General features: G+C 41.2%; 3 protein-coding genes and 3 long non-coding RNA genes across 10 annotated transcripts; 5 read left to right on the top strand and 1 right to left on the bottom strand.

Annotated features, from left to right (window-relative positions):
* The first annotated feature begins 11,776 nt into the window (after positions 1–11,776).
* GPD1L (glycerol-3-phosphate dehydrogenase 1 like) lies at positions 11,777–39,202 on the top strand. Of its 4 annotated transcripts, XM_030009533.2 has the most exons (9): positions 11,878–11,983; positions 16,875–16,975; positions 17,453–17,630; positions 19,022–19,162; positions 23,068–23,206; positions 24,376–24,488; positions 32,176–32,409; positions 32,843–32,949; positions 36,223–39,202. In XM_030009533.2, exons 2-9 carry the CDS (start codon positions 16,905–16,907, stop codon positions 36,317–36,319), a joined length of 1,080 nt encoding a protein of 359 aa, XP_029865393.1. In that variant the 5' UTR covers positions 11,878–11,983; positions 16,875–16,904; the 3' UTR covers positions 36,320–39,202. The 4 variants fall into 4 exon arrangements, with proteins under 4 accessions (XP_029865396.1, XP_029865394.1, XP_029865393.1 ...); XM_030009536.2 differs by lacking the exons at positions 11,878–11,983; positions 16,875–16,975 and adding an exon at positions 11,777–11,831; XM_030009534.1 differs by lacking the exon at positions 16,875–16,975 and having other exon boundaries at positions 11,843–11,983.
* A 194-nt stretch (positions 39,203–39,396) lies between these two features.
* LOC121233190 lies at positions 39,397–48,884 on the top strand. The gene is made up of 3 exons (XR_005932077.1): positions 39,397–39,477; positions 41,444–41,565; positions 48,446–48,884. It is a non-coding gene; the product is annotated as an uncharacterized LOC121233190 (long non-coding RNA).
* A 935-nt stretch (positions 48,885–49,819) lies between these two features.
* Positions 49,820–51,265, top strand: LOC115339905. The gene is made up of 2 exons (XR_003922859.1): positions 49,820–49,855; positions 51,024–51,265. It is a non-coding gene; the product is annotated as an uncharacterized LOC115339905 (long non-coding RNA).
* A 1,829-nt stretch (positions 51,266–53,094) lies between these two features.
* Positions 53,095–89,849, top strand: CMTM8 (CKLF like MARVEL transmembrane domain containing 8). Of its 2 annotated transcripts, XM_030010506.2 has the most exons (5): positions 53,095–53,270; positions 53,306–53,504; positions 81,844–82,017; positions 86,441–86,557; positions 89,312–89,849. In XM_030010506.2, the coding sequence occupies exons 2-5, from the start codon at positions 53,334–53,336 to the stop codon at positions 89,393–89,395; spliced, it is 546 nt and encodes a 181-aa protein (XP_029866366.1). In that variant the 5' UTR covers positions 53,095–53,270; positions 53,306–53,333; the 3' UTR covers positions 89,396–89,849. The 2 variants fall into 2 exon arrangements, with proteins under 2 accessions (XP_029866366.1, XP_029866365.1); XM_030010505.2 differs by having other exon boundaries at positions 53,096–53,504.
* Positions 89,850–93,867: 4,018 nt separating this feature from the next.
* Positions 93,868–122,422, top strand: CMTM7 (CKLF like MARVEL transmembrane domain containing 7). The gene is made up of 5 exons (XM_030010504.2): positions 93,868–94,116; positions 116,962–117,135; positions 119,986–120,084; positions 121,105–121,186; positions 121,546–122,422. The coding sequence occupies exons 1-5, from the start codon at positions 93,955–93,957 to the stop codon at positions 121,557–121,559; spliced, it is 531 nt and encodes a 176-aa protein (XP_029866364.1). The 5' UTR covers positions 93,868–93,954; the 3' UTR covers positions 121,560–122,422.
* On the bottom strand, positions 110,652–122,551 carry LOC121233195. The gene is made up of 3 exons (XR_005932092.1): positions 122,465–122,551; positions 112,762–112,963; positions 110,652–111,919 (listed from the first exon to the last, which is right to left on the bottom strand). It is a non-coding gene; the product is annotated as an uncharacterized LOC121233195 (long non-coding RNA).
* Between the last annotated feature and the right edge of the window lie 9,342 nt (positions 122,552–131,893).

Here is a 131,893-nt window from a genome sequence, read left to right as displayed (position 1 = left end):
CTAGGTTTGCTTTATTAACAACTCAGAGTTGGGCCACCACCGCAGTGAATGGCAACCCTCCAAAAGTTTTCAAATCTTTTATACCCTTCTGCCACCCATTGTCCCAATCCAAAGTCTCTGTAATTTTCCAGTCAATTCTCTGTTCTTATATTGTTATCATCCATCATCGTATCCCATCCATTCTCCATTCTCATGTCTCAGTTCTTCTGGGATTGGTGGTCACGGGCAGAAAGTCTCTGGTCACCATCATCACTTATCTTCTTACATTTCAAAGGTATCTATGGGTCTCCAAGAAAACTACTCAGGTTATGTTATTAATTTATCTTATTCTAAAGTTAATCACTTACTCTCATGTCTTGGGTCTAAGATGTATGATCCTTTCTCTGTTGATTCAGCTTGACTGGATTCTAAGCCAGCCATGAAGCGAGAGTCTCATAAAACAATTAAACAACTCATAGATATTGTTTTATATGCACCTGCATTCTATTAATCTTCTCTAAACCAATTTCTAATCATTAGTTATATGTCTAATATGAATAGTCTTATGCAATAAAGCAAATAGTCTTAAAACAATGAGGCTTAAGGCCTAGTTCCTTTTACAATAATGATCTGATGTCCAATAATATGTGTTTTTAAACCTTTATAGGATCACTTATTATGACCTACTATCTAGAAAAAGGATGAACACGGGAAACAACCAGCTGCTCTGCTGTTTTAAGTTCAGAAGCTGAGGTACAAGCTGCCCCTCCTGTAGTGTATGTGGTGGCCACTTACAAAGCAGGCAAGCACAGGGCCATATACATGCCCTGTGCAGATCCATAGCAAGCAAGATTTGGCTCTGTATGTTGCAACGTGGCAGAGTTGTGTACAGCGCACAAGCTAAAACAGCACAAAGTCAGCATACAGAGAATTAGGATCTCTACACTGCAGGTAGAAGGGGTGAAGACAGTGGGGCCAAGAAATGACATGTCTATCCCAGTGCAACTACCAAGCACAATTTGGCTTTCTTATTCCTGTAACCTATACTTTTTTTCTTCCTGGGATCACTGACACCCTGTGTCCCACATAGTAGAACTCCTGCAGATTGTATGGCTTTAAACAACTGATAACCCACAACCTGGTCTTCATCAACAACCAGCTTGGCTTGATACTCAGCTCAAAGGCTCGCAAACTTCCTTCCAACTATAAAGAACCACCCATTATGAGAAAGTCACCTGACGTTTAACTAAGTAACCAGCCTGACTGCCCAGGTGGAGCAATGGGATAACACAATTCTCTTAAGTCTCCCAAAAATCTCTTAAGGCAGTGTTTCTGTGTCAATTATGTATTTTGTGGCTAATGAAACATTGGCTGGCATAGCTGCTGGAGTTTTTACAATTTGCATGAAGAGTTAGTAAGCTGCTTTTTACTAAATACCATATTCGTTTTGCTTGGCATGTAGAGTGTATTTTTAAGATATAACATACTATAGATAAAGATTTAGTTTATCCTACCTGATTTATTTTTAATATGATCTCACATAGTAGAGTGATTTGCTCCAATTCTACAACAAGGCAATAAGAAGATGTTTTCACTTCCAGTCTTAACTAGTTTTGTAATCTGGAATAATTTGGCTTTTGTATATACCTTCCTTGTATGAGTGAGTCGTGTATTGATTGTTACTTCTTATGGCCCTAGTCCCCAATCCTGCATAACTTTACTCAAATAAACTGGCTCTGCAGCTGCTCAAATGGGTGAAGTCAGGCAGGAACGCAAGTAAATTGCCTTTCTCTGCAGCTGATCTTTGTCCTGTTGTTAGTCTTTCTCGTACTTTCAGCGATGAAGGATCGATACAGGTACATGCACATACCTAAGAAAACGGTTATGCATCTGCTGTGCTAAAAGTGAATCTTAGATAAGGCTGCGTCGTTATAGCTTTTAAAGCTAGTGTAGAAAAATATTTCTAGGTTTACCTGACAGGAAAGAGCAAGAATGATCTGCTCGGCAAAGGAAGGTGAGCCAAGAGGATAAGCTAGGATGGCAAGCAGAAGGGAGCAATGCCCTTCCTCACAAGGGTGTAGTCCCACACTACCTCCGCAAGAAGAGCAAAGCAGGTCCAGTGACAGTAACCAGGTTCAGCCAAAAGTCCACTGATGGCCAGACAGCTCTGCAGACACCTGGCACGTCCAAGGTCAACCCAGGGAGACAAGTCAGGAAGGCAAGATCAGGGCTGGCAAGGTACAAGGCCAGGCACTGCACCCATGCAACATAGTTCAGGCAGGAACGGACAGCAATGCCTAAGCTGAAATGCAGCTCCTGAGCCAATGGGTGGAGTGTGCATGGATGGAAATGTGCATCCTGGTCCCATCTGAGGCTTCTCACAGCTCTTTCTCATGACCCAGCTGTCCTTAGAGCAGTCTGATCCAACCTTACACAGTTGCGCCACACCATAGTTGCCTGTGAAGAGAGGCAGCCGAAGCCTGGGAGATGGGGAAGGAGTTCCAGGGAGGCTTACAGAAAAAGATGGTTACAGGCTGGTCAAGGCAACTGTAGCCTGTGGGCTCACTGAGAGCCCTGATAGCAGCTTAGTTAAAATGTTTTGTAAAAGCTTTTTAGCTATCCATTTCCATTTAAAAACAGAGTAGCCTTCTCATATTTCTTACTCTCCTTGGTACACCAAATGTTTACAAGCCCATACACACCGAGGCTCTCATTTTGCTTAAAATGAACCAACAGTTAGTTTCTGATTGATTGTTTCACAGTGAATTTATATTGTTTATTGTTTCACAATGTTTACATTATAAAAAACATGTTCCATGGTTCTCAGTTCAGTTTCTCTTGATAGACAAGACAGTTCACTAATTTGTTCCAAAAAAATGACAATGACATATAATCAAATTTGAATGCAACAAAAAAATCAATTATGGAACTGCATACAATTTCACATAGTCTGTGTCAATAAAAGCTATTAAACAGTAACAAACTGACTTTCAAACACAACTATTGAGAGCATCAGCTAAGCATATCATTGATCTAGCAGGAATTGCTGGGCACAATTATTTCTAAAAATCAGTCAATACATTTTTCTACAATAATTTTATCTGAATGTTTTCTTCAGACTGCATAAGACTGAACACTTGATATATGGAGAGGAATGAAGACACATACATATCTAGGCCAACATTCACTATGTTAATGGAACTGCCTTCACTGTCTCAATCCTTATTCTGGAAATCCCAAACTGCACATCTTGTGTTACTAAAAACTTGTTGTGAAAGCACTGGGACTGTCTTTTCAGAAACTTTCAATCATCTGGAAGTGTAGCTGTGTGCTGGTTAAAATTTATTCTAGATGTAGTAAAAGTCACCAGAGCACAGCAGAGAGAGACTATAAGTGATCTATCTTGATTCCAGATCATTGGACAGCGCATCAGATTCCATTATGGATGAGAGAACTGTGTGGTCACTTAGCTTCTCATCATGTGAATTCAACTGACCAGTCAGTCATTTTACATCTTGACCAGCTAGAAATAATTTTCACTTCAAGTCCAGACACTTCTTTACTATCAGATCCTTCTCTACAACGCTGTATTAGTGCCAAGTACCCCTTCAGAGTTGCCCAGTGTCAGCATGATGCTAGCACTCAGCACTGTACCTAACAATCCAAGAAACCAGTAGCAGCAAACAGCAACACTAAGAAAATCCTGACTATTGCTTGTCAAGAGCTTGCAAGACCACTCAAAACTCTCTTACGTTAAAATGTGGAGGCAATGATGCCAATGAATGTGCAGCAGATCTGCAGTCATCTGTGGCATCACAGTCATAAACAAAGAGGCACAAACCATTCCACTCCAGTTAAAGCAGAGTTTTCCTAATTGCAGCATTCCATGGGATAACAGTACATGCAGAGAGAGACCTGGTATTCTTTTTGTTCCTAGCTGAGAACAGTTATGTCACATGGACACTAGCCAGTGCAGTTTATCTAAAGATCCAGATTTTAATTTCATTGCACTTTCCCCCCCCCCCCCCCCAATAATGCCCTTACAGTCAACAGACTGCAGGAAAAAGTTGATACATGATCCAAACCTTTTTTGACTAATAACTTTGCCAAAATTTTACGTAGCATTCCACTGAAATAGGGATAAACAGTAAATAATTTCAATTCACTCTTCCTAAACCTCAATTATACTCTATATGTGCTTGGCAATAGCCCTGTGTAGCTATAGGAACACAGTTCCAGGGATTGGGGCTGCACAGTGGTGGGAGGCTCACGTTAGTGTTTTGTAAGAGATCTGGTCACTGCACTGTCTGGAAGGCAGAGCAACCATGCAAGCAAGAGTTATCCACAGAGCAGAATTCAGTGAGGAGGGCATGACATAGCTGCAATGAGCACCAGAGGGGAGGCACTAGTTAGTGTCTAGCAGCTGTAAGGGTCACATCAGAGATACTGATCTATGCTTTGCAAATTGAACACTTTATCAAAGCTGACTGTTAAACAGCAGGGAACTAAGCCTACATTCTTACACCATCACCATTCTCCTAGCTTCCAAAGACAAAGGTCTTTGTTATTGTTTGCTCTGGGGAGGAAAGGTTAGAAAGAAAGCATTCCCTGCATGCCATCAAAACAGTTCAGTGAGTAAGGTGAGATGAAGACTAGTTCAATTTCAAGAAGATAAGAATGGAAGATAGAAAAGAAAGGAATGATTTGAGGCCATCTGCACTTCAAAAAACCAAAAAAAATTCCACATATGTAGAGCAAAGCTTGCCTTTGTTTTTTCTTTTGTAAGGGATACTGTTTATATATAGGACAGAGCAATGACAAGCAATTCTAAAAATAGTTCTCCACTGCCTAAAGATTTGTCCTGGTTTTGGCTGGGATAGAGTTAATTTTCTTCTTAGTATCTGGTACAGCGTGTTTTGGATTTAGTATGAGAATAATGCTGATAGCACACTGATGTTTTCGGTTGTTGCTAAGTAGCACTTACCTTAAGTCAAGGATTTTTCAGTCTCCCATGGTCTGCCAGCAAGCAGATGCACAAGAAGCTGGGAGGGAGCACAGTCAGGACAGCTGACCTGAACTAGCCAAAGGGATATTCCATACCATAGAACGTCGTGCTCAGTATATAAACGGGGAAGTTGGCCAGGAGGGGCAGATCGCTGCTGAAGCATCTGTCAGTGGATGGTGAGCAACTGCATTGTGCATCACTTGTCTTTTCCTGGTTTGGGGGTTGTTGGGGGGGGGTTGTTATATTCCTTTTCATCATCATCATCATCATCATTATTATTGTTAGTATTATATTTTATTTTACTTTAGTTATTAAGCGTTCTTATCTCAACCCACAAGTTTTACTTTTTTTTCTGATTCTCCTCCCCATCCCACTGGGATGGGGGAAGAGTGAGCGAGCAGCTGCATGGTGCTTAGTTGCTGGCTGGGGTTAAATCATGACAGATTGTAGGCAAGAAACACTTACCTGGCAGACACCTCTATTGCCCAAAATCAGTTTTGTGTATTGCCCTCAGCCCACATAATTCTGTCTCTGTTTTATATTCACACTCTGTATTCCAGAATACAAATCTAATAGCAGTAAATTGCTTAGTCAGACATTTTACTTCATACGCTATAGACTGAGACAGTCATTCAACAAACACTTCAAGATAGAAAAAGCAGATAAACACAGTTAATTCTCCTATTTGATTGTCTGCGTGGACTGCACGTACAACAATTTGTGTGTCAACACCAGGTGGGGGAAGAAAGTGCAGAAAGGGGAATGAGAAACTGGGAGAGGATGGCCTTTTTACTGACCCAAAAGATTTATCATGCTATGACCTTAAATAATAATGATGCAGCACAAAAGCTTAAAGGAATAATTTGTAACAAATTACCATCAGTAATAGGTTAACTGAAAGAAGTGCACCGTGTTGGGCAGGCAGAGGGAAAAACAGTACCAGCAGAATCTGTAAGATACAGAGAAAAAGTCTTTATGAAGTTAAAATGAAACATTTATTTTCCAGATTTCTCCTTATCTATTAAGCTTCATAATTTGTGCTTGACCTAGGTTCCCAGCTAGATTAAAAATGTATTTATCTTGTAAGGCCTGCCAAAATGCAATATGATCTCCAAGAAAAGCTGCAAACATTCTTTCTTCTTTGAGAATAGAGAAGTGATCTGTTTGGAAGACTGACTTATTCTGAAGGAGCCTGTCAACTTTGCGTGAGGTGGGAAGTTCTCTACAAACAAAGTGAGTACATTTGCTTCAATGTAAGAAAAAGTAAAATGGCTTTTAACCCTGTTGTGGTTTAACCTCATCAAGCAACTAAAGCCCCACACAGCCACCTGCTCACTCCCCCGGGGAGAGAAACAAAAGACTAATACAGTAAGGCAAGCAAGCCCCATGGCAAGCACAGAAGCCTGCCCATTAATAGCTAAACAGCAATAACAGCTATAAATTCCATCTAGCACATTCCAATCAAACCTGTGGTTACCTCAAATCCTTCAAGCCCCATGTTAGGCACCAAAAGGGACTGTCATGGTTTAGGCCCAGCCAGCAACTAAGCACCACACAGCTGTTCGCTCACTCACCCCCCGGTTTGGCTGGGGGAGAGAATCAGAAGGGTGAAAGTGAGAAAACTTGTGGGTTGAGGTAAAGACAGTTTAACAGGTAAAGCAAAAGCTGAGTGTGCAAGCAAAGCAGGACAAGGAATCCATTCACTATTGCCCATCAGCAGGCAGGTGTTCAGCCACCTCCAGGAAAGCAGGGCTCCATCACGCCTAACGGTTACTTGGGAAGACAAATGCCATCACTCTGAACATCCCCCCTTCCTTCTTCTTCCCCCCATCTTTTTATTGCTGAGCATGACGTCATATGGTCTGGCATATCCCTGTGGTCAGTTGGGGTCAGCTGTCCCAGCTGTGTCCCCTCCCAACTCCTTGTGCCCCCCCAGCCTCCTCGCTGGTGGGGTGGGGTGAGGAGCAGAAAAGGCCTTGGCTCCCTGTAAGCACTGCTCAGCAGTAATGAAAACATCCCTGTGTTATCAACACTGTTTTCAGCACAAATCCAAAACATAGCCCCATGCTAGCTACTGTGAAGAAAATTAACTCTATCCCAGCCAAAATCAGCACAAACCCTCAAAACACCTTCCATTCCTCATTAATTTTTTATCCTCAAAAATGCAGAATAGTCAGCCAAAGTAGAGCAGGACTGGGAAGTCTGAGGTGAGAATGGGCATAAAAAAGAAACATTTCAATAAAGGTGTGGAGAGCTGACAAAATAAGCACAGATAAGTGGTAGGAAAACAGGTTATGTGAAGAAAGGATGAAGAGGAATAGGGAGTGTAGTTGAAGGGGAGGAAGTCTGAGTGAGAGGGAAGGTGAAATGTTTGTGCCTTTTAGCATTTCCTGGCCTTCATGCGCATTTGGTTTTTGGGGAGTTTAAAGCTACCCAGCAGTCACTGGGAATAAAAAACCAAAAACTAAAAGCCAAACCTAACTCCTTCCCATTCTGTACACCTTCAAAAAAGTCAAAGACTGTGGGACATGAAGAGCCCTTTCTTAATTCTATTATTCAGTTACATCTACATTTGTTTAATTTAGGCAGGACTTCACCTTCATATGTCTTTATGATGCTTTAGAAACTGAGGTGTCTTATGAAACTATTAATTATTATATCTTAGTCTTCCCTTTGACATCATCTACTCAGAGAGGCTGAGCTGTGCTACCTAATCCCTACCCATAGTTAGGCTAAAGAGTTTATTCTACTAAAGAAGTCACACAGTTTTGCCAGCCCCACACTCACACAACAGAATATATGTAAAAGAAATTCTGACAGAATCTGCAGAATTTAGAATGTCTCAAGATGTGTTTCAAGACCTTAATGTGTTCCAGTGCAATAATTACCTAATTATATATAAATCAGATTCCTATCTTTTGTACAGAACACTAAGAATAAAATGAAAGGAAACTGCAATTTAATGCTTTTAAAAGTATCCTAAGAAACTATTTTTTATAATAACCTATTCAATGAGAAAATCAGCATATTAACTGGAAATTTTCCAAGCAGGTAATCAGGACTGTTTTCAGAAATTTGCAATTAAAGCTAAATATTTATACTATTGTAGCTTGCCTGTATTTTCTAGTTGCCAGATGTTTCTGCTTTGTAGAGGACTCTTTGCAGTTGTAGATTAGCACTGACATATCATATTATCTCTGGGTACTGAGTTTTGAAAGGAGCTTGTCAGGTTTTGATAAATGCTTGGATGTCAGACAAATAGAGAACTTCCTAGAAAAAGAGGAACAGGCATCCTAGCAATATCTAGAATAGCTAAAATAGATCAATAGATTAAGCTGTAAGTGCAGTGACTGCATATAAGTAGTCTAGAACATGCAACTAGAGAATCTCAGAGCTTTATACTGCCCTTATATAAGTTGGTTTTGTTCTTCTTAATGGATGCTTAATCCATGCTGTCTTTTTTATCAGCATGTGTAAAGTCAAATGAAGCACTGAAGAAAAATATGGATCTATCTCTACTGACATTGGATCAACAAAGCACTTAACTACAGAGGAAAACTGGAAAACAAGAACAGTGATCTCCTTGTGTATTACTTGCTCCCCCATCCAAATTGTATCTTTATTTTCTTTATCAATCTTCCTCTTTTTTTTTTTTTTTTTCTGTAATGGAACTATAGGTACCAAACTATCTGCTTTCTGACATGCACTAGATAAATTTCATATTGACTTAGTCTTCTGGGGTGTTGGAGATGAAATCTGTCAAATCTTAATGGTGGTTTAATAAACCCAGATGTCTGCTTCACCTGTCAGAGGAGCTCATGCTGCTGCCATAGCAAAGCTGGCATAAGGGAACATGTGCTCCTTCCTCAGCTGCTTCCATACAAACCCCAGAATCTGAAGGACTTAACACCTATAATTCAGGCAAACAGTTGCTTACCTTGATCTATTATGACCCATAGCTGTCTGTCACTTCCCTTTGGCTGTTTGCTGTATAAGGTTTGGGAGAATGGAATATGCACTTGAGTATCTGTGACTTAAATTCATTGGTTATACCTGGACTCTCATGGCTACACCATGAAAATGTGCTCTTTTATGAAAGAGGCTGCTGTTCTGATTTCCCTGAGATTACCTTTCAGATTGCCTTTGCTCTTAACCCGTCTCATTAGCAATTAAAGGTAAGATGCCAGACTCTGAACTCAAGCCACTAACATGCAAAACGTCATTTCTTCTGCCAACCTTGAGAAAAAGATTAAAATCTCCAGCTGAGGTCGGTATAGCCCACTAGGATGGGAGGACAGTATCTTCAATCAGTACAGTTAGATTGCCTGAACACATCTGTCTGAGTCTGCAGACAGGGCATAAAAGAGTGTCTTTGTGTTCTTGCTACCATTAATGATCTGGTAGCACTTGTTTCAACAGTAGAAAGGTTCTTTCTTGCTCTTTCATCTCCATTGTCTGCAATGTTTTTATTTAAAGGATTGGCCACTTCTTACCTCAGATGCAGCTTAAATTAATCAATACTCTATTAATTGTCCTGGCAGCCAAGAGGGCAAACCAAATCCTGGGGTGCATTAAACACAGTATAACCAGCCAGTCAAAAGAGGTGATTATCCCACTGTATTCAGTGTTGGTGTGGCCTCAACTGGAGTACTGTGTGCAGTTCTGGGCCCCACAGTTTAAGAAGGATGTGAAGGTCCTTGAATGCATCCAGAGGAGGGCAACAAAGCTGGTGAAAGGGCTGGAAGGAATGTCCTCTGAGGAGCCACTCAGGACTTTGGGTTTGTCTAGTTTGGAGAGAAGGAGGCTGAGGGGCGACCTCACTGCTCTTGACAGCTTCCTGAGGAGGGGAAGCGGAGAGGGAGGTGCTGATCTCTTCTCCCTGGGATCCAGTGCCAGGATGTGTGGGAATGGCTCAAAGCTGCACCAGGGGAGGTTTAGGCTGGACATTAGGAAGCATTTCCTTAAGAGGTTGGTCAAACAGTGGAACAGGCTTCCTAGAGAGGTGGTTGATGGCCTGCCCATGCTTCTCAGTGTTTAAGAGCATTTGGACAATGCCCTTAGTAACATGCTTTAATTTGATCAGCCCTGAATTGGTCAGGCAGTTGGACTAGATGATCACTGTAGGTTCCTTCCAGCTGAAACAGTCTATTCTATCCTATTCTAATAGGCTAAAGTCTCTATTTGGAATGGTTTGGGTAGGTCTCTGCAACGTACTTCTGCAATGCATCTGAGGATTCTTCAAGATGAATATGTGTTTACACTATATTTTGGCTGTTAACAGAGTTTTCATAAACTTGAACTGTTTAACTAGACTGCAGTTTAGTTCATGGTGAAGATGCATGTTAAAGTTCAGGTTGCAGGCTGCCAGTAAGACAATGACAATTCTGTGTAAAACACAGAAGTACACACAACCTCATATAATGCTGCAGACTGATGGACCATAGCCTTCTAGACTGCTGAATAATTGTCAGCTTTATGAGAAAATCTATAGAAGTTATAATTTGTCTGTATTTTTTATATTTCCCATTTAGCTTAATACTTTCATCTTTTCTGTCCAGATCATCAAAATGATCCTGAAGTGCTTACATTAAGGATGTACTTTTTACATCATTTTTATTCCCCTATTTCATTAAGTATGTAGACTCCAGTCGCTTGTTGTTCAATTTTATAGGACTATCCCTTCCCCAATCCCTCAAAAGCTAGGCTGGATATTATCAACTCTGGTCTCTGGATGCTTAAGGCAAGTGCAAGCAAAACACTCCCTCACAGGACTCAAATAATAATGAGATGAGGGTTTTCTCCACATTAGGAAATGCTGCCAGTGGAAATGAAGATACTAGTGCAAGCAGATTGGATTTAGGCATGTTTGGGGTTTTTTTTCCCCCCTTCTGGTTTAGTTTAATTTGATAGCAAACCAGCATTGAGGTAAATGAAAACACCGCTTTAAACAGAAAGGAGGAAACCAGGTAGCAGTTCACACTGCTTCAGTTCCAATGACCCAAAAGGCAACCAAGCTGGTCCAACTTTTCCTTTCATGTAGCCTCTCATTGAAGGAGCATTTCAGGAACAGCTAACACCATCAGGTCCCTAGCAAGCCACTTGGAAAAGGTACAAGAGAAGAAGTCTGCCACAGCTCCCCGTAATGAAAAGCTCAAAAGGGTATTGTCTTGATACACGGTTTATTCTAATAAAGAGAGGGGGGCACCATCTTTGTGCAGAGACAAGAGCATTGCATTTGAGTGCTTCCAGGTTATTATTAAATACAGCTAAAGGTATCAGTAGAAATACAGCATTGATGAAAAAGTTTATTACAGATGACTTAAAACCATCTTACCAAACCAACAGCTCATCTGCATTTTTTTCCCCCTGGAGAAGCATGGGGGAAGGACAACAACATGATATTGGCTAAAGGCTGAGGGGAAAGGAGTATTTGAAAACACTCATATTTCTCTCGTTAAGATCCCCCCAGGCCTGGCCTGCTTTACTACTTGATACGTTGGTTCCTCCACATCTGGGCGCTTCACAGACTTACTCCGAAGCTATTCAGCGCTGCTCCGACCCTAGAAGAGAGCAAAAGAGTTTTGTTGTGACATATATGACTGAAATGTGTGGTATTAGTCGAGTAGAAAACAGTGACAGTAAGGACATGGCTCAGTGCCAGCAGCACTGCCACTTTTGGTCGAGGGCTCCCGCCATGGAGGGCGAGGCTGACGGCAACGCGCCGTTGCCGTCAGCCTCGCCCTCCATGGCGGGAGCCCTCGACCCCTGCACAGAGCCGGCAAGGGTGAGAGAATGAGCGACGCGGTGCGGAACTACACTTCCCGGCAAGCCGCAGGGGCGGAGGGAGGTGAGAGCGATCCCCTGACGGCAGAGGCGGGGGAGCGTGAGGCTGTCTCCTCCGGGAGCCCGTCGCCGCGGCCATTGGCAGGGCGCGGGTGGCGCTGCCATGGCGCTTTCCGCGGCGCCCCTCAGGGTCTGCATCGTGGGCTCGGGGAACTGGTGAGTGGGGCGGCAGCCCCTGAGAGGGCTGACACCTCAGCGGCGGCCGCGGCCTGACCTTCCCTGAGGCTGTGCCTGCCCGGGCCTTGCTGTCGCTTCCCGCGCAGCGCTGTCCTTCCCCCGGCCCGCAGCCGGAGGGTTTCGCGCCGTGGCCGCGCTCCCCTCGGGGTGGCGGCGGTGGTGAGGGCAGCCGTACTCCGGAGGCGACGGCCCCGGTGCCGGTGGTGAACCACGGTGTCGCCGGCAGCTGCTAGCAGGGCTCGGTCTGTGGGGGACTTTGGAGCGCGCTTGTGCCGTACGGGTGGGCTTCTCCAGCCCTCGGTCTCCCTCGGAGGCAGACGTACTGCCCTGAAGTAAACGGAGGGAGAAGCGGCAGTCGAGCACCCTGTTTTGGCGTGCTTGTAGGCACCCATCTGTTCTGTGAAGAAGTTATTTCGGGATTATTTTTAACCTGGTGTTTGTTGTGTGGTGTGTCCGGTGTCAGGTGGCATAGACGTTAAAGATACTGAACATTCTATCTTTTTTTTCAGCAGGTCATTGCTAACTAAGCGCTGCCTGTAGGGCTTCTGTAACAAGTCCACTTCTCTCCAAAAGTGTTGTTCGGGGTTTCCTGTGTTAGCTGTTTTCCAAGGTAGTTCAAAGAAGAGTTGCAAGATGCTAGGTTATTTGAAATACCTTCTCTTTTTCAAATTGATTATGCTGAGGCATACTGAAGGCTTGAGACAAGGTTTTATTGCTGCATCTATCACTAGCTTATAATTAGACTTAAATAAACTTACTGTTGTGTCCACTGAAAGCAATAGATTTGCTAAAAATTTCTCTAAAAGGAGCATCATGTTAATAATCCTTTGGCTTGCTTGTTCAATTTCTCTGCCATTCCTGATCACTGTTTTTACCCTGGGTCCCTATTTACCATGAATAAGTTTAGTACAATGTGTTATATAAATGTATCTTCACAGTTTGTCAGTTTAATTACTAATGCTAAGCATACATTCTTTCTGATAACATTCTGTTTTTTAAGACTAAATCTAAATTCAGAGGACTTTGGTGTAGAGCGAGGTACCGCAGTTTATTAAACAAAACTTAATAGCCTTTTGTCAAGGTGATCGTATACTTGTTGCTCACACCCTGCCCCCTCTGTGCAATTGGCTTTTGGTGCTGTTTTGCATAGTTAAAAATATCAGCAGCTGCCAAGTTGTGTTTTTCTTTGTGATGGCTTGTTCAGGGAATGCCTGACATTTCAGTGCAGCATCTCTTGCTTTCCTTGCACTAGCTTGTAAGATGAACTGGGAGATTCTGTGCCTTACAATATGTTGGAAATTATGTAGTTAGACATATCAATCTTTTAGGAGTATTGTTGCCATTCTTCCATGCTTGAAATCTAGCAAAAAGTTTTGCAGGAAGTTTGACTGCATTTATACTTGATTCACTGTGAAACACAGTTGCGGAAGCAAAAGGATACGTAGATATTACCTACTAGCAATAACCACATGCATATATATTTTGTTTTCACCTCATTGGATCAGTTTAATAACAAGAAAAGCTCCTGCCTAACAAGCTGGATATTTGGGTGGCAAAATGCCCATATCTGTGATGCTGAGAGAAACAGATAATGCTATTATCGGACATCGGCTTTTTTCTTTCTTTTGGGGATAAATGTATTCAAATAACTGGTAGGTTATTTCATATTTAGTAGCAGTGTGGCAAATTTTTTTGTAGCAGGAAAGCAGAAACCAAAGCAATAAAAAATTTTAAATTGCAAATTATTTGATGTGCAACAGCTCTCCCATCCCCAACCCCACCCCCCGCCGCCCTGAGTGTTTCTGAAAACAATAATTCTTGGAGAGGTAGATGATTTCTTCCTCAGAGTCCAAGGGATGACAGACACCAAATCCTGACCACAAAGAGCACTGTGGTTCTAATACATGCAACCATTGAACTAAATAGGACTTAATTTGAATTGTGTACCTATGTGCATTTAAGTGCCTTTTTGAACTGGGGCCTGTAGTCCTAAAGTGGAAGCATTTAATGCTCAAAAGCAGGTAAATAGAAAGAAATTGAAGCATTTATATACATCTTGTCATTGATATTTTGGGGTTATATATTTTTGAAGCCTGGATTACTGGCGTGTGTGACTGGTGTTGCCTAAATTGTAAGCATGTAAGTAGTTGAACTGAGTGGGGTTTAGCATCTTTAGCAGTTTGGAGACTGTGGGGTTTTGGGGTTCTGTGCAAGGTGATTCTGTCCCACAAGTGCCAGTAACTGTATGGACATCTTTGCCTTCTCACAGCCCTTTCACCTATATCTGGGGTGAAAAAAACACTAAAGGAGCTTGGCACAACAGTGACTGTTTAGAAGGGTTGAGCCAATCACCTTGGATGATAAACTACTTCCAGTCAGACTTGTTTGGTCGGTTTGCTAGGGGGAAGGTCACCTTAACAATGAAGTTGACTTGGCAGTGGTCACTCAACACCTGATGGAAGATCATGGGACAGGACAGATGGCTAGCAAGGCACCGAAGAGCAGGAGCTGTGCTTTTTGCTGGCCTTGCCCATTTAGGGTTGCTCAGCTGCTGGATAAGTGCTTGTATTAGGATCTTTTAAGATAGGGGATAAAATAAGCTTTCTTGAATGTGGAGAGCGTATACCTTGGGAATATGCCTTGGAGCCTCAGGATTCAAGGACTGTGCCCAGATTCAGTGAAAGCACTGCAAATGCTGTCTTGGACATGTACTATAGCCTGGTCTTCTGATAACACTTGCAGGACAGGTGAACAAGGTGTGCATGGCCGGAATTTATCCCTGTCTGTTTTGCTAGAACCAGTTGTTAATTAATCTGATTGCCCAACTTGAACAGAAACTGTAGAATTCAGTAAGAGATGGGAAGTTACCAGAACAGAGGGGTTCATATGGCTATGAACTTGCTGTAGAAAAATGGGAGGTAAAACTTGTGGCTTAACTGAGGTGATTTTACAGGGACAAGTGGTAGAGCTAGAGTTAATGATATTGTTTGCACTTGCATGTTGTGACCTCCACTGATGCTGGTGTCAGGGCAAGTTTAGGAGTTTCTGGGTTTTGTGCTTTACTTTTAAAGTGATGAGGGGAAGGCAGACCAACTGTGATACACTGTGACAGTAAAGGGCAGGAGACAAAGTGGGTGGTCTTGCTCAGTGAGCATCAGATAGTTTTTCAGAGGTGTTAAATAAGTGTATGTGATTGTACTTGGGTGTACCTTTGATATTCCTTGCAAGGAAGAGAACTGCTGTTTAGCGTGCAACTACCTTGTATTACTTGAATAGCATTAACCATCCCTCAGCGCATGTCAGGGTTAAGGTTTATGAGGGGATCTTTCACTATGTTTTTTCTTGTGTAACTGAGCTGCTGCAGGCACCAAGTCTTGCAACCTTCCTCACACTAGAACTGTTATGGCTAGGAATAAATTGGCAAGAATTCCCATTCCTTTGCCTTGTGATGTGTCAGGAGTATACAAGATGAGCCAGACATTCCAGTACATTATTTCAGGGTACACACTGAGGAGTATTAGGGCACAGAAGAGAATATAGGCTTGCTTGTTGGATTAACAGGTGTGGGGAGCTAATATTTCACTTTGCATAGAGCAGTCCTAGACTCGGTGTCAGTTGTTTGACCTTGCTTAATTCAGTCCTGCAACAGTTGTTGCGACATGACCAGAAATGAGGAACCAGAGAAGCCAGTCAGGAGAATCTTCCTAAATTCAGGAACTAAGACTAGGCAAATCTTCACTTCTTTCATACAACATTCAAAGGCTGAGAAAAAGACAGCTAAGGCATTTAAGTGTTAAATAGTAATGGAATTAATGTCTCACTCAAGTAGTACACACTGCCAAACTTTATGCTGGCAAACTGTTTGAAAATCCCAGTCGGACAGTTGCTGAATCAGTTATTTCTGTCTTTATCAACCCTAAGCACACAGAATGTGTAGTGAAGTTCAAAACTGAAGACAGTGATTTGCCAGGATCCAGACTTTGTATATAAATCTGCAGTAGTAAATGTGCTTTTGTTCAAGGAACTCAAAGCACTTTCTGAGGAACACATACCTGTGTTGTGTTGAATGTGATTCATACTGTTTCTATGGATCTGAAATCTGGGGGTTGAGCTGGTGAATTGTCTACCATTGTAGCAGAAAACACTCTGTGTGCATGCAGATCTAGAATATGAACTTTATAAGAGATGCCTGACAACTGTGGCTTCTGTATCACCTCCTGAACCCAGGGGAATTTGTAGTGTGTGAAGTGCTGTTAGAGAAACAAATTCCAGTCTTTTAAGACATACAGTTTTATGGTTTAACTGAAGAAGGTTTACTTAGGATACTATATTTTTTTCTGCTACTACGTAGAAAGTGACCTTAGGCCTGTGATAGCACACATCTTTAATATAGCACAATGAGTTGTGCCATATTAAAAGCTCTTGGAGCAGAATGAATCTACCTGGTTTAGTTGCCAGCTGTGAGTTTATTACAAGCAATGTCCATAATAAATTTAGGGAAGTATGTGAGTATAACTAGATTTGAAAAGTTCAAGTGTTCTTACCTGCTAATAAAGTGTGCAGTTTCCACACATGCACACATGTAAGCCTCGGAGCAGTGACTCTGTGTATTTTTATCACATCATTCTAAATTTCTTTTTTGTCTGTTTTCTAAGTTATCAGTAATTATGAAGCTGCCTTCTTGTCCCAGGAAAGGAAGTTAGGTTAACAGCTTTTATAAAATTGCATCTTTTTCTTCCATATAGCATTCAGGCTAGGAATGGAAGGGAAAGTTACATTTGTTCCTCTTCTTGTATGTAGCTTCAGTAATTCTGATTAATTTCATTGTTGCTTAGAGATTTGAGTAGTAAAATTCATCACCATCCTACAGGTTTCACTGTGTGCTGTTCTTGGGGAGAAAATGAGGCTAAATAATGGAATTGTCTGCCTGCAAATTCAGAGGATGCTGTTGCAACAGTTAAATTCTGTGAGGTTGGCAGCATAACCGTAAAGCAAGATAAACTTACGCAAGATATAAATGCTTCTTGGCTTTAAATGCATATCCGTATTGTACAGCAATTGACGGGTCAGTCATCTTAGCAAAGAAAGCTTCCTGTTTCTTAAAGGTGAAAATGATCCATTTTTTTAAATTGTGTATGTCACTTTTACCACTGCTTTGAAGATATAATCCATTTGATTTGTGGAAATATGGTAACCTAAACTCTCACTGGATAGGTAATAAGCAGTCATGTTTTCAGTAAATGCTTCAGTCCAACCTACTCTAGGTGTATTTGAGAGAAAGCAGCAGGTGTGAATGACTGGTGTCTTTTTCCACTCCTTTTAGTAGATCAAAAATGCTACTTAGTAACTGGTCCAATAACCTGTGAATTACTGTTTATTTTAAAGACAATCTCTTTGTTTTAGAGCAAAATCATAATTTTTTTAGAATATTTGTTTTCTTTCCTGCAGGGGTTCTGCGGTTGCCAAAATAATAGGCAATAATGTAAAAAAATTGCAGAAGTTTGCTTCCACAGTGAAGATGTGGGTCTTCGAGGAGAATGTTAATGGGAGAAAACTGACAGATATCATAAATAATGAACATGAAAATGTAAAATATCTCCCCGGCTACAAGCTGCCAGATAATGTGGTAAGGCTCAGAAGCTAAATTCTAGTTATGGAGCAGAGGGAATATTGCTCATGCTGTGAATGGAGGGTAGAAATTTGTTTTGTTAACACCTTTAGGGTTTATAATATTTCAGACTGCATGCTATTTTACTGATCAGTAAATCAGATCAGATCTGATCAGAGATCAGAGATTTGAACAAGTAAAATTATGCAGTTATGCAGGTAGGTAAATCCAATGCACCGTACCCTTTTTTTTTTCCCCCAGTCTCATTATTGTCTGTATGTTACTTCAGCTTCTGTATAAGGAAGCAAATGTGAAAATGAGGGCTAGATTAACAGCTCTGACCATACCCATTAAAAAAAAAAATTTCGCCTCAACTTTGGAAGGGAGCTGGCTGGTCGGTGAGAATTGAAGGGATTTCAAGTACTCTGAAACTCTTAGAAAGTATTACAGGATGAGAACTAGAGTATTTCTCAAGCAAACTGCAAGCCCTTGGCAGTTTATCTGGTTCTTAGTTGTGTTTCAACTATGTGCAGTCAGATCAGCATATTAGATGTGGCATTGCCAGGGCAAAACACTGGGACTCCACATCTATTCTGTGTTGGTGTAACATGATGGTGGGTGGGCAGGTAGTGACTCTGGCCCCAAAAACGTTATAGGAAGAGGCTGCAGAAGCTGACAGTTCAGTCGAGTTTTTGGCCAGGAAAAACATGAATCGCCATGCATTGCAGTTTTCTCTTTAACAATGACACTGAAATCCCATTTCCCTAGCCTTCAGCAAGTGTGGCGTTTCTGCTGTCCACTACCTGCTCATTCAAGTCAAATGCTTTGTACAAGTCCAGGTAGATGGCGTCTGTTGCTCTTCCTTTATCCACCAATGCTGTAACCCTGTTGTAGGCCACCATATTTGTCAGGCACGATTTGCCCTTAGGGAAGCCATGTTGGCTGTCACCAGTCACCTTGTTATTTTCCATGTGCCTTTGCATAGTCTCCAGGAGGATCCGCTCCTTGATAATATTATTATCATATTACATATTATATATAATAATATTATTAAATTATAATAATTTATAAAAAATGATATTATTTTGTCAAAGAGAAGGCAGCTTCTTATTTTATGTTTTCTTACTCAAAGTACTTGTTTGAATGTTATGGAACATTTTGAATTTTTGTGGCACTAACCATGCTGGTGGCTGTGAAGATGCCCCTTTCAAGACATAAACCAACTTGTTTGAAAGCTTAAATTCTTCTGCCTTTCTGGGAAGTCTGTTACTGCTTATTTTCCATGATGAAGCACAGTAGTCTGTAGCATTCAGTGTAAGACCAAAATGTGCTTTTACTTATCAGATAACATTTGTGTGTAGTGTTAATTTTAAGAAGTTATGTGGCCCTTCTCTCCCATAACTACACAGGTTGCTGTCCCAAACCTTAATGAAGCTGTACAGGATGCAGACTTGCTGGTTTTTGTCATTCCTCATCAGTTCATTCATAAAGTCTGCGATGAAATCACAGGACGAGTACCCAAGAAAGCGCTTGGTATAACTCTCATAAAGGTATAATAAATACTATGCATTAATAATAACCAGGAATGTGTCATGGAATCTTCTAAAACAAGATGGCTTGATATTTGGTATGAAAAGTCTCTTTGCATTATTCACTAGATTGTTCCATTAAACCTTTCTAGATGTAAGACTGGAATTTGTCTTGGTCATTAGTGGATTGTTATGAAGTGTTTTATTTTAGGCTAGGGCTTGCAGGAAGAGAAAAATGAGGCTTTTCATAAGACTTTTAAAAAGAAAGAGGGAGTGAATATGTTTTGCACCACCAAGCTTTCCAATCTTTTATTTGTTGTTTCCAAACACATCATTAGATGAAGAACAGAGCACAAGCATAATGCTTTGATTGTTAACGCACATCCCACACACCGAGTTGATCATTTTAAGAACTGCTGAGAGAATTTCACGTGACTGAGAGGATAGTGCTCGTGTTCATGTCAAGTATTACGTTGCAAGAAGAGAGTCTGTTCAGCACGGCCCAAAAAGACAGTTTGAGCATAGGAAATAGGAGAGGCCAGAGGTGCAGGAAGTGTTTCACTGGTGTGTTTGTAGTTTTGGTGGCAGGAGAATTTTTAAATGTGAATGAGCTTCTTCCCGCCGTCCCCCGCCCCGTGTGTTTAGCTGCAAAGAATAAGCTATTGCCAGAAGGTTTGGAAGATTCTGGTTTGTTGTTGCTTTGTACTTAGTTGAAAGCAGGCCATTTTCTCAGCACACATCCCCTTGTTCACTGTCATTTCTGGAAAATGATACATTTATGGATCTGTGCTCAAAAAGAACAAAAGCCCCCTATCACTACTTACTGCGAGCTTGTCTCTTTAGTTTGGCTAACTAAGCCCATCAAATCTGTATTGTTTTGTCAGTGCTGACCTGATGTATTGCTGAGATGTATGAAAAAGTAATGCTTCCAAGTGTACTTGCTGTATTTTGTAGAAAAACTTTTCATATTGTAGAAGGATAAAATAAGGCAGTGTTAAAAGAGCTGAATGCATAGCATCAAAACCACACAACTATCCTAGATGCCGGTAAGTTTATTGCTTTGAAGTTGTCCATTTATGCTTCTTTCTTCTGTAAGCTCAAGATAAATTTTATTCTCCTTTAATTTGCTAAATGTGATTTATGTTCTCATGTCCTTAGTGATAGGAATAACTCCAGTGAAATCGGTGGAGTAAATGAGGATTTATGTCAGCATATCTGAAGTCAGAGTCTGGGCCTACATTCCTGTGGGATTACTGCTCTGGGTATTGATTACCAGTGCTTTAATGGAGTGTTGATTAATGTCCATGTTTAAAAAAAAAAAGGGGGGGGGGGGGGAATACTTAGCTTTAAAAAAAAAAAATCCAAACCCTGAACAAACAAAAAAAACCCCAAGAAAGCAAAAAGCCCATACTTAGTGTAGTGTAAGTAAAATAGTGACACTTGCCATGAAAAGCAGAGTTGATTACTAGGCAGCTTCCCACTGTCACATTGTGACACTGCTTTCAGTAAGTGGTCTTTCGAAAGAAATAGTGTGAGGCCTCTTAATTTTTTTGCAGGAGAATGCAAAGTGTATGTTAGCTTTTATGAAAAGGTGTAACTGTGCATCATTAAAATTATCATTTAAGAAGAAAGAGCAGAGATTTAACACAACAATGAAACTAAGTAGTAGAGGCAGGAATGCATTCTTTCCTCTACTTCTGCAGCTTCTTTATGCATGCTGTTTTCATCAAAGTCATATTTTTAGTGGTCTCATTATGCTCAACACTAATGCTATTAAAGTGGCTTGTGTTAACTTTGGCAGTTAAAAGTGCAGTTCTGCTCTGCAAAATATCATTAGTGGGACGTCTTGTTTCTGTTCTTTCTAAATTGCTTGGCAAGTTAGCAGTGTGTCATCTTTTAGTCTTTTTTTTTTTCTTTTTTTTGCCAGTCTAATCTTCAAGCAGAGCCTATGTCTGATAATAAAACTGAGTCTTTGGGAAATTAAGACATTTTTCTGCTGATTAATCTGCATTCCCATTGAAACATTTGCAGCTGTGTTGCTTTACCTAAGTTCTGATCACTGGTGTCTATGAAAACCTAACAACTCATTGTGTAGGTGTGGGGGAGGAACTGTATACAACTTACGATGCGGTACAGCAGCAAGCACAGGAAGCAGAGTAGGTGGAGGTCATTCAAAATAGTCTTCAGGCAGCCTCAACATCAATCTCATTTTCATCTACCTATATATGGGCCCCAGGGACCGCTCTGGCAGGCATGTTAGGATGTAAGCAGTAAGACCACCAAATTGGACTTGCATTGCCTGGGGATCATTGGTACCCAGTGGAAATTCCCATATGTTGGAGCCTTGGTTTTGGAGGGAGGGAGATGTGTTTTTTCTCCTGTCATCTATCATTCAGTATTGGATTTAACTCTACAAGAAACAGCTGCAGTTCTCCTTGACTTTGTCAGAAGTTGCATCTGTTTCATAGTGGAGCTGAATTCGGCACCTACACCTCTCTGATCTTTCACTGGGATGAGTAATTGTTGTGTTCACGTTTTTGGAGTTGTTCGCAATCTGTGCATGCTTTTCTGTTTATTAATTGCCTACTTAGGAGGAGGGGTCTTACAGTCATTTTGTGGGGACATTATTAACACTGTGAGGGAAAAATATAACATGTACATGTGTGCTTGCTTTCGGATTCTTTCTGTATGGTTCATTAAAGATGAGAAAGCAGAGCTGTGCATTAAGTGATACAGATTGAAAAAATAATGCAGAAATGCAGCACTAGTTTAATTGGCTGGTTTTATACAGGCATTTCTGCATGTCTCTTGATTGCACCATGTTATTTAAGGAATAGCACCTCTGATGTGTGGAAATGCAAATTACTGCCTGCCTGAAGTGTCACTACTGGCAACGTACAAGTGTGTGTGTGTGTATATGTGTATCTGGAAGTAGTAGAGGATCACACTGCCCTTTTGCCTTTAAGTCATAATTCAAAATTACCAATCCCCGAAAGTACCAAATCCCCAACATTAAAAAATAGTACTGTATAAAAGGTGGTATACTCTGGGAAAGAAAGACCATTTCAGTAGCTTGTCTGCCATGTCCCTGTTCTAAAAACTCAAAAGGAGTCTGCATTTAGCAGGCTAGAAGAAAAAGGTTTTGTGAGAAGAAAGTGCTCTCACTTGGAGTTCTTGGTTCAGGCAATTCCAGGTACCAGACTCTCTTCTCCATTGCAGCATTAATCTCTGGGGTGATCTTTTCTAAAGTCCTATTTCTGCCCCTACTTTCACACTTTGTAAAGAGAGCATTATAAATACAGATTAAAAATATCCTTAGAAGTTAAATTATTCTCAGTTGTTCAGCTTTCTACATATCTGTGAACAGCTGTTCCATTTGTAGCAGTATTCAAAATGATTAAACTGGGTTTCTACTAGTAAACTGTTGTTGTTATTATACACAAGGGGATCTGTCTCTGGTATATCAGTTCAGATACCTCTTCACAAAACAAGTTATTGGGACGCCATTTTGTGAGTTTTGGTGCAATTTCAAATCCAAGTGCAGGCCTGATTCACAACTGATGGATTGGTGATGCTTCACTGGTTTTAGTAAGGATACACTGATAATAAGCAGCTGAGATTCTGAACTAACAAAGATGAATATCCAGCACTTCTTAGAATCAGGTCTTTGAGCATGGAATAAAAACTGTTACCATCACCTAGAGTTTAGTCCTAATTCTTTAGGTGCTACCTTCTATGAAAAGACGAGTGCTTGGAGAGGTCACAACAGCAGCAGAAGTTTCACCAGTAGCAAGTCTGTCATCTCTAGTCTCTATCTGAATAGGCCTTCTTGCACTTCTCACCCGTGAACAAGACTAATTGTGATGTGCTTCTCTACTGTATCTAATGAATGACTTTTTAGTAATTCCATTTAATGTTGGCTGCAGGGAATAGATGAAGGCCCAGAGGGACTCAAACTGATCTCTGACATTATTCGAGAGAAGATGGGAATAGACATCAGTGTGCTGATGGGAGCTAACATTGCCAATGAGGTGGCAGCAGAGAAATTCTGTGAAACCACAATAGGTACTGTTCCAAGTAATAAGAATGTTTAAAACATGCTCCTGTCCTCACAGTTGCATGCCAAATAGCTCAAATTTTATCATTTTTTATCAGAAACTGTTGGGTTCTTTTTCTTCTAATGTTGAATTTCCTAGAACGTTTATACTTCCAAAAGTACTAGGACAATACCAGGAATAGGGGGAGAGGGAGGAGTGGGATTTTACCTAGTCTCACTAGGGTTGTGACCTTAGCAGGTGAAATACTAAGGATGCTTTCTGTCACCCTCCACATAACAAACTGCTTTATTTTATTACTGTGCTTAAGATTTTTCTTGGGTCTGCATGACTTTATATGGATAAATGATTATATATTCTATACTCCAGCTCAGGTGTTATGGTCACAGACAGTACCTTTATGCATGTTTGGGTTGTGGGGTTTTTTAAGGTATCAATATCTTATTTTAATTTCTCAAAATAATTAATTCCCCCAAAAGCCAGACATGGTTTTAGTTCTGTGTTGATGTCTGCACACCTTTGCAGCACAAAAATGTGCCTAGTCTTGGATTTCACAGTGTCTAGATAGGCATGTGTGTGTGTATACACATACAGGTAGTCATACGTAATAGCACAGAGTTCATGTTATTTTTTCAGTGTTAATTTTTACAGTTTTGTGCATTTTTAGCTTTGTAAACTCTCATTAACAGCTTTTGCATTGAACTTATTTTTGAATGGCTGAATTGCCTCTTAGTGCTTAGAAACATCTGTCAGTGGCAGCATGCTCAATTAATAAAACTTCCTTGACATGCATTTATCAGTGGGTATTTTTCTGGAATGCAGGCCTTAAAATAATTGGTAGAATTGCACCTGCTATATTTTTAATTCACCTTTGTTTTATTATTAACTGTTCTTTTTAAAGAGAATAATCAAAAAAAGAGTGTAGAGAATTAATGGAATCGTTATTTAGAATCTGTTGCTGAGCAGACAATGAATTATGAAGAAGTCCAGAGTAACTCAGTGCAGAGCTTTTTAAGTGCAATGAAGACATGTCCGTAGTCACTTAAAACAGGAGTCTGTTTAGGATGAAGATAGAACAACCATATCTCTGCTTTTAAGTATTTTCGCTTGCACAGAAAAGGCTAAATAACACCCAAATAAATTATTAATTTTTTAGCCTTCCTTTCTGTCTCTCAACAGGCAGCAAAATCTTGGAAAATGGCCTTCTTTTCAAAGAACTCCTGCAGACTCCAAACTTCCGAATAACTGTAGTAGACGATGCAGATACGGTTGAGCTTTGTGGTGCTCTGAAGGTAAGATTAACAGGCTGCAGTTGGTACACAGATGGAACAGTGATCCTTGTAGAAGAAAGAGGGTATTTTCATTTAAAGAATTAAGTTTATTGTGCTTTATGTAGTATATAAAACTGCTACATAACATTTCTGGAAGAACCAGATGGGAACTTAGGGAGCAGCATGTTCTGAGAGTTGGCTTTTAGACTCTTGTCTCACCATCTCGCACGTTCTCTTTCTACACCTTTCATGTAGCTTACACACAGTCATGAAACAAGTGCTGATTTCATCTAACTGGTCAGCATATTTCTAAATCCATCTTAGATTCCTTTTTCTTTTTGCAGCAGTGTGTTCACAAAAAGAAAGGGAGAAAGAAGTTGGCATTAATCCTTTGTGTCTGTTGGCAAAAGTATTCCCTTCTTCATTAACTTATACAATGTGAGCATTCTTATGTTTTGTATTTTGTGGACATATGCTGCATAAGGTTCATGTGGATAACCACATACAGAAATGACCTGAATAGGAAAAAAGTTATTTTGGACAGTTACTCCTCTGGAAGTTTTTTTGGTAACAAAATTGATGTTGACAGGAAGCAAAGGCTAGCTTAAACATACTCTTAATGCTATTTTTTTCAGGTTAATTTACAGGCCATTTGTGAAAGGAAGGCATTAGTTGCTTGGCACCCTGGCCAATAGTACTGTAGTTATCTGATGTCTATCATGGAAGATAGGTGATCTGATGGGTGTAGTGGTTTAGTAGGTAATTTGGCTTGCTTTTTTATTTTTTATGTTTTGGATAATTATTTTGTATTGCTTTGTTTTCTCTGTTGAAAATATTTGTAAACTACACCATTCACTTGCAAAGCTACCACACCAATGAATGATGCCTTTAAGCTAAGGAGTTCTGATTCCTGCTCAGCAGGAAGTAGATTGATAGCTATAATAACATAATTTTTGGCACACTGGTTTTCTTGATAATTTTGTCTTGAGAGCTGTCATACTGGAAGTCCTGAGAAGGTGGAGGCCATGGGTCTGTGCATTGGGCTAATGGGATATGCTTTGGTGTAACATGCTTTGGAGTTACTGTATTTATAGCAGTTTCTCAAGATTGTGGAGCTCATAATTTGGCTCCACAGCCATTGCTTTAAAATGCTGTGGTGATGTGGGAGGTTAGCAGGAGAAAAATCCCTGTGTATAGACCCATGAAATTAGTCAAAAAGTTTTACAGATTTATTTTTCTTTGAACTCTGCTCAGCCTGAAGTTTTCTAGCTAGCTTAAATTCTTGCTTGATAGAGGAGTTCTGTCCCAGGTAATTTTTATTCCAGATAAATCTCGTGAAAGGGCGCTAGAGATGAGTGTACCCATCAAACTGAGCAGCTAGTCAGCAGACACTCAAACTCCACTGTAAAGGTCCAAGTCAGGCAAGATACCAGTATCTCTTTGGAAGTGCAGAAGAATTTAAATAAATTGTTGTTCTTGACCTGGAAAGATACTGAGGTGAAACTTCCGTATTTTCTTTGTAGCCCTGTTTTGTTTTTCCCTCCTGCTTCATTATTCATCATATATCCTGCAGACTGAACTCTATAGTTGCATTTCTAAAAAGCTGTATATATTGTGTGCTCTGGTTATTTGGTTTTGATTGCAGTATATTTTGTTAACTGAGTTGAGACTTCCAAAGAAATGCATGCTATGAGCTCTAAACAAAAAGCAAATTAAGGATAGATTAACTTGTTTAAAAATACTATGGATTTCTTGCCTGATTAAAAGGCATGAACTGGTATAAAGTGGCATAGATCAGTCATACTAATATAGATGATTTTTTTAAACATATAACTCTTCCTTAATCTCAATGAAAATTTAATTAAAATCATATTTTTAGAAGTAATTTTTAATTTAAAACTCTTTCTAGTTTAATCCTAAATTTGTACTGACAGCATGTAAATAATTTCCTGAGCTGTTTTTAACTCAAACATTGCAAAGTTTTATTAATGCATTGGGAACATGTATGCCTCTGAAAGAAAATGAAGAAGCTAAAATTAAACAGATGGGTATGTTTTTATTGCCTGTGCAAAGCAAAATGCAAAGCTCAGATGTGAATAGTGAAATGTAAACCTGAGCTTTTTTTCTTAGAAGTTGTACATTCTTATTATTAGGAGAATTGTTTGCTGAGGGTAACAACAAGCACTTTGCTTTTTTATGATTAATCTGATACTCTTTGTAATAAAAATATGAAAAATAAGCATCTTTTCATGTGATTGTTTTTAGGGAAAAATCTGAAGTGTAGCTTCTGTCAGCTGACAGTTACTTTATTGATCTTGGAAAGTTACTTCATGAAAAAATAGTAAAAATTAGCATTATTTAACCTTCTGGAAGGAGGAAATTCCTATTTCAGAAGATGACAGTGTCGTGTTGTGTGGAGAGACAGGTATAAAAAGAGAGGTTCTACTGTCTTTCTATAGCAGTGCCAATTCAAAATGTCAGCAGCGTCACTGCAAAGTATGGCTTAGAGGACAGAAGTAAGCAGGCACACATGCTAGTCCAGACTGTCTTTTTGGATTTGGAAATAGTAAAAGCAACTCCTGTATTGGCATTTAAAGGATGAGAAATAGTACACTATGAGAAGTAGTATATTCTCCCGGTTTCTGCATTTTTCTATAAATACCAGCTTGGGAAAAGGAGACTTTTCTGGTATTTCTGGCATAATAGACTAGATCTTGTTAAAAGTCTGTACTTAACCTTGCACTTTATTTCTGCAAGCCTTTGTAAGGAGGGAGGATTTTCAATGTGGATGCTTGCCTAAAGGTTGGGAAAAAATACAGAAGGGTAACAGAGAGTGCTCTAAGCACAGCTTTCCCTTACAATAATGATAATTTTAGGTTTGAAATCTGTTTTTTGATACATATTTGCATTCAGACTGTAATAATAGGTATTGAAGCTGGGTGATCATGAAAGAACATGTGCTTGATTGCTATTTATGTACATATACATATATATATGCATATATATATTAAATATCCACTTCATTTACTCTATTTATTTTTTGTGACAATGGGTTGATGGAGATGTACTGAAGTATAGAAATCAGCACAGTGAAACTGCAGTCTTGTGTCAGCTTGAAGAGTGGCTGAATAGGCAATGGCAGTCTGTTTACAAAATCTGATGATACTGAGGAAGATCAGCTGTCTACAGTAACTTGTTGGCTGTAGGAGCAAAAAGTGCTTGGCTTGTTCTTCTCAATCAGGATTTTTTTCTTTTGAGGACTGAAGCACATTTCACATTTATTTGTTGACCTTTTCTAAGGATAGAGGTCAGAAATAAACAAACTTCAAATTTAGATAGTTCAGTTTCAAGGTGTCCAGTTGGCTTTACAGGCAGCCTAACCCAAGGCCACCTACAAGTTCCAGCTGCCATTTGCCAGACGATGAAGGGGCCTTCCTAGGAAGCGCTTAAAGGTTATGACACCACGGTCAGAGTAGTACATGCAGCTATGAATACATATGGATGTGCTCCTAGTTGCTGATGGATGTGATACTGCAGAGTAGCACAGACCCAAGGTTATCGCCTCTGAGGTGTCCTTAGAGTCCTTAGTGCCTGTGCCAGTGTGTGGTCTTACAATCAAGCAGCACAGATGTGAGGGAGGGCTGAGCTGGTGTATGAACCTAGCAGCATACTTGAGAGGCAATATAGATAGACATTGGTAGCTGCGTTCTGGCGTGTAAACTGTACTGGAATGACTTACCCAGTGCAGCGGGGGTGGGGGAGGGGGGGTGAGTGTGAGGGAAGGAGAAGTGAGAATCTAATCTCTGGATATGGCAAAATGGCCATGCTCCAGCTGCCTGATGTATATGTTCAGGGATCTGGAGAGTTAAAAACCTTCAAGTGGCAGCAGCCAAGGATCAAGACAGATGTGACAGTTACTGTAGGAAGGAGAAGGAGCAGCAGCTGTGGTTGCCTTTCAGGTTGCTTCAGGCCCATCTCTAAATCTTATGGCTCCAGCTTAGCCTTAAGCAAAGAAGTAAGAAGTATAACGATGATTTATTGTTTACCAGGTTATGTAACCCAGCATTATTACTTACAAAGGTGGTCTTGCAAAGTGTGTTTATGGCAGTCACTGTTGGATAGTCAGTCTAGGTACTGTAGAAGTTGATTGTGGTAATTACTCTTTCCCGAGATTAAGTGGAAATGAAATCCATTATTTACATTCAAGTTTGCCAGGAGCAAGCAAGCAGTTTATGCTTAACCTCTCTGACAGTCCTGCTGATACTGTCTTTGATTTGTTGAGTCTTCATTTGACCTCTCTCAGCCGTGATGTGAAGCAAGGAGCTTCTCCAAGTTCATGTGTAAGCAGGAGGGAAAGCAGGCTGTGCTGAGCTGTGACAGTACCTCAAGGAAGTCTGGACATCCCAGGTGAATTAACATTTCTGCTTAGTTCTCTAATGATCCGTTTAATTATGGAGAGGTAATGGTTGCCTCAGAAATGGCCTCTGAAGCTGTCCTTATGAGCACTCCACAAACTTACTGTAAACAGAGTAGGACTGTAAATTGGATATTTCTGAGCACTGACTGTGTAAGAAAACAATCTGTCAGCAAAGTCTGCAGACTTGTTAGCCTTGGTTTCTTGGTCATCTATTGACCTTGCATTTGTGACCTCTGGCATGTTTGCAGCAGGTCATGTGCAAGTAAAAGACACTTTTTCTCATTTGTTCTGACACATACTGTGAGCACTGCCTGGCATCAAGATTTCTTTTCTGGAAGCATAGTTTCACTATCCCGGTGATAAAATAACTGAATCCAATTGTTTTTCATGTTCTAGAATAACTAGGACTAGGAGTAACGCTAGCTTCTAGATACCAGACCAGCTAAAGACTCACCTGTTAGTGCAAAGTATTTTAGTAGCTTAAAACTGTATGCAATATAAAAACGCCCTGTGCATCTTGCTTACAGGATGTGTGCTTTAATATAAAAAGCTGTTAATGCCAAGATGGGGGAAATGTGTTTGCTCAAGTGTGCAGTGGTTTTGAGAGCTCTGAATCCCTCAGGCCAAGAGGACCATTGTGTTGCAGTCATTTTGGGGTTGTTGTGACAGTATTTTTGAACATTTGGAACAACAGGTTTGTCTGTAGGCTAAAGTTGTTCTTGCTTACTGGGCTTTCAGACCCCCATGTTATGTATGCAAATACAGTCAGTCTTTGAGCTCATGGAAACATGGGCTCTCTCCTGTTGCACAAATGTATGCCCATTGCATTTGCAGGAACTCTTGTAACTTCAGGTGTAGGCTTTGGCAGTGGCAGTGTTCAGGATCAACCATATCAGATACAGAAAGATGGTTTTGCCAGATAGATATGCGATTCTTGCGCCCCAGTCTGCTTCTCGGAGGATCACTATACTGCTAGTGCTGTTAGGCTCTTGTGTGCTAATTCATGTTTTGCTTATGCATCTTCCTGAAACAAAATCAGCTTAGTGCCTGCACCCAGAGATTTCAAGTACAAAGCTGCCTGTTTTGGTCTTGTTTTGGACTGAAAGATGACTCAGTCTCAAGTTTTGTGAGATTTTTTTGTTGTTTTGTTTTAAAAAGGAGTGGCTCATCTTTCAGTAAAGTGTAACTTTCAGTGTGGTATAATTCAGTTCTCTGCAGTGTATTAGACATGAGAGAGTTGTCATAGATTCTTCACGGACTTAAATGAAACCAGATGGTAGACCTTGTAAATTCATAGTTGTGGCCGGAGGGTTATGCAGACCAGGATATAACAGTCTCCTAGGCGTGGCTGTGTGTTCTAGAGCATAATCAGTTGTCTTGTTTCCTCATTATTTGCAAACTATGTGTAGGAACATACAATGGGGACATTGTACAAACAAGGAGCTTACTGTTTCAGAGTTAGACTCACAACTTCCCTTCTTCCCTACCACATTTCCTCAGAAGTAACTAGTCTTGGTATGACTTGCTTAAAACATTATTTCTGTTGCTCTGAAGAGAAACATTGCAAAAGGTAGAAGTAGACAACAGAATACCATAGGCCAAATCATACTGTAAATTATGATCAGGTAAGCTGCTTTGAAGTGCAAAGTCAAAGCACGCAAAGTTGGAGGGAAGGGGAAGCTTTAGTATTGGAGTGTTCAAGAAGTATATGGAAAAAGCCCGGAGGTTGTTAAAAAACGTTTTAGTTTTCAGCTAAGCGCTAAACACTTGCAGACTTCATGTATGTGTAAATTCCATTTAAATGGATTATCCCATCTGAAAACTTCTTAAACACCTGTTTGACTTCCTCTTGTTTTGCCACCAAATGAATAAATATTGGAGGTTGCTCTGGGAGAGGCATCTGATAAAAACATACCTTGACTGAATCACCACAGCCAAGATTTAAGCCAAAGTGATCTAAAGTACCAGCTTTAAAAGTCTGATCATCTTTTGCTGCTTCAGGTCTGATGTTGAGATATCTGTCTGCAATTTTTAAGGTCACCTTTAGACCTCAGCTAGCTGCTCAAAAAGCAATGAGTCATCCTTTGACCTCATTTGATTCAGAGTCATGTAGCCGTGACTGGCCACATAGCACTGGAGCTGCCTGCAGTTTTTGGTTCTTACAGTCCAAAAAGCAAAACAAAACTGGCAGTTAATCAGCTTATTGCTTTCATTAGCAGCTTCTGACTGTTGCTGTTTCTTAACCAACAGTTAAAGTTGGTTTGGTGGTTTGGTTTTTTTTCCCTGCATTGAGTGCTACACTAGGTGCCATAATGTTGGTTCTCCTGTGGTTTCTGTTGCGGTCACTGCTGCTGTTGTTGCATGCAGAAAAGTATTACTATATCTATTGCTTCCTTGTTTGCTTTATCAGTACATCAGAATGCTAACTTTTTTGGAGTGTTTCGGTTTTTGGTAGGGATTGGGGTTTTTTTGGTAGGGGCAAACTAACCATGGCTAGTCGCTGAGTCCCAGGCCAGAAAATTGCTTTTATACTCACATCACTCAAACATCTCTCAACTAATCTCTATGTTTGTAAACCAAAGAAGGGACTGTATGGCTGATTGTTCATGAAGAAACAGCACACTCTTGTAGAAGGCCGTCACCAGGTCTAAGGAAAAAAAAACCCCGCAACATTTTTTGCTTAGGAAAGGTCTTCCTGTGTAATGAACCTTCTGGGAATCCTTGATTAACGATTACTGTTATAGGAACTCTGCATACTTGAAAGGGCTGAATACTACTAGCTTGGCTGAATTTGGTCCCTTAGCATATCAGCATTGAAGTCAATAAATGTTTCTTACATTCAGTATTTAATCATAAAGAAAATAAATGGATAAAGGGGCTGTGGGATGTCAGTCTAACTTTACCCCTATCTCAGGGCAGGAACAGCTCAATCTAGATAAAACCTTGTTTGGGTGTAGTGTAACCTGTTTGTTCTTAAAGATAGTCAATAATAATAGCTCCACAGCCTCTGGGGCAACTTGTTCCAGAGCTTTAACTATGTTTTTATCATTGGAAATACTTAGTAATGTAAGGCTTGTCATCTTTTTTTTTTTTTTTTTTTAAAGGTTATCCCATAGACCTCAAAATCCCAAAACAAAAAAAACCCAAAAAAACCCAAACCAACAACCTAGTCTTACACTAGTAAAGTGTTTGCAGTTCTTAAGGGCATCTGCACTCTGTCTTTTGGTATCTCCTAGGATTCTGTAAGCAATAATTGACTCATTTCCCATTTGTTTTTTCTCTTCTCATTAGAATATAGTAGCAGTAGGAGCTGGGTTCTGTGATGGCCTTTGCTGCGGTGACAATACCAAAGCTGCTGTTATTCGCCTTGGCCTAATGGAGATGATTGCGTTTGCCAGAATTTTTTGCAAAGGACAGGTGTCTACTGCCACTTTCCTGGAAAGCTGTGGAGTTGCTGATCTCATCACAACGTGTTACGGTGGCCGGAATCGACGTGTAGCAGAAGCGTTCGTTAAAACTGGAAAGGTACCTTATTCCCTGCGTGAAATCCATTGTTGCAAGTACTAGCACTCCGGGTTTGTTGGAGTAATAGTACAGTTATCTAAGACATGCTAGCTGTACTGAGTGAGTACCCTTCTCTTTCCTCTCATTTTTGAGAGTGTTACAAGGCTACAATGAGTGTAAAGGTGTTAAGAAGGAAGGCTGATTAAAAAAAACAAACTGGAGAGATAAGATGTTGGGAGATGCAGATTTAAGAAGTAGAATATTTACAAGCAAGAATATAGGAGAATATTATATATGCTCGCTCAAGGTTGCTTTTGAGAAAGGAAAAACCCTCAGTAACATCTTTTTTTTTTTTTTTTTTCCATCCAGATGGTGTTGTCAGGCTTATGAAACCTTTATCATAGCTCTCCTTTTCTTCCCTTTTTTTTTTTTTTTTTTCCCCTCTGTTGTTTAGTCTATTGAAGAATTGGAGCAAGAGATGTTGAATGGCCAGAAACTGCAAGGGCCACAGACTTCTGCAGAAGTGTATCGCATCCTCAAGCAGAAAGGAATGCTGGAAAAGTAAGAACAGATGAAGCACGTTCCGCATACCCCTTTTTTATCTCCATAATTCTTTCTGCATATTTGGTCTTGATATCTTCATGAAGGTAATAGACAAAAAGAAAATCACTGTAATGAGAATAGCTTAATCCCCAGTTAAAATCACAGAGAGAAGTGAATAGAACCTCAAAATGCTATTGCTGTAGATAGAGCTAGTAGTGCGACGTTAAATTTGTGAATGCTCTTCTGTTTGCAGAATATATTATTGCCTTCTGCTATCACAGAAAAGCATGTGAAAAGAATAAAGTATGTGAAAATAGAAGCTGAGCTTCCTATAGAGACTTGTGAAGAGGTTCTACAGCTCATTTCGTGGTAGTAACTTCATTACTTATCTTCAAGGAGAGGAGCTTTGTTATTAAGGATCTGTATAGGTGATCATCTGAATAGAGTCGCTGCTTCTATCCACATGGATTCTAGCTTAGATACTGCAGCTCTGTTTCCTAATGTGAATTCCAGTTTGGTCGAGGATAAAACCTGCCATTTGTTTGTGTCGGTCAGGGGTTTTTTGTGGTATGAAATTAAGCAGGTTGTCCTGGCTTGTTCATTTGTATTCAAGTCAGAACATGTATGACTCCTAAAGCCACACACACAATTGTCTCCTTATGAGATTAAGTATATTGCATCTATCTGTTCCTGTTTGTAGAGGGGGCAAAATCAGAAATAAATGACTGCCAGTCAGAAGACCAAGCATTGTTACTTTTTTTTCCAAAGCAGTTTTAAAAGTCTAGTTTTAATGGATCAGCTGCATGAAATTACTTATTTTTTAACATTATCTTTGGATGTAAGGCACCTAAGTCTATCTCTGCAGCGTGCAGTAATTCAGCTAACTGCAGAAAAAAAATTAATTAAAATGTTGGCTTCAGTCTTTGCTGTTTATGATTCCCTAAATGAGACAGGATGCTGTGTTTGGGGTTTTTGTTGGTTGGTTGCTTGCTTGCTTTTTTCCCTGTTCTATGTTACAACAAACAGAGCATATTATAGAAGACTTGGTTGTGTTTTTAATGAAAAATGTGAAAACAGAGAGTTGCTAATTTGTTTGGTATACCAACATACATGTGTCAGTTCTTCATAAAAAGTCTCATTCAACAAGACTTTTGAAAGCAACTTTCAAAGTGTTTTTCAAAAACTCTCCTGCTACTGCTTTAAAACACAAAACACAGTAAAACAGCCATGGTTTCAAAGTGAAGAGGTAAGACTCTAGTAAGAGTAAAATTTCATACTCTTACCCTACAAAAAGAGTCCCAAGGCTACACAGAAATATGCAAAAGTCAAAGTTCAGTAGAAAAGCCTTGGTGCCAGGGTTGATGCCTATTGATATTTACAGTGCAATTAGTTTTTTCATTTCAACAGTTGTAGAACTAGCCCTATTAATGTGCTCAGACATAAGATGCATTTGGAGTTTGCTGGCCCTGAGCCTGCAGTCAGCTTTGATTCTGCTTTCCCCATGTGAAGCATGGCAGACCTGTGCACAGCAGAGTAATGTTCTCTGTGATAAACAGCGAGACTTATGTATAAAGATGTGGTTGGTAGTAGTGGTACTTCTTCACTGAGAAGTAACTGCCGGTACTGTATCTAAAGCTGTGTGAAACTTGCTTTTGCTTCAGAAGGTTCACATGTTTTGTGGCTGCCTCTGGTAAAATCTCACATAGGCATAACAAATTTTATTTTAGTGCGTACATTTAGATTTTTATGGTAAAAGCAAATTCAGCCCACCCAGCCCAATATATTCTACAAAGTGAGTGATAATTGAGGCTTGTTAATAGATGCAAAAGTCTTTGTGTAAATTTTTTTTCTGCATATTTCCTAGTAAGGAATTTTGCAACCTAAACAGTGTAGCACTGGATTTGAAAGAGCAGCTGTTTTGCTATTACTGCTATTTTTTTCTTGTTGTCCACAGAAATAAATCAAAAGAAATGGACATGCGTTACATAGCAGGACATTAAAATGTTTCAGATGATAAAAATGAAATTCTACATTTTGAATTGAGCACTTCTAATAAAAGCCATAGAAACGATGGTCTGAATTCACAAGCATGTCCGTTCCCCCACTTTTTTTCCCCAGTAACACAATGTATTCCATTCAGCCAGGAGCAAATCCTGTATCTGCCCCTGAGAATGCAGTAGTCACCATGCTGTAATGGTACTCCTGAATGGCTCATGGCTTCTCTTGTGACCTCTGGTTCACTTTGAGGAGTCTAGTTCAGAGCTACGTGGCGACACCAGAATAACTTCAGTATAACGCATTATAGCAGAGTGTATGGGCAAGCACATACAGTGCTTAGTACTGGTTGGGGGTTCTGCTCAATGCTGCATTTGTGCGTTACAGATACAACTTTAGAGTGACTGATGGGACCACTTTCCTGAGCAGAAAGTCCTAGTCCAGATGTATTCTGAATCACTCAGAAATTAACTATTTCACCATCTCCAATGCTCCTTATTTTTTATTTTAGTCAAAATAACGTAGTGTGTTTGGTCAAAATTTATCAATATAAAAGGCCACACTGAAATGGCATATTTATTTTAGTGAACAGACAATTAATCCCTAAAATTCACCAGGCTCTGTATGAAAATGGGACTTGTCTGGCTGTCACTGTCCAGGATGGACAGAAAGCAAATATGAATTTGCATAAAGCGTCTTGGCTGTAACAAGACTGCAGATTATCAGAGAAGCCTGAATAATTTGGGGGTTGTTGGAAACGTGGCCAATTTAAAAAAGAAAAAAAGAAGAGATAGAATTTAGTGTTTCAAAATCCACATTTGATTTTGGTCTCTTATTAAAAACTTGACCTTCAATTTCTTCTTGAGTCTCTTTGTGTCATGTTCTGCAATTGTATTATCAAATTATTGCTCAGAGATAATGTATAACTGATGTGCCAGTCATCCCTTTTAATCATAGATGAGTACTGCTATAAGAATGTCAAGGAAAGATGCAAGTATTTTTAATTTTTTAATTTTTTAGATAACTTAATGGTTGTGCCATACATAATGAATGTTGCAGGCTCCATTATAGCTAGCTAGGCTTCTGAGAGTGACTCATTTTAGAGATGTGTGTAGGTTCTGTATTTATCCAGTGCTTTTCAACCCAGCTTTTGCACTTGACAAATATTAAAAGAAATTGATTTTTCAGTCTCTCTCTTTTCTCTCCCTCTCCTCACCCCACTTTATTTCTTTCATTTAAGAAAATGTTACAGAATAAACTTATGCTGCGTTTGCTTTCCCCATCTTGTTTCCTCAGGTTTCCACTATTCACTGCTGTGTATCAAATCTGCTATGAAGGGAAGCCTGTCAGAGAGATGATATCCTGCCTTCAAAGTCATCCAGAGCACATATAAAATCAATCAGGCCATCGTACTAATCCAGCTTTCTGCCTTTCAAATTTATATCTGAGTTCAAGTGGATGTATCATTAAGCTTCATTCAAAGCTGCTCACTAGGCAACAGTAACAAGATGAATGTCTCTGAATGGGTATTGTTTTTTGTTATACAGCCTAGTTTGACATAGCATGTAGTGTTGGCTTGGTGACTGTTGTTTTACTGGCTAAAATACAGCTGGTTTAAGACACGCAATGCAAAAGTTGTCCTACATATCTAGTGTATATACACAAGTGTACTTTGTGTGTGTTCCTACACCATTAAACACAATGTGTTGTTGTCTCTTATTAAGGCCTAGTCCAAAATCCACCAGACACTGTGGGAAGAATCCCAGTGGTTTTGATGGAGACTGAATCAAGCCTGTAACCTTGAAATATTAGGAGTCTTTCTATTAGAAGTTGGTTTTATTCCGTATACACAATGAAATTTTAACATTTTGCATGCTTAAGATTATATTAATTTAAGCAATATTAATGCAAAACGAGTGGTAGCAGTTATTCAGGGGGCTACAGGGATATTTTAATGAACTCTGGTGAAGAATATTTTGATTTTTGAAAGTCTTTAAAACTGTCAGACTATTTTGAAACCAATTTCTAAGTGAATTTAAAGTTTTTAATTACACTGTTTTAAAGGGAATATGCTAGATGGGGATCATTACATCCCCTTCTGTTTTTTAATCCTTGCATTTTTGTATTTCTCTGTTTCTCCCTTACTGTTCCCAGGTGCTAGGCTCTTCCAAAATCCCATTCCCCAAAACAAGTGGGAGATGTTGACCTGGGGATTCTGAACCCTGGAGCCTAGGGTTCATTTTAGTGTTGTACCTGTTGTCATTCTTCACTGGTATTGTTTGGTGGGTGGGGAAGGATATTCTTGGGTATCCACTGCTCAAAATTGTCATGCTGTGTTTCTAGCTTAACCATCAGCTACAAAGTGTTGCACTCCATGCAAGACTCCAAGGAATGTTTGGGGAATTCCCTGGTAGATCATGCTTGTGTTGTCAAAAGTGTTATGTGCCAGTACACTGACCGCATTCATTTCAGTGCCTGCCAGTGACTGACATGTCAACTGGACTGTAGTCCTGAACCAGCCTCTCCAGAGAAATGATGAATTCTGAAGTTATTCTTTTCACTGGACAAAACTTTAATGGGTGCTGGAGCAAGTCCTTTATGACCAAGCTCCCAGAAAGCTTCTCAAAGGCATCTGTCTCTTATATTCCCCAGGTATCTCAACTTGGTTTTTTCAGGCACCTTTCCTTTATCAGGGAGGTTAATTTTATTTATTATTGGAAAATTTGTGATTTCATGGAGTTTGGGGGTGGGGTTGGCTTGGTTGGGTTCTTTGGGACTTCTTTTAAGAAGGTTGATGCAAGAGAAGATAGATAAATCAAATCTGTCTTGCTTTTCTTTTATAGTAAACTGTAATTTTTTTGGTAAAATATATGCTGGGTACATAAAGAGTGGACTTATTCTTGCAGCTGGGAGACAAGGGTTAGCACTGCGATGTACAGAGCTCAACAAGAATGTCCATCCGCTCTGAATATCCACTCCAAACCTCTGAGCAGTATCAGAACTGTTGTTCACTGTTCTCAGTGATGTTTTTAGACCAGAAATCATGAGCACAAACCCATCCTGAAGATTTAAGTTGTCATTCAAAACTTGCTAAAACAAAGGGGATGCCTGGGAATAATTGTTGTATTTAGTTAAGTGTCCTGGATTACTCTGAAATAGGCGAGCATTGGGCCAGCTTTGTGTAGACAGGAAGACGCTTCAGTTCAGAGGTACCATTTCTTGTGCTCCTATAATGCTTTGTATTAATTTTTGGAAGATCTTGTGAATGTCATCAGATATTCATCGATGAGAAAAGTTATTTTGCCTTATTTCTGATTTAGTGCTAAATATAACAGATGGCTAGAAGTTAAGTAACATCAGGTATTTGTGTCAATTGAGGAAATCACTGGTAGAGCTGACTTGGAGTAAGCACTCTGCTTAGACAAAAGGATGTGTTAAGATTGGAAGCACTGTTACACTAACGCACACGTGGAGCGTACACTCCTCATTACTGCATAACTTTCAGTGTGTCTGCTTATGCTTCGTGTTGTTTTTTTTAATACCAAGCTGATTGGCTTTGCCTTTATATGTGTATATATACATATATATATATAAATAAACTTTTTTTTACATGCAGTATGTAGAACAGTAGCATTTTGTAAGATACATAAAGGGCTATATGAGCTAAATGTGGTAAATTAATATATATTTTAAGATGATTTCTTTATTATTCCAATACTACTTCTACCACTGAAACCCCAAAATCTTAATTGTTCTTGTTTTGTACGGAAGCCTATTCTAAGGCAAATCTAGAAAAAAGGTTTTTATGGAATTCTTTCCTCCAGTCTGTAATGATATTCTTGTTCTTTTCAGACAAAAAGTGAAGTTTCAGTAACTAAAATAAATTATTTAAATTTCTATAGATACTTCACCATGTGTATTTGCTTTTCAGCGCTTGAGAACATTCAGCTTGGCACTAGATATTTTTCCCCCACTAATATTTGCTGCTCATTAAAAGACTGTGATATGATACTGGAACTGAATGATTGGAATCCTGTTCTACAAACACTCTGTTTTGCCTAGTACTGGGATAGTCTTACTGAAAACATTAGCCCCTGTGTAAGGGGTCGTAAATGTGTAACTAGTTCTTGATTTATGAACATTAATTACTAAGGAAGGCATTATCTTCTAATGATACATACTCAACTTGCCCTAGACGTGTACTGATTTTGTTTAAAGATTGTGAATGTATACCCATTTGAAGAGTTAGTACAAATAAACATTTTTGTCTTCGGAATCACTTTGGTTTCTGTTGTCTCATTTTACATGGCTTGTCATTAGTATTTTACCCACTTGATGGAGTGCAGGTTTTTATGGATATCGTATGTAATGATAGCAGATATGAGATTGCCATGCAAGAACTTAAATTTTAAAAAGAGCTATCTGGCATCCAGATGTCAGCGTTTTCATTTCTGTCTGTTAGTGAAACAATTATGGTGTCTGACCTCTGAAAACAGGTTCTCATCTTCAGTTCCTTGAGTTGCTGTGTGAGCCACTGGAGGGCACTGGTGGGTAAGTGACCAATTCCCCCTGGCCGCAGTTACTTTCCTTTCCATTTATTTCTGAATTTCCTTAGGTTCCTGTATGACTGCAGCTGTCTTACACTGTGTTCCTTGTATTTGGAGATGGTTATAGTTCAGCACCAGATGCATGTGTTGTAGATCCACTGGAAGTGAGAGAAGGAGCTTGCTATAAAACACCCAGCACCTTACTACCTCTGCCCAAGGCCATGTCTTGCCTGTCATCTAACACCCTCCCAGTACAGGGCAACAGCCACTACCTCAGCTCTTGGACGATATGGTCTGAGAGATCTTTCAGCACCACTTGGGTTCCTGCAATGTGTGTCCAGCAATGCTCGTTTCTGTTGCATCTTGGAGTTGCAAGAGCCTGGAAAATGATGAGAGCACATTGTGTTCAGTTTTGTCAGTTTTTACATCAGCTAAAGGGGTGGGAGGTGTCACAAGTGTTTAACCAGGGAAAGGAAGGTCTACTATTTAGTTGTGGGGCACCATACTGTAAAAGAAGTATGGGTTTTTTGATGAACAGAATAACGCACTGTCTACCTGAAAGCCTCAAAGCCTTTCACGAAATGAGAGCAATGTCCTAATTTCTCATTTACGGACAGGGATACTGAGACAGGTAAAGGTCATTGCCTAGCCAACCTGTGACTGGGTGCATTTGATTCCTAATTTTAAGCCAGAATTTCAGCCATTAGGACATTTCTTATTGTACTTTTAGCTCAAAATTGTATTTATTTTAAGAGTGCATGAAATCAACTAGTAGAATAAATATGTAGGTATCTAAAACATACCATCCAAAGGGCCTTTAATTCTAGTAAGTCTGAGTCAACAGGGAAGTAAAAAACATCACAAGAGAATTAGGATGGATACATTTCTTTCATATGGGCATTATCTTCTGAAAGGGTGGTTCTTTCTCACTAAATCAGTGCTTACAGGCTGGGTGTCTTTGATAGTCTGACTGTAAATATCACCCAGGCTGGCCCTGAGGTACAGGAAACATGGCAGACAAGAACACACTTTCCAATGGCCTGTGCTGATGCTGCTTCATAATGCTCCTACCTGGGACTTCATTGTAAGGCTGGAGTCGTATGAATGAAGTGCATAGATATCACAGGGGCTGGTTAATGCTGAAATAAAATGTTGTCCCGGAACACGTAGCACTTCGTATTATTAGAAAGTGTAAAACTCTTTCTCTTCTGCCTGCCTCCTGGCTGCACAGAGTTTTCTCCTGTGATTTGCCATGAGCTGATAGAAATCTGAGCACTAAAAGGTAACACTTCTATTTTGAATAATGGATGAGAAGAGCATCTGCCTTCAGTCCCAGCATGTGCAAAGGAGAGGTGTTTGGCATTCAGATTAAATTAAACCTAGTTCTCTTAATCAGTCTGTTCTGACTTGCTTTCTGATTCCTGCCCATATGCTTTGGGTAGGGACTTTCAGATACTCTCAGTCTATCAGCCTAGTCCTGCTGTTATTGAAAGCAATTGCAGAACTGGGTTTTAGGAGGACAGTAGGGTGACGCCCAGCAGAATGGTATTTCTGTCGGAGTTCCCCATGCATAAATTGAATTTACCTATTTGTTATATTTACCCATTACCTACAGTATCTGTTTTAGAGAGATGTTGTGAAGGGTAATTGTAGGGAGCACTGGGAACCATATGTTGATTATTTCAGTAAGTTACTAGAAACAGCATGAATTACTGCTTTTAAATGCATGTCCTTCTTGTAACTCATGCTGAAGAAATTAGTGAGTAATAAATAAAGCACAGCTCTGACCTGTGAGCAGTCTTGATTGTTTAGGTAGGGGTGACTGCCAAAGTCTGGTCAGTATAATCCATATTGCACTCTGTGATGTTAGTGCTGCTTGTTGTCACTACACTGCGCATTTCATTTTCTTACCTGGATGGGAGTCATTTAAGTGTCTTTCACCTTACAGCTTTTCTTCGTATCTATTCCAGCTGCCCTTTCCTCTTTATGGAGCTGCACTTGTATGTGCTATTTTGTAGCGAACCTTAAGAAGCGTTCTTCATATCAAAAGGTGGCTGTGTGTATATGCACATGCATATGCTCATCTATACAGGTAAACCCTTACCTACCTCCTGTTGAACGTTTGTGTGCACAAGTAAGCCTTGTAAGCGGCTGGGAATTTTGCACGGGCTTTTAGCAAGGCTGACAGGAGGACTGATGTTCAGGTGCCTTTGCACCAGCTGTGTCCATCCATTCATTTAAAGCTGTTTTGCTGTGAAGCTAGGGCATAGATCTCTTCCAGACCATCCTACAATCTCTGGGATGGCAGTAAATCAGCTTGGATTAATTGAAAACATTGCTACTATTTTAGGGGAATATTATTGCATCTATGCCACCGGCCATTGAAGCTCTGAAATACCACGTTTGTAAAAAACGGTGTATATTCCATGTTTAGGTGAAAATAATAATGACATTAATTGAACTAGTTTGCCCTTTCTTTCTCCAAATCCAGGTTCATTATAAACCCTATTTTAAAAATTGCAAACTACTGCATCACATTCTTGTCACCGAAACATGCTTCAGCTCTCAGTGTGATAGATTCTTTCTGAATAGTTTCTTTTGAGGACTTAGCGAATATCTTTCAGTTTGATGATTACTGAGCACAGGCATGTGGTGGGCTCAGGAAGTACAGCCTTGGGGATTTTTAGTTTGCTTTTTTGCTTTTTGAAGGCTGGAGAGAACTGGAAAGCAAGCCAAATCTGCTAGCAAGCACTGGCTGGCTTCCTGATCTATGTAAATAGTAACATAGAGATATTTATGAAGCATTAGTTAGTATTTAAAATGCAAACTTCAAACACAAAATACTTGCATCACATCCCAGTTTCTGTAAGCCATTTTTTTAACAGGCTATTAACTGTGCTTCTGACTTTTTAACTGACTTTTTTGTGGTACCTACTCTTTATTGTTGCATCAAGGATGAACCAAGATGTATTGTGATACATGATTTTGAAGGCTCAAAATACTGACTTGAAAGCATTTTAGCAAAGCGAGCTCAAAACAAGCTGCTCTGTATCGTGATAGCTGAGCAGAGACAGCTCAGCTGTGCCTGTGCTTTGGATTAAAGCCCAGTTTTTGTACAAGTGTTTTTAGTGGTGTATTTAAACCCAGTTTGGGGATTTTTCTAATTTTGACTTACTGTGCAGAGTTGCATTTGAATGTGACAGAGATGCTTCATTTGGGGGGGGGGGGGGGTTTGTTTGTTTGTTTTTTTTTTATGTAGCCTTCATCAGCATGATTTTCTCCAAGCTTTGAGTTAGGTCGTAATTGCAGTAGCACTTAGTCATGACAGTCTACCCTTGTCTGTGTTTAGTCTTATCCTCCAGTTTTCTTCATCTGCACTTTTTTTCAGGTCGTAGGCTACTACAGAGAAGGAATACCTTTTGTTATTCCCAGAACTTTAGCCAGCATGGCAAAAAAAGGTCAGCATATTGCCATCTGCGTTTAGCCTTGTCTTATGTTTGTTGCCCATTAGAGAGGTTAAGGGTGGAATAAGGGCTTCCAAACTTTCATACTGTTGGGTTTAATCATTCTGCCACTTATGTCTTTATTCATCTATTCACTGTTTTAAAACAGCAGAAGCTCAAGTGTTTTCTTAGTGGTATTGCCTGGTGCAGTTGCTCAGGCTGCTTTAAGTCTCTAGAATATGTGATCACACCAAAATCTTGGTACCTAGCAATGATCTTCTTCACCCAGCCAGAGTGCTTAAACTTTATATCAAAAGCTGCTTAAGTAGATTCTAATGTATTCCTACTCTAGAGCCATAGTATCCTACACTTAACCTTTAGTGTACCTAGTTACAATACTCATTTAAATAATCTTTTTTTTTTTCCCTCAGAAATTTTGTCTCCAACTTATCCATGACTATACATTATTCACAGATATTTTCTGAAACTTGTAATTTGGCTGCTTATAACCATTTGGCAGAGGAATGTGCAGTTACCCAGTATGACAATTTCTAGGTGTAGCTTTTCTTGCAAAATACAATGTGGTTTTCTTGACAGTGCTGGGCATTCTCAAGCAGCAGAGGTGTTTCCTAGCAGGCACAATTAGCTTTCTGAAAGCAATCAGATTAGAAATGCGAGAAGAGAGTGGAATGGGGTTGGACTGCCTACCCTACAGGTAAATTGTTTTAAGTGTGACTTGTATGTACTATGTGTGGAGAAGAGAGGGAACAGAATTCAAAATATTGCACTTGTTGGAAAATAGGGAGTGAGACCAAGTCAGTTTTAACCAGTGCGAGAGCTGGTAATGCAAGAACGTGCACTAAAATGCAGGAGGAGTGAAGTCAAAGCTGTTGAGGAGTGATTCGAGCCCCTTTTGGCCTGTCATTCTGTACCAGGCACAGCTTCACGGTAACAGCTTACTGCAGCAATGTTCTCTTCAAAACGAAAACCTGGGAAATGTCTCCTCAGAGAACTAAGCAGTTGCTCAAGTGGAAGAGAGATTTCACAAGCACACTTGGTATTATCAAAATGCACTGAGATTTATCAATTGCTGTTGAAGTTCCCCCTCCCTTCCATGTATCACTCTCCAAGCAAGAGATGGAAGACTCTTCAGATGAGAAAAATATGTTGTTCATGCACTCTAGACAGCTTATACAGAGGAAATATGCAGTTTACTCACTTTGCAGTAGGATTATAAGAGTTCAGAAAAATGCACTGATAGTCATGAGAAAGGCTGGCAAGAGAAATAACTGTAACCTCCTTGGGGTAAAGACCCCCATTCTTTCTTGCACATGCTGCATTTAACAAGTGAGGAATAATGAGAAGCGTTGGCTACCTCTTCATGAGTTTGTGATTTTTCTCAGAGCTAAACTAAGCAGGATTAGGTCTGAGTACTCGGAGATAAGCCTTCAAAGCAAAGCTCCTCAAAATGTTCTTCCTGAAATTCTGGGGGAATTTTCTTCCTTCTCTCTTGTGAATGCAGATTCAGAGCTAGAAGTGGGAGCCCTAGTAACAGCAAGGTACCCATAACCCTGGCTATTAAAGTTTTTGTGTGATCTTAACAACCAAATATTATAATGCTACCAGCAGCTGTGGCCTGGTGTTACCAGAGGTTGAAGTTAAATGATAGAAATTGAGCAAGAACACTCCAGGGACACTCCTGACTCCTGGTGCATTTTTATCCGTCTAAAATAGGTCCTGATCCACAAGTGAGCTGGAATTCTTGTTGGTTCCTTCCACCTGAGAACGTGTGTTGTATACAAGCTCTCCCCAGCACAAAGCCAGCATCACTGGTTTTCTCATTGCTACTGTAATCAATTCTAAAGTGAAGAGTAGGGGACTTGGTTACATGATTTGTGAATTATCCCATCTTATGGTGATGGGGGCACAAGAAGCACTTCTGTGAACTGATTGCATTTAGATAGAACCTGTCATGTCAGCATGCGGGCTGAGTCAGGGAAGCATCCAAGGAGTGGTAAGCAGGTAGTGGGAGGTTTGAACGTCTCTGTTCTTCTAATGTTGGGATAGTAATTAGGCCCAGACTGGATGTTAGGAAGCAGAGTGAGTGGAAAGGCTTGGTATGGGAAAATTTGAGAAGCACAGCTCCAGGTACTTTGTTTTAATTACTGATTTGGACTAGACTGATTTAAAACTCATTATGTTACAACGACTGGGAACTCTGCACCATGTAATCAAGCCTCGGATGACTCCCTCTTGAATGCATCACTAGAAATGACAATGTGGTTTATTGTCACGGAAGTTATAGGTTAAATAAGCAGGGAACCTAAACTATTTGAGGCAGCCTGCTTGAGTCAGGATGAAAGCATTTCAGCTGGGCTGTTACAAGCTAGTTTCTGCGATCCCTGACTGTGCTGAACATGTCCTAAGGAATTGGTGACTTCATTCCCTGGGACTGCTTGCTGCCTACCTGCCTCTGTGTGTTAAATTCACGTTTTAAAAAAGGAAATGCATGCACGTGCACAAACAACACTTGAACAGGGAAAATGCTTAATTTCCAAGTCTGCTTTCAGTTGCAAAGTATTAGTGTTAACATACAATTTATCTCTGTTCAATGCAGTTTTTTTGGGCTTACCTAGTCAGAAGTCTTTGTGTAGCTAGATAGAGTTTTGGAAAGATTATTTTGCTTTCAAAAGCATTATCTGGCTTGAGATGATTAGTAAAATATATTGAAATCCAGTAGGCAGATCTCAAGAAACAGCTGAACTTCATATGCATTTTGATACGGATTTGGAGTGTTTGGGGTTGGTGGTGATTTGGGTTGGCAAATTTTTTTATTTTCTGTACTGCCTTTGAGCAAACACAGCTTACTGCATCTGCTTTAGTCCAGTATTGCTGACTGATTATATTGTGTTGGTGGCTTTTTTTGGCACAACTTATGTCAGGGAATTCACTACCACACACACACAGCTTCTCTGGGTAGTGCGAACGGAGAGACTATGCCTCTCTCTGTCCCTCATCTTACAGCTGACGCTTGCTAAAAGTTATTTTTAATCACATTAATGGAATACTGTGAAATAATGGTTTCTTTTTCAAGGCAGGGATACATATAGAGCAAGTATGTGGGGGATGTAGTCCTTCTAGACCTGCCTCTTCTTCACTTCCCCAGATTTGGAGGTGAACTTGAACTGTATCTCTCGCACTCAGATGAGGTAGACTGTGGATCTGCAACTCCTCCATTCCCCTCTCCTAGAGAGGCAGTTGTCATGCATCTTCATGGCTCCCTTTCTGTGCTCTTGTAAGAAGACACGATTGAATACTTGTCTTTGTAGTAGAGATACTTTCACCAGCATCTTTTTTTTTTTCCCTTTTCTGTGTGTGTTTTTTTCTTCTTGCTGGTTGCCTTACACGTGGAAGTACTTTTGCGGGCTGCAGGATGTTACCTATAACTCATCTTCCGGTTAGATAGATACCTTGAAATACCCCTTAAAATATCCGTGTCGTTCATTGCTATTTATTAAGATAATTTATTAAATCCTGCACTTCAGCACTGATGAACTTAAGTAATCCCCTTACTCATATTTCTCTCACTTGTGAATTACACCAAGAAATCTTTCACTAGTGAATTCAGACAGCCCATAAAAGTCAGCTTCTAGCACAAGAGGGACGCTTGTATGCAAGAAATAATCTCAGATTCCATCAAAGTAACACCTGGTTTGAATATATCCTTGCTAACTTTAATGTTTTTCCTTTTACTGCCTGCTTGAACAATGAATCACGAAAATATGACGTCCCTTATTAGTACTTCACTGAAATAGTAATCATAACATCACTTAAAAAGAAAGCACAGCAGTTTGATGCATGACCTTCATTTGCACACACTGATACAGCTTGTTTCCTGATTGAATCCTTGTGAGGAACGCAGGTAAGAAATTATTTGATTGGCATACTTGGAGAACCATACTGCTTTTGTAAGATCATATATTTTATATATTTAGTGACTACTTTTTTTTTTTTTTAATAATTGTCTGGGTCTAGGAGACATTCTTTCAGTTATATAGGTATGTCTCTGTGTGTGTGTGTGTGTGTGTATGTGTATATATATATAAAACCAGTTTTCTGATGTGCTGAGATGAAGGTTAAGCTATTGCACTACCTGTCCTCATCTTCCTTCATAGTCTTTTAAACTATTGGTCAATTCCACCTGAACATGACAGAGTGGAAGAGTACTAAAAGATGTCAAATTCTTGTAAATGCCGAGAAAATGTGCTAACTGGGGATACCCTCTTAGCAGAAAAAAGCTACATGGAATAGATTGATCTTACAAATACCCCCACTGCAGCAAGTACTTCCAATGGAGTCTGAACTTTCTTGAACATTAAGGTGAGCCAACCTCAAATTTCATAGGAAACGCAGCTTTTTAATTGTGGGGCTTATGGGGACATCTGTGTTATAACAAATGTCATGTCAGAATTGTCTCATAGTTAGTATTAAGCTAGACATTCATAAATATATGATGGACTTAATTCACCTCGATATTAGTAATTAGAGCCCCATCAGAGCATCCTCTACTTACTCCAAATCTAATACTGCAAACCACAGGGCTGTGCCAATTCACATAGTTTAAATACCTAGGTAATGAGGATGCCCTCAGTAGAAAGGCTGTATTTTAGCTGCACTATGAGCAGTTAGTAAAATCCTTCTTGATATGTTTTTTCTCATGGTTCAAAGAGCTTAGATAGCCTAACTCCTATCAGCTCTTCTTTAAATCTCCTAAAATCCCTAAATGAAAACCTTCCTTTCTTCTGAAATTCTTTTTTCCCTCACTGATCTAGCAAAGAAGCATTATACGCGCTCAGTAGCTAGTTAGGAGGGTGATAAATGACTTGACAGGATAAGCTTTCTCAAGACATGTCATAAATGGGATAAACCTTTGTTCTGAGGAAATTCCAGTCCCTTCAGAATTCAGCCCATCATCCATCCTCTGACTGCTCTGTAGTCTGATACCATGCACCATTCTCACACAGCCTAAAGCCTGCAGTTTTCAAAGCAGACTAAGTGAATAGAGAAATTTAACAAAATTTGGCTTTCTGATTAATTTAAAAATTCCAGCAGATTTTGCTAGACCGGCAACAGACAACACACTCTGTTCCCCATAAATACATGCAGCCATAATGAAGAAATCATTCTCTCTTCTATTTATCTCCTGTTTCTCCAAGCTCCCATTTCTCTTGCAATAGCGATTTTCAGGATCCTAGAACAGAAGAATGTACTAAGTGTCTTGCATCTCTGCAGCTATTTTTTCATGTACTGACACAAGACTTAACCAGGTATCAGTAGCTTTGCATGCTGGTTTTGTGCATATCTGTTAACACTAATGCTATGAAAGCATCCAATAATTATTTATAGTCATGAGCAGTGCTCTGTATATTCTAAAACACTGGTGCCTGCGCTTCTGTGTCCTGCTTTGAGTTAAATTTGACTGTGTTTTGTGCTAGGGAGATTTGTTTCTTTGGTTTTGTTTTGTTCCAGGGCTAAGCTGCAAGCAAGTTGATGCCAGAAGTTATGAGGTGGCTGTAAACTCTCTCCCTAAACATGGATGATGTTGTGATGAAACTGTGGTGGAGTTGTTCAGTCTTTCATTAATTATCTAAACCCAAATATAACTGACAATTGTTGAAGGTGATCTTTTCCTCCAGCTGTTTTCTACTGTATAAACATTACCTGCTGTGATTTACATAAACACTTAGGCAAATACCATCCTCAAGGAGTAGAAAACATACATGTCTTCAGTGGAAACGTTTATATTGTCAAGTACTATAATCACTAGTATGTGTTTGTGCCATAGTAATATTTAAAGGTCTATGGAGGACCAGTGACCCCAATGAAAGTATTTATGAGTGTGCCTCACGGACAGCCTGTCTGGACACGCTTAGGGGCTGAATAAGCTCCTTCCTCACACAGCATGACACCGGACACTCCTGAATATTCAGGTGACTTGTGATTTGCAGGTGTGAGAAGGCATGGCCACGAGCTGCACTTCGAGCTGTGCTTGCAGGCTTACTGTAGAGAAAGGCAGCTGAGGAGCAGCCTGTGAAATAAAATATGGGCATACTCTTGCAGGTGCATTACAGATTTGAGGTCCCCGACCCCAAAGTTTGAAAACCACAACTCCCATTATGAGAAGATTTGTACACAGACTTCACATTTCTCACTACAAATTCTTCCCTTAATTTGAGTAGATGCGCTCTCTGCCCTGAAGTTAAGCATACACGTACAGCATGCAGGGACGGTGTTTTAAGTACAAATTGGCTCTGGAGGAAGTAAGCCATTTTTCCTCAGCACAGTATCTAAGACACGGCTGTGTTTCAGGGCTGGGAGGGATTTTTAGGTTCCCAGAGCAGATAAACAGCTGGTGAAAGACTAATGCACAGAAAATACATGGCTTATGTACTTCGTGATTTCTTTTCTTAGCACAGTCTCTATCACCAAACAGTTTACTTAGTGTCATGATAATGGTTTCAAAACTGAAAAAAAAAGAAAAATTCTTAAAGTCAGCATATTACTGTTGACAGCATGGAGTTAATTCTCTGTATGGCAGTGCATATGTTCTAAGACAGCTTTTTGGCAGGTAAAATGTCTGTGTGTCTACAGTCAGGCCTTTGTCCTTATAATTCAAGTAAGCGTCATGTAAAGAAAGAAATATTTGCAAGAAAAGGAGTACAGAATATAAGCAGCTAAAATTTGCATTTTCCAGCATTAGGGTAGTAACATGTATGTGATGATCAAATGCCATACAGTCATTACTCGGACCGTAGCTTCAATTGATATTGATTTTATGTTTTTTAATTTTGAGGTGCCCAAGCTGCAAAACCAAACAAGCCTTGTGTTCAGCAACACCATGTACACGGAAAGTACAATTCCTTTCTTGCCCTCTTCAGAGTAAGTTCCCTTGGCTTTCTTAGATCACTCCTAGGTCGTTTAAAAACAGTAACTTTTTATTGTTGACTTAAATCTGCTGATGACCAGTGAAAAATCTCAATTCCCTTTCCTTTTTTATGTTTACTTGTTTTTCTTGCCTAAAAAAAAGTCTGAATAACTTTGGCATTTGAAAATTCTAGGATTTGGGAGGGGGGAAGGGAAGCTATATTTCAAAAACAGAAAACCAGTTCAGGAAATTCCAGTCAGCTCTGCTCCTTGGGCCTGTGAGTCTACTTTAATTAGCACTTCCAGTTGGCCAGATTGTTGCTAAGATGGTAGTTCTAGAGAGCTCGATCAGTAATCTCAAAACTGTTGATACCTCGGGATCTGAGAACCAAACCAGCTTAAATGGAAGAATCTGTTAGATATTGAGATGTTCAGGAATAAGCCATTTACTTAGAAACCTGATAATACTTCTATCAGCTATTTTGCTTTTACTAAAACATTTACATTGAAAGGCTTCACTGAATTACATATTTTTTTCTACTCACAGTTTACTTTATTATAGTAGTTGATGAACAGAGGTTACAATCTTGACTGGTGTTTAAAAGCTTCACCAATCCTTCCCTTGAAAGGTTAATTTAAAACACAGAAAATGGGCCACCTTCTTCTCTCTTGGTAGTTCTGTAATAAAAGGTTGATTGTTCAAGCAGCAGCATTCAATTATTTTGCTTCTGATGCTATCTACATGTAAAAAAATCTAGCTAAGCTCAGGTGGTCCCTGCAGGCTTTCCAGTTCCAGCCTTCAGTGCAAGGATGCAAAACAAAAAATTAGAGTCTCGCAGTTAACATTCAAAATGTAAAGTGTTATGTTGTCAAGTTAAAGAATGAAATTTGCTTCCTGGAATATCAGTGATATAGAAAAGCTTCTGGAGTGTTTGCCCTTTTTTTAGTAAAATTTATTCTTCGAATATGTTTGCCGGAGAAAAATGTGCTAACTAAGGAGTTCAGAGTGGCAGCCAGGGTTCAGGGAAGTTGCTCAGAAATGTAGCTGTCCCATTCTTGTGGAATTAGTCATTATACTAGACCTTTAAAACAGACATTGAAAACTTCTGCTATATTAATAGATTTAATATAGTTGAAACAGAAAACAAATGATTCCTTATCTGTTTTACTTCTTTTTCCACAGGACCTGGGATGCTCAAATGATAGATGTGCAGACCAAAAGCAATGAAACTTATTGCTCTGATTGTGATGGTTGAAAGAGAAACAACACTGACCTCCAGAAGTTTAGGGAGCAAAATAAATACAGAGTTTTAGCATTATGCATCAAAACTGAGACCACTGAATAACATCCTGGAAACGTGGTGAGAATAGACATACAGTGTAAAATAAATCAGCTCTCAAAGGGAGAGTGATGTGAATGACTTAGACCATTCTGAAATTTGTATTAATTTTGCTATTGGCGTGAATTTTAGTCCCACATTTACTCACTTTTTACTTACTGATCTTATAGGTGGGAAACTGAAAAGACAAGAGTCTTTCAGAGGAGAAAATCGATGCTGTTACAATGGATCCTCATGAACAGCGCCTCAAAGCAGCTCTGGCATTGGAAGGAAGCTTGGCAGCACTGAACAATCAGATAAAGCACTTTTTATTTGCAAGCCAGTTGAAGCAGGTCTCTAAACAGACCAGTGCACAGATGTGTTCTGTTCCTGTAAAATCTCAGCTCTTACTTAAGAGAAAGGGATCAAATAGGAATGCAACCAATACAGAAATGCTGGTAACTCCATAAAAAACGATGGTTTTGCCAAAAAGTGTAAAATTCCTCGTTCATGACTGAGATGTGTTAAATGCTTTGAGTTCATGGTTTGCTAATGGTCTTTTTTTTTTCCTCACAAAGAAATTATATGACCTGTCTGTCATGTCATATGCTGAGTGGCTGGCATCTCACTCTGATGACCTGCAGCTGATATTTACAAAACTCTGCTGGATTTCTTCTGCCATCTCAAATAAAAAAGTCACCAGTGCCTATGAGTACACGGAGGCTCCACAGAGCCCAAGCCAAGACACGCATTCCAAGAAGCCCATGGACCCTGTGCTGTGACACACTTACACTGTGAGTGGAGGCACAATCATGCACAAGAACCAGTTCCTTTGGGTAATTCATGTTTCCCGTATTTCTGGGAGAAACTCTGTCATCCTCCTCCTCCCTCCCCAGCTGATTCAATCCCTTGTGGAAAGGTAATACTGCAAAATCCATCCTTTGTTAGCCAGTGGGAGAGCAGCAGTAAACAATTCGAGGACAATAGCCACCAAACATATGGAAAACACTTAATTTTTACTGAGCTGCCACATGCAAATGCTTTGCTAACGAGAATTCCTGAACGTTGAAAAAAAATATAACCTGCTTTCTTGTTGTTGAAACACCATACTTTTTGTGGAATGGAAGATCACTTTAGAAGCTCTTAAATGACCCGGAAACGATGTTTTTTTTCTTTAAAGGCGACACTTTAGACTGGAAAAGTACTAAAAAATATAGGTTAGGGAACAGCTTGACACTGTCAGGTAGTAGGCCAATAATGACCTCATACTTTCCACTTCTAGTGACCTTCATGGCTTTTAAAAAGTCTTTAGATCATGGAGACTCTTGGTTGTTTGGCAGATCCCAGCTAAATCCCCATTTCCAGCTCTGAGAGGGCTGCGGTACCTCCTAACCTCTCGTTCCCTGCCCGCGGCACTTCGTGGGCACTTCTCTCCCAACAGCGTGCCACCGATGAGCGATGGCAGCCAGCGGGGACGACAACCTGCAGCGCCAGCACGTCCTGTCAACGTTTGCTGCCCGTGGAGCCGGGGGTGACAGTCTAGATGGACGACGATGGCAGGGGGCTGGGTTTGGACCCCCCAAACCGCGCTCACCCGTGAGGCTACGGCATGGTTTCCCGCAGGGTGTTCTCCCAGAGGATGGCCGGCTCAGCTTGGCTCCTCGCCCGCACTGGAAGCGGACGTGGTCCCAAGGGTGTATGAAAGTCCGGGAGGTCAGGCGATGGTTTCGGAGGGGCCCCGCGTTGCCCCCTCAGAGGCCCCTGCCCTAGCGCCGGGGATCCCCCGCGACACCAACCCCGGCCCGGCGTCCCCCATACCGGCCTCGGGCGGCCGGTCCCCAGCACCCGCCCCGTAAGGCGGCTGCCCCGCTCCCGCCCCGGGGAGGGTGGGGGCAGCTACGGGACGGCCGGGCGGCCTCCTGGGCGGGCGGCACCCCACCGGACCCGCCTCCCCGCCCGGGGCTGGGCGCCGAGCACCGAGCACCCTTCCGCCCCCCCCGCCCCTCCGCGCTGAGGCGAGGGGCTGCCCGCGGTGCCGGGGCCACACAAAGCGGCGCGCGGCGGCGCCTTTCCCGCCGCCCGTCAGGCGGCCGCCGCCCCCTCCTCCGCCCCGCCGCCGTGCTCGGGGCTGGCCGGGCGGGCGGCCGGCGCGGGGCAGCCCCGCGGCGCCGAGGATGGAGCCGCCGGTGCCGCCGCCTCAGGAGCCGCCGCCGCGCCCTCGCTCCCACACGGTCACCACCACCAGCAGCTCCTTCACCGCCAACCTGTCGGCCAGCTCCAGCACCCTCGCCTACGACAGGGAGTTCCTGCGGACCCTGCCCGGGCTCCTCATGGTGACCGAGATCGTGAGTGTCCCCGGGGAGGCGGCGGCGGCCATGGAGGAGCCGGGCCGGGGGGGTGCGCGGAGGGGCGGGGGAGCGTCGGCCCGGCCCGGCCCGGCCCAGGGCGCTCAGCTCAGATTTTCGGGTCACCGCCGTGGAGGGTTCCCGCTGCCGTTTGGAGGTCGGGCTGTTTCCTCTCGGGTCATCGTCGCCTGATGCGGCTTGGAGCGGTCCGTACCGGCAGGTGAAGCGGAGGGAAGGGGCTTGGAAACAAAGACCGGGTGCGGGGGGAGGACACAGCGCTCCCGCCTCGAAACTGTCGACAGATCCAAAAGTAATACAGGGCACGTGCGGTCTCTTCAGTCTCCCGCAGCGCATGCGGTATCATCACCTCCTGTAGCGGAAAAATGAGTTTTGGCAGATCAGGAACTGATTTTTGGAGGCTTTTCTTTAACTACGTTGGTTGTACACGCTTCATACTTTATAGCGCACAGATAACCGTGATGTGAGAGTTAATTAGGCAACTTATCTTCGTTTTGTAGGTCAATAAAAAACGTTTCCTTAAGCTCTTAGTGGTTGGATACACCTGTGCAGAGCGGGATAGGAACGAACACCTTTTGGTTTTGGTAGTGATTTTATTTTTTGCAGGTACTTTATAAGCTGTAAACAAACATACAGATGGCCAGGCAGTATGGGGTTTAGTCATTTGCCTTAGTGCTAGGCAGCGAACAACGCAACGCTGGGGTCCCTCTGCAGGCCTGCCTATTCTCGGTGTCTTAAGCAATAAATACTCAGCATCTCCGCTTAAAAATAATGCATTTCTCTTTAAGTCTGCTCATCTACGCTATTAATAGTTGAGGAACTTAAAGAGCTGGTTGCCCCAACAAATTTTTTGAGTTTCCTGTGTGATGATTTTGCTTTGATGATGCTGGAAGGATTAACTTATCTGACCAGATTCATTTTCAAGGCTTGAAAACATTGTGCTTCACCAGAGCAGTGGAAGGACTGTTGGTTTTGCTGACTTCAAAGTTAAAATAACCAAGCAAAGCTTCAGGCTGAAATGTGGTGTAGGACCCCTGGCAGGAACAGTGCCATCAGAGAAAGGACGTTGATTGAGATGGCAGCTGCTGTGCAGGCAAGTAGTGGTGAGGGTGTAAAGTCAGAGCCTGCTACCAGCTGGTACCTTGTATGCTGTCATGGTTGGGAATTCTGGCCATCTTTAGTAGGTAGGTGATTGTAGGCTTGTTTCAGTTGTTAAATACAGGGAATGCTTCGCGGTCTGAGTTGTGGTTGATCTGTGAATAAAGAAGTCTCGGGTTTTGAAAGAAAAGCTGCTTGCTTTTCCATTCTTTTTCAGTTACTAATTACAACAGAACTGTGAACCTTTCCTGTACTTTATCTGAAGACTGATCCCACTGTAGATTGTTAGAGAGGTGCCCAAGGCTTTTGCCAAGCCCTGCTGGAATGTCATATATTCAGCCTGGCTACAAATACTACATCAGCTGCACTTAGGTTGAGTTACATGGCCACAGGGCATGGACAGGCTCTTGCTTACTTTTTGTTGGAATTGTGCTTTCTAGTTTGTGTTGACAGGTGATGATATTTGTGTAGCTTACCTTTCTAAACAGAGTGACGATGGTTTTTAGGGGGAATTTGTTTCTCGTTGGCCATTCTTGACTCCTGGAATAATTATAAAATCTTCAGCCACCATTTTGAGATGCTTGAGTCTGCTAATATTGACATTTAGAGCCAGCTTTGGTTTAAGTTTCATAAGTACTTGAGAACATGTTTACCAGCTTCAGAAAGAACCTCAATGCTACGTGACTTTCTGGGCTAGTGTAGAGTTGTGTCTGCGCTACAGGCTTCCACTTATGTATTTTTACTGATCAACAGTGTGAAGATGTACAGTTCCTGGCCAACTCAAAGGTGCCAACAGAAGTCTCTAATGTAGGCGAACTTATACTGGTATGGGATGAGGTATTTGAGAGAATGGAGGGCAGTTTTAATATGAAGTTGAAAGCAATAAGGCAGGTCCTACAGAAGTAGAGTATTGCTAGAAAGTGCCTTTGAGGAAATACTTCTGGTTCTTAACCCCACTTATTTTAAAGCGGGTAGAGTAACAGTTCTTCTGTGAAATTCAAGGAGAAGAAAAACATTAGTGAATACCTTGATGTGGAATTAACTGAAATAAAACCAGTTATTAAAATCAAATAAGTAAGTTTATATGTATGTGTGTGTATATATATATATATGTTTGTCATTGGGTTTTGATCAAACCTTTTCCACCAGTTCTGTACGTTTGTTTTTTTTTTCTGAGAAAACGTGCTTTAAGAGAGCATGACTAGCTTTACATAAGATCTCTATTTCAAAACTGGCTGTGCATATTCAGCAGTAATGGAGTTGTGTACCCTAAATCAGTCAGATCCTGCCTGTTCTGATCATCTTATATACATAAAAGTTGTGGCTTGCCTGCACAGATTAGCTCTTCAGGATATTTCTGACCCTTAGTACTGACCCCCGGCCCACAGCATGATCCATCTGCTAAGGATTTGCAAACCTGTAAATGGGACAAACTCATATGTGTGTCTGTATTTCAGTCTCAGGAGTTTGTAGCCTGATTATTTTCAGTCTAAGCACCAAGCTCTGAAGTGCAGCAGCTGTGGTAAGAGCATACCTTTGCTTCTGCTGCTCCTGCTCTGGAGACATCTGCCAGACGGACAGGGAAGAGGACTGTTTTTAGTAATACCTGTTATCACTGCAGCTACTCATCTGCCAGACACAGCGTTTATTAGGATACTATGTTAAAGCTAAGCTACCGGTGTTAAACAACAGTGCTAAATGTTCTGAGAATTTGCACTGTGGGGCTGCATAAATATTTGATTATTGCTGCTGTCAGTCAGCGATATGCATACAGCAAGAGGAGTGCAGTCTGTGACTCCTGCCTCTGAAACTGGAGCTTTCTTCTCCGTATAGGCAAAGGGCAAATCTGTGTTATTCTTCAACGAAAGAGAATGGAAAAGCACAAAGTTACCACATAAATGAAATCTTTCAGTCCCTTAAATGAAGGATCTTGATCAGGTTTTGCTCTTACCTCCCTAATTTGGGTGCTGTGAAGATGAATTAACTGCTGCGTGGACTTCATGTGCACTGGTAACCAGCCTACCTCTGCGCTGAGGCTGTGGTTTAATGGCACAGTAAATTCAGCTTAACGGCTCCTACTAAGAGATTCTTTGCAGTGCTGCAAAACACTGGTCTGCTATTAACTCAGTCTGCTGTTGCCAATTTGTTCAAAATGAGTTAGCTTTATAAAGACAGGTTTTATGATGGATCAGGTATTATCTGTCTTTTACGTAACTGCTTTAAAGCCAGCATATATCTGGGATGAAGTTGACTGTGCATATTCAGCGGTAATGGAATCATGTACCCAAACGTGGTTCAGATTAATTTTGTAATGCCGTTTGGCCTAGCACTGCACACATCTAGTATGAATGAACTACTGAACAGAACTGCAGCCTGAAATGTAGGCTAAATTACCTGGTGCTGACAGATTTCCTTTGCCTTCTACATCTGCCTCCATGACCAGAGAGCATGCAAGGTTTCCTGCCACTTACTGAGAAAGAACTGGAGTCCGTTTATTTCAGTGCAAAGAACAAAATAGAAAATGCCACTGGATTTCTGAGAGGCGCCTTTGGGAACTGGCATAAAACGCAGGTTTGGTGTGTGGAAGCTCATCCAAATTACTTATATACAGAAGTAATGATGCTTGCTGAACAGGACAGGGTCTTCTGACTCAGGAAACAGATTCACTGGCCTTAGGTGGCCAGTGACTACTGACAATGAATTTATCTGCATCTCCTTAACTTCTCTGAATGACTTCTCTGTTCATGGAATATGGATACAAATCTTTGTAAGGCACACTGAGATCTGTTGGTGAAAAGTAGTATGTAAGACATAAGTGGTGTTACATAAGTCTTTAATTCAGATGTCGTTCACCTGAGTTGACACTGCAGTAAAAATACATCCTATAGAAGATAATTGATACTTATTCCTATAATGGAACACACACCCCTGCCCCCAGAGGACTTATAGTTTCAAAAGAAGGACTTATACTTGCGTCTTTCGAAACTATAGTGATTTCCGCAGATGTCTCTTGAGTGTTTGTTTTCTGTACAGTGATGGCCCAGAAAGACTATATATTTGTCTTCCTGGGAATTTGATGGCCAGGATAAATGATGGCTAGTGATACCTTCTCAGCTCTTTAAATCAGCTTCTCAAGTCAAGCATTATGGATCACTTTGGTGAAGTGAAGAGTTTTGTGGTTGCTATGGATGTAGTTATAAAAATATTTACTTTCTAGCACGATGACATTGATTCCTTCAGATTGTTGCTTCACACCAGTGTGTTCCTAGATACAGTCTCTCGTAAAACTTGCCCTACTAATTTTAAGGCTTGTAATGGCTATTTGTCCTTAACAAAAACAAGTACAAGTACATAGCTTGGAAGGTTGTTACGCTGGTGCTGCAAGAGAGATCTTGTGATAGTGTAAATTTTAGTAAATTGTAATTACAGCTGCATTTCTTCATGCTATTCTATGCAGATTATTCTTTGAGTGAAATGCCCAGAATAAGATAAGGACTTGAAATAGAAGCCTGATAGGAGGTTACTTACAGTATTGGCACCACATAATTTTATGGTTTGAATTTACATTTCTGGACAATAAAAATTGTTTTGATCACTGTTTCATTGTTCTTCAAATGTAAGACCTTCAAAGGTTAATTCAGAAAAGAAATCTTGTTGAATTTGTTTATTCTAGTAGAGTGGTGAGCCTCAGAATATTAAATAGATATTGAAAGTTATGTCAGAATTAAGATATTGAGGTTAACAAAACCAGAACAACTGAACATGTCCAAGTGTTTGTTCAATAGGCTTTTCCCTCCTTTTTTTTCCTAAGAGATGCATCAAAATCTTCTACAGATATTCAGGTTTTGAATTAAGTTAGCAATAAAATCATATAAATGTGAAGAAAAACAGAAGTAATACAGTGAGACCATGTACTGTGAAAAAGCTAAAAGACAAAAATTGTACTTAATATTTTTAAAGCTCTCCTTGCATTTAGCTTTTTCTTTTAGTCTTATGCCCTCTCTGACTGCAGTTCAGAGTTTTGTGTATAGATCCCATGCTCCTCCTGCACCCCCAGTTCTTGGAATAGCCGTCAGAAACACAGAGGGAATTTCATAAAGCCTCTTTCCTCACCTGAGTAGCATCAAGAGTTTCTCTTCTATCAGGAACAGTAGAGATTTTTTCTTTTTGTTTTCTTCTTGTAATGCAATATTTACTCGAGTCACAGTGTGTCTGCTTGCATGTAGTTGACAACACTGAGGCACCTTCTCATGTGTTGAACAAGTGATTTGCCTAGAGATGTACGTAAGTGTGGTCTGAAAATGATTCACTTTGAATTACTGAGTGAAAAAAAAAAAGTATCCTGGACTAGTCAGTCAATTCATCCAGTAGCTTCATCTTCCTGTGCATGAATAAGAAAGCACACATATAAAGTCTAAGCTCTCTCCTTTGCTCTAGATCAGACAAAACTCTCATTGAAGTCAGGTTTCAGTTCTCCCTTTTGAGGTGCTGTTGTTCCACTGCTAACCTTTACTGTAACTGTCCTTAGTGTAGTGAATACACACATCTAGATGATTTCCATCTTCCTCCATGATCATATAAATGTTTAAAGTTCTGTTTCCTTAAAAGTCTTTGGTTTCCTGGAGAAGATCAGGGTGTGTCGTGGTTTAACCCCAGCCAGCAGCTAAGCACCACTCAGCCACTTGCTCACTTCCCCCTCCACCCAGTGGTATAGGGGAGAGAACTGGGAAAGAAAAAAAAAAAAAGTAAAACTCAGGGGTTGAGATAAGAACAGTTTAATAGGACAGAAAGGAAGAGGATAATAAGAATAATAATAATAACAATAATAAAATGACAAGAATAATAAAAAAAGAATCGCAATATACAAAACAAGTGATATACAATGCATTGCTCACCACTTGCCAAACAATGCCCAGTTAGTTCCTGAGCAGCGATCCCCCCCCCAGGCCAACTCCCCCCAGTTTATATACTGGGCATGATGTCACATGGTATGGAATATCCCTTTGGCCAGTTTGGGTCAGCTGTCCTGGCTGTGTCCCCTCCCAACTTCTTGTGCCCCTCCAGCCTTCTTGCTGGCTGGGCATGAGAAGCTGAAAAATCCTTGGCTTAGTATAAACACTACTTAGCAACAACTGAAAACATCAGTGTGTTATCAAGATTATTCTCATACTAAATCCAAAACATAACACTACACCAGCTACTAGAAAGAAAATTAACTCTATCCCAGCCAAAACCAGGACATGGTGTTTCCTTGGGAAGAGAGAACTGTTTGGGGGACACACAAGAAAACAGAAGCTTTGGGAAGTGTTGTCTGGAACATGCTCCAAGTGCAGATAGAAACAGCATTAGGACTGACATGCTAAGAAGGTGAAAATGCCTCTCAGATAGAATGCAGATATTTTACAAAAGGTCAAAAATGCAAAATATTCTCAATAACTCAAGGTTAAGGTGGAATATGTATGAAATGTCATTATCCCTTCAAGAGAAGAATGCTTTAAAGACATACTTAAATATCAGCTTTGTTCTTTGATATATATATATAAAAATGTGAGTATATATTTATTTTTTAACTTAGTTTTTCTTTTGAATAAAGTGCATATTGGAACAGCGTGATATTTCTGCACTTGCCCTTGTTCCAATTCCACAAAAGCAGTAGAAAGTGAGTCCTTGCAGAGAGGACCCCCAGAAATGGGGTCAAATCACAAATAGATTTTAGCATCCATCAGACCTTTGGCAAGGTACTTCTGTTCATACGGCCTGTGCCAGTTCCCGTGGAAGCTGCTGGCACCAATTCACCTGTCTCTGAAAGGAGCGGCTCAGGTATAAGACTGGTAGAACTCCAGTGAAGGAGGGACTGAGTAAGGAAAGAATCAAGTCACTGCTTTCAGTGGGAGCTGGATCTGGTCCAAGGAAGGCTTGGTGTTAAGCTTAAGTTAGTGAACTGAAAGAGGCTGGGGTCTTGGTTCCACATTCATTAATACTGGATTCAGGCTTTACCAGATGACTTCCCTACACTGACTTGGGTCAGTCCTGGGTGTGACTGCATTTTTGCCAAGTTTGAGCACAATACCGAGTGCTGATCCTGTTTGTTTTTGCAAGGTGTGGGTGTGCAGATGATGCTGATGCAACCACAAGTTTGCTGAGACAGAAATCTTGAAAGCAAAATAAAAACAGTTTCAACAAATTGGTATCATTAGAGGGATGCTGTCCTAGCATTTTGTTCTAGGCAGCCACAATGTTTCTGGTGCAATGAGAGATGCACTAAAATCAGATTTAGAACTGGGGCAACCTAAGCAAGCACGGTAATAATCAGCGAGATGATGTCAGTCTTTGGATATATCATAATCTGGTTACAAAGAACAAATATATTGAAAAATCCTAGGTAGGACTGGAAAGAGGCCATGTGGGGAAAGCAGCCTCTCAGATCATACTCTAGTAACTGCTGTTTGTGTTTAGCTGATGGTCTGATGTGCACAACTTGAAAGGAAACCTGTCAAGAACCTCTGCTTCATACCTGAAAACCAGACTGGTTTGTGTCATCAGCTTCAAATGTGACTGCTGTGTCCAGGCCTGGATTTAAAATATTAAAGGTGACACTGTTTCACACAGAATCCATTTATGTAGCTTGAAAGCTGTACAGCCACTAGGAGGGTCCCCCCCTTTTTTTTCCTTTGTACATGTGCATAGTGATTACATGAAAGAGTCCCTTTAATATGTATTTTAGCAGCATTTGCTCTCTTCATTCAACAGGAGTGCTATTTCCAAGGCTGTGGCTCCTGCAGCCGGTAATAGCTGAATGTGGCAGTGCAGTTTTGAGAGAAGTATGAGGAACCATAGGAAAAACTTAAAAGGAGACATGGACTGTGTTGCAGGCAGGAATTTAAGCATTTGGGGGCAGGGGAACAGGTGAAAAACCCCTCCAACAAAAGGGAAACTTATGCAATGTGCCTTTAAAATGACACTTCAACTGATAAAATCAGCCTTGGTTGTCTCCTACTGGAGACAGCCACTGTAGGGCAGACTCTGGCAAGGATCAGGTGAGGGGAGGGTGAATCCGTGGCTGGATGCCTGTTACTACTGCTGTAGATTTGAAAGCATAAACAAATGCACAATTGTCCTATGCAGGCTCAGAGCACAACTGTGGTACATGCTAGGGAGGGTGGTGCTTTTATTCAGTCCTTAGAGGGGAAAAAAAAACATGGAAAAATGACAGCATCTGCATTGATTTGGTTTTAGTTTAATTTCGAAACCATGATCTACCTTGCTACCAGTAACATCATATGCTGTTTTAAAGAGCTAGTGTGTGTACGGGCATATAAAAAAACATTAAAAAAAATATCATTACAGCTGAAGGCCTTGGAAATTAAGAAGCACCAGAATTGATGTTTACCCTGGCAGTGTTGGTTTGGTATTGGATTGTGTGCAGACCATGGTATCCAGTCAAAACCTGCGTGATCATGTTACTTTATCAAGAAACTTCTGTCACGGTCATTGCACAGGAGAGTTTTTCTGGGAGTGACTGGGATATTGTGCATACAGCATTGGAGGAAGGCATGTCGTGAGTAAGGAAGGGGATTATTCAAGGAGAAAGGATGGTCTCCTGGCTAATTGCTTCCTTGGAAAATTTGATTTTTGTCTTCTGCTTGCACCACAGTGTTCCTGTGGGATGCTAGATAAGGCAAGTAAGCCTTACATTTCAGTGTGCTCGCTTTTCTCCTTGTTTTCTGAATCCCCAGCTTTGGGTCTGAGATGCAAAAGAAATGATTATTCGCACTTGTAGCTGAAGTCAATAGGAGCTATGTTCTGAAAAGGCAAAATGCAGTGCCGTATTAAGTGTTGTGGGGAAAAAAGAGTTTTCCAGTGAAATTTGGCAAGAAGTACTTTTGACCCTCATTTCAGTGCACTGTCTGTAAAATTGGGATACCATACTTCTTTATCTCACAAAGATGTGTTTAATAGTTTACTAATGACCTGTGAGATAATTCAGATAACAAAGTACTTTTAAGGAGCCCAAGCAGATACAAAGCTCTGATTTACATGCAGGGAGCAAGTCTGCAGGCCACACAAGTAAACAAGGAGAAGGCAAAATAGTGGAAGGCATTAGTTCTGAATAAGGCTCTCCCTTCTGTTGCTGCATGCAGGTAGTGTTGTAGAGAAGGGGAAAGTATGTGGTCATGTAATTACAGACTATACCATAATGTATACTTAACTAATGACAGAATTAAGATGTGTGAAGAACTTCTTTCCGGCACTGTTGCATACTTAATTGAAAGTATTTCATCATGTGTTTGTGCCTGTCTCTCTTTTGTCCACTCTTCTGCCTCTTTGTCCCAAGTCCTAATTCTCCAACTCTTCCAGTTGTGGTATTTTTTGTTGTTTTGGGTTTTTTTTTTGTCCCTTCATTCCTTCAAGCCTTCTTGCCCAGCAGCTCAGGGCAACTTGCTGAAGGCCTGCTTTGAACGACCTTCATCCAGTCTGCTCTTCTTCAGACTTGACACAGGCAATTAACATAGAAGATGCAGCTCCTACCATAAGAATTTGGCAAAATGGGGCCTTACGAGAGGAGGTGTGAGGCAACTGAAAGAATAGGCTCTGCTCAATACGAGACATCCAACTTTAATGGTTTCATAAAGCTGTAGGTGGACAAAACTATGAAAAACACTGTTGTGTTTTAGAACAGTATTAGAAGCACTGATAGTGATACAGTGATTTAGGAGGTTATTGGTGAATATTGTGACATGTTTGGTTCTTGCATTGCGGAAGGTTCTTTCTTTTAAATAAACAAATGCTTTTGGCTGAGCCATAGGCATAGAGCAGGTTGGACAGACTTGGGTTTTGTCAGACCTACCACAGTCTTGTGATGACCTCAATGAAAGATTTTTAGAAAAAGGCTGGAAAGTTCTTCAATATAAGAAATTTGGGATGCATGGAAAAGCAGGATCTCTATTGGGATCTCTGATATTTTGAAGCCTTGCTGTGTGCATAAGCCATGTTCATTGGACTGTGCAATACAGTTACAACAGTTATTTACTATTGTGGATTGCCATTTGACCTCCAAGATGAAAATATTTCTCCTTCCCTGTGGTGTTACTAAGATATAGCACAGTACAAATGAATACATTATTAGTGTTCTTTTTTCTTCTTCTAATGCACAGGAATTTGGCTAATGACAGAGTCTGGATGCCAAATGAAATTTGTAATGGACGGAAAGACAGTTGCCATTGGGAAATTACTATATTTAGTTTTCGAAAATCACAAACCTTATTTTACTCTTTTGAGTTGATTCTTGCATTAATGGGACTTAACTTTAAAAGGCAGTGTGCAAGAGAAAAGTAATGACCTACTTAGAGATGGCTTCTCTTGTGGTTTGTTTTCTGTTTGAATTATGACCTCCATGTGAAGATGTATAAAACCAGTTTTGAACATATGACACAGGCCTATAGAACTATAATTGAATGGTGAGACTTACCAAGAGTGGAATAATGATAAACAACTTTTTATGTTACTATTTACATCCTCATTGTTCCATTTGGTATATTTAAAGAATTTTCCCTGTTTATCTTCTCAGCAAAAAGAGTAGGAATCTTAGCCAGGAGAATAAGGTTTCCAAACATTTTGTTCAAACTTGGGATTTCTTTCTAGACTTTGGCAATCATGAAACGTGACCAGACACTTGTACAAAGAACTTGACATTCTCTTTATGCAGTAACAGAGAACTATCTAGCAAATGTTTGCCTGAAGTAAGCAGGTCAAGATAATGTGCTAAAGGTGAGATGGGGTGTCTTAGAAAGTGTTTTACCAGGTCAAGTTAAAATTAAACTGAGTACACAGCAATAAATGAGTGGAATTCTCTAAGCTTGGTTACATCTAATTTTCACTTTCTTATTAAGCTGAACAGTGGAATGCTAGCCTCAGAAAACAAAACAAAACAAAACAAACCAACCCAGCCCAAACTATGTCTGAAATAATTTTCACATTAAAAACTGAGCTTTATTTCAAAATGCCTCTTCAATTTATGCTTCTTGGTTTAAAAAAGAAGGTGAAGTGCATTTTAAAAGAACACTTAGTTTTGACTTGTGTTGGTTGCTGTTTCTGTAAGATTACATAAACAATGTACACAAACAAGATGACCCTGAGAAGTGGTGCAAATAAAGTCCGGATGAGTTGATGGGAATGAAATCAGACTAAGATCTAATGTACACAAACAATATTGTTATGAAGAGAAGGTTATAATGAATCAGTTCTTGATGCTATTAAAACCTGTTGCAAATTTCCCATTGACTTCAGTCATCCCAACATATCCGCACATGAAATGAAAAGAACATGAAAGCCTACCTACTGCGAAGGCTGTACATGCTAATTGGCACTTATATTGTTTGTCGGGCTCTTAAAGATCAGCAGCTCCTTTCCGATAGTCATTTCCTATCCACTTGTTAGCATTTGGTAAAGGGGTGGCTCTGTTGTTCCTTCCGTTCAGCGCTGGAGAGAAGTGTGTGCCCAGAAACTTTCCCCTCTTGTTTCTTTTGCCAACTCCATGGATTAGTCTAACAAAAGAGATCACCTCCCTTAAGACCTTTCCTGTCCAATACCTCTGTGCGGAATACTTGCTGTCAAATTAGGCTGAGATTAGGAGGAGCCTAATTAACACTTTTTACCTTTTTTGTGTTGACCTACTGTGCTAAAATTGACTTTGTAAAAATGAAAGGCACAGTTAACCCACTTGTTGCTCAGATTCCCCCCAAAATTCCTACAAAGCACTGTTATGCTACCAGTTTGTTTACCTTGTTTCGTATGCGCAGTTTCTTTAGCTTGAAGAGTAGTAAAAGGAGAAGCTGTGCAGATCCATTCCTTGGACGTGCCCTTTTATAACCCAAATGTCTAATTTACATATTTCTTTAAAGCTCCCTATAGTCATGCATCCCACAGTACAAGGAGATGCCTTATTTTGTGATGTAGCATTGGTCATTTTCTTACAACCACATCACCATAACCTCATGGTACTATTAAATCCTAGATGTCAAAGCAGCTCAACGTCACAAATGTCAATCTAAACATGTTTCTTCAGTCCAACAATTGAGTGTGTCCCATAGTTTTCCTGCCTTATCACTGGATTATCAAACAACATATGCCTTCTTCTGTATCAAAGGCAAATAGCTATGCATGCTGTGTTCTTTCTTCTCCCTTTGTGTGAACTAGCAAAGCTCGCAGCTAGTGATGTCTTTCAGTGCCCTAATTCCTTTCTGTTTTCTTGGTGTTATTTGCTAAGACATGTAATATTGTTGGCAGTAGGAGGTTACATTACATGCCTCTGTGTCTGTGCACAGTTCATGATAATGGGCCAAGTTTTCAATGTGTGTGGATTTGAGAATTTTGGTATAGCAATTGTTGGTAGCTAGAAGAAAGGGGTACCTGTAAAATAGTACTTTTGTAGTCAGGGGTGTTTTTTTTAGTTCTCTAAAAAATTTTCCCTCTTTGATTTGAATTTTCCCTCTGATTTGAAACTAGTAATATGCTTTGGGGGGCAAATGTACTAAATATCTCTGCAAACAGACTTTTTTAAACAAAAATCCACCATATTGCTATACAGGCTTATGGTTTTCCCTTCCCCCCTCAGTGGGAAAACAGGAACTTCTGAGCAGGAGGTAAATAGCTGAAATACTCAACAAAGAGTATTTGAACAAAGACTGGTAACACCTCTTTATTGTATCGACACTATTGTCATTCTAGGGAAGAAAATGTTGGGCAGAAGAAAGCTGTGATCCAAATCTGAGGAAAGAGAAAGGGGAAAAGGTGTGGAGGTTAGCTAAGTAAATATAATTTAGTTGCTTGTGTATATTGGAGATGGTATAATATAAACAGAACTACAGGGAAAGGCTGAGGTTCTTCAGAAGAACCACCTGGGTGGGAAGGAAGCCTGCTGCCAGCACAGAGCATACCCTCAGCCTGTAACCCCTCAGCTCCTTGGCTTATGTTACCTTACCTAGAGCTCTCCTCCTTACAACTTTGTTGTATGTGCTGCATCACTTTTGCTCCTAATATATTGCAGGTCAGATGCAGATAGCTTTTGACAAAGTTGGTTGCTGCATTTTTGGATATTGGTACTGCTAGCTGCCGGCCAGGTCAGGTCATGGCTGCCTCCGCTAAACCAGCAGCTGACCCAGTCACAGTTCCTATTGCCTTAAACCACGATGAACTGTGACCTGAGCACTGCAGAGGTGGTTGACTGGTAGGCCGTTGCAAATTTGTGCTGAAGGCTGACAAGGTGACTGCCCTCTAGTTACCTGCCTTACTCATCTGCCAATGGTTGATGGTGTAGTAGCCTTGTCCTCTCTTCTCACAATTTAGTCTATGCCCATGCGCAGGACCATGCCCTGAGACAGAGCCGGTGTCCTGATGTGCTGACTCAGCTTCTGTAATGCAGGGGATGGGGGGAGGTTGAATGGGATGGAGAGCAATCAGTGCTTATGTTTTAGACCAATATTTTGATCTCATGCTGAGGAGATTTGCCTGAATTTTAGGACAAAATTCTAGCCTGTGCTAGGATTGTGGGTACATTTTGCTAGATATGTTTGATTGTACCAGTTTTCAGTCTAACAACATGCTCATCTGCCAGAGGAAAGTACTATGCCTGCAGAGGAGCTAGAAGGAGAATGTATGGGGAGTACCTTTCTGTTATGAGGTATAACCGCTCTAAACATTTATCTTTCAGGCATGGAAGATCCACTAATCCGTAGTAATCCCTGTAGTTTGCAGCAGTTCTGACATCTGTGAACTGTATTGGAAAATCAGGTTTAGAGAGAGAAATGGTATGCTTGAAAACCCCAAATCTATTAGCTGTATTGTGGGGACAGTGAAGCATAAGTGCATGCAGTGAGAGCAGCAGCTAAGAAGGACTTGTTCCTGCTTGTTTCTTGACTTTTCTGTGTTTATGTATTATAGGAGGCAAATACAGAAGTTCTGGTTTCAGGCTGGTAGCTCTTAAATGCAGACAGCTGGAAAGGTCTCCATGCCTTGCTGTTCATTGCAGTTCACAGTTTAGCATACGGTGATACACCAAACCAGTGATTTGTCTACCTCGGATACACTGGGCAGTGGAGTGCAGTAATTCAGGAGCAGCTTTGTATGCAGTCACCCTTGCAGGGCAGCAACCTCTGGCAGAAAAGCAGAGCAGACGTCTGAGGGACATTAAATAATTTCCACTCACTTATTTAAATCTGAATAAGCCAATGTCTTCAGGCCCTGAAAGTTGTTTTTTTTTTTTTTTTTTTTCCCTTGATTGGAGACTTTTTTTCCCTTGCACTAGAAAGCTGTCATTTGTAGCCAGTTGTTCTGTTCTTTGTTTACACGAGGCCCATTGAAGCAGTTGGAGAACATTATACCCTGCCTCACACACAGGCATATATACTTAATTTATGACTTTGGTAGTTTGAATTTCAAGTGTCAGGTATCCCACGGAGCTTTTTCCTTTGTTCTTTTATGCTGCGTGTACCACTTGAGTATCTATTATGGAGAGCAGACAGGCTGTGAGAAGTCCTTCAGGCTTGTGGACTTTTTTTTCTTCAGAACCTTAAAAATAAAGTTGTGGAGCACGGTAACAAGGACTTCTCTAAAAGCATGACTGATCTGCAGTGTCTTTTTACATGTTTGTCCAATTAGTTTTTTTCCTTTGGCATTAGTATTTTCACTTGCATGTAATTCTTCATCTTAAAGTTGCTTTTGTACCCTAAACTTCTCTGCAAACATTAATTGTGGAACAGTGGTAAAAACTCTTAAATAGATCTCTACTGAAAACTTAATTCTGGATTTGGCCTGTTCTTGATTCTTTCAAAGTAAACTCTTTCAACTGCTACCATGAAAAGAAAAAAGAGAATGAAAACAAGAAGGGAAAAAAAAAGCATAGCTTGTTGTCAGAAGCAATGTTAGTATTTGTGATTACCTCTTGTTCAGTTCTGTCTTGTCAACAATTTTAAATATGACTCTTAGTGCAAAGTTATCTTTGATATATCAGTGACAGATGGATATTTCAGAAATGGACATGCCCGGAAACTGACTTCAGACAAATTCAGATGAGAAGTGGGGCTGAGGTTTTTCAACAATGAGAGTAGTAGGCATATGGCAGCTTATTTAGAGACAAGATGAATCTTACCATTGCAGTGTCTATGCCAAGACGTCATCTCTTTCCAAAAAGCATATTGTAGGTTGAAATCTTTATACCATTGCCCACATGGCCAAAATGGTCCTTTTTGACTGTGAAGTCTGTGAACACAAATGCCTCCAGCAAAGCATATGCAAATCTTAAATATTTATAAGCATGCTGTTCTTCTATGTTGTTAATGCAAAATGTATTCAGGAAGGAAAGCAATTTTGCCAGAGAAGGAAAAAGATTTTTCAATGAGGTATTTCTACAACATGTGGATCAATCTTTGTAAAATCCTTAATCTCTACCTAAAAACATGGGTAATGGTTCCTGGGGTTGGACTTTTATATTTGGGATTCAATATAGAAATAGTCAAGAGGTACAATAAGCTTCTAAATAATCAGACAACAACAGATCTGGGTGCAGGCTTATTTTCTCATGTCTTCTGTTTGTCAGGCAAGGGAAACTTTCAACTTTTGGTGGCTAGAGGATTTTGCCTCACAGTGATAAAAAGTTCTGTATTGTACAACACCAATTTCTGTGGTGTTCAGCTGGAAATTAAAAGATACTTTCATTCTAAAAAAAAAAAAATTAAAAAAAAAATCTTCTTTTTGAATGAGCAGTTAACATTCTCCTCCTGTTTAAATGGATGTAGAATGCAGCAGTAGGCTTTCTTAGCAGATACTCTCTTTGATTTTTCCATTGCATCATATCTGGCTTTACGGCTGTGTATCTTAACTATAGGGCAAAATAAAAGTTATTCCCAAAGAAGTAATAAACTTTCTATTTTAATGTAACAGCTAAGATTTGTGAAACAATGCTGTGCGTCCGCTAATTATAGGCATCTCTATTTACATGGCCTAACAGGAAGATGGAGATGTAAAAATAGCAACAGAGAGCCAGTGACATTATTAATAAAGCAGCTGTATACAGCATTGTTCTCCTGAAGAATGTAGACACCATTTAAACAAAGTGGACTAAATAAATAATCAGTCATAATTCATAAGTAACCATTGTTAGGAATTATCTTTTAAAAATAGCTCACCTTATTAACGTACAAACGATGGCAGAATGACTTTCTTTGTGGGTATGTGTATTTTACATGGACATGCACCAAATGTTAAAAGTAACTTACACAAATTATTGCCATTTATTGCGAAGCTGGTATTTTTCTAACCTCAGGAACTGTATTCCTTCAGGGAAGATGTGAGAAAGGAAGATAGAGTGCTATAAAACTTCTTCCAAAGGAAGAGTTTGTATGTAAATAGAAGAGGCAAGATTAAGGTAGAAGAACACTTTTCACTTATGTAAGTTAATTAGAACAAAAGAGCAAACATTTCCTACCATGATGTTCCATTAAGAAACAATGGTAGTTGTAGTAATGAAAATAATAATAAATAGCCACATTGGGGAAGACACATGCAGACAGACACGTATGACCCTGTATCTTTTGAACTCAGAATCTACTTCTGAGCTTTTCCAGTTTAAATAATAAAAGAAAAAGTAAAAAGGGATTACTGACAGTTAGAGATTACTGAAGCTGATAGTCTTTTTTTCTAATTTTTCTGTGCAAAGGAAATAATTTTCTCACAGTGCACTTTCCAAAAGTACCAAAACAAACATGTATTCAGTGTACGCAGCAGGTTAAACATGCAAACTCACAGTTTGTGTGTGTGCTTTATAAAGGAGAACTCATATTCAGAGCACAAGGACTATACCATGGTCTTTACCTCCACAAACACATCTCTGCTACTTGACTTGAAAGCCTGCAGCTCTTCTGAGAAAAACTCTCATATGTGTGAACCAGTCGCTACATTTGTGCAAACAAAAGGTCGTACCTTAAGCTTGTCATCTGCCCCACCCAAGAAATGCCCCCCAAAACCCTAACCTGGGAGGGGGCAGACCCAATCCCACAGTTAGGGTGCAGCTGCACTCCTGAAACTCTGTTTTGAGAAGAGATACAAAATTCATTATCAATTGAAACTCTCGTTAAATGTGAGGAGATTGCTTCCTTTGTCCAAATCTTGGCTTCGAGTCTCAAAATAAGAATTCAAAAAGCCTGCAAGTATGGTTTTCCTTTTTTCTTTTTTTTTTTTTTAATTAAATTGCCACAAAGAAGCCCTACAAGCCCTTTTAAGTCCTTCCACCAACTAATTGATATTCCCTACTAATAAGAGCTCTCAAATCTGCACATAATTTTGTAGTATGAAGATCTTTTAAAATTGAAATCAATGAAATCATATGGCATTGTATGAATTTGATGATAGGACTCATCACAAATCAAACTGCATCTCATGTGGGTCATATAGGATGTATTTTTCTTCGCTATTACCTGGACGGGGACAGGGCTGTTTAGAGGACAAACTTGTGAATGTTACTTCTTGATGGAATCAGCTACAACTTTTACTCAGAGCTCCAAAATGCATTAATATTTGAATGTTAAATCCAAACCATTTAACCTTGTAGTTTCACTTATCTTTATGATTTATAACCAGGCTTTTGAAAAGAAAAAATGATCGCAGTATGGAATTATGGAATTTATTTGCTAGTTTGAAGGTGTTTGTACTGAATCTTCACGTTTTTCCCCTCAAAAAAACACCTCTAGAGGCTGCACAAAAGCAACCACTAGGAAACAAAGAAATATGTATCCTGTGCCATGTGTGTCTCTGTGTGGCTATTTTGCTTTTTAATTGTCTGCTTTAAAATTCATGCTTGAAAGCAGCATTAAGTGAAAACTTCCTCAGAAAGTAACTGAAAAGGCAGATTATTTTGTGTTTGCACCTAATATACTATTACTTTACATTTTCCTTTCTCTGCTGCTGAAGAGCAAAGCATGGCAGGAATTCCACTGAGTAATTCCCAGCTCCATGATACCACAGTGCTGTTAGAGTACCACTTCTCCCAACTCTGTCTGGAAGCTGTGGAGATAGTGAATTTGAAATCAACAGCACTGCTACACAATAGCAAGGTGTTTCTTTTTAGGAAATGCTAGGTGGTGGGAGTAATCCCTGCCTCAGCTGGGCCTTGCTCAAGTGGAAGGAAAAGGGAGCAGCAGTGTTCCTTTTATTCACATCCCTCATGATTGCTAGATAAGAGGCCAGGCGGTCTCCTTGCATTGGGGTCACGTTTAGAGGTTAAGCACTGTGGAGGTCATTGCCTTCCCACTGTTTCACCGGGTGCCCTTGCGAGGAGGTAAGTGCTTTTTAGGACAGGCTGTTTGTCTTTGGTGGTGTTTTGCACCACCCCTCTTTATTTTTACATTAAACTGTGGCCCCGATGGAGATGCTGATAGCAGTAACCGGTGCGTTCCCAGTCAGCTGCAGCAGCTCTGAGGCTGGTTGCAGGTCTTTCTCCTGACTAACCTGGGATGGACCCAGCGCGCTGTATTCTGCATAAAGGTACTTTCGTCAGATAATATAACATCATGGGCAAAGATGAGGCTGTGTCTTCTGCTGTGGCTATGTAGATAAAATGATGGCTAGCACTGTGTTAGCAAGGGTATATAAGTTAATATATGCGTAGTGCACAGTAACCTATATAAATGTCTCTGTGTGTGCAGATCCCCAGGCAAAACACAAGTGTTAAGTCAGAATTTACAGGCACCAGTAAACAGTAGCGTGCTCCTGAATGCAGCCCTCAAAAACCTTAAAGCATTTGATGTGGAAAGTGCCCTGGGACAAGGACCAATCTTTATGCTTTGTACACATTTTAATGACCTGTTAATGATCAACCACTGCTCTGCTGAGAAGATAGATTTTATGATGATATAATTCAAGCCAGTTTCTTCACCATTGATTGAGATTATTCCTCATAATTCTACTCTAGAAACAAATGGTATATTGATGTGACACGTAGTCATCCCATCCTATTCTATTAACACTTTTGCAGCTTCCAGTACTCAGTTGCCGGGGTCTCTTGCAGGAAAGTAAGGCAAATTAAAACCAGAAGTTAGTAATGGTGTTTGTAATGGATCTGGTCAGTGGTCTGTTTAGTCCACTATTCAGTCTCTCATAATGACTGATACTGAAAACTTACGGAGGAGTGTAAGAAGGAGCACATACGACAAGATCCTTCTCTGCTATAGTTTTCTAGCTTCTAGCAAACTGCACATTTAGCAATTTCTAGAGCTGAAGGTTGCATCTTGACTATCGTGTATATAGGTATTATATACAGACAGGGCTGACCAGTCTTCCAGGAGTGTGTATGATGTTTCCTGTGGCAATGAATTCTGTAATTTGGTTATGTATTGGGTTTTTTTCTTCTTCTGGATTTTTTTTTTTTTAATACCACTTCCTTCTGTTTTTCAACTTTCTGCCTGATAATTTAGCTGGATGCTTCTTGTGTTTTGAGTCCTAATCCAGTCCTTGTTCCTTTCTTTATGCCAGCCAGCGTTCTGCATATTTCTGTCATAAACTTCTTCGGTCTTCAATAGAAAATTGGATGCATCTTTTTTCCAAACTTAACTTTCTTTTTTTGCAGGAGCCATTCTCTGTGCCTTGCATAATCCCACTGAATCATTTTAGAAATGGGAGAGGAATGAACAGAACATACTCAATGCATGAGTACACCATCGATTTATAAAGCACTGTGATATGTTATGTTTGGTGGAGTTTTTTATCTTTTATTCCTTTCCTAACAGTTTCTAATCTTCCGTTGTGATGTTTTTAATTACATGGAACAAAATTTACAACCCAAGCACTGTCTTATTTCTTGTTTACCTTCTGAATATCCACTACCCTACCTCTAGTTATTTTTTCAGACAAAAATTCCTGAGAAACAGTAAGAAATAAACTCCTTTGTAGTGATTTCACAATTTTGATGAGAGATGGGACAGTCTGTGTTTTCCAGAAAACATCTCTTGCTTTTTTAATTTAAGCTACCTCTTTTTGATCTGTGTTACTGGTATTAGCTCTGGTCTCACACATTCCACACATATTTCTCAGGTGAAGCAACATTCGAGCATTGTAATACGCTGCTGGGATGGACAGTATGGTTTCCTTACTCTCTCCCACCCTGGAGTTATTTTTCTCAGTTGTCAGTTGCAGTGAGCCAGAGCACTGTATCACAGAAAACTCCTCACGCATGAGTTGCACTGTGATCAGCGGAGTCAACAGTAGAGGCTAGAGAAGGAGTACCTTTGTGATTTATTCATTTTACTAGGCGGTAGACTCATTAAGGTAACATGAAATGGGGGTGTGCTACTGCATTTTGCTCAGGTACTATTGTCTTTATGCCTAGGCAGCAATTCGTACTGCAATACCCATTCTGATCAGAAAAATAAGCTTCCCGCTTGCATGCCAGCCACTGCCTGCCTGCCTCTCTCTGCTCTTCCCAATGAGACTTTATAGTTTCTTGGGCACTCCTGCAAGCTGGCTTTGCCGGTCAGTGTGAATCCTTTTGTAAGCGCAAGCCAATACCCTTATTTATGCATGCCACAGCTGATTCAGTACATCCTCTCTGTCTGGCTGATCCGGATGATGAGTGTCACAGTCTGATCATCAGGACTAGCTCTTCTTTACTGGCTCAGGTGTGGGGAGGTCTGGTGCCCAGGTTTTTTAGGCAAAGGCGCTCTTGGACTCTTTCCTAGGGAATTGGGGTAGGTGGGAGAGGACTTCCCTGCCCCATGGAGCTGTGGGAAAGGCACTGGAGGTCCATCAGGTGTTGAAGGGCTTGGTCTGAATTCTCACTCCGGAATAGATGTGCTCCCTATTGAATGAAATGTCTGCTAGCGGGCCTTGACCCATTTCAGGCCTGGATCAGGAGGTTTTTCTCTGTGGTTTGTAATAGGATTTGGACTAAGCTCTTGAGTAAGAGAGTTCAGTCTTTAGTGAAGATGTACCCCTGGAGCATATTTTGGCACATGCTGCTTCTAGTAGTTTTCTCTCTTAGGAAATCTGCCGTAAAAAACAACTCTGTGGGGGAGTTCTCTCAAGTGATGGCTAGTATTGCCAGTATCTCGAGCCCTCGCATTTCGTCTGTAGTGAGGGGTGGTTGCTGGTGCTGCCATGGAGCCAAGAGCATGACAGAAAGTTTGAAGACTTGTGGGAAATTTCAATGCTGAAACTAGTTACTTGAAAATAATTTAAAAGGTATTCAGACAATCTTTAGAAATTCTGTGAAAGTAGAAGAGACTGAATTTTGCACAGTTTTATACAAATAGAAATGTTTTCAAAGGTAGAGGAAACTTGAGATCTGTAGCTGCTGCTCAGTTTGACACTAAGAGTTGTACTGTATAAATGATAAAATACTTCATTGGCATGTCCATTATGACCACTGGCATGTTTCTGGGAGCACTGTGGATTTTTAAATTTTGCTAGGAAGGCAAAGCCCTGAAAAGTCTCAGCAAAAACACTAGCCTTCTCTCTTATTTGGTGTACAACCTGCAAAAACATGCAGAATTCAAAGGAATTTTTTTCCTGTGTGTATATAGAGCCCAAGTTATCTTCTGTGGGACTGTCTCACTGGAAGACAGTCTGGATAAATCACAAAGCTTTCCTTCACCGAGGAGCTCTTAGCAAAAGAAATGCTTCCAACTGCTGGTGACACCAAATGCTTATGGAGGAAAAGCGGTATACAGTATTGTCAGTAAGGAGGGGGACGGTAGCGACTGGCTGATGTCAACTCATTGTAATGTTTTGTGTTAAAAAGATGTTTGGGAAAGAGAAGCAATAGACTAAGGCAATGTATTGATTAGATTATTACAGAGTACATTAACATGGTCCTTGAAATTTCAAAGACACTTAAGCAAGGATCTTGTATCTCTAAAAATGTAGCTGAAAGATGTTTTTGAATTTTCTCATCTTTGCGTCTTTACTCAGTGTTAACAAATTTTATTTAAGTTTAAATCCTTCCAGTTTTAAAAGCTAAGTTTTAAAACATGTTCATCTCCTTTTCTCTGACTGCAGCACAGACAAGATTTTTGTATTTTGTATTTTAGTCTGGATTGATATTTGATTGATTTATCCAGTACTTACAGGCTTTCACCTTATTTTTTCTTAAGCATTTTTCCTCCATGGACATTAAAATACAATTTTCTAAATAGTGGGGAAGAGTTTTGTGGGTTTGGGGGTTTTATTTTGGTTTTGTCTGGTTTTCATGGGATTTTTTTTGTTTGGGTTTTTTGTTTTGTTTTGTTTTGTTCTTTAGGTAAAACAAATAAATGATCCTTATTTTGCGTGGTTTGTGGATAAACCTACGTTTGATGTTGCTGTTGTACCCAGTATGGAAGTGAACCTATCAAAGTTGCTTTGTGCAGACACTCTAACTTAGCATAACCCTTGTGAAATATTTCTGTATATATATCGCTTATTTCGAGCCTTCCCTTTCAATCTGCAGGGGTTTGGCAATGTATGCAAATTGCCCCTTTGATGTTTCTGATGGGCATCTGAAGCCTGTGCCAAGCGCCCCCCTTGTAAAGCGTTTTTCTAAGAAAAGCAGTGATTGTGCTCCCTCTAATGGCAGAAGGCGGAATTGTTGTATGTTACTTCATCGATCGTGTCCGAGAGCACAAACCCTCAGATTTAAAGACATTATTTAAGCGCAGTGCAAACATTTACTCCATTTAGCCATAGCTGGAAGAAAAAAAATATCGTTCTGTATCTGTCAAATATAAGACAATTAAATCTGCTTGTTCTTACGACTGTCTGTCCTGGGCATGTCTTACAGGAACAATAGAGGAAGAATGGCCTTTTTTTCCCCTCTTTAAATAACTTTCCCCTCCCCCCCGGACACTTTGATTCACTGTATAAGTCCCTGTGTTTTGGTGTGTGATCCATGTCACAACAGGTTTGGAAGATATTTGTTAATCTTACCAAATGCTTACAAACACCCAAGGGGTGGTTGACTAATCAGCGTCAAATAAGGGGAGCCCCTATAGTGCTGAACTGCTGGTCTTGGCTGCCCTTAGGGATCCTTGCTTACCCTCTTAGTGCCTGATGAAAAGCATCTCCAACCTTGTCTTCCCAAGGGTCATGAAAGGTGAGATAAGAAACTAGGGAGCAGGCATGAGAAATGTTCATGGTCTCCCTGCCCACAGGAGACTCCCTGGGGTTTTTTTGCCTGCAGAGAGTAGCCAAGGGAAGAAAAGGATGGAGGTTGAGACATTCATAGGCTGCTTGTGCTGCTGCTGCAGTAGCTCCTAACTTGTGATTTAGCAGTGAAATAATGATGTGCAATAATTTAGAATGGTGTCTCTTTCTTCTAGTTGTAAACCTCCTTTCTTGGGAAGGAGAGGCAAGATGTCTTGCTTTCTACTTGCTGGATTCTGTCCATGTTTAGGTGGCTTGAATACAGGAGACAACTGTTGCTGCAAATGCACAACTCTTCTAGTCTCCTACCATCATTTCCATCTGTGCCAGTAGCAACTCTGTATAAATCCTACAGTACTTATGCATACGGAGAACTGAAATGGTCCTAGGAGCCACTTCTAGGGTAAAGAATAGGAAAAGCTTCAGGCAAACATGCCAGATAAGGTTTGTTTTGTTTTTTTTTTTTTAATTTATTTCATGAAACTAGATGAGCCTTGTTTTTTTTCTCCCTGTCAGTTCTGCCACAATGATACTTCTTTTTCTTTTGGAAGGGATGCATAAACATTTTTAACTGTGTTGCTGAGTTAACCAGTCAAGATGAATGCTGCAGAATTTGTAACAGTAGCGTCACTGGAGAGGAGTTACTGCATCATAGGCTTTTTAAATATAGTTTGGAAGTACAAATTCAGTTCTGCAGTTTTTAAGCTGCTTCAAAAAGCAAAACTGGATACACCGATTCAAGCTCACACCTGCTTTCATACCTGCTGACTTGTACCAGCAACCTGAAACAAGATGTGTCTCATCTACTAGGCAACAAAACCCTATTTTTTTTTTAAGTGACTAAATAGTCCAATACTTTTGAGGTTCTCGGCACTGCGGAAAAATTATGGCTCTTATTTAAGGGTTTGAATATGCAATTAAGCATCTAATTTTAAACCTGCACACTCAATAATATTGGACTTTGCTACAAAGTTATTTCCTTTTCATGGTATCTGCCAACTGCTGAAGTATCCATTAGTACATTTGACATATTAATGCATTGTAGTAATGGAGGTACCTGATCAAGCAGCAGCCAAATGGTCACAAAATAGATGTCCAATGTGAAGTCAGAGACTGCAGTAAACAAGGGAAAACAGCTTGCATTTATCATGTACTGAGTGAAATCCCTATCTCCCATCTGACTTGAAAAACTGGACCCAGTTGGTGGAGCCCTTATAGTCTTAGGACCCAGCATCCCCTTGCGTCAACTACCACATGCATTATTTTCTTCAGTCTTCTTGATGCTTTTTCCTCCCTTTCTCAGAGTCATTTTTTGCAGGATTGTAGTATGTTCCTGTAATTCTAAATAAGCATATTCTGACTTGCTCATAAATTAAAATCAAATATATAGCTATTACCAATACACTTTAGCATACTTGGTTATAACAAGAAACAGGTCTTTCCCAGTTACTGAGTGGAGCTTTCTCCCTTGTCTTTGAGCTGATCTGAAGCAGTGAAAGTAGCTGTGTACTCTCTGTGCACACTGTATTACTGTGGGCACTCCCCAGGTATTGCAGTTGCTGGTCTTTGCTTTATGGTGTTGCATACCTCTCACTCACTTGCCAGATTCTGTACACTAGATGCTCATTGAGATGTCATTTCAATATAGTCCAGTTATTCCCAGTGGGGAGGTTTGTTATCAAATCAGCAGGAAAAGCAGCATTCTCGGCTCCAGCAGATGCACAAATGTCATCCAGTTTGTACTGATCTGTTGAACAGCAAATGTGTAATACAAGGGACAGTCAGAATGTTACGAGACAGGCTTTTAACACGACGGAAACTATCTCAGTATTTAACATGCTGAGAAGACAAGCTAATCACAGAAGACTTGTCTAGATGTCTATGTTCCTTTGACTCCTTAGGTATTTTGTAGATGCTGATGGCCAGTGTGAACTTTAAATCAATTTATTGTGCATGTTTACATATGCAGTAAAACCCTTTGCCATATCATTTAACTACACAGAGTGAATTGTTGACCATGAGCTGATCTGACCTTTTCAGGTCTAATCAAGAAATCTGAAATACTATTTCAGCCTGTCAGCTCCAGTAATATGCAGTAAGAGTATCTGGATCTAACTGAAAATGTCAGATGCGCTCTAATATGCAACCCATCAAAGTTACGATGCATATGAACGAAGAACTGGTTAAGAATATAAATCTGTAACATCCGTGGTGCATCTCAATTACTTAGATAAATTGTTCTGCCATTGATATGGGCTAGCTAAAAACATGCACTAAAAGCAATTCTTTGGAATACATATGAGATGTACAGCCACTTAAATATTAAAATGATCTTGAAAGAGAGGTGATAACACCAGGTTAGAATATTACTGGAAAAAAAACAGTGGCCATTTAGAATACCAGTGCTCTAGTTAAAGTCTTGCTTAAAGTCTCATGTAAGCTCAAAATTTTCCTTTTTAATTTTAAGAATTTGCTGCTTGTGAAGTTTTTACTCTTTCCAGAAATAATCCATTATATAAGCTGAGGTGTCCTTATCAATCTTATTTGTGTTGAATTTAATATTAAGCATTTTTCATAGTCTTGTGCTTCTTATGGAAAAAGTCTACTTCTATTTTTAAAAGCTTTCTAAAAAGCAACACTGTTATCAGTAGGTTATAGTGTTTAATGATGTTTAATTTCTTTGTTTTCTTTGTCTCATCTTTGAAGTTTCTGTTCTTGGTATTTTACTGGATATTCAGATCTAGGATAAATCTGTGTTCAGTAATTATTTATCAAGCATGAGACCAATTATTCATTGGTATAATTTCTGCATGATGAATTTAAATTTGGATTAAAGTGGATGGGCACAATGAAAAGCAACTTTGTATCCTAGGAAAATGGTATTTTGTTAGGTAAACAGTCTATCAAGATTGTTTAATCTTAAAGCAGTTGTTACACTAAAATGGAGTTGGTTTTTAATCTAATCATGGGTAGTTTGTGCAATTTGAAGCATTATTAACTGAATTGCTACTATTAGTAAAATGTTGTTGGAACTAGAATTAAAATGAACTATGGGAAGCACTGCTGAACCGATAACTTTGCATTAAGGAATAGTGTATATTTTAAACCTACCCAGTTAATGCTATTTGAACTGGTCTTGTGAGGCAATGCTGCCCTCCCCTGGTATGCTGCGGAAAGTAGGAATTTTTATCCCAGTCCGAGCAAGTTCTAGGGCTTCCTATTGAAGAGAAATTGCTGAATTGTTGAAAACGGTGGAAAAAATACTCTTAAAAAGACCACTATGTGCCTTCTCTATTATAAGACACACAAAAAAAGTAGTGGAACAGGCTTTTGTGCGGTGCTTCTATGTATGCATGGTGCAGATGTAGATGAATGTACAAATAATATACAGGAATATACTGTGATCACACAAGACAACAAATTGAGGGCTGAATTAAGTTTGGGTGGCAATTTGGAGCATGAATTGAAGACAAAATAAACAGATAGTAGGTAGCTGCTGAAAGTTAGCGGAACTGATTACAATAAACTTTTGTTTATATACAAGACAAAACTATACTGTTAATGTTTAGAGATTTATCAGTAAAGTTTACGTGTTCAATTCTGCAATAGAAAAGTAGATGGGACCATGGCCAACAACTTGCATGGGAATAGCATTAGCTCTTGTGCAAATGAAGCAATAGCAAAATTGCCACCTTCTGTCAGGGGCTATTGATTACAAAGATACCACCATAGGCTCAGGAAGTCCCTCCACTGCACATTCCTGAGAGCTGAAGAAGGTAATCCAAGGAAATATTACAATTGCATGGTCTATTCTTAATATATTTTTTCAGACATCTGTTATTAACCACTGCTGGAAACAGAATATTGGGGTAGAAGGTTCTTTAGATTGTCCAGCTATGGCTGTTGTCTGTTAAATAGGTGTGTTGCTATTTGCTTTAATTTTGTCTTCCTTCTATTTCTCACTGCTAGGCAGTTTCACCATAGTCCAGATAGCAGAAAGAGATGAGACTTGTTTCAAATACAAGAATTTTAGTTCCCACATCTGACTCCAATAAAGTGTGTGTGTGATGGGGCCTGGGTTTTTTTGTTTGTTTTTGAGGTATAAAATATCCCTTTCTTTTTATAGTTAAGATTTTTCTAATTGCTGGACAACTTGCAAAGCACACAACTTTTCTTCCTGTGGCATATGACTTGACTTCTGTTTTGTTTGCTCCTCATACCTCTTAATGCATTGGAAATCACCTAACACTAGAGAAAACTGGAGAGAGTATGTTAAAGTCTCTGGTTTGTGCATTTCTTCATGTCTTAGATGTGAACAGATTGCCAGATTCAGGATCAGGAGGGAGTTGTTTTCCCCAGACTGGTTTGCCTGAGGACTTTGCTTGAGTGTGAGTTCTTGCCTACTACTTAGGGTCAGGTTACTTGGGAGATGTTTTAAGAACTGCAGAATATAGTACAATGACATTCCCAACCTGATCTGCTCTGGTCCAGCAGTATGTTACAGTGGTGGTGGCTGTTGGTGTTTTACAACTACCTTTTATACTAAGGTGCTAGGAGTTGTTTTCTGTCTATGGTGCCTGCCAGTGCACAGAGCAGGCATGGGCCATTTTGAACTAGATCCCAACTACTCAGTTACTTGTGACTGTGGCAGATGGGAGCTGAAGATCCCAGTGGTCCTTCACAGGCTTCTGTTTCTAAAGTGACTTCACTGACTGCAGAATAGTGGTATATACCTTCATGCACGTAAGCTAGTAGGCTACAATAAGCAATCCTTTTGAGAGCTAGCTGTAAAACCGCTGCAAGTATGGCTCCATAATAGTTAAAGGTGAGCTAAATCAACACCGAGATGCCTCATTCTGCCTTTCCCTTTGTGACCCTGCCACAGCAAAACCAGTTTTATATTTCTTTTTTTGTTAGATTAGTATTCTGTCAGTGTAGCATCCCAACTCAGCTCATCAAATGGTTATGTGAATGGCAGTGGTGTCATTCCTTGACCTAGAACAAATGTATGAGGTCTAAGACTGTGTAACATTTTCTTTCTTCTCCATAACTTTTGCAGGTACTGGGGCTGCTGGTGTGGACCCTGATTGCTGGAACAGAATACTTTCTATACCCAGCCTTTGGCTGGGTGATGTTTGTGGCTGTGTTTTACTGGGTTCTCACCGTCTTCTTTCTGATCATCTACATGACAATGACCTACACCAGGATCCCCCAGGTGCCATGGACCACAGTGGTAAATACACCCATTCTTTGTTGTTTCAGGTTTGCCAAGTTATGAAGCAAATAAAATATTGATGCATTCTGTCGGTGTAGTTAATCAACTGTACTTGTGCTTTTTGCAGATTTTTCCCTAATTACTGTGCGGCTGCATACCTGCAGTGTTTAACCTTCATACTACCCAGATACTTTTAAAACAATTCCTATGATGTTTCACTGTTTTGTTCAGCAGTTGATGTAGTGACTTGATTTTTAATAAAGTGTATGTGACTGATACTTATGCACAGTGGCCTCTTTTTCTCCCTGTAGTGATTACATCCCATGAAGAATGAGTCTGTTGCTGCCTCTGAGCTAACAGACATGGCCATATGGCTTAAGCAGCAGAAATCCCTACTTGAATCAACACCATGAATTGGAAGTGGGGCCCTGGCTCTTAAAACATGAGTCTTCCTCTGCTAAAGCAAAAGCAAAGGTGGTTCAGAGGTAGCAACAGTCTGACAATCCATATATGCCCTACTGTGAAAATGGTGCTGAGAATTAGTGTTGTATATATGTAAAATATGTGCCATGTAATCCTTTGCTTTTAGCTCAAGACTTAATGCAAATCAGATAAACAGCTAATGTAATTACAGAAAAATTTCACAGGCACTTAAAATTCAGATCCAGTTTTTGTGGTTTGAACAAACCTGGCTAGCTGTACCTCTCAACAGTATATTTTTACATGATTTTCATAACAGGCTGATGTTCAGGGTAATAGATCCTAAAAGTCATTGTCATCTCAGCCAACTGGCTATTTGTGACCATCCAAGAATTATTACGAATTTTAGCTTTGCATTTGTCTAATACAGTGAGATACCATTCTTTTTTTTTTACTAGCTACATAAATATTATTGACTAGAATTCTGTTATTTTTATGATATAATATATTTGACTTCTGTCTTGCAAACAGCTTGTTATCAGCTATGTTGTGTATGTGACTAAAATTGAACTCTTCTTTTCATCTTCCCATTTGCTGCTGTAATAAATACCCAGCTATAGCAATTATTAATAAGAACAACCAGGATTATGTTCAGATAGCTTCTCTGTTTTCAAGTTTCATGACCAGCAATTACCATTAAGGCTGTAACACTGCTATAGAAATGTTGGATTGTTTCAATTACTGCAGTAATGTGTCTGGGTACATTTAAAGGTGTGGGGTTTTTTTTTTTCCCATTGCATTAGATGTAAGTTAAGTACATTTAAAGGGAAAGCATCTTTGTATCCATTTGGATACAGCTTTAGTCATTACCTCTCTTTCATCAGTTTAAAACTATTATCAGACAACAGCTGCACATAAATGAGTTGCCCCTGTTAGTGGTAGACAAGCTGGAGTGTTTGATTTGTTTCTATGTCATATTGAGTGTACTTCTTGCTCCGAGTTCCAAACATATTGTAGATATGATTACATAAATGTAGGTCCAAAAGGTAGTCTCCTATTATAGTAAAGGATAATATGAAGAGAAAATAAATGCAAAATAAATAAAAGATGTTTGCATTCCAGCTTATTTTGCCCTAAGCTATGAAAAATGCTGTTGGGAACAGCCTTTGAATTGGATCTCTGCCACTCCTGGCTGTCCAAGAGCAATGTTGGATCTCTTTTCAGATAGATGTTGTTAATGTCTTCATTCAAGAGAGCATGACACACACCTTTTTGAGTGATACACACCTTTTTGAGTGAGTGAGTTTATACCCCCCTTCCTCCTATTCTCTGAAGTATCCTGAATTTCAGTCTCTGCTAGTTATTGCTCTGCCTCCTTAGGCGACAGTTAGCTCAAACTGTGCCTATTGTATGCAGGATCCAAAATTACATCTGGACTTCTCTGTCATAAATTCACTTTTTGCAGGTTAAGCACATTACCAAATTGCTTAAGATGCAGTTACTTTTACTGCAAATTAACCCAAAGGACGTGCTTCAAAACTGACTCTCCTTAATAGTGCAAGTTCTTTGCTAAAACAATCAATGGAAGCTTTTAAAATCTGGTAAATTTGAATTTAAGAAGCAGATGGTAATTTAGCATGAACCATTTGGTTTGAGTAATATATTGGCAGTAAAGGCCCAATCAGCTTGCATTGCATTCCATCTTCCCCAACAGTGTTATTTCCCAGAGCAGCACTTCTCAAAAATTGTGTGCTTTTTTCTTTTCTACATGACAAGATATTGCAGGGATTTGTAGCTTTCCAGGGTAATTGAGTCTTTTTGGAACAGGAAATCTAAAAATAACAACAACAAATACTCTAGACAATCAAATTTGGAGTTTGAAAATCAGTGCTTTACAGAAGTTCACCTGAACCTGCCAGTTGTTGGCATCTTATCCTAAAACTGACAGTTTGATATTTTATTATTGTAATGCCCAGATAAAACAAGAGAGGTGAGATCTGTGGATAGACATAATACCTCTTATTAGATCAACTGATATAGGTGAGATAAACCCCACTTATTTATAAGTGTATGAATCAAACTTCAAGTGCCAGGCCTTGGACTCCATCTGAGTGCTGAGGCACTGCCCATGGTTCCTTGTGGAAAGGTGGGTAAGTGGCTCTTTTCCAATTGCCCTCAAGTTGCAAGGACTTAGGAACGACAGGAGGACGGACGTGCATGCCCTTCAGCCTGCTCTGAAAACTGTAAGAAGGTTTGTTGCGTGGGAAGTGGTGACCTGAAGACTGACATGTTGACAAATGACAGCACAGCATGCTGTGCTCTGGAGGGGCATGCAGTTGAGAAAGCTTGTGTTTGGGGAATGGCTTCCCTTCAGAAAGTTTTGAACCCTGTGTGTCACGGGAGCCTGTGACAGTGGGCCAGGCTCCACCAAGTCTGAAGTAAACTCTGCCAGAACCAAATGTCCTGGCGATGGATGTGAGCAGCTTCCATACCAACCACTTCAAGCTGTCGATCCACGCTTTGGTGCACTGAGGGAATTGCTGATGTGGATACAGCTAAAAATAACAACAACAAATACTCTAGACAATCAAATTTGGAGTTTGAAAATCAGTGCTTTACAGAAGTTCACCTGAACCTGCCGTGTCGCTGCCTTCTGAACTTCTTGGGCTGCAGCTCTTTTTTTTTTAGATTCTGTCAGAGTTAGTGACTAGTGAATTCAATAGAGAATAATTGCCATATATTCCTAGCATCCACTGGGTCACACCATGGCAATTAGTAAGTTGGAGCTGCACCAGTATGGCAACATTTAGAGACAACTGGGGCAACAGAGTTAAGGGCTATGATATTTGTGTGGCACTCTGGAGTGCAAACATGGGGCCAGAAGCTGAAGGGAGCAGATCATGTACAACATTAGGACCTGATCTAAACTGAGTTACCAATTCCTGCAATTGTAACTAAGTGCAAAGCATGTCATGGGTATTCCAGTTAAACACGGCACCAGTGAACTAAAAGTATATTTTATGGCCAAATTCATATGCCTTAGACAAGTAGCAGGGTGGAGTTTGGGGGGATTTTCTTTTTAAATAAGAATGAACTTCCTATAGCTGTGACCAAGTAGTGAGTAAGTAAAGGACAAAGTATTGATCTTACTTACTTTAAAAAAAAACCTCATACCTTTTTATCTTTTTATCTTCTTATCTTCTTAGACTTCCATTCTCCCTTCATATCCTGTTCTCTCTCACATGCAAAACCCGAACAAACTGGTTTTGTTTGTTCTCTGTAGTGTTGTGTGAGATCAATATTACCTGCTTTGCTTCTTTCTTAGTAATGAACATAGGTACCCTGAGACATTAACTATGCTTCTTGGAAGAAAAAATGCAGCATCTACCATGGATGGGTCTTGATGACCCATGTAGTCCATTCAGACTGTTCTCCTCCTTGGCTTTATCTGCTTCTTTCTCCTCTCAAAAACAAGCAGAAGGGAAAGGTGGAAGAATACAACTGTAAAAATTACACCCTCTTTATCTCTTTCAGAAGTGGAGAAAACAAAGTTTTGGAAGCTTTATATTCTTCATATGCCACGAGTTATTGATTCTTACAGTGTATCTTTGTGTAGATTAGAAATGTAATCAAATTGCAGTGTTGTTTTGTTTCTTTTTTTTTCATGTAGTGTCATATTCTTGCTGCCTAACACTTAGATTGTGATAACCAAACTGTGTCCTTATTTTCATGTTTGGAAAATCACTGCACACCAGTTTTAAGACTTTTCTGGATTTAGTGTGATGGAGAGAACAGTTTCTCCAAAATGTGCTTTAATGTTTATGGATCTTCAAAATAAATTAAAGTTAAATTTTAATCTTGCACATAGAAATTTGGAAGAAGGTAAAAATAGTTAAGAATCACATTTCTTGTATACATAGCACGTGTACATTATATTTCAGAGGAGAGTTTTGTAATGTTGGAATAGAAAATGGTAAGAAATACATGTGCATATTAATTATGTTGTTTGTTTTTTCAATAGGGTCTGTGTTTTAATGGAAGTGCCTTCGTTTTGTACCTCATTGCTGCCATTGTAGATGCATCTTCAGTTACCGAAGAACCGGACAGTCACAATTACAACAGCTGGGCAGCTTCTTCAGTGAGTTCATTTTTTGTTTAAATAAGTTCTATGTCCCATAAAGTTATATCAAAAGAAGGCTTGCTGGGAGTGCAGGTTGAAATGCACACATTCTGGATTTTGAAAAGCTGCAGACTGATGTAGAAGCTTATACAAAAACCCTATACATAGCTGTAATTTAGTTCATACTTTTTGGAGGTGACTAGAAATTCCACCAGGAGATGACAGTGACACCAGAAAAGGCTGTAGTGTTTTTAAGATCATACTGCTTTTCCCCTCCCCTGCCCCCATTTATTACCAGCTCTCTGGCAGAGGGTATAGCCTGCACATCAGAGTAGACAAAACGGGTCGTGTGAGCACCAAGTCACCTCAATGCACTTGGACAACTTCAAAAGCAGTTTAAACTAACTCAGCTAACTTTGCACATATGTGGATAAGATGCATTCAGCTTTTTGTGGGCTGAGCCATATACATAGCACCTTTGGGAAGGTCCTGAAGCAGTATTGCTGTTTCTACAGTGATCTTCCTGTTACAGCCTCAGCTTTTGATAGTCTTTCTTCTGAGTTGGGTGGGCAATGCCTGAAAAATCATGTAATTTCCCAGTGTTTTAAAGTGGATGCAAATCATTAATTAGTCTGACATTACTGTCTTACTACTTAGATTTGGAAATCCAAAGAAGTCAGGCAAAGTGGGTGAAAAACAACTTTTTTTTTGTTAAAGAGCCATGTCACTTTCTGAGTAGGTGAATGCATTGTCTAGCTAAGTTAAGGGAGTTGTAAAAGAACTTTTTGCATGTTGTGGCAACAGTAGTCAAATTCAATTATATACAGTAATTCCAAATTACAGCTACTTTGCTGACTGTTTGTGCTTCTGCAGTTGTCCTCTCTGGACTATTCACAGATCCTGTCTTCTGTCTGAAGTTTATTGTATACAGCCATGAATGCAGAGACTTGAACACCCGCTCTGTTTTTGTCTTGGGAATTGGATAACTACGTCCCTGTCATTTCAGTGGTGTTCAGGGGCTTCTCCCCTTGGCAGTTTGTAACTATTGATCTGTTACTCAGCCACTGCTGTTGACAGGATCCTGCTTGCTGCTAGATGAGCTTCCATGCTGATTCAGGTTTTATGCAAAATGCATGAATGCTCAGTGTCTCATGGGATGTTTCGAATCTCTTCTAATACCTCCTAATAGTGTTTATCTAATGCACTGTCTAAACAAACTATTAAATGTAGATTCCTGCTTTCTGAACCCATTAAGGGTTTCATGGATAGACGTTTGTGAGAATTTAGCAAATCATCTATCCCCAACAGTCTTTCTATGTTAGAAAGCTTTTAGATGGAGCTTTTCTTTCATAAGAAACAAAAATATTGGAAAAGAAGAATGCTACAATTTTCTAGTGTAATAATATTTTACACCATCATCTACAGTTTTTGGTGCCACAGATTAAATTTACATTAGACAAGACTCACCGAGAGCCCTCTCTTGGAAGGCTTAGTTTTGCTGCCTCTAGGCATGCTTAGTAGTGCCTTGCTCTCAGAGCTGAAGTGCCTACCCAGGCCAATGATGGTATATAAGCAAGAAACACTGGTAGAATCATAAAATATTTTTAGGCTGGAAGGGACCTCTGGAGGTCATCTGGTCCAGCTCTTTCCCCCCTTAAAGCAGGGCTAACTCTTATCAGGCTACCAGGGCCTTGTCCACTTGAGTTTTGAGTATTTCCAAGGATAGCTATTCCCTGTGCCCCTGTTGCCATGTTTGATTACTCTCCCTGTGGTTCCCCACCCCCCCGCCAATACCTAATTGCAATTTCCCTTCATGTAACTTGCATTTGTTCCCTCTTGTCCTATCATTGCTCACCTCTAAGAAAAGTAGTGTTAATCCTATTTGCAGTGTCAGCTTTATTTGGTTCAGTTACCAGCACAAAACATTCTGGTCTTATCGTAAGACCATTTTGAACATTGTCTATGTTCAAAATGCAGTGATTAACAGGAACTTAACCACTGGCACTGAATTGGACTTTATCAGTACAACTGAAATAGTTCACAGCTGTTCTTTGGTTTCTGTGTGCGTATGCTGCAAGGACTGTAGAAGCAACACCACTGATACTGTGTAGTTTTAATCTTTAAACATAAAATAAATCTGGCCTGCTACAGAAGGCTTATTCTGTAATCAATTTCTGACAAAGTAGTAATATCTCAACGTGGTTGCTGTTGCTGTTACTTGCAGTGAGGACCTCTGGAGCTGGTAACCTAATCGGTACTGCTGTTTGAGAACATGTCTGGGCCTGCATTTTAAATCCAGGTTTTCTCTGTAAACAAACCTGTTGGGATGCACAGTGTGCCATACCGAGGTACAGGTGGGCTGTAGGCAATTTCTGGAACATAGCAGCAGTGCAGGAGTGTTAGCTTGAGCTCGCACTGTCCATGGACTACCCCTCAGTCTTTACCAGCAATTGATGTTAAAAGCAGCAAGTATAGGATTGGTGGGAGTCCAATCTATAAGATCCACACTGAGGCAGTATAATGTGGAGGTATGAGTTGAAATGTGCCATGTTTTGTCTGCTTCTAGAGCCATATTTCTAAGCAGAATATAAACTTACTTACACAGTGTTGACTGTGATGGCCACGCAAGTACAAGGAGGTGAAAGACTGCCATTTTAGTCAGCCTGCTATTTCTCCTTTTTCCAAATCCCATAACTATTTTTTTCATAGAAATGACAGTGCTCTCAAATATATTTTTTTCCTAATATATTTTTTTCCCCTTTCTCTCTACAGTTCTTCGCCTTTGTGGTTACCTCCTGCTATGCTGGAAATACGTATTTTAGCTTTATATCTTGGCGATCGCGAACTTTGCAGTAAATATTTTGTTAAAATGAATTCTGTAGTATAAAATACCTTGAGGACTGTACTCTTTTGACAAAAGCTTAGAAGAGAGATGAGATCTTTTTGAACATTTGTTAGAATTGACACAATATATTTTAAGCTGAGATTATATGATTATTTATAATACCATTCCATCTTTAGAGACATCTAACACCGACTTTGTACTGTACAATAAAATTTCATACTGCTTCTTTTAAAATTAACATCATATTTTTCTAGACATTGTATAGATGTTATTACTAAACCTTTAATAAATCTTACTCAGACAATGTGCCAATTTTGTAAATGTAACTTTTTAAATGTTACAGGTATACTTTTGATACTGAATGCTACAGATCAAAACTAAGATTGATACTGCCTCATTATTATGTATAAAAAGTGACATTGTGCAGAAAAAAAACACCCAAAACATTAAAAGTAAATAAATAAATGACCCAACTGTGCATGTTTTGTAAACTGAGAGTAAAAGGTTGCTTTTTAAATTTCTTTTTCAGAGTAAAATATATACTACTAAGAATTCTGATGATCCTGTCAGTTTGCATATTCTAACAGCTTCTCACAATCAAGAGATTGCTTTTGGAACCTGTTACTGTAGCGCTGAAGCTCCTTGAAGGAATGTTGCGCCTGAAACACATTATTTTAACAGGTTTCTCAAATCCAGCGGGCTCTGGGGCATAAGTCTAGACAACACTCCCTTAGTACTCGGTGTTTAACCTACTGAGAATATCGCAAAACACCTGCTAAAGGTAATAAATTTTGTTTCTCAGGGCACTGTGTTTTTCTCTTTTCTCCTCAGATTAGGCCATTAATCTGTCCTAATTAAAATCTGGGCTTCTAAATTCTATTAAATGATATAAAGATTAAATCCATAGAATTGTCAAGACACCAGTGTTAGAAACAAAGAATTATTCCCTCCTTTCCTGTCTACTGGCATCATCTGAGTTGTTAGTTTAACAAATGAAGTTTTTAATTTGACACTCATATTTAAATATCTTTGAGTCAAGCAGAAGTATGACAAGATTATGACTGTCAAAACAGATACCTTTGAAAATTACTTTCAGATACAAATTACCTAAGGAAATTTTTTTCTAGGAATTATATGGAGAGTTGTGATTTTTTTTATGATATTATTTAAAGTTTTTCTCATTTAAGCAACTGCTGGGAAATCTTTTATTCCTGGATGAAGAAGATTTGGACTCTCTTCCAGTCTTCAAAAACTTAGCTGGACAATTCTATATGGTAGTAGAGAAATCTTACTACTTAAAAAACCTTCTTTATTTCTCCCTGTAACTAAATGGTGTGTGCTTACTTACACGCATGGCCTGCAGCAAAGAAGATTTATCAGCAGCCAGCTAATTCTGTTTTCAGTCACATTGTTTTGTTCTTGATTATCTGTTGGAGTCACAGGATTTCAGTGTAAGGGAAGCCAAGATATTATTTTAAAACCTATATTTGTCTGCAGATTGCATCTGGCCTGTACAACAAAGGTCAGGCTGTCTGCTGCTTGCTAAAATTACCCAGTTGTGAGAAGGAAGAAGGGCTACCAACTATGCATTTTATCTACACAGATAAAATGTGTCATTAAAATCTCATATGCTCTTTTCCATTGCTGGAAAAAAAAATCAAAGGCATAAAAATGATCCAAATGTCAACTGATAAAATGCGACTAGAAATATAGCCAGAATTAAAATCTCATCAGTAAAAATGCTTCCATAGTAATAGAAATTCTTTCTTAAATGATATTTGAGGTACCTATCTTAAGTCAAAAGAACGTGACTTTGCACAAATGTTTTGTGATTTTGTGGTAACTGTGATGGTCTGGTCTAAAGTCATAACCCAGATGACATTTGTGGATAGAGGTAATAGGAGGGAGTAGAGCTAAGAGGGAGTAATGTGTTTCATCCAGTTTACCAAAAACTGTCATGGAAACTGTCTTACATGTCAGAATAAACACATGTAATGAAGGACAAAACCACACTATTACCAGATAAGGAATGATTCTGGCAAAATATCTACCACCTCTCTGAGTCCTCAGCACTGATCCTCAAGGGAAGATGTGCGGCATGTCTTCCCAAGGCAAATCTGTGAGTTGAATCCTTAATTCTGAATTTAAAAAAATACGCACTAGGCAGAAATTTGCTTTATGCTTGGCCCTGCTTATTTTCACAAACCATAACATATCTGCCTTACTCTTTCCTTTTAGAAGGATAATTATCTTGCCTTCCCATGCTCTTTCTCATCTGTCTCATTTCTCAGCTGTTCCCCAGGTACCAACTGTCTGTTTTTGAAGCGTTCTGAATACCTAGTTAAAATTGGAGGAATTGGTACAAGCTGAGAATTACTTCTGAAGTTTGCTCCTCCTCTTTCAGGCCTGAAGAAAGGCGTAAGCACCCAAAAGGTTATTGGTTTCTTCCAGCGCATTAGTCTTAAATACTGATTTGCAAACTATGACTTTCGCCTTTTTATATTCTAATATTGATAAAGAAGATAAGCTAGCAGTGGTTTATCATATAACAATTAAAACAAGATTTGTGGCTGCAGGCATTGCTTAGTGTTCATAAGACTGAAAGAAACCTTATTTAAGGGAACAACTGGTAAGTGATGAAATCATTAGTGAAATTCTTAATACAGATATTTAGAAGAATAAACAAAATGCTAATCAACTTGCAAAATGAAGGTATTTGACGTTATAAATAACTTGTGTCAGACAAACAGTCTCTGAAAAATCTAAGTCACCCACATACATAAGGATACTTGATGTCAACTTACGGCCATCAAATTTCATTTTTAAAGGAGTTGTCAGTACCTCTTACCATCGTCATACATGATGCACTTAACAAGATGAAGTAAATAGCATGAGAACTGCAATAAAAACTTCAAATTCAGCAGTGTTTTAGACTGACTTTGTGCCAGTGGTTTACATAAGATGCCTGTATTTCTGAGTAGAAAGTATGGCTGTTATTCTACTTGTAGTAATTTAAAGGTATGTCTATTTCACTGGGCTGAACTCAGATCAGCAGGGCCCCAGTCATATACACACTTTCAAAAGAAGTTAAGAACTAAAGAACCTGAATCAGCAGGTAAGAAAAATATATTTCTTAATAGGAAGTACGAAAGTTGCTAGAACCTTCCTCCACAGGGCTTGCAAGAAACCTATAAATGTGCATGCTTCTGAACTTGAAGTGTAAGGAGAAGAGGAAAAAAGAGAAGCAGCCGTTTAAAAAAAAAAACCAAACAAAACCCCAAACTTTCTCAGCAGCTAGCATTTTACTCTTGCGGAGACTGGCAATGTTGTAGCTTTGATATCTAATGACATGAGATAAAATTGGGTGGGACAAGTAATATCTTTTATTGCAACTACTAGCTGGCTTAATAGAAGCCCAAAACTATGTACTGCTTTAATGTATTACAGACCATTGCCCACACTGGCAAACCCTGTCTTGCTTGTGTAAATTGCTTACGCTAGCCCCTTATTTGTGTTGGAGATCATCTGAACTTGCCCGTCTTCCCTCCTAAGACAATTTTAGTTTTATTAAATACTAAATATGAACAGAATGTGCATCCTAACTGCAGAACAGAGCAGCAGAAGCTGGGGTTACTACTGTGATGAGTGCAAAAGCGGCGTATGCCCAGCTCGAAGGCCTGCTATTACCTCACTTGTTTTGCTTTCTGACAAGTTTAAAAATAACTTGAGGAAACACATAGCTTCCTTTGCTGAGTTGTGTTAGTATCTCTGCACGATTTAATTCAAACAATGGGGCTGAGACACTTGGACAGTCATTGCAGTGCTGCCTGTCGCTGCCCATTTGATGCAAATGTTATTTCTTTTACGAGACCATGAATCAGAAGGTTTGGGTTTTTTTGGCGACAATGCATGTTGCGTGGGAAGACGCTGTTTGCAGCTGTACCTCCAACCGCGAAGCACCGGAGCAGCTCCCCGCCAGGGACATCGCCGACCGACTTGTGACAGGCCGAGGGGCCGTTTATCACCGCTCGAGTAAAGCCACGAACCGCTGGGGTGGCCGGTTCCGTGCGAAGCTCCCCTCCCGGGACCCCGCGGCGTACAGCCAGGCGTCCCTCTCCCTGCTTGGAAGTGTTCGCTTCGGCCTCTGTTTTCACGTAACCCGGCTGCAAGAGGGGAAGAAGGGCCGGGCGTCCCGCTGCGGCCGCCGCTCCGGAACGGTGCCGCGGGGGGTGCCGGCTCGGAGCCCCGGCACGGCCGCCCCTCGCGTGCCCGAGCGGGGCTCCCGCGCCCAGCTGCCGGGCTTCGCCCCGGGCCCGCCCTGCGCTGCCCTGCTGCGGCGGCCTCTCCCCTCGCGGGAAACCCCCCGCGGCTTCTCCTCGCCCGCCCCCTCCGTGGCCCCCGCCCCGCGGCCGCGCCGGCCGGGGAGCGAGGGCGGGCGGGGAGGCGCCGCGCTCCGCCCGGCCCCTGGCGGCCCCGGGGCGCCGCCGCCCGCCCCTCGCCGTCCCGCCCCGTCCCGTCCCGTCCCCCTGTCCCGGGCCGGGCGGCGGCGAGGGGAGCGCGGGAGGGAGCCATGTCTCACGGGGCGCGAGTGATCCGCACCGGGGTGAGCAGCGGGGGGCCCGCGGCCCCACCGGCCGCCGCCTCCTCCTCCTCCTCAGCGGGCGCGGACGCGGAGCTCATGGACGGCGCCTATTTCCGCTCCTGCGCCGGCATGCTGAAGGTGGCCCAGATGGTAAGGGGCGAGCGGGGCGGGGGGCGGCCGTTGTTGGGGCCGTTGGGGCCGTTGGGACCCTCGGCCCGCGCGGGCGGCGCCCTCGCCCCCGCTGGGTGTTTCTCTCGGCAGCGGGTCCGGAGAGCGTCGTCGTGGGTGCCGGGGTCGCAGCCCCTTGCCGTCCCGGCCGCGGCGATTTTGCTCGTCGGCTCTCGCAGCTCGCGGGAGGAAGGAACAAGTCCCGGTTCCCCTGGCCAAGCGAAGCGCTCGGGTCTGTGGGGAGCTGCCTTCGCCTTTTCCTAAGGCAGCGATGCGCGCTTCCAGTCGGACGGACCTACGCGAGCCCGCGGTAACGCTGCTCGCTCGCGGTGCTGCATGGTGGTGTTTTGATGGTGGTAGCTAATGGTAATTATTAGTGTTAACAACTTCTTGCCATTAAAAACAATGGCAACATCGCGATGGAAAGGCACATCAGGCCCCTAGCGGAGTACCTAGTTCTTTAGGGTGGGTAAGTTTTGGGGAGAAAGCAGGGCCTAGTGCCAGTGCCAACAGCGGGCCGGTTAGGGTGGGCACCGCGGCTGAGACCGCTAGTCTGGCTGGCCCTGCGCCCTTGCTGTCAGAGACCTCCAGGCATTGCCCCAGCGACCCAGGGAGGGATCTGGGAGACGTATGGCTCAAAAGCAGAAGTTCAAAAGAAATCGACAGCAGAGAGCTGCCAGGGTCAGAGCTGGTGCCTTCATTTGGCTCAGCGCAGGAAACCTTGCTCCATCCAGATACGGAGAGGGTTAACAGATGGATAAGCTATTTCTCATTTCTGTGGCACATAATTATTTTCAGTCCATGGAGCGATTTGTCAGCTTAATTCCAGTAACAGCAGTGAATAATGACGGATGGCTAGGAAAAAGCATGGAAGATGGCATGTAGCGATACCTCCTCACGTACAGTTTCATCCTGCAAAAACTTGTACCTTGACAACATTTTATGGTGGAGTTGTTGCCTTCAGTTTTGATAGCCCCCAATGCCTCCCCCCCCCCCCCATTTATTTGTCTAGTCATTTTTTTTAACCTGTGTAAGTTATTAGCATCCACAGAGTCCTAAATTGACAGTAAAAGTTAGGAATCATTGTGTTCTAGGTTACAGTGGAGCAATATCAGATCCTAAAGTTTCTATTTAAAAAGGCACCGAATTTCTTCCAGTTCATTAATAGCCATCAGCTGCCTTTAGAAATGAACCTTGGTAGCAAGAGACATAATTGAATGTGACTGGGCATGGCTACCTGCACCTGCTGAGCTCTCGTACTGTGCTTGTGAGACCTCAGAGTTGTCCCTCACTATTAATTCAGTTCGGCAGGACCTCAAACAGTTCTCTGCTGCCTTCTCTTGGCTTGGGTTGTTCCCAGACCATCCTGTGGATCTGGAGTATCTTTTCAGGAGACAAATGACATTCTTTTGAGCATGTGTCTACATTGCAAATGAACCTGTAGTCCTAAAATGGTAGACTCGTGTTTTGCTGATTAGCTAAAAGTCTATCCTTTTGTTTTCACTGCTGTGGGAAGAACAGTTCCTTTTATGGACTAGAGGTACCTAGTCCTCTCTGCTCTCCATCCTGCTGTGGTGTCACTACAGCTATGATGTGTGATTATTACAGCTAGCACAAGCATGCTTATTTGTGCTGAAATTTCAGGTTTTGGTGCACATGTAAAGTTTACATATTTGTCTGTAAATCTATGTAATTATATGTAATACTTCACATTCTTTACATAAAATAATATTTTATCCATGATGTTCAATATCAAATTCATCAGAATTTAAGCTAGTGGCTTTCTGCGGTGACTTTAATAGAAGTTAAAATAATGTAAATTAGTTCCCCTTAGCACTCCTTCAGTTTCGCCTTCTTACATTTTTATGCTTTCCAGCTTGTCTGTAAATAACATCAGTGGAAGTTACCTCAGGTATCCAAGGAGCTTTGGGCAAATTAACTTCTTTTAATAAGGTATCACAGTAGTGTTGTTTTCTCAAATAATTCCCTAAGAAAACTAAACGTTTGTGCTGCAGTGTGTAGAAATAACCAGGATAGGTTGGTTCTAGATGTAATTCCTGCAGCCAGTAAAATACGGAGAGCTAAATATTTTTGCACCTCTCCTTTATCTCTTCTCAGACAGTAATTTCCACTATATCCATGGATCCGTTTGTATTCACATTCAGTTCTTCTAGTAAGAAGTGTTTGCAGTATCTTTCTTTGAAAAGAATTCCTTATGCTAAATCTATAAACATTCCCACATTAGTGTTAACGTGGCTGGTGGGACTGTGGTCTTAACCAAGAAGGAGAACCATTATGCTGGCAGAAGACAAAGGTAAGGTCTTTTGGGTTAGACATATATGACACTAAATTGCATGCTGGGCCTCTGAATGGTTGTGGTTATGAAGAGGGAACGTTACTGTTTTCTCTTTCTTCCTCAATCCCATTTACCAAGAAGTAAATGATAATGAGAGAGAACAAGAAAGAAACATTTCATCAGCCACTGTAATGTTAAGGGCTGTTTGCAGTGCTTACAAGCTAAAAAAAATTTGATTGAATATATATGTGCATGAAATAATTCTAATAGGTGACATCAATAAGCTATGGAAATTGTACAAAGGAAATAGAAGATAATGTTACAGCTGTTCTTCTGTAAGAAAGATGATAACACAAGGACTAAAACTCAGCAATCTTGGACAAGATGAAGAGATTGTGCAGCAATCTGATGATTAGTGAATTGTTGCTACTGTCTACATGTTACCAGTGCTTTCTCTCCACATTCTGGATGCTGTTGTGTCTAGCACAGAATGAAATTAGGAAGCAAAAGATGTGTTTCTTGCCTGTAAGTCCACACAAATTCCTTTTCTTTTTTGCTAGAGAATTTCTTTAACCTTGCAGAATGATTATAGCTTTGAAAAGATAATGCTTTTTATGCATGGAGTTCCTGGCTCTCTAATGCTTAGGGAATGGTCTGTAAATACTTTGAAAATAAAATGGAGAAGAAAACATAGTTCTGTGACTTGTGTATTTTGCATCGCAGTAAAACAGTTTGAAAGATGGTTTTCGTGCGTGAGTATTACTGATGTTAGTAGGGGCTCCATTTTCAAAATCCAGTCTGAATTGATGCTCTTATTTTAACAGGAAGTTACAAAGTATCTTCAACATCTAACCCACTTCAACTGGTTTAACCTGATGGTGATTAATATAGCTTTTTTCTTTTCTTTCTTTTTTTTTTTTTTTTGTATTTGCAGTTTTGCCAAGATCTCTTATATTCACAGGGATACATGCAGGATCCTATTGTGGCCACTTTGGTTCTATAGCAGCTGTGTACTAAGTGCATGAGTGGGTGTGTATCAGTGTGCACAATACACTTATGCCAGAGAAGCTAAATAACTTGAATTTTAGCCAGCTTGGCAAATCGATACACGTGGCAATCTTCAGTATGCCACACTAACTGTGCTGGTTTGTTTCAAGCACATTTGCTCTGTGTCCATGCTACTGCTGGCTTGTTTTATTGTAAGACTTTCTAGGAACCTATGTTACTTTGGCGAGTTCTCAGTAGATGGGTTCTTGGAAGCCTTTTGAAGCATCCTGTGCCGTTAGAGAGCGCAGTATGAATTTAAATCCGTATTGTCACCAGGGTGGCTCAAGTGGCAGTGTTCATAGATTGAAACAAGTCTGATTCAGCTGAATTTCTTGTGGAGCCCTTATGTGCCTTTTGTATTTTTACAACTGAATTCTGGAGGATGCCACAGACGCTGTATTGGACTGGGTCCTTCTTTCAGCACAGCCCATGTTTGACAGTGGAGCCTCTATAGGTATCCCACCATGTTAGGCAGTTGGCTGGTAGGAATGGCTGTGATGGTATCACCTGTCCAAAGTGTCTGATGCAGAGATTTGCAAGAGCGTGACCAATACAGACGGAAGAGAGAAAAGTGTTGAGAGCTCACATGTAGAAGGAGAGCCATCATGGCACAGCACATGCTTGTGTAGGTGTCACAGGCTTCTCAAATTGTTCTTGGGCTGTTCCTCATTTCTAGACTCTGAGAGGTGCAGAGGTGGCCCATGGCCTTTTTTGCCTCTCTTTCACCTCCTTCAGGTTGGGCCAACCTAACTTTGACCACAGTTCAGACTGAAGGCGATTGTTCCCACAATAACACTGTTACTGAGCAGACAGTAGTTCTGGCAGGGTAAGCACAGCCTCAGAGTACAGGGTGTTTTAAGCTAAAAACAGTGCTGATTCTTTCAGCTCAAGATGAACCAGGAAAGAGCAGTTTCACCAGACAGAAAAGAAGAAAATCAAAGTTATCTTCTCAAGGCTGAAGAAAAAATTTACAAACAATTGCAAGGTAGAAATGGATAAACTCAATAAAAGTTGACAACATCATTTTAACTTGTTAGAAATGCTAAGGCAATAGTTAAAGCTTTTCTGCTGAGTATCTGTTTAATTTCCAAAGTATGTCTTACCAAAAGCAATTACATACTTGACAAGTGAATAGCCAACAAGACGGTCTGTAATTCTGAGTAACTTTGAAGTGTGCTGAAACCCCTCTGGGTTATTCGTATACTAACATACAGTTGAATAATAGTATTCAAGAGAATATTAATACATCTAACACTGGAAGCTAGAAGGTGCTGGTAGTTAGGCTGCTGGCCAAGATCAATTTCTGAATGTGTTGGATGATACCAGAAAAATTTACTGGCGAGCTAAATTCAGAAGAAGTTCAAATGTGAAAAGAGAGCAAAATCTGTTTGTGGAAGAAGACAATTCCTAATCAAAACCATTGATTCAGGAAAAGGAAATTCACAAAAGCAAATGATGCTTGAAATGATTTGAGAGCTACTCAATCTTCTAACTTGATCTTGAGCCTGAAACATCTTTCTGTCCATGGAGGTGACTGAAGTAAAACATCTAATTCTTTGCAGCAGCGCGTCAGTGATGTATGATTTTGCCTGTATGGTATATAATGCTGCTCAGTCAGAAGAGAGGGATTCTGGTGATATGCAGAGATGCTGAAACTGTAAGCCTGTCTCTGGGTCCTGTGTAGACTGCATTTTCAACTTTCCCCTGCTATCACTCTGTCTATCGTTCTTCAAAGGAAAATAATGGCCAGAAGTAACAAGCTTGGTGAAAGCTGCCAGATGCTAACCTACACCTTAGATTCAAACAGTTCTGTGTTCTGCTTGACTTTTCATCTGGCTGATAACAGAAAACATGAAAAATAATGCTGTAATAGCTATCAGTGATGTCATGACATGTTATACAAAAAGTCTTATTTTGAGGCGTGCAGGAGGCATTTTATGTTTGCAAAGAAAATAATAATTGAGGAAAACTACCCCAAGAATGTGCAGGTGTCTCCAGTCTGCAACTATGTGATAAACTACTGGCTAAGCAATAAGAAATGGAACATGTTTTTTAGCAGCAAAGTTATTTTCAGGCCAAGGTCAGAGCTATGTGTTGTAGCTGCTAATTATTTTTGTTGTTCTGCTAGAAGCTGCAGTAAAAGGACCTTGCTTGGCATGCTGAGCAAAGAGAGAAAAAATTTATCTAAGTCTTCGATGGCTCCAAAGTGAGCAGGAGCAGTTGAGTGAGGAATGTCCAAGCCTAGTAATTAAAACCAATAGGTCTGGGAAGTCCTGTTATTTCCACACTGAGATCACTGAAACAGGCTGGCTTGACCAGTTGTATTTTTTCCATGCCTCTGCTCTGGGTGGCCACTTTACAATTTCTGCCCAGGTATTTGCGTAATAGCTGGGAACACACAGTGTGTTCTCTCTGTGTTAACCAAGGAGTGCCTGGTGGTAGGCTGACACAGTTTTATTTGATGAGACAAAACTTCACAAGCAACACCAGTTTAAGGAATTTTCCCTTTCTGTCTCACCTCCATGCAGCTGTTCTCAGCTGCAGTGATGCAGCTGTTCACAAGATTACACAGTAAACCAAACCAGGGAACTGATGTATCTTTACTTCAGCTCTCCTTTGGTTTTGCGTAAGCGTTTTTAGACAACACGGCAGCCATAGAGACTACTGTCAGCAAGAGCAAGTGTCTGGCATATAAGGGCAGGAACTACGTAAGCCTGAAGTGGTTCCATGTGCTTCAGACCACAAGCTGAGAATGTAGTCCTTTTCCTTTTTCTCTTGGGCAGGGGAAGGTTTTGTACCATCTGTTTTAATTTCTATCTCTTTCAGCAAAAAAGAAACTAGTAATTTTTCTGATGTCGAAACTGCTCTAGAAGGCTAAAAAATCAGCTCCAGTACATTTTGTAAAAAAGACAGTTATAGTCATTGTTAAACACTAGGGAATCTCTGTTCTGAATGGGTCAGTGAATGTTTTATTTGTATCCTAAAAGAGGCTTCCTAAAAGCACAAAGCTGGAGCTACCTTTCATTGCTCATTTGGCCCATCCATTAGGATTTGTTGCAATACATTCATTAGCAACTTAAGTGCATGTAGTGCTCTTTGTATAGAGGTGATTGAACAAGGTTTAGCAAATACATTTTCTGAAACCAAAAAAAAAAGGAAATGAAGCCTAGAAATTTACCACATCACCTGAGATGTGTTTAATATGCTTGAAAGAGCAGAGTGAAGTATTGGCAGTGGTTTCCTGGCACATTTGTTTTACAGGAAGTTAGATTTGCAAATGCCATTTAAAAATCTTCATCAGGTGTACATGGAGTCCGTGGATAATAAGATGTGGTGAAAAGCATGGGTTCTTACTGCTCTGTGACTTTTCTTTAAGACATGCAAGTGTGGTGTATCCCTTCTCTTCACTCTCTTTGGAGATGGTGTCCCTTTGAACATCCTCCCCTCCTGCCACAGAGAAACAGAAACCAGGAGATCGGTTCTTTTCAAGTGTGGTCTCCATCTGCTTGGAGCCCATAAATGATAAAGAGCATCTTGCCAAGCATCCTTTACTAGGTTCAAGGGCTGTAGAGGCTGGAACAATCTGTTATGTCTCGTTGTGATCCAGTAAAGCTGTGGCCATACCTCAGTGAGGGCAGTATACCTGACCGTGAGGCTGTTAGGTACCTGCTCCGCATTACCGGTCTGATGGAGTATTGTCCCCCAAAGCCAGACACTGCTTACTATGAGTAAGTGTTTCCTCCGCTCCCCTCCCTGGGGAGTCCTTGTGAGGTATTCACTCAGTACTGCGCCTGAGTTGTCTCCTTTGCGCTGTTGTCACATCATGTGCGCTGTGGCCTTGTCCTCTTTATTTTGTGGTGAGATGTAAAGTATGCAGCAGCCAGAAATTGCTACTTTCTGTACACAGAGCTCAAAGTCTAAAATTGCTGTGATTTCCCTTCACCCACCTGTGAGCTTCCTCTTTTTCGCGTAACTCAGATTCTTAAGGGATCATCACGGCTGAAACAACTCCCTCCACTGTGATGCTGGTGATTTGATGAATGTAATGGTGAGTACAGATGTGTCTGACTGGTGACTGCAGCTTTCAAAGCCAAAGCAAATTTGGCTGCTGTTCTTGCAACAACAGCAGCAGCTGCAACGTTCATGGCTTCCTCTCCTGCTCACAGCTTCCCTTAAGGAAAATGGAAGTGCGATGATGGCAAGATTGAGAAGCTGCTTCAAGGGGGAATTTTCTTAGAATGTTTCTGGTAGTTAGTGTTTTTTTTTTTTTTTTTAAATTACCATTAGTGAGTTCAAGAAACAAGTACTGACTGCTGGGAGAGAAGTATGCTGTTAACCTGAGACAACCCGCAGCAGCTGCAGAACTACAGAATGACTTGGCATACTTTCCTGCAAGTCTGTAATCACACTCTGGGAAGGCCACTTCGAGAGCTCTCTTACCTGTTTGAGAAGAACACAGTCCCCAGTTGCTGCTTGTCACCTGCTGGCTAATTGAGCCTTTTGTAGATTGCTTGAGTGAAGCTTCCTAGTAGACACAGGAGTGCTGCCCAGCGTGTTTGAAAGGCCTGCCAGTTTCCAGGCGGTCACTGAAAGCTGTCAGCTGTGACAGGGACACTGGGGAATCTCATCTATTCTCATTTTTCCCCCTCATTCATCGCCCTACACTTCTCTGGCACCTTGCCAAGCATCAAGTGTTTGCACTTAGGAAAGGTCGTTCTTTTGCATGCTATGGCCCAGTCTGATCCAGCGGCTGGGTTGTGATGATGCCGGTTGGTCTGGAAAATGTCATTTTTGGAAACTCTCACCTGTTTTTTCCTGATAAAAATAATGATGTGCTAGCACAGCTAACAACATGGACATCGGTGATGTAAACAAGTCCTCCTCTTATGCGAGGAGATGTTGCTCAAGGCTCTGTTGCCATGACTAACAAAGCCTTTGCTGGAGATGACAGGTAAGAACTTTTTAACTGCTGTCTGTGCGACTGCCAGCTGTCAGTGTGGTGTTCTCTGGGGCAGGGAGAGATATGGCAGGTGTTAACTGAAGATTTGAATCAGTCAAGCAATAAATGCCTCAGACAATGAGAACTGGTTGTGTTGTGAGCAGCATCTGTAAGGGTGAGCGATGAACAGATTGCTTGCTGAGGGTTAGCAGGCATAGGCACTGAGACTTCGCTGAGCAGTTCGGAAGGTATTCCTTATCTCAGTAACAACTTTCAGGAAGATGAGATTGCATATGCTTTTTATTTTTTGTGCATCTAGTTTGATAGGTTACTAGAATGATAATTGCTATGAGGTACTGGTTTTGTGTTATATGTTCCTATTTGAGTTTTAAGTAGCTCTATGCTTTTAGATATGTACTGGATATCCAGGTCAAGGGGGAAACTTTGCAGCTTGCTGTGCAGAGTTTGTGGGTGTTTGTTAATAATAAACGCTGTGTACCCTGGGCTTCAAGCAGCCAGCCAGTCTGAGGCAGGCTTGGCTGGTCAGCCAATGTGGGCTCCTTCTCTGTAGGTGGTATTGCCATGCATGGTTGGTAAATCCATTTTTAGACAGCCATGAACTTTATCTACAAGAGCTTTATAGCTCACAAATAAGGATTAGGCTCTTTCTATATTGTATATTACTGACATTATGGGACTTTATTGACTATTTAAAGGGCAACCAATACAAACAACCCAAACAATATATCTGACAATGGTTCAGAGCAGTGGTTTCAGAGGCACCTTACTCCTACAAGGAGCTCTTCTTCCCAGCTGACCAAAAGGTAGTATGGCAGGTGAGGTGGGCAATCTCCTGCCCCCAAGGAGGGCTCCCTCTCCAGACCCAGGGTTGGTGAAATCTGTTGCTGCTTTTGCAGCAACAGCCTCAAAGGACAAAGTTCTCCAGCAATGTTTACATACCTTAGGTGTCTGTGTACTTCCATGAGCATGTATGTTCCTGTACATCATTGTTGGATTCCTTTCTGCCATCAAGAGCCACTTTTCTCCCATTCCTTAACACAGCTGAAACCTCTTAACTTTTAGATTCTCCCAAACCAGCTTTGGCTGGCTTACAGTTCTCCTCCCAGTCCTTTTGCTTTTCTTGCCTCAGAAGCACCTTGCGTGCTTGGGGCAGTCTTTCTCCGTTTATGCAAACCTATCCACACTGTAGACTGTCTTCCCTTGTCATTCTGTCTGACTCTCAGATTTACCAGACTGAGAGAACAGTTAACATGGCTCTCCAGGAGGATCTAGATGTTGGAAGTGCTTGCCTTGCAGAGGAGAGAAGTAACAATCACAGCTTGCTATGCAATTTATGAATCTGCAGAGATCTGGTTATATTAATCCCTACATTTTTGGTTGCTGTCACCACATCCTCCACTTTTTACTAGAGGACTCTGGAGATTCAAGTCTCTTACAATGTTTTTTACTTCCTGTAATCTTCTGAATTGTGATATAGGGATTCTCCCTACCATGCAAGATAGATGGTCTTCTACAGTGGAGTGAAATACAGCAGGAACTGCTTGCATGCTTTTTGCAGCAATCAGGTAGTATTTTTCTAAATGGGCAGTTGGCTTGGTGGTGTGGGACACAGGTTCCCAATGAGCACCACAACCAGTACCTTACCTAGGAGGAGCGGAGAGAGCACAGGTTGAGCCAGTGATTGTATCTGCGCATCTGCAGATAAAACCAGTTATAGAGGATGTGTCCCTGCTCTTACCTGAAACAGCAGGTTCATCTATGATTTGGGGACTATGACTTGATTTGAGACGGGAGAGGCCACTGGAGTGGGTGGCAGGCTAGCTGTTACATGGGGGCTGTTGCCTGCACAGAGAAGTAATTCCTTATTAATAGGTGGACAAGCTACACGCTCGCAAAGTATAGGGGTCTCCTGACCTTGTCCAGAGTAGTACCTTCAGTCATTGCAGGTGTCTAGAAAGACGTAAGCACCTCTTTGAGAGTTAGAGGGAAAGCATCTGTGTTTCCCAGGGTTAAAACCCTGACAGGGCATTTGCTGTGTTTAAAATTCTGTTCCTATCCTTTGCAGACATGCTAACAGTCAGCTGTGCCATTAATACTGTTTTGCAATGAGTTTTACGTGTTTTGGGAATTGTTTGTGACTTGAATATGGCACTTGTGTAATGTTACTCAATTATCACTTACATTGCTGCAGTATTTTGAGTGTTGTGTGTGCATCTTTTGTTGATTGGAAAAACTTACTGATAATGATTTTACAGTTGAAATGTTTTAAATTTAAGTTGATTTTTAAAACAAACCTGTTAATATTGGATTGGAGAGAAAAGAAATAAAATTATGAGGTTGTTGTTGGTAACAAACTTGTATTGTGGTGGGGTTTTTTTAATTAATTCATTCCCTGATGAGAATATAGTACATTCTTTGCCATATAACTGTGAAGTCCTCAGCTTTCAGTTAATAGCGTACAGCATTTTATGATGTTTTTCAGTGTGGTGCAGGCAGCTGTGGGGATTGAGGCAGGGAGCTAGTTAAGCTGGCAGTGGTGGGATTGAAGTATTGCATACACTGTGATCAGTGGTAGGCAGGACTTAATTGTAGCTAGTCATTACAAAGAATTGCCTTTTTAATCGTCATGGCTAACACCCTGTAACAAGGGCTCTTTAATAATGTCATTCATATGCTGGTTCTGTGATTACCCTACATCCTTTTCTACCACTGAGGCCTGTGCCTGAGCAGATATATAACTTCTTATTAATAGATAAAGAATACCACTTGCTTGTACTTAGGATTGTCCTCTTATCTGAGTCATAAGGGGTCTGAATAAGATTATTTCACCTTTTCTCACCCTCCAACCATTTTTATCTTCAATAAATAGCCTGTGGATGGTGGTGCACAAGAGAAGTCACTTACCAGAGGTCAGGCAGCCTCCTTATTTTAGCAAAGCAGCCAGACAAGAAGGAAATCTGCCCAGACGCAGGGGCTGAGAGATTATTGTGCAACCAAAGACTGACTGCTTCACAGAACCATGCACTTGAAGGCAGCTGATTTCATCTGTCATTAGTGAAGATTTAAATGGACTATTTTTTTATCTTCCTTTTCTAGTAGGGGTTTGGCTGTCAAAGCTCACATTTCCAACACCGCCCTGGAAGAAGAAAATCTCGATTACAGCAGCAGTCGATGTTGTTGCTTAAATTAGCTGAACCAGTCTTGCATGAACTACAATTGTAACCTTGGCCTGTGCTTCGCTCATCTTTCTGTTTTGGGAAGCTGTTCAAAGAAATTGTTTTATTCTGTCCAGAAATATGTACTTAATACTATATTGGTGTTGCTTCACTGTGTTGAGGTGTAACATTCGGAAATGCACAGCCGCAGTCAGTGACATTTCTCCAGGGCATGGTTATCCTGATTGGCTCGCTTAGGGATGGAAAATTCCACTTACTATCTTGGCTGGTGTCACAAGCTGGAAACTTTGACTTTTTTCGTTCAAATACAAAAAGCATTTAGCTCTTATTATATTGAGTTTTTTAAAAGGCTGTGATAAAACTGAGTATGAGTCAGTGCTGTCCCTTGCTCCAAATATGTAGGCAGACAGTTTCTGTACAGTTGCTTGCACTAGAACTTGGGTAAGTTTTAAGACAGTGGAAATCAATCAGTTTTTATCAATTTCATGGATAGTTCTCAGGGTCCTTCTCTTTTCAGATTCAGGAGGAGGGACATTAACGCAGTACAAAGGTTCATCAGTGCTCCAGTAAGTGCAATGGAGAAGCTCTCCTCTCAATGCTGTTTTACAGGATCGGGGGCGGGGCGGGGGGAAGCTGTTTCTGTCTTCTAGGGGGTTAAATTGTCAGAGAAGGATGGAAAGGAAAAGCACTTTCAGGTATTGCCAACTACCAACTGGAGACTGGTAAACCACAGCTGCTCCCTACAGTCTTTGTACAGGTGTAGTACTATGCTGAATCCTGTCCCCTGACCTTTTTCCCCTGAATGGTGCTAATTTTTAGTTAGCTAATTGCAATGCATGTCCTGATGCAAGGGAGTGGGCAAGACAGCTAGGAAATATTAGTAGAGGTTATTATGGTGCGTTTGCATGTATAGAGGGAAATTTGGATGGGAGAGAACGAGAGATACAAAGGGCAAGAAATACGGAGTGTAATGTAGGGAAAGAAGAGGAAAGGGGAATAAAGAGCAGAAAAAAAGGAAACACTGGAGACAAAAAGTCATAGTACAACTTCTTGCGGGAGAGTATAGCAGAGGGGAGTACAGTCAGAAAAGAAAAAATCCTGAGAAAAGCAAGAATGTGGTTGTACATTGCATGGCAAAATAATTCAATGAAAAGATAATGCAGTGCTGGGTGGATTATACATGGCAATGTGTGTGTTACAGTATTATGGTAAATCTTTGAGATAAGAGTTATAGTGTTTCTCCAGAACTGGGCACCTTGAGGCAATTTTGCTTCTTACTGACATTATCTTTCCTCCCTGCAGTTTAGCTGGCATTTCACATCTTATTTCTATACAGAAAAAGAAAATTATTATCCATAGTTAAAAGTTACAGAGTGAGACAGCAGTTTCAGCCTGTCAGTTCAGTATATGATCTTGGGATTTGCAAAAACCACGTTCAGTTCCTTTCTGCAATGATTTTTAATATTGTTCTTTGTACTACTGCAGCAGCTGGAAGTCCCAGGCAAGGAGTAGGCCACCTGCAGTGGGTTAAACCCAGTCAGCAGCCAAACACTCACTCTGCTCTTCTGCAGGATGGGTAGAAAATAGAACGACGGCAAAAAGACCCATGTATCAAGATAATGGCAGTTTTATAAGGAAAGCAAAAGCTGCGCATGCAAGCAAAGCAAAAAGAGGAATTCATTCACTACTTGCCATTGGCAGGCCAGTGTTTAGCCACTTCCTGGAAAGCAGGACCTCAGCATATGTAATGGTTGCTTGGGAAGACAGACGCCATAGCCTCAAACGTTTCCCCTTATACCTCCTTTTCTTGAGCTTTTATTGCTGAACACGACATCATACGATGTGGAATGTCCCTTTGGTCAGTTGGAGCCAGCTGTCGTGGCTGTGGCCCTTCCCAACGTCTTGCCCACTTGCAAGCCTACTTGCTTTGGGGTGAGGGGAGGGAGAGGAAAGAAGGCTTTCCTGCTGTGCAGGCACTGTTCAGTAGCAGCCGAAAGAGTGATGTGTTATCAACACTGTTTTAACCACAAAGGCAAAGCACAGCCCCACACAAGCTGCTGTGAAGTTAAGTCTATCCCAGCCAGCACACCCAGTACATCACCACTGTATGGGGTGTTGTGCAGCCACAGTGGGAAAGGGTAACGCTTCCTTCGCAGTCATTAATAGAGTTGAGAAAGAACAGCTGGATACAGGCAAGTGATAATGTGCGGTACAGAACAGTCAGGAATCGTCAAGAGGATGAATAGTAAAGTAGCCTTAGCATTAAAGATTATGCTTCCAGTTATGACAGTTTATTCGCAATGTCTTGTGCGTGGTGGTTTTTTTGCAACACATGATAACAAAGTCTGTTGTAAGTAAGTAAGTGACAGTCAGGAAATAAATACCAATTCCCATTTTACAGCGAGCTAAGACTCTCATTTTTATCTTTGTGGTATAATGGCAACAAATCAACCAAAAAGCAACCTGCAAAAGACCAGCTTTTTTCTACTGTTTTACTTGTTCTGTGTTCTCCTTGGATGTTTTAGGGTCATTACCACACATATTTTCACCCGTGCTTGTCTGTTACATCTGTGACCTGTTGATTGTTGATTTGGGCTTTTGGGGGTGGGGGTTATGGGTTTGGTTTTGGTTTTTTTTTAGTGGGCATCTATTCTCATTCAGACTATAAAGGAAAACAGTCACCTTGACCTAGAGGCTTATTAGCAGTGCTCAACATTTTTGCCTTATTTTACATTCTAAAGTGTTTTGAAGGTGAAAAACTTTAGTACAATGCATGTTAAGTCTTTAGTAGTCCTCATTTGGCAAATGGGGGAGCTGAAGCAGCAAAATACGTGATTTACTGAAGTTCAGACAGCAAGATGGTATCGTGGTTTAAGCCCAGCCGGCAGCAAAGCACCACGAAGCCGCTTGCTCACTCCTCCCCACAGTGGGATGGGGAGGAGAAAATATGGTGAAAAGCTCGTGGGTCAAGACAAAGACAGGGAGGATCACTCACCAATTATGGTCATGGGCAAAAACCAGACTCGACTTGGGGAAAAAAACCAAAAAATCAATTTAATTTGTTACCAATCAAATCAAAACAGGATAATGAGAAGTAAAACCAAATCTTAAAACACCTTCCCCCCCGCCTCCTTCCCAGCTCAACTCCACTCCCAATTTTCTCCACCTCCTCCCCCCCCCCAGCGGCGCAGGGGGATGGGGAATGGGGGTTGGGGTCAGTTCATCACACGTTGTCTCTGCAGCTTCTTCTTCCTCAGGGGGAGGACTCCTCACTCTTCCCCTGCTCCAGCGTGGGGTCCCTACCATGGGAGACAGTCCTCCATGAACTTCTCCAATGTGAGTCCTTCCCATGGGCTGCAGTCCTTCACAAACTTCTCCAGCATAGGTCCTTCCCACGGGCTGCAGTTCTTCATGACCTGCTCCAGCATGGGGCCCTCCTGCGGGCCGCAGTCCTTCAGGCACTGACTGCTCCAGCACGGGCTTTCCCATGGAGTCACGGCCATCTTGGGGGGCATCCCCCTGCTCCGGCGTGGGGTCCTCCCCGGGCTGCAGGTGGGCATCTGCTCCCCCGCTCCTCTCCACGGGCTGGGGGGGACAGCCTGCCGCCTCACCACGGGCTGCGGGGGCATCCCCTCCTCCCCCGCTCCTCCTCCCCTCCTTCTTCACTGACCTCGGTGTCTGCACAGGGGTTTCTCTCGCATCCCACTCCTACTACTCAGTGTAGGTTCCCCCTTCTTAAATCTGTTCTCCCAGAGGCGCTACCAGTGTTGCAGTGGGGGTCGGCCTTGGCCAGAGGTGGGTCCGACTTGGAGCCGGGGAAGCTTCTAGCAGCTTCTCACAGGAGCCACCCCTGCAGCCCTTCCGCCTCTACCAAAACCGCGCCAAAACCAATACAGGTGGTTACAAAACTGGGGTCAGAATTCAAGAGCCAGTGACATTCAATTGTCCCTTGTTTTGTCAGTGTTTGTGGAAATGTGTAATGCTCAGGACATTAGGCTTTCCTTTAGAGTAGGCTCTTGTCAATATTGGAGATCATGCTGTATTTATGTTTGTGCAGGTAGCTGTGTCTAAGGAAAATTTAGTTCTCTCCAAATGTTACAAAACAATTAAGTATTGGTAATAAAGCCAGAGCTTTATTTATTACATGCATTAAAGCAGGACAGTAGAAAAAGATCATACAAAGCACTTGCACAGATTGATTCCTGGGTTATAAAATGGTTCTGCAGTCAGATAAACTACAGTCTTCTACCACATGATCAGAAAATGCTTAGTGGTGCCAGCCGGCCTGTGGGTACCTGGAGAGCGAAACAAGTCCTTTCTTATGTTATGGTTCCTTCATTACGCTCAGGACACTAGTGAGGAAAATTGTATCTGTAATCTCTTGACTGGTAGGCATGCACTTCTTCCTGCCCCTTCCTTGGAGCAGGTGATTCTCTATTAAGCTGCTTTGAACTTGCTGGCTTGATCCAGGTTCTTCCATCTTTACTGGTGCACGCTGGCACGATTGTGTTAGTGAAGGGGAGCCCAGCCTATTAGTCCTGAGAGGCAGGCAGCTCTTGGGCAGTTTCACGGTGGCCCACATGACTGATGACAGGACTGGAAGCCGCAGGAGGATCTAGCCACCAGAGAAGCTGAGGACTGTGTTGCTGGCTTGCTCTTGGTCCCAGCATCATGCCCAATCCACTCCTGTGAATCTAGGATGTTTGGAGCCAGGCTTTCTCTGTAACCTAATTGCATCTGCAGGACTACAGCCAGCCAAGAGTAAGTGCAGGGAGTTAGGTGGAATTCAAACCATCTGAAATCAGGAGTACAACAGTGTCTGGGCCTAATGCCACGGGCCTTTTCTCCAGTGTGCATTTGCCTTAGGAGTAATTGGAAGTTGGATCTTCCTCCTGTATATAATCTTTTCCTAGTACAAAGGCATGATTCCTCTCCTTTCCTTAAGAAGGTGTTGAATTTTCCTGCAGTGGAAGATTGACTTCCTTGAAGTCTTGATACACATTTTCCTTGTCTTTTACTGAGTGTAATCAATGACCAATGGACTTTAGATACTCATTCTTTGACAGGGACAAGAAGAAACAGGGAGGAAAATACCTGATTTTTAAAATGGAACAGCATTTCCAGGGAACACTTCAAGTAGCATTTTGTAGCACAGGGAAAGCGAATTTATCACTCTTTTCCAGTCCTTCCCTATCCTCTCTATCCTGAGAGGTACAGAAGGAAAGTGTGCCATTCTGAACAGATTGATGTCATCTCTATCGGCAGGAAGGAAGATCCAGGGAACTACAGGTTTGTCAGCCTCACCTCAGTCCCTCAGAAGGTGATGAAGAAAATCCTCCTTGAAAGCATTTCCAAACACATGAAGGACAAGGTGGTCACAAGTAGTCAGCATGGATTTACAAAGGGGAAACCATGCTCGACCAGCCTTACTGCCTTTTGTAATGAGGTGACTAGCTTGGTGGACGAGGGGAGAGCAGTGGATGTTGTTTACCTTGATCTTAGTAAGGTTGTGGTCTCCTGTAACATCCTCATAGACAAGCTGACAGGGTATGGATTAGATAAGTGGGCTGTGAGGTGGATTAAAAACTGTCTGAATGGCCAGGCCCAGAGGGTTGTGATCAGTGGTACAAGGTCCAGTTGGAGGCCAGTCACTAGTGGCATACCCCAGGGGTCAATACTGGCGCCAGTGCTGTTCAACATCTTCATTAATGACCTGGATGATGGGGCAGAGTGCACCCTCGGCAAGTTTGTAGATGATAAAAAAACTGGAAGGAGTGGCTGATGAGCCAGAGGGTTGTGCTGCCGTGGAGAGGGACCTCGACAGGCTGGACAGAGAGGAATCTCATCAAGTGCAACACAGGGAAATGCAAAGTCCTGCATCTGGGGATATCTAACGGTATCTGCACCTGTACAGGCTGGAGGCCAACTGGCTGGAAAGCAGTTCTGCAGAGAAGACCTTGGGATCTTGGTGGACAACAAGCTGACCATGAGCCAGCAATGCATTCTTCTGGCAAAGGCGGCCAACAACAGCATCCTGGGCCGCATTAGGAAGAGTGTTGCTGGTGGGTGGAGGGAGGTGATCCTTCCCTTCTACTTGGCACAGGCGAGGCCACATCTGCGGTGCTGTGTGCAGTTCTGGGCTCCCCTGTGCAAGAGAGGTGTGGACTTAGGGGAGTGAGTCCTGCACAGGTTCACAAAGATGATGAAAGTTCTGGAGCATCCTCCACATGAGGAGAGGCTGAGAGCTGGGACTGTTCAGCCTGGAGAAGAGAAGGTTCAGGGGAGCCCACCAAGATGTATAAATACCTGATGGGAGGGAGTGAAGAACAGGGAGCCAGAGTCTTCTCAATAGTGCCCAGTGACAGGACAAGAGGCAAAGGGCACATGAAAGTCAATCTGAACATCAGAAAATGCTTTTTTCACTGTGAGGGTGGTCTAACACTGGTACAGGTTGCCTAGAGAGGTTATGGAGTCTCTATCCTTGGAGATAATAAAAACCTAGCTGGACACCATCCTGGGTAACCGGCTCTAGGTGTCCCTACTTGAGTAGGGGGGTTGGGCAAGGTGACCTCCAGAGGTGCCTTCCAACCTCAGCCATTCTCTGATTCCGTGATCCTTGCTGTGAGCACGAGACACATAACTGGATCACACCTTACAATTCCTGCATGACTGGGACACACGTTGTGCTGCTGCAGCCCCTCTCTCGCCCCCAGCCCTTGGTGTGGCTGGTCAGCCTGGCCCATGCCTGGCACATGGAGCAAGTGGTGTCATAGCACAGGGGAAAAAGGGTCTTGGGCCTTGCCCACATCACTTAAAGGCAGCAGCAGCATAACACCTGGCCCTTTTTTGTTGTGAAGATTATATCTCCCAGCCCATGTCCCATCTCCCGTTAACATCCTTGAAAGATCTGTGCTTGTTCACCCTTTTTTAGGGACCATGGGTTGGCTTTTGAAGGAAGACCATATCAGGAAAAAGCAAATTATGTTTCATTTTTGGCAGAGCTGTGTTCACTTCAAATCAGAATGGAGTTAAGGCTTGGGAGCTTATGTCAGAGCTATTCAAGAGCCAACATCTTCCATGGCCACATTGCAGAGGATGTCGTTGCCTCGTCTCCAGCTCAAAATAGAGAAGAGAATGCAGACTCTTACCATCTTTCTTTTATGGTGTCTGTTCTGTCTGGTAAGGTGTTGAGTGCCTCCTGGCAGTTGCTGACTGTCTTTAGTTCATGTTGGCTTCACTGTGAGATAGTTCCTGATATATACCAGTGTTCCTAAACACACTTGATGACTCACTTCAAATATCTGGTCCGATGGAAAGTCAAGAAGTGGATTAGTTTAAGCCGATCAACTTCTGTGAAACAGAGTAAATATGGAACTTACTTTATTTAAATCCAAAAATCTCTCCTTTGAGTTGATTGATGCATATATTCTTTGTTCGGCTTTCCAGAAACCAGAAAGCACTTAAACAGTAGCATCCTGCAATATGTCCCTCACCCCTTTTGTAATGCAGGTCTAAAGCCTGGATATATTTTGTGGAGCACATTGAAATCTTCTAAGGAGACTGACCATCACTGGATCTGTACTTCTGGTCTGACTGGCTTGCTGGCTATGGGTTGCATGTCTGCTGCTCTCACAATCTGTGAAATACTATATTCAAATCGAAATGGCAGTGCCCTAATTTTTTTGTGCCTCTGGTTTTTATTTTCAAGATGTATTAACCTGCTCCCCTGAGCACAGATGCATAAAGAACACTCATAACATTTGATCATTTTAATGCTTTGCCATTCATTTCTTTCTCTCTCTCTGTGCCACAAACTGACTTCTAGATATATGTTGAACTGTATCTCAGACAAGTACATATTAATCATTTTAGCGCTCAATTTCAAGTTCTCTGGAAAAAGGAATTCCAGGGGGAAAAAATATAGTCATCACCCAGTATATCATGATAAACCAATATCTGGTGAAGGAACTTTGGTATTTGTCACTTGTAAAGGACAAATAATATTATGTGGCCCTATTTCCTACATGTTAGCATTCTTTTTCAACAGGTGAGTTTTAAACGCTGACTGTACCTGCTAGCCATGCAGGCAATATAGTGTGGCAAACACGGTATAGCTTTATATAAAGTTGTTGATATGGTCCCTTTGCACTTGTCCTGTGAAATAGCATTATGTGCCTCCAATCAGAGAACCCTCTTTAGAAATTGCATGTAAATCTCATGTTGTGAAATTTATGCTGAGAAAGGAAATCTTTGAAAGAAATACCTGTTGCCACGCAGGAATTTCTTCCTACCTGTGTGCTGAGGCACATCTAAAACCAAAGAAGGGAGAATCTTTACTAATTGTTTTTGGAATTGTTTTAATTGTGAAGTAAACTTGAAATGGAAAGCATGTTTGTTCAAATCCACATTTCTACCCTGTTCTTAGGATCTGAGCAGATTCTAAACTGACTGGTTGGTACCTTGTATCTTCTTATTTCTGAGGAATATAACAGCTCAGATGAATTTTCTGACCTTGTCCTTGGATGGCTTACGTTCTTCCTTATGCTTCTTCTCAATTTTTAAATACCTTTTAACTGAAAAAAAAAATACTTTCATGCTTCCATGAAGTTGAAGGAACCAGGTCTAGTTTAAGCTAAGTTTTTTTTACCAGTGCTTCTTATTATTTGGATAGTGATTGTATTTCAAGGATCCAGTCCTTCTTATCCTTTGTACACAGTAAAAAAGTTGCTAAAGTTAGTGGTTCAAGCATTAAATGAGCCTATAGGCAGATGTAATATTTCTGTGAATTAGCACTTCCTTCTCGATTTGTACACTGTAATTGAAATTGAGAACTGATTATTGTGAAGACATCTGAATAAGGGAGACCCCTTTTAGCCCTTTGTGGTTAGAGAAGTGTTGTCCTTATCCCACCTTTATCCAAGAGCAAGATTCAATGCTTGCTGTGACTTCTTGTTGAATCTTCCTATAGAATGAAATTTCATTAAACTTAGTTTTCATTTTCTTATTAAAATAACAGCTGAGTGTCTGGCATCACTTCAGGTGTTCTCCTAGATTATAGGGTAAATGACCTGCTGATCTCCTTCTGATTGTTCAAGTTATTCAACAGCTAAAAGTCAGACGACTCTTTGCTTAACTGACATTAAGATTCAAGGAACTGAGATGGATGGTCTGCGGCAGCCTGAGCCAGTGTGGTTACTGGCTGCTGCCATCCTGCCTGCTCAGTGCTCCCTGTCCTTTCCACTGGAGTCCTAGCTTCTCCCTCACACTTCCTTGCTCACCTGACCCTGCCTTGTGTGATGGCAGAGTCAGAGTAAAGCTATTTGGGTTTTTTAGTAATTCACTTTTCTGCTGGCTTAGTACGCTGAGGTGGCTCAGCACAGACGAGTGGAGGAGCCAGTACACGGTAGGGAGTGAAATCAGGGTGGGAAGGAGAAGATGACAAAGGCCATGGCCCCTCCTGCAACCACAGCTTAAGGTAGACCTGGTGTATGTAGACGTAGATTGGGCAAAACTTCATTAAAATTATCTCAGAATTGAAGAACTGGGCCAGAAGTCTTTAAATGCTGAATTGTGGAGAGCATTGCTTTGTCATCTTCTAAGAAATGTAGCATCTCAGAAAGCTCTGCCATGCACAAGATGCAGGACTTTGTGCATTTAGGATTCCCCAGTGGCTAGGCTGTGAGATGCAGAGAACAGGCATGGTACAGGCAGAAGCACTAAACATGCAGGATGCTGCTGTGATGTTACACTCCCAAACCAGAGGGCAGGCACATATTTTGGGGAGACAGGGACTGAGCAGTACAATGCATTTTCAAAAAGGCACATGTAACCTCCATTCTTGAGAAGTATTGAGGATGATCTAGCCCTGCACCTCAAAGTCCTGTCTTTCCTACCCTATACCTATTTCAAAGCTAAGAGGAGATGTAGGCTTACTCTAGTGCAGAAGCCTGTCACTGGCTTGGACTGAGCATCACTTACAATGCTAATATTAACCCCTTGGACTACCACAGTAAAAATAGTGGAGCTGGACCAGATCTAACGATAACTTAGCCACTCGTGTTGGGAAAGGATCCCGGAGCACTGACTTTTCTCTTTGGAGCCACCTTTTTGAGGTGGTTCACTGTCGTGACATTGATGTGGCTGTTTGGATGAAGTTTGGCCAAGGTGACAAGTTCTCCAGAACTTCTTGTGAAGTTCTTATGTGTGTATAGAGCTTTTGGTTGCCCTTGAAGATGCATACGTTTAGCCTGTCCACTTAGAATCAAGCAGGTGAAACTCAGTTAAAATTACAGCAGGGAGAATCTAAGCTATGTTGTTTGGGCGGGTAATGGATGCAGTTGGTTAGGAGTTTGGCAGATGAGTGTACAGGAAAGGATGGTGCTCCATCCAGCCAAGTGCTGGCCTTCTCAGATAGTTTTTTAATGTCTTGGAGAAACACTTAAACTGTGAATCATTATTGCTCCTGGCTGGCTTTGGATGAACTAAAAATTACAGTGGCTGAAAGCAAGCATTGACAAACTCTGTAATAAGAAAATATTTGGGTATATCCTTGGTAGATTTATTTTTATCACCCAGGCTAGCCAGGCTGGTAGAAGCAGCAAGATCAGTGAAATAAACAAGTAGCTTTAGATTAAAAAAATAAAATAGCTTTTGTGCTTTGCAAGCCTACAACTGAAAGAAGTTATACAATAATGCTTTATAGTTTTATGTGACAATGTTAACATACTAAAGCTTTATAACTATTGTATTGGGGGTGGGGTGAATTGATCAATTCCTCCAAAAGTTTATATTATTTGCTATGATACTACCTTATAGTCTGCTAATAATCCTGCTCTGTAGGTGTTAGAAAAGGAAGGGTAAAACTGTTAGCTCAGTTGGAGCCAGGTCCTCCCACTTTGCATGTGAGAAATCTCACTAAATGGAAGTAAAGGTGCATGTGTTCATAGGCACCTTCATTTCTACAGCTTTCAGTGTTTTCCTTCTGAAAGTCCATGAGGTTTACATGCTTCAGTCACTGGTGCAACTCCAGGCATTCAATGCCTCTTCTCTATTTGAGACCTCTTGTATTGTACATAGAGACTTCTTCAGGTTGGATTCTTCAGGTTGAAGCTGCTGCTTTCCTTCTAGCAGTTGGCTCTTTGCCCACTCTTAATGGTTGTTTTAGCTCATTTAACAGCAAATTTTAAAACATCATTACCATGCTCGTTACTTTGTCCTCTGTTTTGTTGGGACCATCCAATTTACATTAGATATTTGTCTTCTAAGTGCCATTTTGTTGTGTTTTAAATCATCTCCACAACCCTCTGAGCGCCATTGTAAAAATCTTTAATGTGCCTTTTGTCTTTCAGATCTCACTGCTGGTTGGATTCATCAGCGTAAATAATTCTCCATGGACGGATTACAGTGCATACAGCTACTTTCAGATTGTTACCATGTGTGACTTGGTTATGATTTTGTTCTTCTACATTATCCACATTTTCAGAATCTACAGGAAGCTTACTTGCGTTAGCTGGCCACTTGCGGTAAGCCTGTTAGATGGTCTGGGTTCCTTGCCTCTCCTGTGAGTTGATGTCTCAATTACTTAGTCCATTTTCTTGTGCTATCACACAGTGATAGGCTGTCTTTCACGTAATTCTTTTTTGCCTTGCATACAAATCCTTTTGTTGCTATTGTTGTTAGTATTTGTTTCAGCAGGTGCTGTAATTCTAAGTTTTTTAGCTGATTTGGATCTGCCCTCCTTTACACAGGTATAAATCCAGATTTACTCCAGGGAAGGCAATAGTGTTATTCTGAGACAATTGAAAAGAAGCTACTGATTATCACGCCTTCAGCAGATGGGTCCTAGCTCAGGTCATTTATAGCAGCTAAGGGATTGCTAGAGTACCAAATCATAGCATTAGAAATAATATACTACTTCCTGTCCCAAAATAAAGTCTACGAGTGCTATTTAAGTTAAATATGTCTCTTTTTGGTATGGTTTTAGGTAACTTAAACAATAGCAAGAAATAGGAGCCTCAGCCTGATTGCCATAGCCTGGCCATTCCTGGGATATCCTGCAGGATGTTCCTGCCTCATTCCCGCATTTCCCCTGCAGATCCATCTCTCATATCCTAGCAGAGAACTAACAAGCAGCACAGAAAATGCAAGACCTGAACTTCCTCAGTAGCTTTGAATAAGGTCAGCTAACAGAAGAGTCCTGCGTCCTAGTGTGGGATGATGGATTTTAATAACCTCTTGGAACATGTCTCCCTCACACATAGTGACATGTTAGTTCCACAGAGGAAGGACCAAAGGGATGGGGAAAGCCAACTGGAGAGAAGTAGAAGGATTTTGAGATCCAAGAAGTGGTTGAATGGCATTTAATGGAAGCTATGTAAGTAGTTTACAGATCTAAGATAACAGTTTGTCCATCCATCCACTTCTAACCAGAGAGAAAAATTTAGTTTTCTTTTTAGCTGAGGAATACAGTTAGACTTGCACCCCTTCTTATTTTTTCAAATGTGTACCACCATCTGTCTCTAGAAAGTACTTCTTTATCTGGAGGTAATACAGGTGCAGGAATTGAAATAAAGGATTGAAATAAGCTAATAAATGGCAGCATTTAATGTGTGCATTGCTGTAACAGGACTATGCCATTTTGACCTCTGCGTAGGCTGCTTTTGTTTTTTATGGTGTGTTTAATCATTCCTAAATGTTCCAGAGTCACTAGTGAGTTTAAGGCACTGCAGTTTGTGGCTGGTCAGCTTCAGATACCTTTATGGGATGTGATGTTCGAACATCGCTGCTCTGTTACAACCAACTTCCTTTTCAGTCACATATTGAAGTATCTTTAGCACAGAATAGGAAGACCTGTAAGAGACTTTGGGAAACTACTGCTGGTGTTTGGCTGAGTTTCCTGGCAGGATCTCTACATTGCAATCAGGGGTGTGATTTGCAGTCAGTAAAGTTGCGGTGGTTCAAGAAGTTGTTTAGCACTGACGTCTTTTAAAGCTGGGAAGTATTTCTCCAGAGGGGCACTCTCTCAGCCCTGCCAGGGGTTGGTTCTCCACCTAATTTAGCCTTTGATGAATCTTTTGCACCTTTGCCCATCCCTCGGATTCCTCTGAAGTAGTGGGCTGTGTACACTGGTTTATTTCATGTCTCTAAGGAGGCAGTGGCGTGCCTAATTTGCCTGCTGCATCGTGGACTAGCCAGAGAAGCCTCCTTATGGAAATAATTTATTCTACCAAAAGCAAGGGCTGACATCTTGATTACCTGAAACAACGTTACAAATGAGGAAAGTAAGTTGCAGTCTCAGAGCCTGCTTTATGGCGAAGATCCTCCTCAGCTGTTTATAAACACCTGAACAGAGGGAAGCTGTGGTATGGTATGACAGACTATTTCTCTTCTGGGATTTCCTTGAACAATTTCCTTTTGGGACTATATTCTTTCTCCTTTCGTTTGAGATGGAATCTCTCCTCTCCCTTATACATTGCATTTGCTTGGTTCATGCTGGTAGTGCAATGCAGATAACATAAGCAGATACCCTCCTGCCCACCCCACCATGCAAAAGAAACAACCCATGTTCAGTTTGCAAACACCCATAAGTTGCCATAAACTTTGTGAGGATTCAAAATCTAAATCCGCACATAACCTCTGCTTATAACAAGGTAAAATTGATTCCTGGACTGATACTCGTCACACTAGAGAAAAGCTTAGATGTGGTGCCTCAGCGCTCTCTCAGAAAAACCCGTGGCACCATGTTTTACTGCAGGACAGCTGGAGCCACCCTTACAGACTTAGGAGCCTGGGTGTTGGTTATGAGTGTCTGTGTAGTTGTGCTTTTTATGGCTTCCCACCTGTTTCCAGTCTTGGTTGATGTAAATTGTTAGTAACTCCAGCAGTAGATCCACTCCTTGCTCTCTGAGATTATCTGAAGTAGGAGCATTTGGTTTTCCACTTATGCCATTTGCTCCCATTTGTTGCCATTTCATATAGGCTAGAGAAATATGCCCTTCTCCCTTCTTCCAGAACTGTCTCTTTAAGTAAGGTGCATACTCCATGCAATAAAGATACATGTTTCACCCTCAGTAATGTACCATGTTGAATTGAAAGGATTGCATCCATACCCAGTAAGTAGATCCAGTGACATTAGTAGACCTGAAGATTGGCCCTCTTTCCTTTTTTGAACAGAAAGTCAGGTATGGTACAAAATCCACTCACAAAGTGTTTTTTTCTCTTTTCCCCCCTTTTTTTTTTCCTCTTTTTGATTTGACTGGTGTTTTGTCCTCTGGGTTTGAGTAACCTTTGCCAACTTGTTTTCATTCTGAGGCATACTGAAATGCTTTGCTGATAAGTTTCCCTTCTGATGCAGGCTGTGCTTGTCTTTACAGGAGTTTCTTCATTATTTAATCGGTACAATTCTGCTTCTCATTGCATCGATTGTAGCAGCATCCAAGAGCTACAATTTGACTGGACTTGTGGCTGGAGCGGTAAGACTGTGTTTATTAGTCTTGACACTTTTTTAATTGCAATATATATTAAGTAGGGCATTGGAAATCTATTACTTGTAATTTTATTTTCTTACAGATTTGCCTTGCTCAGTCTTACCTTCTAGCTCATTTCAGTGAATGTTCTGTAACACAATGCCAAGAAAAATATTTTGTTGTGAGACTCCAGTCTCACCACTAAAGTGGGTATTTGTCCTGTCAGAGAGTTGAAACCAAAGGCTCCTGCTTTAACTCATAGGAACTAATGTGTATAGGGGGAGAATTAAGACAGTTCAGTTTTGTCAAGTCATTGTTGTAGCAGCTAGAAGTTACCTAAAGGGTTTCACCCCAGCCTTCAGCGTTTGATGACTCCTGCTCCTGAACAGACCCCTGTTCAAGATAATTTCTCCTGAGCTAAAACTCACTGGGGTCCTGGGCTGACTTACTGGAAGATACTCCCTGCCTCTGTTGGCTGGAGGGCTTTACAGAGAGAGGCATGACTTCTGAGTGTGGGCAACAGTATTTTCACAGCAGCAGGACCTGAAATACAACTCCTCCGGAATAAAAAATTACTTTCAGAAGCTTAGTCCTGATGATGCAAACAGACTAGAAGACTTACTTACCTGACTTTTATTTGGTAGATGGCAGGGAAAGACTTGTTTGAATGGGGCAGTAAAAGAGCAGTAATCAGAGGAATTAGAAAAAGTCTTTTCTTTGTTGCAGAATCCTAGTGAGAAGTCTAGAAGGTGAGACTCTGTGCTGCTGTCCAGCTTTTTCTCCCGCCTTGTATATGACTCTCAGTCTATCTTGCAGTCACTGGTTTTACAAGACATAAGCTGCTATTATACTATGGAAACTTTTATTTTTTTAGCATATTGGCAGAATGCAGTAAAAAATCACTTTGGGGGGTCTGTTAATGTCATAAAATATGTAGCTGGATATACAAGAGTGTCCATACATTCATGGAATATGTGTCATCTAATGTTCTGTAAGTATTTGTGGTTTGTTTGTTTTCTCATCCAGACTTTCGGGTTCCTAGCTACGATCCTTTGTGTTTTAAGCATATGGTCATCTTACAAGGTTTCGTGCATCACGCAGTCAACAAGTAAGTATCATGCTTAGTAACTGCCAGAATGCTTCCCAAAATGAATATTTATAGTTTCTGCCACAGGGCTGTGTCTACCTGGAAGGATTTATTAACGTCCTGTTCCTTGTAGCTCAAAATTACTCATAAAGCAATAATTCCGTATTTTCTGTCAACACAGACATTATCACAGCTACTGACAGCTGTTAACAACTAACTACAAGAGCAAAATAACTTGCTTCTAGCAAGTAGTGAATGTATGAGTGCTTTCTCTTCTCCCTCACCCACCCTCTACCAAAAGAAGGCTTCCTGTGTATTCTGTAATCAAATAGATGAATTCGTTTGTGGCAATGCAAGTGACACTGTCTTCCTTTTCAAAGATGCATCTGTGTGACTCCTTCATCTCTGCAAGACGTCTGCCTTACAAAATAGGATACCAAAGAGGAGCATCCACTACTGAGGAGAGAGCATGGGTATTTTGTCACTAGCCTGGACAGCCGGTAGCATTTGAAGATCTACTTGAATGCCTATGCAAAACAATGTTGTGAACCAAAGTTTTTTTGCTCTCCCCCAATTCCCCCCCCCCCCCCCCCCCCCGAGAATTTTATAATGGAGAACATGTTTTTTATGAGCTTTACAGAGAAAGACAAGTTCTGTCTCACAAGCTGGGCTGTGGTCATTTACAGCTATTTGCAATACGTGCATTTAAAACTCATTTGGAGAGTCATTTGGTTCTCCTTTCAGAGGGATGGAAAAATTCCTTCTGATTTCCTCCATCTGTTTACAGAAGGGAAATCCTGAAAATTCCTACCTGATTCTTAACTTCCAAAGGTGATTTGTTTAACAAAGGAACTGTTACAAACTGATTTGTGCTTGGATAAGCTGACCCAAGTCTTTGTTACCTCTTTCTATTACAACTGTGGACTTTTTCTAACATCAGCTCAGCCAGCACCAAAAACTATGAACTGCAACTTGAATACATCATTGCAAACACTCCCTACTAGCCCCAACAGTACATGATGAAATCAGGTTTTTTCTCCATGAATTTTTACAGGTTATTAACAATCAAAGATTATTCTTAAAAACTTCCCTCTGCCAAATACAAGAAAATACGTCTCCAAGAATATGTGTTTAATGTTTTGTGGGATCTTTTTTTTGCCTTTTCACAAATATTCATTTGTAAAATGGGTATTTGTAAGACCTGTTCTGTAGAAAATTTCTGTGCATTTCCTATAAATCATTCTCTTTGGAGTCTAACAGTGTTTATGGAAAGGCCATTGTGAATTCTTTCGCTCTTACCTGTGGTTTGTCCCTTCCTCTGCCTCTGCTGGGATCCATGCTTTTAGAGACTCTGCCCAGAGCCTAGACAGGAGGAACAATTCAGTTTTGTCCAAGCTCGTATCGTCATGAAGTTCGATGTAGCTTTGAGGCTGAGACAATGCCTTCTTGGCACCTTTGTCTTTCTCTCCTTTTGCAGTCCATCTCTGGTGAGCTGGAAATTCTTTGCAGGAAAAAGGGAAGCGCAGGCCCCTCGTCCTTGGTGATTCCCCTTTTTTGTCTAGCTGTGAAGTAGAACGCGTACTTATAAGTTGGTCTCTTCTGTCAGGACAAATGCATGATGGTGCAGCAGGTTTCTGCAACAAGTAGGATTTATACAGTTTACCAGGTTCAATCTGGAGGAAAAAAGCATTTTGTGGCCTGCTGCACATTTTTCTATTTGTCTGTGTTGTGGTTTAACCCCAGCCAGCAACTAAGCACCATGCAGCTACTTGCTCACTGCCCCCGGTTTGGTTGGGGGAGAGAATCAGAAGGGTAAAAGTGAGAAAACTCGTGGGTTGAGGTAAAGACAGTTTAATAGGTAAAGCAAAAGCTGAGTGTGCAAGCAAAGTGAAACAAGGAATCCCTTCACTATTGCCCATCAGCAGGCAGGCGTTCAGCCATCTCCAGGAAAGCAGGGCTCCATCACACCTAACGGTGACTTGGGAAGACAAAGCCATCACTCTGAACATTCCCCCCCTTCCTTCTTCTTCCCCCCAGCTTTATATGCTGAGCACAACGTCATATGGTCTGGAATATCCCTGTGGTGAGTTGGGGTCAGCTGTCCCAGCTGTGTCCCCTCCCAACTTCTTGTGCCCCCCCAGCCTCCTCGCTGGTGGGGTGGGGTGAGGAGCAGAAAAGGCCTTGGCTCCCTGTAAGCACTGCTCAGCAGTAACAAAGACATCCCTGTGTTATCAACACTGTTTTCAGCACAAATCCAAAACATAGCCCCATGCTAGCTACTGTGAAGAAAATTAACTCTATCCCAGCCAAAACCAGCACAGTCTGAAATTCTGCATCAATACTGCTAAGTAATTTAATGGTCCTCTCAGAAAATTCTTTTTGTGCCTCATAGCAGATCAGTGTACATTGCCATTTGTTGCCACCTGATATTTTTCTCTCATTGTAATATGTGTATCTTTACTTTGATTTTTTTTTTTTTTTTGACAAGAGAAATTGGCCAACTGCTAAAGTGTCAAAAATTTTGAGTAAGTACTTGAAAATAACTGAGCAGATAACCTGGAAAGGCAGCAATCCCCCTCTTCATGGTGCACAGTTTCTGTGATTCTGCTTGCTGTTGCTTTTCACAAGTGCCCTATTTACAGCAACATAGAGCAGGAAACAATTTGAAAGCACTAACGTCTGCTGTTTGTGGATGGAGGTACACATATTCACTCCAAGACAAACTGCTTTGACATTAATATAGAGGATTATTCAAATAAAACTATATAATAGGGAGTTATAACATCATTAATTTCATATTGACAATTTTTTATTTCTTTACAATGTCCAACTTTGGCCTGCTTTTCTGCCCCATACCTTCAGATGACATATTTTGTGTTTGGTCAGAAATGGGTCACTTTTTTCTTTTTAACAACCTGAATTGAGCGTGCCTCAAAGGCTCTCTGGCTTAAGAGAACAGACATCCTTCTCAGCTAGAAATCCACTGTCAGCAGAGTCAGTGATGGTTCAGGCTTCCTTGCCCTGCCAGCACAGGACTGGTCCAAAGGACATACATGACAAGGGACTTAATTCTGAAAATACCTGCAGAAGGTACACAGACACACATGTGTACACTCACATATATGTATTTTTTTGCAAGAGGGGTGCTTGATCACCAGTTCTCCTGCCAAGACTGACTTAACTACAGTTTTTGGAAACCAGCACTCTGACTTTAATTTGGAGTGACATGGTAGGTATTGAAGGATACAACCTCTTCTGTTCTCTCAGAGGAAAGAGAAGTGCTCTATTTCTCCTTCACCTCCCAAGATATCACCTCAGATGATTGATAGCAGGCACCTTCCTACAAGCTTTAACTCCTCTTGGCAATCCTGTGGGAAACCAATGTTCTGCTGCACACAGCATAAATGCAGCTGAGACCTCAGGGCTGTGGGCTGTGGGGAGAAGCACCTGCTAAGGATTGGGGCTGGACCCTGAGCTTGCTCTGAAGAAAAGCCTGTTTCCACTCTCTGCTGGAATTGTGTCCCCTCTCCTGGCACTACACTAGCATCTTTTTTTAGCCTCCCACATCACTCTGTCACTTGTCAGCATGTGGGGGAAAAAAAAAATATAAATAGGGGGAATTTCATGCAGTCTGACAACCAAAGAATTTCTGAACTATGCTCTGTGATCATCCAAAGAATATGCTTTGCTGCAAGTGCACTTGTTTATATTGGATCAAAAGAAGCAAATTACAGGTTCCCTTTTGGTTTTTGTGCCTGTCGACAGGTCTAAGGTATGCCTGCAGCTTTTGCTGTTATGACAGTGCTGGGTCCATAGACCCACCAGGTAGATACTCTTACTGCAAGATGCTTTCAGGCTGGAAAACTGACATCTCTGCTGCCAAAGCTTCCTCGCTTCCCCCAAATCCTCCTTGTGAAACATGTCTACCAAGAAAAGCACAGGTTTTGCTGGTATCACCAGCTCTACCGGGGGTCTTTGAATGACAGCTCCGTCTGGCAGGGACTTTGGCACCTCACTACTGTAGCCGTGCCAGCAAAAGTATTATAAGTTTCCTTTGGTGTCAGCCTGGTTCTGAAAGCTCCATCTGTCTGCAACTTCATCAAATATGGGATTCCAGGTGTTTTAGAAATAAACTATGTTTGCTATTTGGATAATGTAAAGGCTTTGAGAATCAGATTGTTGTCTTGCTCATTTTTTCCTTCCTCTACTAGAGCAGTGACTTTCTCTCTTGGGAGTGTCAGAATACATCCTGTAACTGGAGGCCAAGAGGTAGGAGCCACAGAAAAAAAACACTCCCCTGCCATTGTGTTCGGATGTGCTGGTCTCTGACTATCCCACCCAAAAGTTGTCCATCCTCTTCAGCTTCAGGAAGAGTGTAGTATATCCCTTGAGCCAAAACAGGTAGAGTTTGGGGTTCAGTTTTACTGAAAATTAAAATGTAAACATTGGGAGGAGAAAATAGGTAGTACAAACTGTTTCATGCTGCCAAAAAACTAAACCCTGATGTTTGAGCTCTGGGGGCTTGAGATAAGTTAGAGAGTGAATAGTGCTTTTGTCAGGTAGAAACTGGGAAGTTGAGAAGGGGAGATGAAACTTTTAAAAAAAGAGGAAGGGTGGCTTTGAAAAGCTTGAGGACCACAGTACTGGATGAAGACACTGCAAGTTATGTGACAGCTTGCACACTTTTTCTGTTGCTCTGAAATGATTGTGCTTTGCATTGTGTGAACTATGAAGGAATGGGTTCTTTGCTGCTAAAAGACTTTGGGAACAAATCACTATATGTGGGGGATAGCAGGACACTAGGATAATGATGACTTTTAATGAAGGGGGTGAGGGGGCAGCAGTGTTGAGTGATGCTCCAGGGAAGAGGGCTAGGAGCTTATTAGGACAAAAAAGGAGCAGGAGACAAGGAAGAGCAAGTACAAAAATTAGTAGAAAGCTTATGAGAGGAGGAACTAATGTGGGCACATTATGCACTAATAGAAATGCTGGCAGATACGAACAGTTTCTGACTGTGTCAGTACTTAAAGGGCAGACCTGCCTGGAGTGATGGAAAAGTCTCTTTTCTGCTTGCCTGCTATGTACACTTCATACCCTGTGTCTGGGATTTTCATGGTCTGCTAAAGCTGTGGGACGATGCATTAAACCTGACCCAGAGGCTGCAGAACATGGCATCAAATTGCCCCATGTTCTGCCCTGTTTTAACTTAAAATTGCTCAGGGCTCCACTGTTCTTAGAGACAGCACGGAGCAAAATGCTGCTGCTGAGCATGAGAGGCTGTGTGCTGGCCAGTGGCCTTGGCCATCCCTCTGGCTAGAGGCAAAAGTACAGACGTGCTTTTAGACTGAGTGTCACCTGAAAGCCAAGGAAAGCTGAGTTACATATCGCTGTGCCCTACTGATGAGCCTGACACTGGGCTGACATTCAGGAGGTGCTGCTGGTTGTGTGAGATGGGGAGAAGTGGGTACCAGAGAAAGGGTCTGTGGGAGGCCCACGTCCTGTTCTTTCTGCCTGCACAGATTTACACCCAGGTGTCAGGAGAGAGCCCTCACCACAAAGCTCTAGGGTATTCTTAAGCAACCCTCCTGCTTAGGCCGTTTCAGTTTTCAGACTGGAGCACCAGTGCAGGTGCTGTGCCCTTGGCTTTACTTTCGCTCCTCTGCAGATGCACAGGGCTGCACGCTTGCGAGGCCATCCCGTTGGGAACAGGCAGGTCTTGGTTTCGGTCCCTGGTCCCAGGGCTTGTTTAACCCTGCTACACAGAAGCAGGTTGGAAAATCACACTGGTGCTTGTCATCTTCTCCTGGAGAAGGAGGATTACTTTCTTCCAGTACAATGGCAGCTGGAAAACAGGAAAAGCAGTAAGTGCTATTGGCTACTCCTTCCTACGCCCGTCCCTTCTAGAGGTCACTGATTACCCACAGCTGGCTACTCCAGAGTTTGTTTCTATTCTGCCTGTCCCTGAGTCCAGAGTCTATCAGACTAGTCCCCTGGGTCAGCACTGGTTTCTCATGGCCAGTATAGTAAGTATGCGCTGTTGTTGATTACTAGGGACTGACTAGTATACAGTGGGTTCCCACCATCGAGGAGCTTGCATCCAAAAAAAAAAAAAAGCCCGTATTTATAAACAACTGATGAAGTAGCTTCATATCTGCATTGGTTTACTGGGTTAATGACTTGCCCATTTATTAAGTATCAGACAAGCTCTCATCACCTGCCTGGACCAGCCCCTCTGCCTCGGGGCAGTTGGCAAAAAAAAAAATCTGTCTGCTTTTTGCCCTCTGCCAAATGTCTGTCTGAGCTGCACTGACAGTGAAATTGAAGCTGTCTGGCCATGCCCAGAAGCAGCACTTCACGCAGTTAGGAAGCTTGAAAGTTAGGAAAAAAAAAAAAGAAGAAAAAAGGGGGGAAAAAAAAAAAAAAGAGTTGCAGCATCACAGGAGTTTCCTGCCTCAAGAGCGAGGTGGCTGCTAAGACAAGCTTTCGCTTTTACATGGAGGCAGAATTGAGATACTGAAATCTTTGGCATTGTTCTGGCTTAGTGCTGCGAAAGCTTGTCTTTAAGACGCCAGTGTTGAATAGTCAAAGGCATGATATTGTGGCTGCTTGTTATGTGCTGGGGGGGACAGTAGTATGATAGGGCTGATAACAAGGAGGCTGAGAGGGACCTTGCCTTTTGGGGTGGGGGGGGGGGAATAAGGAGGGCGGAGCTGGAAAAGAAAGTGCAGCTGAAGAAGCTAAAATCAAAGGGCCACTGCAGAGTAGCAGTGCTATGCGACATTTCCTGAGCGAGCAGCTCAGAACAGCGCTGTTCCTTGGGTTAATGTTTTCACATCGCTTCCTGAACACGCTATGACCTCCAGCAGCACCTGGGTTTTGCATATTGCTGAACTACAGCTTTACAGAAAGGCGCATAAGATAAATATTTTCAAAAGCAGTTTTGTCACTGGGTAAGTGCTAACTGGCTTTCGGGTGAGACTTGTGTTTGAGAAGAGCATGTCCTTCAGAGCACCAGCCAGCCATGAAGGCCGGAGCTTTTGAAACAGGAGAAAGGCTTAGAACATAGATAAAATGACTTCAATTAAAATGCATTTTTGTGGATCCTGGCTTGAACCGAGTTAAATTCAAAATGCCCAAGATGTTGTAGATTTCATATATTGCTCTTTAGATGTTTACAGACCCAGAATAACAGCAATGCACAAAGCAACCATTTGAAAGGAATAAACTGCAACCTCTAAAGCATTAGCAGAAGAGCAGCAGTCCTGCCCTCCTCGCTGTGACAGGAAATTCAGCCAGCAGTGTGAAGTAACACAGGAAGGCACAGGCGTCCCGGTGCCAACGCTCGGTGCTACAAACCCCCGGGTTACTCTGGCCCTAAAATGATTTCAGCCCTGCCTGGTGGGCAGAGGCGCTGCCACGTACATCACCTTCAGAGCCCCTCTCGCCTGTGACCCCAGGGAGCTGTGCCCACAGGCTGGGACCGTGCAAAGGTAGACAGGCAGCTGCGCGGCAAACCAAGCACCTGGGGAAAAGAGGGAATAGCAGAGAAGAAAAGGAAGAGACCGAGTGCTCTGTGCTTTGCATGTGTGGGTATGTGTAGAAAAAAGTAATGTGTGGTGGTGAAGGAAACACCTGCATGTTTCTGTGGCTGATGAAGGGGCTACCAGAAAGACAAGAATACACCAGCTTTTGAAGTGGAGCTGGGGTGTGTGTGTGGATGATGTGATAGGTCAAGCAGAGCGGTGGGGCAATTCTCCCCACAGGGGTGAATATCCCCAAGCCACTAAGGTAGAGTCATTGCTAAATTAAGTATGTCTGAACCACTTGTTCTTCTCTTACATGTTTGCACTTGTGCAGGAAGAGCAACAGCAGACAAGCAGCCCTCTTGGCATAGGAGGAATTGTAGCAAGACTCTAGAAACCTTGGGAGAAAAAAAAACCACCTCACAGGTGTAGACTTAGAGCCACCTAACCCTTAGGCAAACAAGGACAGACTAGGAAATTAGAGACAGCACTCATCCTGCACCTATTTTTACAGCCCAAAGAGAGTAAATACTATTTTCCAAGGGAAAAGCACAGTGTGTTTTGGAGCCTGTTTGCATGGGACTAGCCTCAATACGCAGCCATTCTCCCTTGCATATTCAATGAAGAAAGAGAAGAGCAACAGTCACAGGAGCAGTGACTCAGAGTGCAGGAGTTACGCCCCCCCCACCCCTTCACCCTCTAGAAGTGCCTCTTCCTGCATCAGCTACTGGGGGTCGGAGGGGGTAGGGGTGAGCTTGGCCTCCCAGCTGGAACATCTCAGGGTAGGACTGAGGAGATAGCCCTTTTACTTCCCCATGTGGAGTTGGGACAACACCCACCTCTTAATTCCAGCGCTTGCGTCTCGGCACTTAACAGAGCTAATGCGATAGCTGGGTGGATGGGTAGAGACCTGGCTAGGAGTTGTGTATCACCTCAAAATCTATAGCTAGCCAAAAGCATCCATTTGCAGCTTCCTTGTATTACATCTGCTAGCCAGCTGTGATGGTAGGGCATAACTCCCCCCCCCTCCTCCCCCAGTACAGCCCTGCCAGCACACACAATTACACTAACACAACTTTCTTTTATTGAGATTATTGGGGATTGTACGAGGTGGACCAGTGCTGGTGGCTTCATACCACCACAAGTATGAATCACAGCTCTGCTGGTATAATAACTCTGTTTAAATCAGAAGTGCTTTGTCCATCTAGCACAGTTTACTGTTATTTCTACATCTGTAAATCACTCTTGACATAAAACCTAATGATCTGCATCCCCCTTTTTCATGAACCCCTGCCAAACAAGAGCACAATGCTGCAGCTGTAGCTATTAAGCTGTGGTGGCAGCAAAGCACTCCATTAATACCTCATGCTCAGCAGTTTGTGATGCACGAGAGCTGAATAATTACGCCCTTGTTACCCCCAAATGAGAGGCACAATTGCCAGAAACAAGAATTTACAATTAAAAAACTGTATCAAGTCAAGGACAACATTTGTTCATTCATAAAACAAGCCTTTCTGAGCAAGAGGACTATGAGGCAGAAAACAGACAGGCTTACGTTAACGAGACGGTTGTTTCTAAAGCTGTATTGTACCCCCTGTCAGACAGACCTCCATAGCCACTTTATCCCAGCTGTTTTGAGAAACGAGCTGGCAGAGCTTTAGCCAAAGCTCTTGTTGCTATGATCTGCACTGGTAGGGGAAGTTTAGTTTCGATTTGAGGGACAGGGATGGGAAGCAGGGCTTTAACAATGTAAGTATCAATAACCACTGATCTGCAGCCTTTGAAACAGAGCAGACAGGCATAGGAGAGTGAAAATGGGTGTTGTGTTAATAAAAATAGAAGTGGTGAGAGTCTGTCCTCCTTTCTGAGGATGCCTAATTGCTCACACCAGGGTAGCAGCTCCACATCTTTGGTTAGTGCTGTGCAGAGACCACAGAACAATTAAGTAACTGTTCCTGCTTTACCTACAGCTCAACATGAACAGGGATTTCAGAATCATATCTGCACTGATATTTTTGGAAAAGTGACAGCTGGTGCAAAGGAATTAGTTAAAAGGAGGGCTGTAGTGCAGACAGAGTTAGTTGCATTATTTTGAGCAACATTCCACCATTCTCTAAGCAAGGGTAGGACATATGGTAATAAAAAATTTGTTATGCTTTTTTCTTACAATAGCATGCTTTCAGTAAGTCCAAGTGAAGACTAAAAAGAGAGTTCTGAAGTACACCCCAAAATTAGCACTGCAGAATAGTACATGCTTTCATGCAGCACATCTAGCAACAGATACCTGACTGGATATTTGCTGTCCTCATCTGGCACATGAGTCATGCTACAGAAGAATGTGCTTATGCTGTCACCTCCTTGTGAAGCCCTGACTCTCACCTCAGGACTTGCCAACTTCAAAACGGCCAAGTCTGTTTTATTTTCCCAGTCCTGTTCTAATATTCAGCCAAGAGATAATAGGTCATAAGAAACAAACTGAATGAGTGATCAGGATAGGCAGGCTGGTCAAAGCAAGTGTTGCTGGGGTGCCTGGAGAGGACTGGAATTGCAAAAGGCCCCGTCTAGCATGCTTTACAGCTATGTGTGCCTACGTTTCTGTTTGTGGACCCTGATTTTTTTTCCAGCGTGCATAATTTGCATTTTTGGATAATAAGCTTCTCTCATTTAACTTCTCGAGAGTCCAGGAAATGCTCAGATACTCCCCATTCCTTTGTTCTCCCACCCATGATCCACAGACCTTTCACTGAAAACCACAGCATTGTACAGACCACAAAAATCTTCAAAGCCACCGTACAGTGTTATAGGTGCAGATGTAGACATGCAGCTGAAGCTTGACTTTGTAATAAAAAGGAATTTCTAAAAACATCTCTTGATAGGTTACAAAACAAAAGGAATACAAGTAAAACCCTTTCAAACCGCTTAGCTAAAGGATCTCCTTGAGAAAATATTGATCTGATTGTATTATCAAAAAACCTTCAAGGCTACATTTTGAGAAATAACCAAATGGTTGGAAACAGTATCACTAAAACGCACAGTTCAATTTATAGCCACACTGACAAAAGAAGAGGGCAAGGGGGCTTCAACTCCACTGAAAATACAGGTGGGAAGAGGGCGAAGTCCTCCAGACCAAATCATTTCAATCACAGGATCGCCTTTGCCCTCTTGTGGGCAAACTTCTCTCTTGCAGCTTCTCAGCAGATCCCTG

Source organism: Aquila chrysaetos, chromosome 3 (assembly GCF_900496995.4).
Source record: "Aquila chrysaetos chrysaetos chromosome 3, bAquChr1.4, whole genome shotgun sequence".
Taxonomy (NCBI): Eukaryota; Metazoa; Chordata; class Aves; order Accipitriformes; family Accipitridae; genus Aquila; species Aquila chrysaetos.
This window is presented reverse-complemented; position numbering and strand designations above follow the sequence as displayed.

Excerpts from the sequence above, each read along its gene's own strand:
- GPD1L (XM_030009533.2), top strand. The coding sequence starts at position 16,905 with ATGAGGCTAAATAATGGAATTGTCTGCCTGCAAATTCAGAGGATGCTG. Across the intron at positions 17,631-19,021 it reads ACAAGCTGCCAGATAATGTG|GTTGCTGTCCCAAACCTTAA; the intron begins GTAAGGCTCAGA and ends ATAACTACACAG. Across the intron at positions 19,163-23,067 it reads TTGGTATAACTCTCATAAAG|GGAATAGATGAAGGCCCAGA; the intron begins GTATAATAAATA and ends TGTTGGCTGCAG.
- CMTM8 (XM_030010506.2), top strand. The coding sequence starts at position 53,334 with ATGGAGCCGCCGGTGCCGCCGCCTCAGGAGCCGCCGCCGCGCCCTCGC. Across the intron at positions 53,505-81,843 it reads TCCTCATGGTGACCGAGATC|GTACTGGGGCTGCTGGTGTG; the intron begins GTGAGTGTCCCC and ends TAACTTTTGCAG. Across the intron at positions 86,558-89,311 it reads ACAGCTGGGCAGCTTCTTCA|TTCTTCGCCTTTGTGGTTAC; the intron begins GTGAGTTCATTT and ends TTCTCTCTACAG.
- CMTM7 (XM_030010504.2), top strand. The coding sequence starts at position 93,955 with ATGTCTCACGGGGCGCGAGTGATCCGCACCGGGGTGAGCAGCGGGGGG. Across the intron at positions 94,117-116,961 it reads TGCTGAAGGTGGCCCAGATG|ATCTCACTGCTGGTTGGATT; the intron begins GTAAGGGGCGAG and ends TTTGTCTTTCAG. Across the intron at positions 117,136-119,985 it reads GCGTTAGCTGGCCACTTGCG|GAGTTTCTTCATTATTTAAT; the intron begins GTAAGCCTGTTA and ends TTGTCTTTACAG.